This window comes from Nerophis lumbriciformis, linkage group LG16 (assembly GCF_033978685.3).
Source record: "Nerophis lumbriciformis linkage group LG16, RoL_Nlum_v2.1, whole genome shotgun sequence".
Classification (NCBI taxonomy): domain Eukaryota; kingdom Metazoa; phylum Chordata; class Actinopteri; order Syngnathiformes; family Syngnathidae; genus Nerophis; species Nerophis lumbriciformis.
In genome coordinates, this window is record NC_084563.2 from 35,890,180 (window position 1) to 36,034,358 (window position 144,179).

At 41.0% G+C, this 144,179-nt stretch overlaps 3 protein-coding genes across 9 annotated transcripts in view; 2 read left to right on the top strand and 1 right to left on the bottom strand.

Moving 5' to 3' along the window:
* Positions 1-7,723: 7,723 nt before the first annotated feature.
* Positions 7,724-81,811, top strand: cabp2a (calcium binding protein 2a). 5 transcript variants are annotated; one of them, XM_061977046.1, is made up of 8 exons: positions 7,724-7,890; positions 22,243-22,425; positions 56,145-56,366; positions 63,238-63,268; positions 66,842-66,976; positions 68,512-68,621; positions 68,704-68,851; positions 81,038-81,811. In XM_061977046.1, exons 1-8 carry the CDS (start codon positions 7,831-7,833, stop codon positions 81,061-81,063), a joined length of 915 nt encoding a protein of 304 aa, XP_061833030.1. In that variant the 5' UTR covers positions 7,724-7,830; the 3' UTR covers positions 81,064-81,811. The 5 variants fall into 5 exon arrangements, with proteins under 5 accessions (XP_061833030.1, XP_061833033.1, XP_061833034.1 ...); XM_061977049.1 differs by lacking the exon at positions 56,145-56,366; XM_061977047.1 differs by lacking the exons at positions 7,724-7,890; positions 22,243-22,425 and adding an exon at positions 46,429-46,836.
* Positions 81,812-96,237: 14,426 nt separating this feature from the next.
* LOC133617214 (uncharacterized) lies at positions 96,238-134,893 on the top strand. Of its 3 annotated transcripts, XM_061977053.1 has the most exons (8): positions 96,238-96,598; positions 104,896-104,988; positions 105,064-105,215; positions 105,313-105,377; positions 105,615-105,772; positions 126,901-127,119; positions 127,303-128,720; positions 132,914-134,893. In XM_061977053.1, exons 1-8 carry the CDS (start codon positions 96,343-96,345, stop codon positions 133,496-133,498), a joined length of 2,946 nt encoding a protein of 981 aa, XP_061833037.1. In that variant the 5' UTR covers positions 96,238-96,342; the 3' UTR covers positions 133,499-134,893. The 3 variants fall into 3 exon arrangements, with proteins under 3 accessions (XP_061833037.1, XP_061833036.1, XP_061833038.1); XM_061977052.1 differs by having other exon boundaries at positions 104,896-105,215; XM_061977054.2 differs by lacking the exons at positions 96,238-96,598; positions 104,896-104,988; positions 105,313-105,377 and having other exon boundaries at positions 105,079-105,215.
* Positions 134,894-135,132: 239 nt separating this feature from the next.
* The window catches only part of slc43a3a (solute carrier family 43 member 3a), a 21,877-nt gene continuing 12,830 nt past the window's right edge, over positions 135,133-144,179 (bottom strand). Inside the window, 3 exon segments of the mRNA XM_072914954.1 lie at positions 135,133-135,249; positions 143,168-143,291; positions 143,366-143,552. Of these exon segments, the coding sequence (XP_072771055.1) occupies positions 135,133-135,249; positions 143,168-143,291; positions 143,366-143,552 (428 nt within the window).

The following is a 144,179-nucleotide window of genomic DNA, read 5'->3' on the forward strand; positions in this document are numbered from 1 at the left end:
TTGGATGAAAGATCCCGTCTACTGCCCAAAACAACAATTCAAATCTGCCTGGTTAGGCTTTGTGTTGTCACGTGTGCCTTCCTTAGGTGAAGCCAGGTTTACAGCTATGCTGTTATTATGCTGTTTGTTACTTATGCATGTTATGTTGCAGCTATTTAAAATAGTTTTGTCAATTTGTTCTGGCCTGAAATAAATTGGGCCTTTTAAACATATCTTTGTCTTTGTGTGTTGTATGTAGACCACATTGCTTAGCAGACTTCAGTGATGCAAATGCATGTCAAGTTGATCAACAGATTGTATTATTCTCCAGTGCAATAACAGTACTGAAATGAAGGCTAAAAGGGCATTAATGGGCGCTTTAAAAAAAAAAGTAGAAGAAGTAACTTAATAGTTACTTTTCACAGTAACGCATTACTTTTTGGTGTAAGTAACTGAGTTAGTAACTGAGTTACTTTTGAAATAAAGTAACTAGTAACTGTAACTAGTTACTGGTTTTCAGTAACTAACCCAACACTGCTCATGACATATTATCTGTTTATAATGTTGGCTGCATGTCTGGTAGTTGTGTGTCATGTTCTTCCAGACCACAGCAAATATTAAATAGCTTGCCAAAGATTGTCATGAATCTGTTAAAAGAAGACTGCCTGCCGTTTCCTTTAACTTGGACACAGACATCTATATCTTTGGCCATTAAAAGTCAGGAGTTATCTCACCTTCTGAGTAGCATCTGATTTACTAATGGTTTCTAACAGTGACGTGCGGTGAGGTTCATGAGTGGTGAGGCACTGACTTCATCACAGTCAGATTTGCAAACATATGAACCCTAAAGAGTATCTTATTCACCATTTAATTGGCAGCAGTTAACGGGTTATGTTTAAAAGCTCATACCAGCATTCTTCCCTGCTTGGCACTCAGCATCAAGGGTTGGAATTGGGGGTTAAATCACCAACAATTATTCCCGGGCGTGGCGCCGCTGCTCCCCACTGCTCCCCACTGCTCCCCTCACATCCCAGGGGGTGAACAAGGGGATGGGTCAAATGCAGAGGACAAATTTCACCACACCTAGTGTGTGTGTGACAATCATTGGTACTTTAACTTAACTTTAACTTTACACATATAAACTGTAGCACACAAAAAAGCACATTTAATAAAAAAAACGTTATTATGGTCTTACCTTTACTTATAAGTGCGGGAACAGTGGTGTTCGTGTTGGAGGAGTTGTGAATGAATGAAATATGAAATCCGTGCTGCAGTCTGCAGGTGTACCTAATGTTGTGTCCCTGCAGTCGTTCACGGCTCCTCCGGCGCGAGCAATGTTGTTTTTGCACTTTTTGGCTTCTTGTTAAGTGACTTTTTTTGGGTGGATTCGGTCTTGCATGTGGAGGGTTTGGGTGTGGGCTTTGGTTGGTGTGGCGCTCCCGTCGGGCGGTACAGTCTGTGGCGGAGGTGCAATAACCGGCACCAGGAGGCGGGATTACGCGAGCCTCAAACAGTGCGTCTTCGCAGCAGTTTTATGATTGCTCAGCACAAGAAATACGTAACACACACACAGTTGTTGACAAAATACACTGTACATTATATACCTCAGCTAACTAAACTATGGAAATGTATAATATAGTTCATATAGCAATACGGTCTCACTGCACAGCAGGCCAGCAGTTAGCTGAGTCCGCAATCCATGTTGAGGCACAATTGAGTGACGTGCCTCAACTGGCTGCTGATCACCGCACCGTCTCTTCTCAGTATTTGAACGGCAAATGTGAAAATTCAGCGATTTTGAATAAAAAATAATCTAAAACTGGTGAAGTTAAACGGAAAATAACTTTATAGTATAATCACTGGATACATATAACAATTTTTTTTTTTTTTTTTTTTTTTTTACATTTTTTTTCTTTCCATGATGGCAGGTGAGGCCCCGCCTCACCTGCCTCCAGTGACCGCACGTCACTGGTTTCTAATGTTCTAAAAATGTGTAGAATAAATACTACATTTCAACATTTCTGTCAACGAAGATTTGCTTCAGCCTGCGACACATAGTCATTTTGATAGTAGGCTATTATAGCTAAATTAGACACTTACGTCTTGTATTGGCTTTATTATTAGACTTATACACGGCTTTTAATTTTTTGCGGCTTCAGACAGATTTTATTTTTCTATTTTTGGTCCAATATGGCTCTTTCAACGTATTGGGTTGCCGACCCCTGGACTAGTCCCTTTTGGGGGAGATTAGGACCTTAAGAATCTAGTCCTATTTGGCTGCTGATACCTTCAAGGGGGGCTGATGACCATTTTGCTGGAACCCGGGCCCTTTGAGGGCCAATATCCTATTTGGTTTTTAATCTGAGGGTGGAGACTTTTTTGCGTCAAAAAAAATAACCCCCAATCCCTTTAAGGCCAATTGGTGCCTCTTATAGTATAAGTACCCGACCCTTGCTCAGACTCTTTGTTTTTATTGTGAATATTTTAAGGCTGAAACGACGCGTCGACGTAGTCGACGTCATCGGTTACGTAAATATGTCGACGCCGTTTTTGTGCGTCGACGCGTCGCATATTTACGTCACACTTCTGTCATGGCGGAGCGCAAAGCAGACGATGCGAGCGGTGCGTGTGAGGGGAAAAAAGCACGCCAAAAGTCGTCAAAAGTGTGGGAGTATTTCAATAAACGGCCTAATAATGTTGTTGTATGCACACTGTGTCGAGCGGAAATGGCCTATCATAGCAGCACAACGGCTATGAACGAATATTTGAAAAGAAAACACCCGACAGCGTTCTTGCCATCACCATCAACTAGTCAATCGTCCGCGTGAGTATACGTTGTCATCATTACACAAAAACATGAATGTGTCATTTGTATCTGCGTTGTAAATTCATAAACTAAAGCACCGTTTTGCTCTGAGAGGTACGTTTGGCGTGCATGTTCAGTGTTTACAAAGAAGCGCTCCTCTTTAACGCTGTGGAGAGGCGGGGCCGGCGAGCGAGCGGCGAGGTGGGGCGCGTCGGGAGCGACGGCGCAATCGTGCCCTGGGCACGATCATCCAATCTCCTCTCGCTGAAGAAAAGGGGAGCAGCAGAGAGAGAGGGAAGAGAGACTGGAAGGAGCCAGCCAGAGTGAAGCTGACGTGGAGCGAGAGAGGAGGAGAGCCAGAGACAGAGGACGACGAGCGAGCGAGGAAGAGGAGCTGAAAAGCGAGGAAAGAAAGAGAAAAGAGTTGGAAGAGAAAAGACTTTGTGTAAAATTAAAAGATTGTAAATCTGGCAAAGCCGTCTGGCGTTCAGTCTGTCGGTCCTGAAAGAACCCCACGGCACAAGACGTGTCACAAACGCTAGTGTTAATTAGTTGTGCAAATACCTTTTACAACATTAACAGTTACATATACTATGTACAAACGAACAATTAACTTTCACTTTAATCATACTATCATTCTTGTGTTATTAAGCAAAATAAGCAATACTTTTACTTTTGTTGAAATGTTTACACGGTTGTTACAGAATATTTCGTTTTGCACTTTTTTGTATTGTATGTTTATCTTTATTTTTGCACATTTTAGCAAATAAGCAATACTTTTACTTTTGTTGAAATGTTTACACTGTTGTTACAGAATATTTCCGTTTTGCACTTTTTTGTATTGGATGTTTATCTTTATTTTTGCACATTTTAAAGCAAAATAAGCAATACTTTTACTTTTGAAATGCTTATACTATTGCAGAATATTAAGATTTGCAATGGATGTTTACTTTTATATTTGCACATTAAAAAGCAAAAAAGCTACTTTTAATTTTGTTAAATGTTAAAAGATTTAAATGTTTACATTGTTACAGAACATTTTGTCATGTTGTTGTCAATGTTGACTGAGTGGCCATACTTTTTTTTTGTAAATAAAAGCCATGCCTTTTGAAAAAACTGGCCTACATTTATTTTTTCATCTTCATTTTAAATTTAAAAAAAAAAAATCGGTAAAAGGAAAAATATCCATCCATCCATCCATCTTCTTCCGCTTATCCGAGGTCGGGTCGCGGGGGCAGCAGCCTAAGCAGGGAAGTCTGGACTTCCCTCTCCCCAGCCACTTCGTCCAGCTCTTCCTGTGGGACCCCGAGGCGTTCCCAGGCCAGCCGGGAGACATAGTCTTCCCAACGTGTCCTGGGTCTTCCCCGCGGCCTCCTACCGGTCGGACGTGCCCTAAACACCTCCCTAGGGAGGGTTCGGGTGGCATCCTGACCAGATGCCCAAACCACCTCATCTGGCTCCTCTCGATGTGGAGGAGCAGCGGCTTTACTTTGAGCTCCTCCCGGATGGCAGAGCTTCTCACCCTATCTCTAAGGGATAGCCCCGCCACCCGGCGGAGGAAACTCATTTCGGCCGCTTGTACCCGTGATCTTGTCCTTTCGGTCATAACCCAAAGCTCATGACCATAGGTGAGGATGGGAACGTAGATCGACCGGTAAATTGAGAGCTTTGCCTTCCGGCTCAGCTCCTTCTTCACAACAACGGATCGATACAGCGTCCGCATTACTGAAGACGCCGCACCGATCCGCCTGTCGATCTCACGATCCACTCTTCCCTCACTCGTGAACAAGACTCCGAGGTACTTGAACTCCTCCACTCGGGGCAAGATCTCCTCCCCAACCCGGAGATGGCACTCCACCCTTTTCCGGGCGAGAACCATGGACTCGGACTTGGAGGTGCTGATTCTCATCCCAGTCGCTTCACACTGAGCTGCGAACCGATCCAGTGAGAGCTGAAGATCCTGGACAGATGAAGCCATCAGGACCACATCATCTGCAAAAAGCAGAGACCTAATCCTGCAGCCACCAAACAAGATCCCCTCAACGCCATGACTGCGCCTAGAAATTCTGTCCAAAAAAGTTATGAACAGAATCGGTGACAAAGGGCAGCCTTGGCGGAGTCCAACCCTCACTGGAAACGTGTCCGACTTACTACCGGCAATGCGGACCAAGCTCTGGCACTGATCATACAGGGAGCGGACTGCCACAATCAGACAGTCCGATACCCCGTACTCTCTGAGCACTCCCCACAGGACTTCTTGAGGGACACGGTCGAATGCCTTCTCCAAGTCCACAAAACACATGTAGACTGGTTGGGCAAACTCCCATGCACCCTCAAGGACCCTGCCGAGAGTATAGAGCTGGTCCACAGTTCCACGACCAGGACGAAAACCACACTGTTCCTCCTGAATCCGAGGTTCGACTATCCGGCGTAGCCTCCTCTCCAGTACACCTGAATAGACCTTACCGGGAAGGCTGAGGAGTGTGATCCCACGATAGTTAGAACACACCCTCCGGTTCCCCTTCTTAAAGAGAGGAACCACCACCCCGGTCTGCCAATCCAGTGGTACCGCCCCCGATGTCCACGCGATGCTGCAGAGTCTTGTCAACCAAGACAGCCCCACAGCATCCAGAGCCTTAAGGAACTCCGGGCGGATCTCATCCACCCCCGGGGCCTTGCCACCGAGGAGCTTTTTAACTACCTCAGCAACCTCATCCCCAAAAATAGGAGAGCCCACCACAGACTCCCCAGGCACTGCTTCCTCATAGGAAGACGTATTGGTGGGGTTGAGGAGGTCTTCGAAGTATTCCCTCCACCGATCCACAAGATCCGCAGTCGAGGTCAGCAGAACACCATCCTCGCCATACACGGTGTTGATAGTGCACTGCTTTCCCTTCCTGAGGCGGCGGATGGTGGTCCAGAATTGCTCCGAAGTCGTTTTCCATGGCCTCACCGAACTCCTCCCATGTCCGAGTTTTTGCCTCTGCGACCGCTGAAGCCGCACACCGCTTGGCCTGTCGGTACTTGTCCGCAGCCTCAGGAGTCCTATGAGCCAAAAGAACCCGATAGGACTCCTTCTACAGCTTGACGGCATCCCTCACCGCCGGTGTCCACCAACGGGTTCTAGGATTACCGCCACGACAAGCACCAACTACCTTGCGGCCACAGCTCCAATCAGCCGCCTGGACAATAGAGGCGCGGAACATGGTCCATTCGGACTCAATGTCCAGCACCTCCCTCGTGACATGTTCAAAGTTCTTCCGGAGGTGGGAATTGAAACTCTCTCTGACAGGAGACTCTGCCAGACGTTCCCAGCAAACCCTCACAATGCGTTTGGGCCTGCCAGGTCTGTCCGGCATCCTCCCCCACCATCGCAGCCAACTCACCACCAGGTGGTGATCGGTAGAAAGCTCCGTCCCTCTCTTCACCCGAGTGTCCAAAACATGAGGCCGCAAATCCGATGACACAACTACAAAGTCGATCATGGAACTGCGGCCTAGGGTGTCCTGGTGCCAAGTGCACATATGGACACCCTTATGTTTGAACATGGTGTTCGTTATGGACAATCTGTGACGGGCACAAAAGTCCAATAACATAACACCGCTCGGGTTCAGATCCGGCAGCCATTCTTCCCAATCACTTCTCTGCAGGTTTCACTGTCGCTGCCAACATGAGCATTGAAGCGGGGGAGCACTCTCAAGTACTCCCTCGAGTGAATCCAAAAAGGGTGGGTACTCTGAGCTGCGGCTTGGTGCGTAAGCGCAAACCACAGTCAGGACCCGTTCCCCCACCCGAAGGCGGAGGGAAGCTACCCTCTCGTTTACCGGGTTGAACTCCAACGTACAGGCTCTGAGCCGGGGGGAAACAAGAATTGCCACCCCAGCCCGTCGCCTCTCAGTGCCGGCAACGCCAGAGTGGAAGAGAGTCCAGCCCCTCTCGAGAAAACTGGTTCCAGAGCCCTTGCTGTGCGTCGAAGTGAGTCCGACTATATCTACCCGGAACTTCTCCACCTCGCGCACTAGCTCAGGGTCCTCTCCCCCCCAGCGAGGTGACGTTCCACGTCCCAAGAGCTAGCTTCTGTAGCCGAGGATCGGACCGCCAAGTGCCCTGCCTTCGGCTGCCGCCCAGCTCACATCGCACCCGACCTTTATGACCCCTACTATGGGTGGTGAGCCCATTGGAGGGGGGACCCACGTTGCCTCTTCGGGCTGTGCCCGGCCGTGCCCCACCTCCGGGCCTGGCTCCAGAGGGGGGCCTCGGTGACCCGCGTCCGGGCAAGGGAAATCTGGGTTCCTTGCTTGTTTTCTTCATAGAGGTCTTCGAGCTGCTCTTTGTCTGATCCCTCACCTAGGACCAGTTTGTCTTGGGAGACCCTACCAGGGGGCATAAAGCCCCCGGACAACATAGCTCCTATGTTGTTAAGGAAAAATAATCTATAGATTAATCGAAAAAATAATATATAGATTAACCGATTAATCGAAAAAAATAATCTATAGATTCATCGATAGAAAAATAGTCGTTAGCTGCAGCCTTAGAATATTTACTGTGTGCAGTATAAATTCAATTCATGATATCCGATTTCTGCTGTGGCGAAAAATACATCCTAATTATATTATCTTTGTTCTGCATATTCGGGTATTATGATGCTTCCATTGTTCTGACAGATGTTCAGTATGCATTCATGCTTGCAGCTCAGAGAGAGAAATACATATTGGATTATTGGAGATTGAACATGCCCATAAAAGTGTGCCAGAAATTCCCCCGACACACTTGTGTCAGAGCACATTTTGCCCATAAACATACATTAGGCCATGTTGTGTAGTGTGTGTGCATGCTTTTGTGTGTGCTTGTGTGTTTCCTGGAAGAGATAGAAACAAGCAGACAACTGAAATCCTGACGGGTGAAGCAAAGTGGATGAAAGTGAGGCAGGGATGAGAGAAGGAGGAGCGACGGCAGGAAGAGATGCGCCTCAGATTATCAAATGCTCCGCAGATATCGAGGACGAGTGGGAAGCGCAGACGTCTCCGTGTTTGCACGTTGCAGAGATGACTGACGCGAAGAGCGTATCGTCCATGGATGTTCCGGAGGGAAAGTTATTGAAGAAGGTCAGTTGATGCTCAAGTCCTGCGACCTTCTGTCGTTTATCTTGTCATCACAATCAAATAACTTCTCCTGGTTTTATGAACTTGCTTCAACATGTTTGATAGCTGCGAATATACGCATGTGTTTGGGTCACAACTCTAGACCTCATCCTAATCATGGGATATTTGCCTTTTTTAACTGATCAGCTGTCGAGCCTGGCTGATCTGTACTGAATTCTTTGAGTTCCATGAGTTCCAGGAGGGTGTGTGCCATGCCAGAATACCGACTAGTATTTGAGAGCAAGCTGCAACAAGTGCGTCGTCTATCCACAGTGCGCAGTCGCTTCGATGACACGAAAAAAGTACAAAATCCAAAACCAGTGAAGTTGGCACGTTTTGTAATTCGTAAATAAAAACAGAATACAATGATTTGCAAATCCTTTTCAACTTATATTCAATTGAATAGACTGCAAAGACAAGATATTTAATGTTCAAACTGAAAAAAATAAATTGTTTTTTTGCAAATAATCCTTAACTTTGAATTTAATGGCGGCAACACATTGCAAAAAAGTTGGCACAGGAGCATCTTTACCACTGTGTTACATGGCCTTTCCTTTTAACAACACTCAGTTAATGTTTGGGAACTGGGAGACCAATTTTTTAAGCTTTTCAGGTGGAATTCTTTCCCATTCTTACTTGATGTACCGCTTAAGTTGTTCAACAGTCCGGGGTCTCCATTGTCGTATTTTACGCTTCATAATGCGCCACAAATTTTCAATGGGAGACAGGTCTGGACTACAGGCAGGACAGTCTAGTACCCGCACTCTTTTACTATGAAGCCACACTGTTGTAACACCTGGCTTGGCATTGTCTTGCTAAAATAAGAAGGGGCTTCCATGATAATGTTGCTTGGATGGCAACATATGTTGCTCCAAAACCTGTATGTACCTTTCAGCATTAATGGTGCCTTCACAGATGTGTAAGTTACCCATGTCTTGGGCACTAATACACCCCCATACCATCACAGATGCTGGCTTTTGAACTTCGCGCCTATAACAATCCAAATGGTTATTTTCCTCTTTGTTCCGGAGGACACGACGTCCACAGTTTCTAAAAACAATTTGAAATGGTGACTCGTCAGACCACGGAACACTTTTACACTTTGCATCAGTCCATCTTAGATGAGCTCGGGCCCAGCGAAGCCGACAGCGTTTTTGGGTGTTACTGATAAATGGCTTTCGCTTTGCATAGTAGAATTTTAAATTGCACTTACAGATGTAGCGACGAACTGTAGTTACTGAAAAGGAGACATTCTGTCACCTCTGGCTCCTCGCAAAATGCCTGTCCTCTCCTTCTACCCAAAGTCTGATATACTTTTCCAAAGGGGCTTTGGGATGTCCTTGTATTTGACTCTGGTTTCCTGCTCTGGCTTATCTTGAGTATTGCCGCTCGCAAATACCTCCCACACTCAAACATTTTTTGGTCCGATTTACTTTACAATGTTTTGTCAAAAGGCTGTACAAAACTTTAAGTGTCCATACATCAGTTTTCCTTCAATGCAATCTATAAATTGAAGTATTTTCTACAACAGTGACTTAAGAATTGCACACTTAAGTCGGTTATGTTGTTCTTATGTGTAAAAAGGTTGTTAAACTTGTGTGATTTGGTTGAGTTCAGCTAATGAACTGCATACAGTTGTGGTCAAAAGTTTACGTACACTTGTAAAGAACATAATGTTTTGGCTGTCTTGAGTTTCCAATAATTTCTATAACTCTTATTTGTTTGTGATAGAGTGATTGGAGCACATACTCATCTTGGAGAAAGCAAACCACTAGTTTAAATAGTGGTATTTCAGTTTGAGCACATAATAAGATAAGGCCCCTTAGTTGGGTATACGCAGGTGGATTGGATCACTTCTTGTAGGAAATAGGCCCTAATTGAGACTTCGGAATGCAAAAGTGATAGCTCTATCCTTGAGAAGAGACCAGTGACGTGCGGTGAGGTTCATGGCTGGTGAGGCACTGACTTCATCACAGTCAGATTTACAAACATATGAACCCTAAAGAGTATCTTATTCACCATTTGATTGGCAGCAGTTAACGAGTTATGTTTAAAAGCTCATACCAGCATTCTTCCCTGCTTGGCACTCAGCATCAAGGGTTGGAATTGGGGGTTAAATCACCAAAAATGATTCCCGGGCGCGGCGCCGCTGCTGCCCACTGCTCCCCTCACCTCCCAGGGGATGAGCAAGGGGATGGGTCAAATGCAGAGGACAAATTTCACCACACCTCGTGTGTGTGACAATCATTGGTACTTTAACTTAACTTCAACTTTACACAAACAAACTGTAGCACACAAAAAAGCACATTTAATAAAAAAAAACGTTATTATGGTCTTACCTTTACTTATAAATGAAGTCCATGCGCCGCTCCTTCTAAACAAAAGCATCGATAACTTGTTTATAGAAGTCTTCCTTATCTTTCTTCAGTTTTAAAAGTCTCTCTGTCTCAATGGAGATCTTCCTTTAATTATTACCTCCTGCTTCGATGGAAAGTCCAGTTTAGAAAACTGTTCTGCCCTCACTATATGTGTTGAGGTTATACAGCTTGGCAGATAGCTAACAACCAATCCAGAATGTTCTAATAAAGTTCCAAAGCAGATGAATCCATTTAGGCTCTTTATTGTTGTTGATCTTGCTTTGTCTTGCACTGGACTTTTATTTATTTTTTTGTAAAACTGAAATGACAATGTATAAGCTATATGATTCAATCAACACACTGAAATGCAATACACAATATGTAAACATCAGCTCCACACAAATACACAGCACCACCATCAAACAAACACTGCTGAGTGTTGAAACTATTTCTATGGTGGAAATAGACGACCGGCAGCCATTTTAAGTCCTCAAACATCCGTTAAAATGGTGCACAGAAATCGTTTTTCAATACACATCTTACTATCAAATTTAGCCACTTTCCACCTTCATATTGAGCCACATAAACAAGTTAAACGGTTTACTTACAGACTTATCTTTTCCAAGGCTTGTAAGAGGTAACACAACTTGTCTACTTCTTATTGTCTCATGAACTGAACTAACATTGTAAACCAGAAGTGCCCAAACTCATGACGCGCAGCATTTTCCCATCGCCACAAGGTTTCAGTAATAGTCCACAATCAAACGGGCATAACAAAAACTGTTTTATTTTAGATATGTAATCCTCCATGTTAAAAATCCAGGCGAGAGGAAAAAATAAACGATCGCTAACTGTTGCTGCTTGTTGTCACTTATTCTGCAGCCGAGTAGTCGCAAGAATGATTGCTGGGATCACTACCGCCCTCTACCACCAGGAGGCGGGATTACTGCGAGCCTCACCCAGTGCGTCTTCGCAGCAGTTTTATGATTACTCAGCACAAGAAATACGTTACACACATACAGTTGTTGACAAAATACACTGTACATTATATACCTCAGCTAACTAAACTATGGAAATGTATAATATAATTCATATAGCAATACGGTCTCACTGCACAGCAGGCCAGCAGTTAGCCGAAGTGAAGGGAAGTGAAGTGAAGTGAATTACATTTATATAGCGCTTTTTCTCAAGTGACTCAAAGTGCTTTACATTGTGAAACCCAATATCTAAGTTACATTTAAACCAGTGTGGGTGGCACTGGGAGCAGGTGGGTAAAGTGTCTTGCCCAAGGACACAACGGCAGTGACTAGGATGGCGGAAGCGGGGATCGAACCTGCAACCCCCAAGTTGCTGGCACGGCCGCTCTACCAACCGAGCTATACTGCCGAGTCATTGTGCAATCCATGTTGAGGCTCAACTGGCTGGTGACTCACCGCAAGTCTCTTCTCAGTATTTTAACGGCAAATGTGAAAATTCAGCGATTTTGAATAAAAATAATCTAAAACTGATGAAGTTAAATGGTAAATAACTTCATAATATAATCACTTGATACATAACAATTTAATTTTTTTTTTTCTTTTTACATTTTTTTTCTTTCCATGATGGCACGTGAGGGCCTGCCTCACCTGCCTCCCCTGACTGCACGTCACTGGAAGAGACTACATGTCTAGCTCAAGGCCAACATTTAAGTTATGACTTAAAGGAGTTGTTTTCCAGAAATTTACACACGAACATCTCATTTTATGGTCAGGGTGTGAAGGGGGAATATAAAACTGATCATTTGGCTTCTCCAAGTTAGGAGTGCCTCATTTTCCTGACCTGACCTCCTCCAGGAACTGCAGTCCTGTATAATGACACTCGCTTGTAATAAAGCAACATTTGGTTGTCGACAAGACCAGAAATACACATCAAAAAGTATTATTTTTATCAGTTACCAGTGTTTTGATTGTTAACAACCTTTTGTTCGGACACATTTAATTTAATGTAGACTAACTTAACCGAATCAAGTCAGTTTTACTCAATACCACTGTATTGCTCTTATATATACATGTATATATGTGTATATATATATGTAAAGTTAGTCTACATTAAATTGAATTTGTCCAATCAAAAGGATGTTTAATCAAAACACTGGTAGCCAATAAAAACAATACTTTTTGATGTGTATTTCTGGTCTTGTCATCCTCGTCCGCACAGAAGGGTGACACGGAAGTGCGGCTGGATAAAAAAGAGACGTCGGAGACGCTTTACTGAACCAAAAGTTGCTTTATTACAAGTGAGCATCATTATACAGGACTGCAGTTCCTGGGGGAGGCCAGGTCAAGAAAATAAGGCACTCCCAACTTGGAGAACCCAAACCATCAGTTTTATATTAATCCTTTCTGTCTTTGGGTGTGTGCTAATTCAGGACAGCACACCATTACCATAAAAGGAGATGTTCGTGTGTAAGTATCTGGAAAACAACTGCTTTATGTCATAACTTAAATGTTGGCGTTGAGGTAGACATGTAGTCTCTTCTCAAGGATAAGGCTATCACTTTTGCATTGTGAAGCCTCAATTAGGGCCTCTTTCCTACGAGAAATGATCCAATCCACCTGCGAATAGCAAACTAAGGGGCCTTATCTTATGTGCTCAAACTGAAATGCCACTATTTAAACTGGTGGTTTGCTTTCTTCAAGATGAATATAAGCATTCACCATATACAAAACATGAGTTAATTAATTTACTTCATTTTCAAACAGCACTTATTAGTGTTCAAAACACCCTGTCTTTCACAGTACCGCTCATTGAGTACAACCATGTAAATTAAGCCTGCATCCAACAAGTAGGGTGACCCATCTCCCATTTGCATTAAGAAATCGCAAGGCCTTTCGAGCCCTGTAGTATTTGTTTTAGCAGGTGAAGCACCCCCATTATCAAATTTCATGCAACAAGTTTGCCAAAAATATTTTTACACAGTGAAAGGGTTTTATTCCACCAGTTTGTTTGTGAGGACCTGGATTTTCTCGGATAGTCTGTGTGCATCCAGTTTCACCAGGATCTTTTGAATGAATTCAAAATAGTACCTGAGGTTGGACGAATAACTCAAGCTCAAGTCGTCGATATAAAAGCAGGGCACAAGCAGTGACAACATCTTCTGATCAATATTTGCACCTTTATTTTTAATTACATACTGTGGGTGGGCTACGGATCTCGCTCTAAAAAAGACAAAATAGGAACAAAAAAAAATTATGTAATATAAAAAATAAACCCCCATCAAACCACAGAGGTCAATTAAAACTCTAAATTACATATGTACATGAAATTAAAAACACATTTAAGAAAATTAAAACGGAATACCTTATTATTACCTTACAAATAAGATTTTTGGATAGGTTCGTCAAAGTGTACAAATCCTATATTCATTAGTAGGCACAAGTTAAACGTGAACGTGGAGGTAGAACTCAAAAAGCCCGGCCGAGTCCTACCAAAGACTATAAAAATGAGACCCTTTACCTCCCTGCTTGGCACTCAGGTCAATTCCAACACAGGGTTGGAATTGGGGGTTAAATCACCAAAATGATTCCCGAGCGCGGCCACCGCTGCTGCCCACTGCTCCCCTCACCTCCCAGGGGATGGAACAAGGGGATGGGTCGAATGCAGAAGGTAATTTCACCACACCCAGTGTGTGTGTGACTATCAGTGGTACTTTAACTTTAACTTGAAAAACTCTTACACAGGCATTTGGTTGGTGACTCAATTACAAGAATTGACAAATTGGTGAAAGCATATTTACCGTAGTATTTATTTCAATGTTTGAAGTCTTGTATTTTAACACTAATTTTGTCACAACCTGTTGTGTCGGGTCTGACATGTTCTTGTTTTTCCATATTTTCTGTTTTTTGTTTCCTGTCCAGTGCTCCGATTTCTGTTCATTTCCCGTCTGGTTTCACCACTCTGGCCTTAGCGCTAATTCCCTCACCTGTTCGTGGTTGCCAATCAAGCTCTCTTATAAGCCAGCCTGTCCTTCAGCCAGGCCTGTATGAGGTTGTAAATAATATACTATAGGGAAGTGTCATTAGTCCAGTTCTGTTCAGTTCAGTTCTTCTGTTTATGCTAATGATGGCGCTATTTGGGTTCGAGGGCGAGATCCTTTTAATGTGACAAACATAATTAAAGAAGCCATTAGTAAAGTAAAACAGCGATCATATCACTGGGGATTTAAACTCTCCCTTGGTAAATCTTGCTATATGATGTTTACCAGGAAGAAAGGAATAGATGTTCTCAACATTAAACTATATAGGCAAAATATGGAAAAAGTAGACCATTTTAAGTATTTTGGCATGTAGCTAGATCAGAGGTTGGTAACCCAAAATATTGAAAGAGCTATATTGGCCCAAAAATACAAAAAACAAATCTGTCTGGAGCCGCAAAAAATGAAAAACCGTATATAAGTCTTATAATGAAAGCAAAACATGATATAAGTGTTTGTATTAGCCTACTATCAAAATGATTATGTGTCGCAGGCTGAAGCAAATCTCCGTTGACAGAAATGTTGAAACGTAATATTTATTCCACACATTTTTACAACATTAGAAACCATTAGTAAATCAGATGCTACTCAGAAGGTGAGATAACTCCTGGAAATTACTGGCTTTTAATGGCCAAAGGTATCGATATATGTGTCCAAGTTAAAGGAAACTACAGGCTGTCTTCTTTTAATAGATTTAGTACAATCTTTGCAAGCTGGGTAGCCTTTGCTGTGGTCTGGAACAACATGGTACACAAAACAACAAACCTCTGAAATGCAGCCAATATTACATACAGATAATGTGTCATGAGACATGCAAAACTAAATTATATACAAAGAGGATAAAAGTAAAGGATATTAAATGAGCTCAAATATACCTACAAATGAGGCATAATGAGGGCAATATGTACATACAGCTAGCCTAAATAGCATGTTAGCATTGATGCAGTCATGCAGTGACCCAATATGCCTGATTAGCACTCCAACAAGCCAATAACATCAACAAAGCCCACCTTTGTGCATTCACGCACAGCATAAAACTTTTGGTGGACAAAATGACACAAAGGAGTGGAATATTTTACATGTAAACAAACTTTGCATCACAGTCCACACTATGGTGAGTTCAAGAATAGCAGAAATTAGGACAAAATAATGTTCACCAAATAGATAGATAGATCATACTTGCCAACCTTGAGACCTCCGATTTCGGAATGTGGGGGATGGGGGGCGTGGTCGGGGGTGGGGCAGGGGGCGTGGTTGGGGGCGTGGTTAAGATATATATATATATATATATAAGAAATACTTGACTTTCAGTGAATTCTAGCTATATATATATATATATATATATATATATATATATATATATATATATATATATATATATATATATATATATATATATATATAAATAAAAGAAATACTTGAATTTCAGTGTTCATTTATTTACACATATACACACACTTAACACTCCTCTACTCATTGTTGAGTTAAGGGTTGAATTGTCCATCCTTGTTCTATTCTCTGTCACTATTTCAGAACACACACATTATACAAATATACATTATAAAATCAATAAGAAAACGGGAGCTCTAATTTGGGAGTCTGAATTAGGATCAGAAGTTCCTATATAAACATTGCGTACTCACGTAGCCATTTTGTATTGATTACTGCAGCTGTGCACTGGATTCATTCACAAATACAAACTACAACTCACAAACACTTTAGAGTTAGGCTCCACCATCAGAATGTGTACTTAAACTTATAAAGATCACATGGATATTATTCAGTGAGTTGATTCACCAAACTAACCTGTTATACAGGAGGAAAAAGCACACAGGACGTTTCAATTGTTCACAGACTGGTCACTCTCATCAGAATGACAAGACACTTCCGGTCTGCAGGTGATAGCATTCAATTGGGAAGAAACGCCCTACTGCCTCCTACTGACCAATGTGAATACTGATAAATGTGTAATGACAGCTCCAAAAACAAATTCAAACCACAAAATAAAATAAATAAATCAACACAAAAATGTGACACATTATGGGTGGGTCACATATGCATGTACAGTAGATGGCAGTATTGTCCTGTTTAAAAGTGTCACAACATTGCTGTTTACGGCAGACGAACTGCTTTACAGTAGACAAAAACTTGACTGCTGTTGTTGTGTGTTGTTACCGCGCTGGGAGGACGTTAATGAAACTGCCTAACAATAAACCCACATAAGAAACTAAGAACTCGCCCTCGATCATTCTACAGTTATAACGGGATTGGGCAGGCATGCTGTTTATATTGTGGGAAAGCAGACGTGAGAACAGGCTGTCAACACGTCACTCAGGAGTGACGCATGGAGCTGGAGAGGGCATGGCCTCCAGCTCCGCCTGAACTTCGGGAGATTTTCGGGAGAAAATTTGTCCCGGGAGGTTTTCGGGAGAGGCGCTGAATTTTGGGAGTATGAGATAGATAGATAGTACTTTATTGATTCCTTGAGGAGAGTTCCCTCAGGAAAATACTCTCATCAGTGAAGCATACACACACACATATTAAACAGTGGGCTTTCTAACAATTGGGAAGGTTTGTGTCATGTTTGTCCTAAAAAAAATAACATACTAAAACAAGAAAATATTTTTCCCCCATCTTTTTCCATTTTTCCATTGCATTATTTACTTATATCTGGTGGTTCGCTTTCTCCAAGTTGAATATAAACACTCACAATATGTTGAACACAATATCCATGCATCCATTTTCTACCGCTTATTCCCTTTGGGGTCGCGGGGGGGCGCTGGAGCCTATCTCAGCTACAATCGGGCAGAAGGCGGGGTACACCCTGGACAAGTCGCCACCTCATCGCAGGGCCAACACAGATAAACAGACAACATTCACACTCACATTCACACACTAGGGCCAATTTAGTGTTGCCAATCAACTTATCCCCAGGTGCATGTCTTTGGAAGTGGGAGGAAGCCGGAGTACCCGGAGGGAACCCACGCAGTCACGGGGAGGACATGCAAACTCCACACAGAAAGATCCCGAGCCCGGGATTGAACCCAAGACTACTCAGGACCTTGGTATTGTGAGGCAGATGCACTAACCCCTCTTCCACCGTGCTGCCTGAACACAATATGAGTCAATTAATTCACTTCAACACCATGTCTGCTGTTAGATGTTTTAAATAAATAAATACACCTATAATTATATTTTAAAGTCACTCTTTTCTCTCCGATTAGCTCCGCCATACAACAAATATTTGTTTATATATGCTTATTTTATACTACATCCTCATTGTATGCCTAACTTAAAACAAAGACATTTTATAACTTAAACTGAATTTGAACCCCGTTGGTATCACCTGTCTTCTTCTACGTTATATACCACCCCCACGTAAAACCACTGCCAGTAATTTGTATCTGTAAAAAAACTTAAATGAATCAGAAAAATGTGAAGGTGAAAATGAAAGCCTGTGGCGAAGTTAGTAGATTCGCCGTGCCAGCAATCGGAGGGTTGCTGGTTACTGGGGTTCAATCCCCACCTTCTACCATCCTAGTCACGTCCGTTGTGTCCTTGGGCAAGACACTTCACCCCTTACTCCTGATGGCTGCTGGTTAGCGCCTTGCATGGCAGCTCTCGCCATCAGTATGTGAATGTGTGTGTGAATGGGTGAATGTGGAAATACTGTCAAAGCGCTTTGAGTACATTGAAGGTAGAAAAGCGCTATACAAGTATAACCCATTTATCATTTAATTATTTAAACACACACAAACAATGACAGTGTAAAACATATGACGATTGGCTTTGAAAAACATATGATACAAAAGTATCCACCAACAATATTGGCTTTTTTAATGTTTTTATTTATTCATTTATTTAATTGTGTTACAATGAAAACACTTGTTGAAATGCCAATACAAGTTTATCTACAATGCCAATATTTTTTTTTATATACCAAAATTTACTGGCAGAGATTTGGCTTAATTCCTTTTGGGTGTCGCAATGCTTGATAAGTATTTTTTCCCAATAGACTGTCTTCATCTACTTTTCTTCTTATGACATGCTACATTTTGACAATATTTAATGTGAACAAATATTGTATAACTATTTTTATGTGTAAGAACAGTATGTATATTTATCTACTGATTTACCAATAGTAAATAGCAACATATTCTTCTGATATACATACTCAACAGGACACTGTGGTGACTTTAATCTACTTTAAAACAGGAATATTGAACTAAATTGTTTTGGGGGGCACACATTTCCAGAAAGTTAAGGATGGTTGGGTTGTTGTGGTGGGATTCAGCAGAAAATTAAAAAAAAAACAATACAGTGCTGTCACATTTGACTACATTTTTTGCAGAAGGTCCTTAAAAACAGCTCAGCGCTCCTGTAACTCTCTATATAAACGACATTTACAAAGTTACAAAGGACTTAACGTTGGCATTATTTGCAGATGATACAACTGTGTTTTGTTCAGAAGAGAACACATACAAGTTAATGCAAATAATAACAGAAGAAATGAACAAATTAAAAAGATGGTTTGACAAAAACAGATCTTTGAATCTCAGTAGAACTAAAATAATGTTATTTGGTAACAGTAGAAGAGAAAGTCAAACACAATTACAAATAGACGGGGTAGATATTGAAAGGGTAAAAGAAAACACATTGGGTGTAATAATAGATGATAAAATGAACTGGAAATCTCATGTAAAAATATACAGCATAAAGTAGAAGAAACACATCAATGATGAATAAAGCAAAATATGTTCTAGACCAAAAATCCCTTCATGTTCTTTATTGCTCGCTAGTGTTACCATATCTGAGTTATTGTGTAGAAATATGGGGAAACAACTACAGAAGTACACTTCATTCACTAACTGTGTTACAAAAAAGATCAATTAGAATAGTACATAATGTTGGATATAAAGAACATACAAACCCTTTATTTACTGAATCACAAATATTGAAATTCAACAATTTGGTGCGTTTGCAAACAGCTAAAATTATGTACAAAGCAAACTATAAGCTGCTACCCAAGAATGTACAACAATTTGTCTCAACAAAAGAGAAGTATAACCTTAGAGGAAAATCTAGTTTAAAAACACTTGTATGCACATACAACACTTAAGACATTTGGAATATCTGTATGTGGAATTAAATTATGGAATTGATTAAGCAAAGAAATCAAACAAAGCACCAATATGATTCGGTTTAAGAGACTGTTCAAAGTGTTGACAAAGTACAAAAAACAATAATTATGATAAACATTTTGAACCTTTTTTTTTTTTAGATAAAGATAATTTATGTATTTAATATTTGTTTACTTACTCCATCCATCCATCCATCTTCTTCCGCTTATCCGAGGTCGGGTAGCGGGGGCAGCAGCCTGAGCAGGGAAGCCTAGACTTTCCTCTCCCGAGCCACTTCGTCCAGCTCCTCCCGGGGGATCCCGAGGCGTTCCCAGGCCAGCCGGGAGACATAGTCTTCCCAACGTGTCCTGGGTCTTCCCCGTGGCCTCCAACCGGAGAGACGTGACCTAAACACCTCCCGAGAGAGGCGTTCGGGTGGCATCTTGACCAGATGCCCGAACCACCTCATCTGGCTCCTCTCGATGTGGAGGAGCAGCGGCTTTACTTTGATGGCAGAGCTTCTCACCCTATCTCTGAGGGAGAGCCCCGCCACCCGGCAAAGGAAACTCATTTCGGCCGCTTGTACCCGTGATCTTGTCCTTTCGGTCATAACCCAAAGCTCATGACCATAGGTGAGGATGGGAACGTAGATCGACCGGTAAATTGAGAGCTTTGCCTTCCGGCTCAGCTCCTTCTTCACCACATCGCATGATACAGCGTCCGCATTACTGAAGACGCCGCACTGATCCGCCTGTCGATCTCACGATCCACTCTTCCCTCACTCGGGAACAAGACTCCGAGATACTTGAACTTCTCCACTTGGGGTAGGGTCTCCTACCCAACCCGGAGATGGCACTCCACCCTTTTCCGGGCAAGAACCATGGACTCGGACTTGGAGGTGCTGATTCTCATCCCAGTCGCTTCACACTAGGCTGCGAACCGATCCAGTGAGAGCTGAAGATCCTGGCCAGATGAAGCCATCAGGACCACATCATCTGCAAAAAGCAGAGACCTAGTCCTGCAGCCACCAAAACCAGATCCCCTCAACGCCTTGACTGCGCCTAGAAATTCTGTCCATAAAAGTTATGAACAGAATCGGTGACAAAAGGCAGCCTTGGCGTAGTCCAACCCTCACTGGAAACGTGTCCAACTTACTGCCGGCAATGCGGACCAAGCTCTGACACTGATTGTACAGGGAGCGGACCGCCACAATCAGACAGTTCGATACCCCATACTCTCTGAGCGCTCCCCACAGGACTTCTCGAGGGACACGGTCGAATACCTTCTCCAAGTCCACAAAGCACATTTAGACTGGTTGGGAAAACTCCCATGCACCCTCCAGGACCCTGTATAGAGCTGGTCCACAGTTCCATGACCAGGACGAAAACCACACTGTTCCTCCTGAATCCGAGGTCCGACTATCCGGCGTAGCCTCCTCTCCAGTGCACCTGAATAGACCTTACCGGGAAGGCTGAGGATAGTGATACCACGATAGTTGGAACACACCCTCTGGTTCCCCTTCTTAAAAAGAGGAACCACCCCGGTTCTGCCAATCCAGAGGTACCGCCCCCGAAGTCCACGCAATGCTGCATAGTCTTGTCAACCAAAACAGCCCCACAGAAATTCAAATTTGAATGACAATAAAAAGTAAGTCTAAGTTTAAGTCTAAGACCCACAAACACTGGCTGAGTAACAACAATATGAACGTTGCATGGAAATGTCTCTGCCAGTTTCTGCATCCAACAGGGATTCTTCTTTTGTGTTTCTGCACCTGCGGTTCCCACACAAGGTTACAACTGTGTTTGTCAACACTGTCTGCTCTCATTTTCTCGCACATTTGACCCTCTGATGTTCTGTGTACCTGCACTCTGTCCTCCCCCTGTCTAGACCTGCTGTGTGTGTGTGTGTGTGTGTGTGTGTGTGTGTGTGTGTGTGTGTGTGTGTGTGTGTGTGTGTGTGTGTGTGTGTGTGTGTGTGTGTGTGTGTGTGTGTGCATGTGTGTGGTACACAGAACATCAATTTCCACACTTCTATTAGCCCCGGGTCAAGTGGACCCGGACATCTTATATGTAATAGAAATGTGTAGGGGGGGTGTATGGTCATTAAATATGTTTTCTGATATATGTTCTTCACAGAAAATGAGCCAAAGCCAGTGAGTCTCAGTTTGAAAAATTAATTAATTGTATCATTTTTCTTTTAATAAAAATCGAAAACGGGTCCCACAGACCCGAACATCACACAAGAGTTATGCCTCAAACTTCATGTGCTTATTTTGCCTTTGTCATTGTAATTAAAAGTTTATCACCTGCAAATTGTCCTTTGCATCCTGGGAGACATGACATTCGCAACAATGCGCCCGCAATAGAACAACAATACTGTAAAAAGCCCAACGCTAAACGTCTACTGTAGAGGACTCTGGTTCTCAGGAATATACAAAATATGACTAATAATTTGAAGGCAGAAGTCTGCCACCCTGGTCTTTAGCTTTCTGGAAATGTGGCCCATAAAATATTTAATTTATTATCCCTGGTTAAAACTCATCTTAATCTTTCCCACATGTATGTTGCATAACATTGTACATTGTTTTCTTTTTGGGTCTGTGCATGTGTGCAAATAAATAAAATAAATGTAATAATTTAAGCTTGATATAATTGTTATTGCGTTTACTTTTTAATAAACATTTTCACTTCTATTAGCCATTGCCAAATGTTTTGATCTGATCTGAGGCCAAAAATGTTGATCAAGACATCCCCAGTCACGACTATAAGGTGCTCTGATAAGAAAACACTGTTTTACTTCTGTCTACTGCTCATTAACTCCTCTGCAGGGTTCCATCAAAAATAAAATTGAGTCCCTGCGACGTTGGAGTTCAGCGAGCATCAAGAGGGCTCCAAAGCCAAAGGCCAAAACTTTAAGCCTGTCCTCCCCTGTGGGGGACCCTGATGACCTTTGGCTGCAGGAAGGAGACAGGAGGAATTTGCGACCCATCGTTGATTCCGTGTTTGGGCAGGTAGGACTGTGAACTCTGGTTTCATTATTAAATATTAATCAAGACTGGGGAATTGAGGACGGAACTACAGTTGTGTTCATACTTCGAGGGGGTGGACTGGGACAAAAATTAATCCCAGGACTGTTTTTCTTGTATTTTAGTCAAATCATGGATGGATGGATTTGCTAAAGGTGAACATGGTTGGCTAAAGGCTACTAGGAACTAGCAGCTACACAACAGCTAAGCACACAATAGCAGACACACTAGACATGCTCTATGGAATAAGTGTTCTAAATTGAACATTATTAACATCTAAGACACCACATTTGTCGATATAAACAAGTATCAAATAATTATAGTTGCATATTACTTAATGTTAGAAAGTTCCCAGTAACAAATGTGTCCTCATCATTCGAATGATATAAAATATATGTGTAACTTAATGAATTATTGTGACAACTCAATGTCGCCAAAAAACAAATGACCACTCCTCTTCAATTTCAAGACAGCATAAGTCCATCCTATCCAGTTAATAATAAATAGGCTAACGTTTTTCATACCTAACTTAACTCATTTTGAATGATCAAACCTTTTCTAGCATTCTACACAGTAAAATAATAAAAATGTGTGAGTTGTGCTGATCGGCCAATACCTAAAGCTCCAATATAGTTCTCTTATCGGAAGTTAAAAAGTTGTATCGGGACGCCCCTGGTGATGATTTATGGGATTGTGTTGGTAAACAAGTACCACCAGTAGGAAATTTCACATTGATCAACTGCATTATTGTATTTGTGTATAACTTTGAAATATTTTTTTAAGATAACACATAACAGTGGTGACTGATTTTTTTTTAACGTTTGCTAAGAAAACAAGTTGTGTGTAAATACTTACTGACAGACATATATACAGTACACACACGCACACATACATACATACATAAAAGCATACATGCATACATGCATACATGCATACATACATACATACATACATACATACATGCATATAATCATTTGCGATTGTTGAAAAGAGTCATGTCAGCAACAGATGGAGCAGATGATGAGAAAAGGAAGGAGGGGTTATTGGGTTTGAGGGCTAAGGGTGACGGATGTCCTGTCGAAAGAAAGACAGAAGAGATTGATTGGGATTTAGCAGGGATTAGCAGTTGAATGAGTGAGAAGACAAGGCAGACAGATGCACATCATTACCACCACTTTGCTCTCACAACATGATAAGGAGCACATCTGGATTTGTAACTTATGTGGGAATGTATAGAACGTATTCCATTTTTTACTAATTAGATTTACTGAAGTTAGGACGTCTGCTTAACCATCTCTTACACTACAGCGGGCACACACAAAGATTGTCTAAACCTTAGGCAATTTGTTTTGTTTTTTTCTTAGAGAGCCCACACAAAAAATAAAACATGAAGCATTTAGCCGTAATGATCTTTACGTGTGTGGTGTGCAACGATCATGTCAGCACAAACACAACGGTTCCGTCCCACCAACGTGCCTGAAGTAAGTCGAAATCTTGCTCGAACAAACGTAATCTAAAATTGAAGAAGATACTTGGCAAGCACCACAGCAACGACTGGAACACACAAAAACAGGCAACGTGGAAGAGGACATACTAGAGGAAGGAACGATTGTGTTCCTGGGACTGTTATTGACAGAATAATCCCTGACTACAAAAAAGAAACGAATGTGGAAAAAAATCCTTCTAAGTTGTTTGTGTCATGATCTGGCAGATCTCAATCAATAAATCAATCAACGTTTATTTATATAGCCCTAAATCACAAGTGTCTCAAAGGGCTGAACAAGCCACAACGACATCCTCGGCTCAGATCCCACATCAGGGCAAGGAAAAACTCAACCCAATGGGCTACAATGAGAAAGCTTGGAGGGGACCGCCCCCTGACCCCCTTGGCGACCGGTGCAATGGACATTGAGTGGATCTAGTTAATAGTGTGAGAGTCCAGAAAAGAGATGGCAGATCAACTGGTCTAAAAGGGGGGGCTATTTATCTCTTTTTTTTTGTTGCACTGCCTGGTTTCTGAGTCACGGGGCGTAACCACGTGTGCACACACCTGATACTCATTTACTCCTGACTACTTAAAGGGGAACTGCACTTTTTTTGGAGTTTTGCCGATTGTTCACAGTCATTATAAATGACATGACTACGGATGTCTTTTTGTTTTAATGCATTCTAACACGTAATGAAAAGTACGCTTAAAGCACAGCCAATGGGAAGTCCTCCAACCCGCCCATAAAACCCAATAAATAACCATCCGGAAAGCACCAGCAATAGTCCTGTGGAACATAAAGTTGAGCTGGCACAAGTGGCAAAAGAGACTGAGAAAGTTGAGGAATGCTCATCAAACACTTATTTGGAACATCCCACGGGTGCACAGGCTAATTGGGAACAGGTGGGTGCCATAATTGGGTATAAAAGCAGCTTCCATGAAATGCTCAGTCATTCATTTTTACGTTTAACTAAATTGTTTATAGTTAATATAAATTAGCTCAATTCATATTTGGGACAATGAGTATAAATATGTAAAAAGAATCTAACATTTCTGAAATGTTTAAAAGATTACAATCACCCTCCCCAAATAAGCTGTGCCTAAGGCCCCGTTTAAAAAAAATAAAAATAAACAAGTAAAACATTTGTAAAAGAGCGCTTTGTATGAAATTTTAACGGAAACTTATTCCAAGCTCTTTCCTGCTCCGTCACTGAAAAGAACATGGTGACACATTTCCCTCAAGGGTGACACATTGGTAATACAGCTTTTGATGTTTTATGATGTTAAAGTAGTAGTTATTTCGCACTAAAAAAGTACATTATTAAAACATTTGTTTGACATTTTATTTAGTACGAAACTTGCATCACATTTAGTTAATGTGTGTTTAAAAATAAGTATAATAAAGTGGAATGGGAATTCAAATAACATTTTGCTAATGGTCTCAATTTTGGTTGGCTAGATTATATTTTGCAGTAATTTTAGGAAATGGGGACAGGCAGCACATTTTCAGTGTTCAAGGTAGTGTAAATGCACATTTTTAACTGTATTCATTAATTAAGTAATCATGTTTTTAAAATAATTTTGCAATTAATTGTATCATGTATTATTACATTTTATTTCCTTGTGTCCCATTTATTATCCAGATATCATTTATTGACAAATTGTTTCACTAAGTGATTTGATTTGCATTCAAATGATGAGAAGACTTTGATAAATACGTTTTAATAAGCCGATTTATTTATGTGTCTGATGAAAGTGGGCACTTTAAAAGAACGCACAGTTTTATCCTGTGGTATTTGCAATGTTATATGCATTGTCCTACTAGCGTAGAATATATTTAATCCAGCGGATGTCCTTGACTGGAGAGACGACGTAAATCCCACTTTTAGGTCACATGAAAAATCATCCATAAATCGTAGGCATGTGCACCGGGTGTCAGCCTCTTTTCGAGTGGGTGAAATGAGAGCATGGGATAGTCGACACATTATTTCTCCATTTGTCGTTGCAGTCCGTACAATGTCAGATTAGACTAAATCTCTTTTTCTTTCTTTTGATTTTTTGTTTTTAATAACTTTCAACAAATCTTTCATTTGGCACTCCATTCATCAGGCACTCCAAGCAATGTTTGGAGGTACGATGAACTCAATTTTGTTGTATATTATCCACAAAGGAAATAAAAGGAATCGAACCTATGATAACCAAAACACAGCTTACATTTTGGCTAGAATTTTCATGAACGAGACTGGCACACATCGATAAACATATTTTGGGCCTGATTTACTAAGATCCAAATACCACGTGCAAAACAGCGTGTGCAAAAAAACAAAATTGCGTCCGTTTAACGATTACTGCGTGCGCAATTGAAAAGTGGTGCACATTTATGTTATGTGCCCACCTGTGTGAGCTGTGTTGAAGCAGCAGTACACATCTATAATCAGTAACACCTTTTTTGAATTGCAATTGAGACAACAGGAATCTATGCACACTGACAATTATGTGCGCCAGGCCATGGCTCGCATCACCAGCGCATCTGTGCGTCTGGAAAGGCTCAAACGCAAGAAATAGCATGATGAAAGACATATTTCATGTAGAACAGTGGTTCTCAACCTTTTTTCAGTGATGTACCCCCTGTGAAAATGGTTTTAATTCAAGTACCCCCTAATCAGAGCAAAGCATTTTTGGTTGAAAAAAAGAGATAAAGAAGTAAAATACAGCCCTATGTCATCAGTTTCTGATTTATTAAATTGTATAACAGTGCAAAATATTGCTCATTTGTAGTGGTCTTTCTTGAACTATTTGGACAAAAAGATAGGTTTTTATTTATATTTATAAAGGATTTTTGAATTGTTACTATTTTTAGAATATTCAAAAAAAATCTTGCGTACCCCTTGGCATACCTTCAAGTACCCCCAGGGGTACGCGTACCCCCATTTGAGAACCACTGATGTAGAAGATATATTATAATGTGGTGGTCAGTTTTTTTTTCCGCGGCCAAATTTTCAGTGCATCACTCGTCAATAGTGCACAAACATTAGGCTACGTTTATCCAATCCACCGAAGGAACTTTAGTTATTAGAGAGTTCCGGTCTGACGTTTTTTCACGGGACACATTTCAGGCGTCGTTGTTGTTTCCGGATGAGGAGATGCTGCTCCTTTATTGATTTAAAGGCCTACTGAAACCCACTACTACCGACCACGCAGTTTGATAGTTGATATATCAATGATGAAATCTTAACATTGCAACACATGCCAATACGGCCGGGTTAGCTTACTAAAGTGCAATTTTAAATTTTGCGCGAAATATCCTGCTGAAAACGTCTCGGTATGATGATGCCTGCGCGTGACGTCACGGATTATAGAGCTCATTTTGGGACAGCGTGGTGGCCAGCTATTAAGTCATCTGTTTTCATCGCAAAATTCCACAGTATTCTGAACATCTGTGTTGGTGAATCTTTTGCAATTTGTTCAATGAACAATGGAGACAGCAAAGAAGAAAGCTGTAGGTGGGAAGCGGTGTATTGCGGCAGGTGTTGTGCCGGATAACGCACCCCCGCCGTAGAATGCACCCCCTGACTGTTGTGCCAGATAACACAGCCGGTGTTTCATTGCTTACATTCCCGAAAGATGACAGTCAAGCTTTACCATTGGCCTGTGGAGAACTGGGACAACAGAGACTCTTACCAGGAGGACTTTGAGTTGGATATGCAGATGCGGTACCATGAGTACGCATGCAGCTGCGGCTTCCAAACATTTGATCGCTTGCCCGTACGTGCGTGCCGCTATATGCATGTCACGTACGTAACTTTGGGGACTTTGGGGAAATATATGTGCTGTATGAACTTTGGGGAGGTGAACGGTACTTTGGGCTGTGGTATTGAGTGTGTTGTGCAGGTGTTTGAGTTGTATTGGTGGGTTATACGGACGGGAGGGGGGAGGTGTTTGTTATGCGGGATTAATTTGTGGCATATTAAATATAAGCCTGGTTGGGTTGAGGCTAATAGAGTATATATATGTCTTGTGTTTATTTACTGTTTTAGTCATTCCCAGCTGAATATCAGGTCCCACCCGCCTCTCACAGCATCTTCCCTATCGGAATCGCTCCCACTGCCCTCACTCTCACTTTCCTTATCCACAAATCTTTCATCCTCGCTCAAATTAATGGGGAAATTGTCGCTTTCGTGGTCCAAATCGCTCTCGCTGCTGGTGGCCATGATTGTAAACAATGTGCGGATGTGAGGAGCTCCACAACCTGTGACGTCACGCGCATATCGTCTGCTACTTACGGTACAGGCAATGCTTTTTTATCAGCGACCAAAAGTTGCGAACTTTATCGTCGATGTTCTCTACTAAATCCTTTCAGCAAAAAATATGGCAATATCGCGGAATGATCAAGTATGACACATAGAATGGACCTGCTATCCCTGTTTAAATAAGAAAATCGCATTTTAGTAGGCCTTTAAGTAAAGTCTGAATGTCATTAAAACAGTTAGTTCCATCTTTTGACACTTCTTCCACACCCGTCCTTGCACGCTACACCGCTACAACAAAGATGACGGGGAGAAGACGCTGTCGAAGGTGAGCCACGTAAATAAGACCGCCCACAAAATGGCGCATCCTGAAGCGACTGTCAGAAAGCAGCTTGAAGATGATTTATAGAACATAATCTATACAAAATGTTGACCAAATAACCACCATTACATGTTATGTAGACCACAAGGAAGTGTTTTCAATTTAGAAAAAAAATTAAATAATATGACTCCTTTTAATGCGCCTTATAATCCGGTGCGCCTTATATATGAAAAAATGTTGAATATCGAAATATAGAAAATTCATCAACAGTGCGCCTTATAATCTTGTGCGTCCTATGGTCCGGAAAATACAGTAATGATGAAGTTAGGTCACTTCTGCCTTAGAGACTGTGTATGTGTAAGTCATATGAAACTATAATTGATACTTGTTTGACAAATGTGCTGTTTTAGACTGCATCATTATGGACCCCAGGAAGACTAGCAGTCGCCTTGGCGTCAGCTAATGGGGATCCATTTAATAAAAAATAAACAATCATTATGCAATATATTTTAAGGACACTTAATATGTACTGTATGTCTAGCTTGTGTGCTATTGTGTGCTTAGCTATTGTGTATCTGCTAGCTCTTGGTAGCCAATAGCCTACCATGTTTACCTTTTGTAAATAACTTGACTAAAATAGAAGAAAAGACCAACCTTGTGTTTTTATTGGAGGACATTAGGATCTTACCGACAGCCATCAGACTGTATAATGCATGTGTTCCTTTTTGACTGCACTTGAATGTATAATAGACTGTATTTACATTATTCACATGTGAATAATGCTGTATAATAGACTGTATTTGTATTATTCACATGTAAAAAATACCTAAGTGTTTATGGTTTATTGTGAGCGAACTGTGGTGCTGAATTTCCCCAAGGGATCAATAAAGTACTTTCTATTCTATTCTGATCTATTAACAGGCTGTCCCGCTTTGCACACATACACACGCTGCAGGACTGCTTGTATAGGAGATTTTACATGCAAGACGATACTTGTTTCTTTGCTGATATCTAAACAATATCAATATAAATATCATACTGGCACACCCCGAAACAGTACCATACATGCAGCACATTTTTCTGAACAATGTTTCAATACAGGAAGTACATATGAATGACAATTTCTCCTCCGATAGTTCCGCAGATCATGTTTCCCCGAAACGCATCAGAAAGCCGCATCGTGTTGTCAAACAGGTGTATCTGGGAATTTTCCACCTTCTCAGAATACGTGTCCGACGAGTAATAGGCATGGCAAGTTTATTTGTTGAGCAGAATTTGTTTACTAATACAAGAAGACAAATAAAATCATGATTAGAAATATAATTGTAATTTAAATATTATACTTTCTTCACTTGTTAAAACCAATCTGTGGTTGAAATCAGTAGTGGTAGACACACATTCATTCTCTCGTCCACAATAGAGGGTGAGCTGGAGCCTATCCCAGTTGACTTTGGGTGCAAGGCCCCACCCGCCACCCACCACACACACACACACACACACACACACACACACGTTATTGTATTTGTTACCTTCTTGAGACCTCCGAATAATGCCTACCTCTTTAGGACCACCCTTTCTAGACATATAAAAAATGGTATTTACAACATTAATAATATATACATACTATGCAATTAGAAAAAAGGTAAGTTTTTTTTTCTTTTTTTTTGTTTGTAATTGGTTTTTAATCTTCTTTATTTACTTCAAGTTATTACAGTATGTCTCTATATACGTACATATTTATTTATTTGTAATTAATTTTAGCCAAAGGGGGCACAATTCAATGTCTTACACACACACATATTACATATGTTGGCCAGAGGGGAAGCACTTCAAATTTTTACACACATTTGTTATTTCGTATGTTGACCGGAGGTGGAGCACTTTTAAAACAGACACAGTCAATTAGAAAAATCCCTCCTTTTTGTTACCAACCTAATTTTGATAGATTTCACCACCAGGGGCGTAAATGGAACATTCTCTATTAGATGCAACGGTTTTCCGTACTGCTACCATGATTTTGGTCCTAACTTGTTCACCGGTCCTCATATGGAAGGTACTTTTCCTTGTTGATGTCTCAAGAAGGGTAGAAATACAATAACACACACACACACACACACACACACACACACACACACACACACACACACACACACGCACACACACCTGTCACATTGATGTGCTTATGTACTTATACGTGAATGTTCAAAGTTAATTAACGGTATTTGTAAAAGGAATACAGTCTTTTATTGAAGTGAACAAAACAAAGATCTCAATTGCAAATTTTTACACTTCAAAAAAAGGCTAAACCACAGTTTGTGAGAACCTTGGCACTGGCGCGGAGCACCAAGAGGACATCAAACTTGACTAAATAGAGGAAGTAAAAGGTAGAACGAAGTTTCTGTTTGTGAGACCCCTGAAGGATACATTTCTTTTTCTAGAGACTTGCTACACCTGCAGGATGAGGTGGTGCGTTATGGTGCCCGCGGTGTGTCTAATTTCCGCTGAGTCCCACCGTGGCCGACAGCGGAATTGGGCCGGCCAGAAGCGCGTGATGGCATTGCGAACTCTGCGACTGACAGCAGCGCGCCCTGGCGGGGATCAATCACGTCAACCATGTGGAAACCCCACGCGCCCAACACTATTAGTAAAATGTTGTTGTGTGCAGACATATCGATTACAGACAATAGGAGATGTAGGAACCCAACACGCGGCGAGCTGTTTTTTACATATGTGACGTTTCATCAGGAAGAAGCGACCGCTCTGAGGAAGTGACAACCAAAATTAAGATTGATCTCTTACACTCTAAAACTCTGCACACATGTATTTTGTTCTAATATTTAAAGAAGACATGCTGATGATAATGAGGGCAGCATAGTGGTGGAGTCGTAAGGGCTTATGTCTCACAGTGAGAAGATACTGGGTTTGATTCTGTGTGGATTTAGCTTTTGGATTTGGATTTGGATCATGGGTTCTCTCCGGGTGCTCCGGCTTCCTCCCACCTCCAAAGACATGCACCTGGGGATAGATTGATTGGCAACACTAAATTGTCTTTTTTTTAAATAAGGTTCAAGATTTGTATCAATGTATTGAGGATGTTTATTCTTCTTTGTACTTTGTCAACCCTTTAGGTCTGAACAGTTTCTTAAAGTGAGTCTTTTAATACTTTGGTTTTTTTTGCTTAATCAATTCTATAATTAAGCCATTAGCCAATACAAATTCATAAATTAGCCGCACCATTGAATAAGATGCAGGGTTCAAAGTTTGGGAATAAAGTAGCGTCTTATAGTCGGGAAAATATGACTATTTTTTTCTCTCCGAAGAAATGCAGTTTATTTGCTGTAATGGAGGTGACTATTGTCGTCATATTAGAGGAGCGGCTCCGCACTGTGGATGGAGACACAAAATTAGCTGCTTGTCAGCTGATGACTAAAAATCAATACAGTGTCAGCGAGACGGGTTTCGGCTTTTGCCATTGACATTGTATACAATCACATACTTTTCAAGAAAATCGGCCGATGGTAATGGGTGTTACAAGTGATTAAGATTTTACAGGAGCAGGACAAATTTCTAAGCTAATTAATGAATACGCAAATTTACAACATGTTTTCATTAGTGCTAGCAAACTACCAAACCATCCGTAACAAGCTTGACAGTGCACTAAAACGTTTTGAAGGACAAGGTTTGAAAAATAGCTTGTTTTCTCGGTATCTAACAGGCATGTCAAATGTTCCGACTTTATACTACTAAGCTTCCAACAAAAGTTTGGTGATATCTCCCTTCAATGCGTTTGTCCGTGTGCGTACAACAATTTAGACCCATTGAAGCCCAACTTGACCACACACCCTGTAAGTACATTGTATCTTCTTATCTTAGACGTCAAAGTAGCCTTACGGGAGATTATCTCACGTCGTAGGTCAAATGATGTTCGATGTACATGGATGATTCTCCATGTACAGAGAAATAATTAATGAGAGGATGTACTTTTTCAAACTGGTACATCGTCCGTGTATTAAAGCCACACATCCCAACATGTAACTGTGTTTATATGTTATGACAGCACATGATCAGACCTCCAGTAAGAATTACATTTTTGAAAATTGCTTTATCTTGCTGGATTCCTTGCTGATTTAACAAACTTCTGTGCTTGCTGTTGCCAAGGGATTGATGCCTTCTGTTCTGCAAACTCATCACTAGTTTGTATACGTTTTTGCAAAGTGAGTCTCCTACCAAACCACATAGTTAATCTGAAGCTTATGTGTGACAATGTATGATAACAAGGAATGCCATTCCGGGACTGAAGGTTCAATTTCCTAATCTGGATCAGTGAAGCAAGGCATAAAATATTATATAACCAAGTCTATGTTCAGCATTTGTTTGTCATCACATCATATATTGTGTAATATATATGTGTCAATCTAATTTGCACTGTCTCACAAAGGTTAGGAGTATCCTGTTTGATGAGTGTCCGCTTAAAAGGTTAGTTATGGTATAAAAAAGTAGGTTTTGGAACTCTTTCGGCACTTTGCGGTCTTCTTTTGACGCTTATCTTTAGTGACATCTGCTGGTGGCTACTGGGTATTGCAGCTATTTGCGGATTTCTATATGCAACAGCAAGAAAGATGTGATAGGCTGCACTCTCGTGGTGATGTTTTGACAATGCAACAGGGAAATAATTTTACCCTCTGCCTAAAACGTAAAATTATACATCATAATATTTACATTTCATTATGTTGATTTTTTCTATATTTAAAAACGTCATATAAATGTAGAGACAAAGCTTTGTGTTGTTTATTTTTCTCTTTTCTTTTATTAAACATGTATTTTGTTTCAAAAAATCACACAGTATGTTAATCAGTCTAATAAAATAAAATAGAGCAAATCCAATTTACGGAGCAATTGAGAAGACAAACTAATACAAAACAGTACCAATAGCAACGATAACATGAACATCAACAATAGTGATTTAAAACATTAAACAACAAAAAATAAATACAATAGCAGAAACTATATGTGTTATTATTATTCATATTGTTATTGTCACTGATCCTTTCTATCATCATTACAGCCATTAATGTTGAAAACAGTCATAGTGGCTTGCATTTGTTTTGCATCTCATATCTGTGTTGGCCCTGCGATGAGATGGCGACTTGTCCAGGGTGTACACCGCCTTCCACCCAAGTGCAGCTAGAATAGGCTGCAGAGAAGGTCATGCGGTATAAAATGGATGGATGGATGGAAGTTTGACAATCACTGTAGCCCAGTGGCGTTTCTCACCTAAGCCTTCACTGATGTCCTACTTAGTCCAACTTCAACTCTCAAAATGTCGTAATTTATGTCACCACATGGACACGGCTGGAGATATTATACAGAAACACACTTCTACACTACCATGCATTGAATCTACCCAACAGTGTACAAAACAGTCTAATTTTCGGTGCATTTAAAATTGAATAAACCCGCTTCAGCAATTAAAACATATCTTATGTGGTACTTTCAAAATTAAAAGAATTGTATAAAACAAATGAAACATGAAACAATTAAGAAATAAAATATTTTAAGTCGTAGTCTGTAGTTGGTCATAGCCGGTTGATTTGTGTGAAAGTCACGGGCAAACCATTTCACTGGTGGGATAGCTTCCGGCTTCAGCCGACCTCGTCTCCCAAGATCTAGTTTCTCTTTAAATATCCTTCTTTAAAATGGCCTTGCAAATATATCATACTTGCCAACCTTGAGACCTCCGATTTTGGTAGGTGGGGGGTGGGGTGGGGGCGTGGTTGGGGGCGTGGCTAAGAGGGGAGGAGTATATTTACAGCTAGAATTCACCAAGTCAAGTATTTTATATATATATTGTCATGTCTGTGTAATCATGTTTTGTTTAGTTATAGGACTCTTTAGTTTCTGTCTTTTCACTCCCTTGTCTTGTCACCATAGTTACCCATTAGTTTCACCTGTCACCTGTTTTGAGTCACGCACCTGTTGTTAATCATGTCTGTGTTATTTAAGCTTTTCATTTTCTGTTGTTCGTCCTGGAGTCATAGCCTTTCTCACCCTGCTATCCTCGCGTTTTCAAGCCCTGTTCACGGTCCCATGCCACAGTAAGTGTTTTGTTATTTTGTGTTCAGTTTCTGCCTCTGTGCAAGTTTTGTTTTCATTCGCCAAGTTTTTTTACCTCCGCCAAAGTGCGCGCTTTTCGTTTATTCTTTGTTTGATAAATAAATCATGTACCCACCTTCAAGCCATGTCCGATCCAAATTCTCTTGCATCTTGGGGAAACAAAAACTCCACAGTCCAAGTCTTGACCTTATGACTCCAGCTAATCACTTTCCCGCAAGGAATTTGGGCGAAGAAGGAAATTGGGAGTCTTTAGGAGCCATGGCGGAGCGAGACCTGATGTGGGGGCCAAATGGGAAGCTTATTCCCATTAGCTCCATTTGGTCCGAGGATGGCGCTGCTTCACCGCAATCCCGGAAGCGCCGCTCCAGACTGAGGACGTCAGGGAAGGCGAGCAGACCGCACGCAGCGCTCCCGCAGGCTCCTCCCACTCCGGGCGGAAGTAGGCTGCTGCCAGCTCCGCAGCTCCACGATGACGTCAAAGACCAGGATTTTTTTTTTCTGAATTCTTTTTCTTTTGATTCCCCGATCTCCAGGACTCAAGCCACACCCAAGTCACACAAACATTGTTTTTCACCCACAAAATCACAGGTAGAAAATAGACATTTTGGACAATTTAAAGAGGACGTTTCTGCCGAACCCCCGCCCACCCCTAGAGAGAGTTCCAGACCGCAGAGAGCGCGTCTGGTATCCGCCCCTTGAGGGGGGGGGGGGGGGGGTCGGGAGCTGTGTAGGTGGGGTGGCTCTGCATCACCATGTCAAGCCACAGCCTCCAGCACGGCCGCCACCACCAGTTTTCCGACCTGTCAAGCCACAGCCTCCAGCACGATCGCCCTCACCAGTCTTCCGACCCGTCAAGCCACAGCCTCCAGCACGACCGCCCTCACCAGTCTTCCGACCTGCCAAGCCGCAACCCCCAGCTAGGCCACCTCCACCTGCTCCAAGGCTAGCTCCACGGCTAGCACCTGTAGCTGCTCCAAGGCTAGCACCACGGCTAGCTGCTCCAAAGCTAGCACCACGGCTAGCTGCTCCAAGGCTAGCACCACGGCTAGCTGCTCCAAGGCTAGCACCTGTCGCCGCTCCAAGGCTAGCACCTGTCGCCGCTCCAAGGCTAGCACCTGTCGCCGCTCCAAGGCTAGCACCTGTCGCCGCTCCAAGGCAAAGCACCTGTCGCCGCTCCAAGGCTAGCACCTGTCGCCGCTCCACGGCTAGCACCTGTCGCCGCTCCACGGCTAGCACCTGTCGCCACACCAAGGCTAGCACCTGTCGCCGCACCAAGGCTAGCACCTGTCGCCGCACCAAGGCTTGCACCTGTCGCCGCACCAAGGCTAGCACCTGTCGCCGCACCAAGGCTAGCACCAGACCCTCCACGCCAAGACCAAGACCCTCCACGCCAAGACCAAGACCCTCCACGCCAAGTCCAAGACCCTCCACGCCAAGTCCAAGTCCAAGACCCTCCACGCCAAGTCCAAGACCAAGACCCTCCACGCCAAGTCCAAGACCAAGACCCGCCATACCAAGACCAAGACCCGCCATGCCAAGACCAAGACCCACGCCTAGGCCAAGACCAAGACGCGCCACGCCGAGCTTCGCCGCCTGACACGCCACGCCGAGCTTCGCCGCCTGACGCGCCACGCCGAGCTTTGCCGCCTGACGCGCCACGCCGAGCTTCGCCGCCTGATGCGCCACGCCGAGCTTCGCCGCCTGCATCATCTGCTGCTTCCACGCCTGCCACGATGACGACACGCCTCCCTCCTCGTCGGCCACGGATATGGCCGCTACCTGGTCGCCCGCCACGCCAAATGCGCCCACTTCCCAGTCGGCCACGAATGTGGCCATTCCCTGGGCGTCCGCCTCGCCTGCTGCAGCGGCCTTCCACTCGCCGCCGCCACCTAACTCTGCCCCGGTGGATACGGAGACACGTAATCTGGCGACCCACCGCCATGTCCCCCTCCCGCCCTCCCATGACTCTTGTTAATTTTTTTTATGGACATCTGGTATCTGTCCTTAAGGGAGGGGCTCTGTCATGTCTGTGTAATCATGTTTTGTTTAGTTATAGGACTCTTTAGTTTCTGTCTTTTCACTCCCTTGTCTTGTCACCATAGTTACCCATTAGTTTCACCTGTCATGTCACGCACCTGTTTTGAGTCACGCACCTGTTGTTAATCATGTCTGTGTTATTTAAGCTTTTCATTTTCTGTTGTTCGTCCTGGAGTCATAGCCTTTCTCACCCTGCTATCCTCGCGTTTTCAAGCCCTGTTCACGGTGCCACAGTAAGTGTTTTGTTATTTCGTGTTCAGTTTCTGCCTCTGTGCAAGTTTTGTTTTCATTCGCCAAGTTTTTTTACCTCCGCCAAAGTGCGTGCTTTTCGTTTATTCTTTGTTTGATAAATAAATCATGTACCCACCTTCAAGCCATGTCCGATCCAAATTCTCTTGCATCTTGGGAAAACAAAAACTCCACAGTCCAAATATATATATATATATATATATATATATATATATACCGTATATTACCAAATAGTAGCCCAGGCGTTTATTTCACAAAATCGATTTTGAGGACAGGCGTTTAAAAGAAGCAGGCGGTTATTTGCACAAGGCTTTTATTTATTTTTGCACCAGCCTGCACCAGGCCATTATTTGGTTACAGTTGTTACTGTCCAGTATTTTTTTTTCGTACAAAAAACTTTAAATGTAAAAGCTATTGTAAACATACAAACAACAAAACAAGAGATCAACATGAGGTAGGCTATCAAAAGACAAGAGAACAACAAGGCCTCTACATGGCACTAGTGCAACAATTGTGAAATAGAATACCAATACTAAAAATAAATAAACTTTTTAAATAAAGCAGCCTACCGGGGAAAATAAAATTATGGTACCAAGTACTCAAGTATAAAACCCACCATCAAAACAGAACAATAATACTGTCACTTAAATAAAATAAAGGCTACAGTACTCCAAGTTTTAAATAAAGCAGCATACAGGAAAAAATAAAATTATGGTACCAAGTACTCTATAAAACCATCAAAACAATAATACTGCAGCAAACGCAACCCCAGTAGCATTTTAATCTAAATTATGCAAATAACAGCCCATGGGCGGCTATTTGGACATAGGCGGTTATTAGGAAGAGGCGGTTAATTCACAAAATGGGGTCAGACCCCGGGCGGCTATTAGGACATGGGCGGTTATTTGCCCAAGGGCGTTTATTTGGTAATATACGGTATATATATATATATATATATATATATATATATATATATATATATATATATAGCTAGAATTCACTGAAAGTGAAGTATTTTCTTATATATATATATATATATATATATACATATATATATATATATATATATATATATATATATATATATATATATATATATATATATATATATATATATATATATAAGAAATACTTATATATATATATATATATATATATCCATCCATCCATCCATCTTCTTCCGCTTATCCGAGGTCGGGTCGCGGGGGAAGCAGCCTAAGCAGGGAAGCCCAGACTTCCCTCTCCCCAGCCACTTCGTCCAGCTCTTCCTGTGGGACCCCGAGGCGTTCCCAGGCCAGCCGGGAGACATAGTCTTCCCAACGTGTCCTGGGTCTTCCCCGCGGCCTCCTACCGGTCGGACGTGCCCTAAACACCTCCCTAGGGAGGCGTTCGGGTGGCATCCTGACCAGATGCCCGAACCACCTCATCTGGCTCCTCTCGATGTGGAGGAGCAGCGGCTTTACTTTGAGCTCCCCCCGGATAGCAGAGCTTCTCACTCTATCTCTAAGGGAGAGCCCCGCCACCCGGCGGAGGAAACTCATTTCGGCCGCTTGTACCCGTGATCTTGTCCTTTCGGTCAAAACCAAAAGCTCATGACCATAGGTGAAGATGGGAACGTAGATCGACCGGTAAATTGAGAGCTTTGCCTTCCGGCTCAGCTCCTTTTTCACCACAACGGATCGATACAGCGTCCGCATTACTGAAAACGCCGCACCGATCCGCCTGTCGATCTCACGATCCACTCTTCCCTCACTCGTGAACAAGACTCCGAGGTACTTGAACTCCTCCACTTGGGGCAAGATCTCCTCCCCAACCCGGAGATGGCACTCCACCCTTTTCCGGGCAAGAACCATGGACTCGGACTTGGAGGTGCTGATTCTCATCCCAGTCGCTTCACACTCGGCTGCGAACCGATCCAGTGAGAGCTGAAGATCCTGGCCAGATGAAGCCATCAGGACCACATCATCTGCAAAAAGCAGATACCTAATCTTGCAGCCACCAAACCGGATCCCCTCAACGCCTTGACTGCGCCTAGAAATTCTGTCCATAAAAGTTATGAACATAATCGGTGACAAAGGGCAGCCTTGGCGGAGTCCAACCCTCACTGGAAACGTGTCCGACTTACTGCCGGCAATGCGGACCAAGCTCTGGCACTGAGCATACAGGGAGCGGACTGCCACAATCAGACAGTCCGATACCCCATACTCTCTGGGCACTCACCACAGGACTTCCCGAGGGACACGGTCGAATGCCTTCTCCAAGTCCACAAAACACATGTAGACTGGTTGGGCAAACCCCCATGCACCCTCAAGGACCCTGCCGAGAGTATGGAGCTGGTCCACAGTTCCACGACCAGGACGAAAACCACACTGTTCCTCCTGAATCCGAGGTTCGACTATCCGGCGTAGCCTCCTCTCCAGTACACCTGAATAGACCTTACCGGGAAGGCTGAGGAGTGTGATCCCACGATAGTTAGAACACACCCTCCGGTTCACCTTCTTAAAGAAAGGAACCACCACCCCGGTCTGCCAATCCAGAGGTACCGCCCCCGATGTCCACGCGATGCTGCAGAGTCTTGTCAACCAAGACAGCCCCACAGCATCCAGAGCTATATATATATATATATATATATATATATATATATATATATATATATATATATATATATCTATCTATCTATCAAGAGGGACAGAGACAGCGCACAGTGCATGTGGATCACATGTTACCATGGCGAGAAAACATGGAGAGACTGCAAATTATCTATTCTCCACCAGTTGCAGAAAATGTGCCATCAGTACAACTGGACAGTGCTGTTTCAGTTCCATCACCAGGACCATCAGTGAGTCAGACACAAACTAGTCTCATCATTGAACCAGATTCAAGGGCTGCTGAGTTGCCATCATCAGAACCCAGATCACCCACAACAAAAACCCCACCAGTGATCCGCAGGTACCCAGAAAGGTTTCGAGTACCACCAAAAATATTTAATCTCTGAAGACAGTATAAAAATCTGTGTTAAAGATGTACAAATACTGTTTGTATAATAAGCATGTTATTGTTTACAAATGAGGGTTAAGAGTTCAGTAATAAAAAAAAAATGTGGCTTAAGTAGTTTTTTAATTGAGCTGCTGCATTTTTTGGTTGGGTTGTTTATTTCTTTTAAGTACTTCTACATTTCTAAAAGGGGAGGAATGTAATAGAGTGAACTATGTTTGTCTATTGCCATCTCCTGGTGAATGTTGGCTATAGTGTACTGGGGTTACTTTTTGGTTGGCCAACGATTTACGTGGTGTTGCGCACCTGACGTCAAGTGTGTGAGTCTGTTCTGAAGTCTACGGTAAAGAGACGTACTTCATCACCTCGCCTGGTTATTGCCTCCAACTCAATATATTACAACAACATTGCTCCATGCAGACCCTCCAGGTCCGCATGGAGCTGGAGGGGGCGTGGCCTCCAGGTCCGCCTGAGTTTCGGGAGAAAATTTGTCCCGGGAGGTTTTCGGGAGAGGCGCTGAATTTCGGGAGTATCCCGGAAAATCCGGGAGGATTGGCAAGTATGAAATATATATCTGCCACTTAATCAACGTTTTGCTCTCCTTCTTTGAGTACCGGTGAGTTTTCTAGGGCTTGTATGGTTCCGGTGCCACTTCCTGTTTTTCCAACTAGTGATTGGTTACTCACTTGGGACTCCCAAGCGAGTATCCAATCACAGGACGCGTAAATGTCAGGACCAGCTAGAAGTCCTTACTGACAACAACTCGTGATCTGATTGGCTATGGCAATTGTCTATCACCTGTATATGCCCGTTCACTTACAGTGCACAGACGCCTGCATTGTTGATTCTGAAGGTCCCCGGCAGATTTTGTACAGCATGGCAACATAAGCTAGCTGAATTCTGATTGGATACAAACTCTAACCTAAAAACAACAGCACTGGAAGCAGCATAATATGACATGAAGAGAATATGAATTCTTTTAGATATTTAGGGAAAGTAAATTAAAAATGACTTATCTTTAATTATGATCATGATTTCTGGTTAGGTTAGGCCAGCATATAAGGCCTTAGTCATTATTCACTACAAGGGGGAAAAAATCCTATTTTAGGTTTATTTGATGGGTAATATTGGTCATTGATAGCCTTAATTCTGATTTTTCTCTGTGCATTTTGCGATTTTGTTCTATTTTTCCACGTTTGCTGTTTTCACTTAATGTGCCACCGGACCTTTACACACCCCTGCCCTAAAAGTGTCTTACTATTTATCCATACATATCAGGGGGGAGGCTATTATATATTATTTGTCCATTGAACTGTATTACAAATGCATGTTACATATGATTCATTTTGCTTTAACATTCTCTCCACGAGCAATCAATACATTTGCACAATTCCATATCAAATAAAGACAATGGAGACTCGTTCATTAACTAATCGGACAATAAACAGACATTACTCTGGTTTACCGTAAAAGAGTGGGGCTGTACGTGAGCTAGCAGGTGTTTTTGCTGCCATCTTTCTGGGGGAAAATAAAGCTGGAATACACAAACTTCAGAATAAGGCACAGTTTCCAGTTGGGGGGATGCATTTTGGATTTTTCTTTAAAAAAAAAAAAAAAAAAAAAAGCTTAACTCCAACCTCCTGCAATTGACACCCCGTGGTGTGAAATTGTGAAAATGAAAAGTGGATGTTTCTGCATGCAAGACTTCGCTAAACCTCAATTCAATTAGAACACCCCCAACTTCCCACACACAAAAAAAAAAGGGGGGGGGTGGGGGGGGGGATAGGGGAACATGAGAAAATGCATGCTGTAAAAAAAAAAAAATACCAGGATTTTGCAAAGTTTATTTTCCACAGGGCAGCACGGTGGAACAGGGGTTAGTGCATGTGCCTCACAATACGAAGGTCCTGAGTAGTCTTGAGATCAATCCCAGGCTCGGGATCTTTCTGTGTGGAGTTTGCATGTTCTCCCTGTGGCTGTGTGGGTTCCCTCCTATGATGTAGTTATGCAATAAGTACTATTACATAAAAATACATACACTGTTTTGTAATTGTTTTGTAATTTTGAGTAAATTACCATCTAATATTCTCATTACTTTTACAGTACAATTTACAGTTATGAACTGTGAAATAGGGTGGCACAGGGTATAGTGCATGTGCCTCACAATATGAATGTCCTGGGTTCGATACCCGGGCTCGGGGTCTTTCTGTGTGGAGTTTGCATGTTCTCCCCGTGACTGCGTGGGTTCCCTCCGGGTACTCCGGCTTCCTACCACCTCCAAAGACATGCACCTGGGGATAGGTTGATTGGCAATACTAAATTGGCCCTAGTGTGTGAATATGAGTGTGAATGTTGTCTGTTTATCTGTGTTGGCCCTGCGATGAGGTGGCGACTTGTCCAGGGTGTACGCCGCCTTCCGCCCGAATGCAGCTGAGATAGGCTCCAGCACCCCCTGCCACCCCAAAAGAGACAAGCGGTAGAAAATGGATGGATGGATGGATATTTTCCACATTAAAATACTGTGATCAAAATGTACTGTAACCTTGCAACAGATGACTGTAAAAAAATATGATATCCTTATAATTCTCAGCAATGAACTGTTATTTCAAAGTAAAATACTGTATCAAAGTCCTTTGTAATTTGTAAAAACAAATGACTGAAAATTCAAAATGATTTGATGCTTAAGGGTTTTCGTAGGCTACGGAGCGCATACGTTCACAGTAAGTAGCGGTATGCTGTTTGAAAAGAGAGAGAAATTAACAATACAATTACACTTGTGAAGTTACAGCATTTAGTTTTAAGTTTACTGTAATTTACCGTAAAATCACAGCTCTGCAGTTCGAGTAAAATGCCGTAAAGATATTTCACAGTTCCATCCATCCATCCATTTTCTACCGCTTGTCCCTTTTCGTGGTTGTTGGTGGGTGCTGGAGCCTATCTCAGCTGCATTCGGGCGGTAGGTGGGGTACACCCTGGACAAGTCACCACCTCATCGCAGGGCCAACACAGATAGACAGACAACATTCACACTCACATTCACACACTAGGGCCAATTTAGTGTTGCCAATCAACTTATCCCCAGGTGCATGTCTTTGGAGGTGGGAGGAAGCCGGAGTACCCGGAGGGAACCCACGCAGTCACGGGGAGAACATGCAAACTCCACACAGAAAGATCCCGAGCCCGGGTTGAACCCAGGACCTTGGTATTGTGAGGCACATGCACTAACAATTTTATTGGAAAAAAATACAGTGTACACAAATTCAGTGTAAACAAACAGTGTATAAAAATTATATGATAAATATTCAGTGTATAAAAACACTTCCTGCTTTCCTAAAGTGCAACTTCTGATTGGATAGGTAGTGACAAGTGAGTATCCAATCACAGGACGCGTAAATGTTACGTTCGACTTGAGACTAGCTAGAAGGCCTTACTGACAACAACTCGTAATCTGATTGGCTGTCGCATTTATTTATCAACTGTATGTGCCCGTTCACTTACAGTGCACGGACACCCGTATTGTTGATTCTGAATGCTCCGTGCAGATTTCGGACAGCATGACAACATAAGCTAGCTGAATTCTGATTGGATAAAAACTCTAACCTAAAAACAACAGCAATGGAAGGAGCATAATATTACATGAAGAGAATATGAATACTTTTAGATATTTAAGGAAAGTAAACTAAAAATTACTTTTATCTTTAATTATGATCATGATTTCTGTTTATGTTAGGCCATCAGAGAAGGCCTTGCCGGCCCTGACGGCACACCACTGCTTTGATCCCCCTTAGCCACAATTTAAGAGGCAACTACTGGTCTGTGATTTCAGTCAGATGTTCAACTAGCTTAGCAAATCACCTGTTGATCATATTTAAAGTGTTTATTGTTAACATAGATCTGAACATGTTTTAGGATCATCATAACCTTCTATGGGGCAGCACGGTGGTACAGGGGTTAGTGCATGTGCCTCACAATACGAAGGTCCTGAGTTCAATCCCGGGCTTGTAGTTTGCATGTTTTCCCCGTGACTGCGTGGTACTCCGGCTTCCTCCCACATCCAAAGACATGCACCTGGGGATAGGTTGATTGGCAACACTAAACTGGCCCTAGTGTGTGAATGTGAGTGTGAATGTTGTCTGTCTATCTGTGTTGGCCCTGTGATGAGGTGGCGACTTGTCCAGGGTGTACACCGCCTTCCGCCCGAATGCAGCTGAGATAGGCTCCAGCACCCCCCGCGACGCCGAAAGGGACAAGCGGTAGAAAATGGATGGATGGATAACCTTCTATTTTGAAACACTCCATTAATGTAGCTGGGATAGGCCCCTGCACCCCCGCGACCAAGCGGTACAAAATGGATGGATTAAAAGAAGGCACCACCACTCCTTGATCAAAGGCATGTCCATCTGAAAACATGTGCCAGTGGTGAGAAGAATTATTATCATGATTTTTTTCTCAAAATAAATATTATGTTGCCACAAAGACCAACTATAGGATACCACATTTCTTTTTTGTTTAACATTTTCGATTAAACTTACCTCATGGAAAGCAAACCCCTGCCTTGTCACAATGGAAAGAGCATACTATAACATAGGAGATAGAAAACAAGGCAAATGTATTGATCAATTAACATTGTTGACTGATGCCAAGAAATAAATAAACTTACACCTTACCATAAGCATAACAATCCCAGTCATTCCCTGATGTCTGGCGTGACAAGCCCTAAAATTAACCAAAATAAAAGTGGACATTACTGTACAGGCAATAGGAGGGTTGCATATGACGTCACATCCGTTTTCCTTCTTCACGGCTTAATTCACATGATGGTCAAGCAGCTTGAGCGTAGCATTAGAACAAGTGAGAGTGAGTGTAGAGTTTGAGCAAAAAATGCCTTATTTTTGTTTTGTTCTTGGGTGTTCCAATCGTTGAGAGATAGGAAAGAGCGTTCATAGAGTCCCGAAAGCAATGGTTCATAAAGGTAATAAAGTGAGGAAAAAACAGAAGTGCGCTGAAGGAAAATGGCTCTTAAAAATATCATGTTCATCATCTTTTAGCGTCATTATAGCATATTTGGTGATATTTGTTACGCTGTAAAATACTGTTTCGAAAAAAACATTTATAAAGTCCAACAAACAAATGTGAGTCACGTTTGATACTTACATGCCTACCGCATCCAGTATTGATAAGGAATATCCATATTACTTAGACTTAGACATTGTTCCTCCCTTTAGAACATTGGGCGACGAGTCCCATCCTTTTTCTCCGGTCTCTGGCGGCTCTTCTTGCTCCGTGGCAGCTGACACCCATCTCCTTCTGGCATCCAGTCCATTGCCACACTTGCCGGTCTCTTTTGGCAGTCTGAGTATGTGCCCCATTATTCTCCTTCTCCTTTCGGAGACAATGTCAGACAGTGCTGCTCCACCTGCCCTTCTCATCACCTCCTCGTTGGAGATGTGGTCTCTTCAGGAGATCTTCAGGATGGATCTGAGGCATCGTCGATGGAAGACATCCAGCTTGTTGGTGATACTGGCTGTCTTCATCCATGTCTCACAGGCGTAGGTTGCTGTTGGTATGACCACTGACATGTAGAGGCGTAGCTTGATGGTCGTAGTGATGGCTTTGGAGGACCAGATGTTTCGAAGCCGTTGGAACACTTCTGCAGCTTTGCCAGTTCTGTTATTGACGTCTTTCTCCACGTCTCCTGTACTTGAGATGTTACTTCCAAGATAGGTGAAGTCGTCAACATACTCTATGTCATGTTCGTCTATAGTGAGTGGTGGAAAGTGTTGTATTTGTCCAACGGCCAGGGCCTTGGTCTTTTCTTGGCTTATCCATAGTCCGACTTCTTCTCTTTGCTCATGGAGATTGTTGGTCATCTCTTGGGGTGCACGCTGAGTATGGCTAACCAGAGCCAGGTCATCCGTAAAGTCTAGGTCGGTTAATCTGCCCCCTCCCCACATGATGCCAAAGTTTGCCCCGGTGACGGACTTCTTCATCACAAAGTCAATGACATTTATAAACAGCAATGGCGACAGGATGTAACCCTGCCTCACAATGTTCCCAATGTCAACGTCATTGGTTGTGCCGTTGTTAGTTTTGACTCTGCAAGCAGAGTTGTGGTACAGCGATCCATATTGGTATCAATGAAATCCTTACGATATACATCCCTACCAACCATAAATAAATGCAACAATTACAGTTAATACGTGTGATCGGTATCGGGTAATCTTACTCATGGATGATCGGATTTGCCAGCATATGCTGAAAGATCAAAATATTTTTTCCTTCCACTACCCCGGAATGTCACAATTTCATGTCCATGCTTCCAAAGGGCCGAGGAACCCAATTCAAGCCTTCGCTCTCATGTCCAACATAACTCTTTCCTCTAATCTGAAATGCCTGAGGATTAAACAGACAGCCAACTCTCCATCCCTAATTCTGTAAATCCCCCCAAAACCCCCCCCCTCCCAATCGGCCCCCTCTTAACGTGTAGTGCCAGACTCGTCATTTTGAGACCGTAAACATGATGTCGGAAGGGCAGAGAGAGGAGTGTGGGGCGGGGATGGATTAGATTAAGTTGGTCCAAATTCAAGGGATCACCCGCAGTAGCCTGGGGTGACAGATCAAAAAATATGCTGGTGTGAGCAAGCAAGAGAGAGAGAGAGAGATGGTCATGCAATCAGAAATAGAAATGCAGCTTGTTGCAATTGCTGTTGAGAATTTTTACCCCGTAATTCTCCACACACTACCCTTCAATAGGCGATTGTAGTTTGGAAGCCTTAGTTTCATCTGGCCCGAAGTCATTTTGGATTCTAACTTGTCCACTTAAACGGAAAGTAGCATGCTGATAGACTTTGGACTTTTATGTGATTATTGAGCACGGGACAAACCAGGAGAAAGGGGTGGGGGTGATGGGAAACATCAACAAGACATCTGGAAGAAAAAGTGACAAGGTAAGAAAGTGATCACTTTTATCTGGGAAATACACTTTCTTATCAAAGGGTGTTGATTGAATGCACTGTTTTTATTGATACTTTTATTATTTAAATGCAGAGCCATAACTCCCAAGTAAATGCAGCGATACCTCGGTTTAGTTAGCTATCCGTTCCAAAAGGTGCTTTTGGTTATTCTCATTCATCCAGATCGATGTATTCTCAGGGCATTGAACAGTTCAGATTGTTTTTGAAAAAGTTTGACCTCTCATCAAAGCAGGCTTTATAAGCTCATGTTCACAGACTAGATACTGTAGGACAACTCTGGTCCAAGGGGATGGTGCAGGATTCAAAGTATGTATCCCCTAAAGTGATGAAATGCCACAACAAGAATGGTTTGGCTTTTTGTGGTGCAAAACGACTAGGGATGCAACGATTAGCCAGTTTTATTATTAACCGTGATTAAAAAAGTGTCACGGTTATTTAATCGCAAAGGCTCCACTACACCGTGTGTTTCAGTCTTCCTCACTTACTAGAAACAGACATTATGCTGGTTAGTTTTTTTTGGCACAACCTGTTCAAAACAAATCGAAAGACACGTTAGTATGCTACATTACATTAAAAATGGCAGCAGGACAAAGCAGTGAACTTTTCCCAACCAAAAAAAGGTTGAAGGTGACTTGGGAAACATGAGAGACGACGGCTCACCCATTTGCAAAACCTGCAAATACAGTGGTGTCAAACGTACGGCCCGAGGGCCGGATCAGCCCCGCGAAAAGGTTTTATCTGGCCCGCGGGATGAGTTTGCTAAGTATAAAAATTAACCTGAAATTTTTGAATGAAATAAACTGCTGTTCGAAATGTGTCCACTGGATGTCGCAATATCAATTATTTGTATATTTGTAGATTATGCTACATATGCACAAAATAAACCACATGATGTTAGTACATCAGTCGACGAAAATGCTCAAACTACATGAATAAGATACTGTAATTTTATTTTGATATAACATTTTTTATCTTGATAGATTAACACCAAAGAGTTGACTGATGAACATTATCACATAATTTATTCAGAAAATATAAATAACGACAAATAAAGATAGAATACTATTAACCGCAACATGTAAGTGTAAAAAAAACAACAACATTAGGATTTGTACATTTTCAGAATGTGCTTGTTCTATTTTTAAATAAAGAAAACGATCTGAAGTTGTCTTTATTTTTAAGTTATCATGCCGGGATTTTACCAGTTTGGCCCGCTTGGGAGTAGATTTTTCTCCATGTGGTCCCCGATCTAAAATTAGTTTGACACCCCTGCGCTAATACGTCCAATATGGTGCAGCTTTGCAAGGCAAAGTAAAGGTAAGACATAATAACGCAGTTAAATTAGGTTTGTAGCAGGTTATTTCATGAGGAATCTGTCAAGACTTGGTCCTGGGTGTTTGCTTTTCCGGGATGCAACGGAAAGTTGGCACGGGCGAGACGGGAACCAAGGTACATGATTTATTTATTAACTATAAATACAAAAAAAGGATCAAACAAAAAGCGCGCACAGTGGCGGAGAATAAACTATGAACAATTAAACAAAAACATTAACTGTGGCTTGAAAAACAAAAACTTACTTGGCATGGAACCGGCATGAAAAAAGAGCAGCAAGGATCATAAGGGTGTGCAGAAGCATATATGGGGTGTGAGGTCGTCAGGCCGAACAACAGAAAATGAATTAACTTAAATACTATGGACATGATTAACGAAAACAGGTGCGTGACTCAAGACGTGAAACAGGTGCGTGACGTGACAGGTGAAAACTAATGGTTGCTATGGTGACCAGACAAGGGAGTGAAAAGACAAACTAAACAAAACATGACTTAAAACAAAACATGATAATACAGACATGACAGAACCCCTCCCTTAAGGACAGATACCAGATGTCCAAGAAAAAAACTTAACAAAAGTCATGGGAGGGCGGGAGGGGGACATGGCGGTGGGTCGTCAGACCACGTGTCCCCGTATCCACCGGGGCAGAGTTAGGTGGCGGCGGCGAGTGGAACGCCGCTGCAGCAGGCGAGGCGGGCGCCCAGGGAATGGCCACATTCGTGGCCGACTGGGAGGTGGGCGCACTTGGCGTGGCGGGCGACCAGGTAGCGGCCATATCCGTGGCCGACGAGGAGGCAGGCGCGTCGTCATCGTGGCAGGGCGTGGTGAGTCAGGTGGCGAAGCTCGGCGTGGCGCGTCAGGCGGCGAAGCTCGGCGTGGCGCGTCAGGCGGCGAAGCTCGGCGTGGCGCGTCAGGCGGCGAAGCTCGGCGTGGGTCTTGGTCTTGGTCTTGGCATGGCAGGTCTTGGTCTTGGCATGGCGGGTCTTGGTCTTGGCATGGCGGGTCTTGGTCTTGGCATGGCGGGTCTTGGTCTTGGCATGGCGGGTCTTGGTCTTGGCATGGCAGGTCTTGGTCTTGGTCTTGGTCTTGGCATGGCGGGTCTTGGTCTAGGTCTTGGCATGGCGGGTCTTGGTCCAGGTCTTGGCATGGCGGGTCTTGGTCCAGGTCTTGGCATGGCGGGTCTTGGTCTAGGTCTTGGCATGGTGGGTCTTGGTCTTGGTCTTGGCATGGCGGGTCTTGGTCTTGGTCTTGGCATGGCGGGTCTTGGTCTTGGTCTTGGCTTGGCGGGTCTTGGTCTTGGTCTTGGTTTGGCGGGTCTTGGCATGGCGTGTCTTGGTCTTGGCATGGCGTGTCTTGGTCTTGGCATGGCGTGTCTTGGTCTTGGTCTTGGCTTAGCGGGTCTTGGTCTTGGTCTTGGTCTTGGCATGGCGGGTCTTGGTCTTGGTCTTGGCATGGCGGGTCTTGGTCTTGGCGTGGAGGGTCTTGGTCTTGGACTTGTTGAGCTGGTACCGGAGTTTGGCGTCGTGGAGCTGGTACCGGAGCTTGGCGTCGTTGAGCTGGTACCGGAGCTTGGCGTCGTGGAGCTGGTACCGGAGCTTGGCGTCGTGGAGCTGGTACCGGAGCTTGGCGTCGTGGAGCTGGTACCGGAGCTTGGCGTCGTGGAGCTACTGGTGCAGGTGGAGGTGGTCTAGCTGGGGGTTGCGGCTTGGCATGGTGCAAGACCGGTGGTGGTGGCCGTGCTGGAGGCTGTGGCTTGGCAGGTCGGAAGACTGGTGGTGGCGGCCGTGCTGGAGGCTGTGGCTTGGCATGGTAATGCCGAGCCACCCCACCAACACAGCTCCCGACCCCAGCCCCCCCCTCAAGGGGCGGATACCAGACGCGCTCCCTGCGGTCTGGAACTCTCTGTAGGGGTGGGCGGAGGAGGGCAGAAACTTCCCCATTAAATTGTCCAAATTGTTTTGTTTTTTTATCCCCCACCTGGGGTTGTGTGGGCGGAAAAAAAGAAAAAAATTGTGACGGGGGCGGGACTTGAGTCTTGGGGTGCGGGGCATGAGTCTTGGGGGGCGGGGCATGAAATATGGGACGTGGCTTGGACTGATTAGACCTGATCTCTAAAAACATGTTTTGATAATGATTTATCAAAGTCATGCCATTAGTGTCTTTTGTTGGAGGCGGGTGTTCAAAAGAAAAAGAGTTGGAAAAAAAATCCTGGGCTGTGATGTCATCCTGGGGAAGCCGGGCAGACTGCTGCTTGCTTCCGCCCGGAGGGGGCGGGGCTTGTGGGAGCGGCGTGTCCTGCTGGCTCGCAGAAGTCTTTCCTGGCGTCCCTCGTCTTTGGCGGCGCTTCCGTGGCTGAGGTGACGTACCGATCGGCACCAACTTGCCTCCATTCCCCCACATCATCCCCCTGCGCTCCCTGGGGAAAAAGCGCAGCGTCTCTGCCTCCATGGCTCGCAGCACCTCCCAAGAAGCCTCATCCAAATTGTCCAAATCGGCCAACTTACATGCGGAAAAGCGGGTCTGCTGACGACCTACTGTCAAGACTTGGTCCTGGGTGTTTGCTTTTCCGGGATGCAACGGAAAGTTGGCACGGGCGAGACGGGAACCAAGGTACATGATTTATTTATTAACTATATATACAAAAAAAGGATCAAACAAAAAGCGCGCACAGTGGCGGAGAATAAACTATGAACAATTAAACAAAAACATTAACTGTGGCTTGAAAAACAAAAACTTACTTGGCATGGAACCGGCATGAAAAAAGAGCAGCAAGGATCATAAGGGTGTGCAGAAGCATATATGGGGTGTGAGGTCGTCAGGCCGAACAACAGAAAATGAATTAACTTAAATACTATGGACATGATTAACGAAAACAGGTGCGTGACTCAAAACGTGAAACAGGTGCGTGACGTGACAGGTGAAAACTAATGGTTGCTATGGTGACCAGACAAGGGAGTGAAAAGACAGGAACTAAACAAAACATGACTTATAACAAAACATGATAATACAGACATGACAGAATCGAGTTGAATACAACAAACAGCTAAAATTATGTACAAAACAAACTATAACCTGTTACCCACGAATGTTCAACAATTATTCTCAACAAAAGAGGATAAATAAAACCTTAGAGAAAAACGCAATTTAAAACACTAGTATGCATGTACTTACATTAAGTCAGGGGTCGGCAACCCAAAATGTTGAAAGAGCCATATTGGAACAAAAATACCACAAAAAAAAGGAGCCGCAAAAAATAAAAGCCTTATATAAGTGATATAATTAAGGCAACACATGATGTAAGTGTCTATATTAGCTATATTAGCCTACTATCCATAGCTGACGCAAATCTTTGTTGACAGAAATTATGTATTTGAATTTTTATTGTACACATTTTTGCAATATCGGAAATCATTAGTAAAATGGAGGCTTCTCACAGGATGAGATAACTTCTGGAAATTACTGGCTCAAAATGGTATAGATGTGTGTGTCCAAGTTTAATGAAACAGCAGGCCTTCTTCTAATGGATTTATTACAACTTTGCAAGCTGGGTAACGTTTCCTGTGGTCTGGAACAACATCAGAAAGTCAGCCAATATTACATACAGATAATGTGCCATGAACGATGCAAATATAAATTAAATTCACAGAGGACATAAGTAAAGGAAATTAAACAAGCTCAAATATACCTACAAACAAGACATAATGATGAAATATGTACATACAGCTAGCATGTTAGCATCGATTAGCTTGCAGTCATGCAGTGATCAAATATGCCTGATAAGCACTCCAGCAAGTACATACAATCAACAAAGCCCACCTTTGTGCAATCAAGCACAGCATAAAATGTTTGGTGGACAAATTTAGACGAAAAAGGAGTGGCATAAAACACATCTTTCTGTGGCAGCATCGGAGAAAGTTGTACATGTAAACAAACTACGATGAGTTCATATTTCGCTGAAATTAGTAGGACAAAACGTTGCTTGCCAAATACTCTCATCAGTGAAGAATGTTTAATACAAACAGTGGGATTTCTAACAATTAGGAAGGTTTGTGTCATGTTTGTTCTCCTACAGAAAATATATTTAAACAAAAAATAAAAAACATTCTTCATCTTTTTCTATTCTCACACATCTCTGAAAGAGGTCCAGGGATGCGGCTCTAGAGCCGTGAGTTGCTGACCCCCGCATTAAGTCAATCATAACTGACTTAACTATTCATGAAGAGAACTGTTGTATTTAGGTTGATTTGATGTAAATTGTGTACAAATTGAGAACAGGTAGTGAACATATGTGTGAGTAATTGCTGTGCAGTAGAACGGGGCTAGGATTAAATAAGATTTGCTTCCTCTTGCTCCTTTTCATACATGTTGTAAGAAAAAATAACTTATGCGCAATATTTGATGTATCATCTTAAAACTTTGTACATGTTCGAAATAAACTTAAACTTCAAACATTTCACTTACAATCAGTAGCTTAGCGTTGAGTCAGGTCAGTGTAAACAAATTACAACAGGTACTCCTTCATTCAGTGACCATTAAAAAAATATTAATTACTGTTACTTTCCCAAAAAAGTAAAATTATTCTTTAAAAGATGCAATGTGAGTGTGTGCCTTTCAAAGGTGGTGCTTGTTGCTAAGTGAAGCATGACGACAGTCCGGGTGTGCTCATTGGCTGTTTTAGCTCAGCATTGGTCGTCTGTAGACTGGAAGTAGATTGTTGACAGCGGCCCCTGTGGAATGTTTTTACTGATAGTTAATAAATGATTAAACGTGCGTCAGTGGCTGTGTCTGTCCTTGTCCACAAACTGTTATTGTATTGTATGATTAATATTGTTGATGATTTTCACTTTATTATTATACTTAAGAGTAACAAGTTAGATTATTCGTCACTGGAGGAACAAATGTCGTTATTATGTGATGCAATTTTTACGAACACTGTTGATTACTGTTCTGACAGTAATAAAATCAGAACAAAATCTAAAACGAGCAAAAATGTGATTTCATGTATTTTTGTTTTTTAAATGAATCAATCCATAGTAATCGTGATAATCGTGGAACCGTGATTATTACTCAGACTATAAGTGTACATTCAAAATCTATAAGAGACCTCTTCCTGCCAACATTAATCATACAAGTGGAAGTAGCAATGGTTTAGGGCCCACCTGAAACCAAAGCTAAAATAAGCAAGTAATTAATTCTCAAGACTCAGCTGTCTATCTGCTCCTGAAAAAGACATGGCACCTTTTTGTGGACAAAAATTTACAAATTCTCCAAATAGAAGATGGTTTTGACAGGGTAGAGATGGAGGCCGTTTATGTCAAGGTTGAGAAACCATCTATGAGCAGAGATACGATCACTACTGTGTACCCCACATACAAGGCTGTCCTTACATCCCTACCAAAGAGAGTCATTATTGTATCCTCGAACATATAAACACAACAAAGCCACATTCGGTTTTAGGTGTGTCCACGACCATTGATACAACTGAATGGAATACTAACGAGCATGATACCACCCAAATGACTGCCTTTGGCTGGCAGGAGTCTCACTCCACTAACCGTCGTTTATGCACCACAATGGGCATGACCCCCGATTTAGAGGATAAATACTTTGGATCCTTTACCATCCTCTTAGACTTGAGCTGTCTTTGAGCATGAAGGAACGAGGCTGGCTCGAATGAGAAGAGAAATGTCTGAACAGTTGTCAAATCGAAACAGTTTAATCTATTTAGCTTGGTACAAAAGGTCTGACAGAAACCGAAGCGTACACAAATTTAAGCAAATTTTCCCACGAGAAATAATGTAAATCCTATTAAAACTAATGTCTTCAATTGGTCAATTGTCATTTTCCACTTCTGTGAAAAATCAGCATTGCACCATTCCATCCATCCATTTTCTACCGCTTATCCTTCTTGGGGTCGCGGGGGGGGGGCTGGAGCCTATCCCAGTAAGCAAATATCAATAGGCTCCGACTTTGGTTTTAATACTGTGGTATATTTCTGATCGTGTCACTCTCCCAAGTCAGAGTGACTATGTGATGGGTGATGAGCCAAGAAGGCGCCAACGAGGAATCGTCCATCAAAAAGCTTTATTTGTTTCAGCAAGCCTCAGACTTGAACTGCAGCTTCCAGGAGAAAGAGTGTGGGCCTGATTACTCTTCTGATGTCCTCTCGGACCATTGTCCTTAAATACCTTTTACACGAAGACCTTTACTCTTTGTAATTCTAGTCTTGGAGCCGGCCAGTCTGGACAAAGCCCAGTTTGTTGTTTGGCCAGTCAATCTATTTCCTGACCGTATCCCTCTGCTCAGTTTGAGTCGGGTGACTTCCGACTCCTAACCTCTCCTCGTACCTGTGGGGGCTCCTACCAGATGTCACTAATCTGTTTATAATCAATCCTAAAATCCAAGCCTGCATTCCTTTCAGATTCCAATTATCCTGGGGGCAACTGCCACCACTCTCTAGGTTGAGGTGTGAAAGACACCTGCACCCGAAGCTATCTAAGGGCATATTTCCTTAATAGAATAATCCCCTAAAAGTTTCTGTGACCAAATACAAATGCATGCTAGTTCACAATCATATAAGAAAAATGTACATGTCACAATTCACCTCATTACATTACAAACTTAAATCTTCCGTCTTGGATGAAATACTTTTAAACAAATAAGATAGCATTGCACGTACTGTATACAAATAAATAATCAACTCCATAATTGAGATTAAGAAAGTGCACACGTATCGTATTTTCAGAGTTTAAGAGCCCGATATTTAAGCATTATCCACCAAATTTTAGAAGAAAATAATATTTTTACATTTATTAGCCGTTTAGCAACACTAAATTGGCCCTAGTGTGTGAATGTGAGTGTGAATGTTGTCCGTCTATCTGTGTTGGCCCTGCAATGAGGTAGCGACTTGTCCAGGGTGTACCCCGCTTTCCGCCCGAGTGCAGCTGGGATAGGCTCAAGCACCCCCGGCGATTCTGAGATGGACAAGCGGTAGAAAAATGGATGGACAATGGATAGCCGCACCGGACTATACGCCACAGATATATACCCGTATGAAAGAAAGACATGAATTAGCCGCACTGTTTTATAAGCTGCAGAGTTCAAAGCGTTGGAAAAAAGTAGCGGCTTGTAGTCTGCAAAATACGGTAAATTGACCTACTCAGTGGTTAGAGTGTCCGCCCTGAGATCGGTAGGTTGTGAGTTCAAACCCCGGCCGAGTCATACCAAAGACTATAAAAATGGGACCCATTACCTCCCTGCTTGGCACTCAGCATCAAGGGTTGGAATTGGGGGTTCAATCACCAAAAATGATTCCTGGGCGCGGCCACTGCTGCTGCCCACTACTCCCCTCACCTCCCAGGGGGTGAACAAGGGGATGGGTCAAACGCAGAGGACACATTTCACCACACCTAGTGTGTGTGTGACAATCATTGGTACTTTAACTTAACTTAACTTTAAATTACCTCTCCTAAATAAAATATGTATGTAAACATTTCACATTATAAGTGAAAATAAATTATACAATTCTGCTTCGGGTCCAAACTTAGTATGGTGAAGGTTGTGATAATGCCACCTTCGAACTTTGCTAAGAGTTATTCCTTTAATTCAGTAGTGTATGTCTCAACTTCTTTATCAAATTGCTGTTATTTACAACTTTTTTTGGCCCCTTGGTGGATTATTTTGCAGTCGTATAAAAAAGTAGACTTAATCATCAACACAAAGAACTATTTGTTTGGACACTCCATTCTGTGGAATGATACGCAAATGTAATAGTTTGTTACACCGATGTTTGATAGTACGATAACAGAGACAGTATGGTGGGGGGAGATGGAAAATGTTGATCGTAAACCAAAGTGGGACATACGAAACCGAGATACCAAGTAAGTAGTAGTGAATAAAGCTGTTGTACGACTGCCTTTAGCTACTTTAATTGGTTCCCCCCTTTTAAGGGGGTGTCGCCTGTAGAGAGAAGTGGGGCCCCAGTTGCCGCGGCCATGCTCGGGGAGCTGAAAGAAGCAGGTGAGCTGGACACAGAAGAAGACGAGGACAGAGGAAGCGAGCCGGAGTTCGATGAGCCGCTGTGTGCTCTGGTTAAGAACTGCAACATGCTGCGCAACATAGTGGGGCCTGCGTGTATCTTCCTCAAACAAGGCTTTGCACAGAGCCAGATCGTATGTATGACCTGAAATCTGCACATATCAGATGTGTTTCATAAAGTGTGCAATCATATTATGCAGCGATCAATAACCCGCTGTTCCATGTATTCTTTCATACATAGTATGATGTGAATACATGCTCATAAGTGCTGTTTTCAGTTGTTTACGTTACCATTTTTTTTAAGCTCATTGAATGATTTTGTGATTTTTACATTAATTTGCTAATCATGATTAACAAATTTACCAATATACCAATATGGTGAAATCCTTCTGCTTTCGTCTTAACATTCAAAACATGGTGGTGTACTTACTACTGATATGTAGTTATTTTGACAAATGTGGTGTATAGACCAGTGGTCCCCAACCACCGGTGCGGGTCGGTGACGCATTTGCTACCGGGCCACAAAGAAACATTACATTTAGAAACAACTGCATTTTCTCCGACTTAAAGGGGAATTGCACTTTTTTTGTAATGTGGCCTATCGTTTGCAGCCATTATGAGAGACAAGAACACATGCCTTTTTTTTTTTTTTTTTTAGGATTTTAAAGATGATAAAAAAAAACGCTGGAAAGATGTGGCTAATGGGAGTCACCGTTGTCGCCTTCAAAGCCCTTTAAGACAACTTCAAAACCCTCCATCAATGTTTTATATACACACTGCAAGTATATATATAATGTAGTAACAGACATGTTCATACCAATATGTAATATGTTCAATATTTACCGTATTTTGACCATTTTAATAATATCTGGCACTGATTACTTCCGCGCATTGATTTCTGTTTCCATAGTGTTCCTACTTCCGGAATCAAATGTGTGTGTGCGTGTGTTCTAATCTTGGCGGACTTGGTGACAGACAACGAAGACGACTATTTTTGGTCATATGAGGATTCACAACCTTATCTTTCTGAAGCTGAAAATACTGAGGATGAACTGCTGCTTATAGAAGCGAGCACGGAGAAGAGGGTGAAACGTTGGCACAGACTGAAGCCGAGAGAGTGAGGTGAGAGGCACTCGAAGCTGCAAATGTGGAATTTGGAGCCAAGGTATTTCGACAAATCAACAGGAAACGTCCATGGCCAGCTGGACCAGACGAACAACTGACTAGTGAGTCACTTTAATATCGATCGTGATACACGTCATGCGTCATTACAACTACAGTATATACACTCTCTGGCTAGCTCAGCTGTGTACAAACAAAACATGAATTGTGGGCTAATACTTGACAGATACTATAATATGATTGTTCCTGTTTTTCAGTCAGTACAGATTGGTGTCTTATCGCATTGTGTTGTGCATTACAAACTTAAACATGTTTCATGCTAACCTAGAAGTTAGCTTATCTCATGCTATAGTTAGCTTTTACGGCTAATACCGAAGCACGCAGATGTGTTACTACGATAGAAAAATAGTTCCTCAGTGTTCGCTCTTACAATAACAATGTTGTCACAGCTTGGTTACTATACAGGTAACGTAAATTAAGTATTGTAGAGGTAGAAATGATTGCTCCCATTAGCTGCATTGCTAGCCACCGAGAACGAGACAATTTTTACATGTTAGTCTGCAAAACAAAGAAAAAACCTTTTGTCATAATCTCTCATAATGATTGTAAACGATAGGCTAAATTTAAAAAAAAAAAGGGCAGTTCCCCTTTAAGTTTTGCGTGTCGCACTCGACAAACCAATAAGCTTATTCAATGTTGTGTGATAAAACTCATGATAGGAATTGGCCATTTGTTATACTTATTATATGTTTGTTACATGTGAAAATGCACATAGATAGATTGATATATAGATAGATAGTACATTAGATATTATAGAAAGTGTAAACGTGCCAGATTGTAGCCAAAGGCTAATTTCAATATACAGTCCTGGCAGGTGGATGGTATACACAACATGATCAATAAAAAAAAGTTAAGTTAGACCAACATCAGGCATAAACAGTGCAATGAAATACACAGATTCAGATTGAAAAATTAAAAAAATTAAAAAATACAAATAAAACAGTATGTTGCTGCATGAGTTCAGCTCAGGACAGATGAAGAAAAAAGTCAGTATATGGAGAAGTGCAAGTGTGCTAAATTGTTGCATGTATTAATTATGCTGAAGGAAGAAAATGCACATCTCCCTTGGCCTATACTAAGTTGTAGTGCTGCTATTATTGCACCTAGTCCTTTTGCGCAAGTAGTTAGCATTAACAGATGTGTTTACAAAAAAATGGCACCAAAAAGGATCTATGGATGAAATATTGCACAAAATATGAATGCATAACTTTTGGAATAGAAATAGAAGGCCACATAAATCCATTGGAACTAATGGCAAGTATAGAGCTTATCTATAAATCCTCTTGTCCTTGGCGATGACGTGTCACGTATCACATATGTTAGCCAAAAAATAAGCTCACAAACCAGCAAAAATTAGTATAAATCAAAAGTCTTGGAGGGCTTTTTTGCAAAGGGAAAAAGGTTAGCCTTATGGTGAGTTGTATTTTTCATGTACTTATTTTTGTTGTATTTATCTCAGAATCAGAATCAGAAATACTTTATTAATCCCAGAGGGGAAATTTACTGCCTAATATGGAAAGAAAATAATGCCGACATTAATCCGGTCCCTGGTGAAAAAGAGGTTGGGAACCCCCTGTTTTAGACTGCAATATTGCTCAAATAAGGACACTAGTATGTCTATCTTGTGTGCTAGTGTGTGCTTAGCTGTTGTGTAGCTGCTAGTGCCAAGTAGCTTATAGTATATACAGTATATATATACCATGTTTACCTTTTGTACAAAACCCAAAACCAGTGAAGTTGGCACGTTGTGTAATTCACAAATAAAAACAGAATACAATGATTTGCAAATCCTTTTCAATTTATATTCAATTGAATAGACTGCAAAGATTTAATGTTCGAACTGAGAAACACAATTTTTTTGGGCAAATAATCATTTACTTAGAATTTAATGGCAGCAACACATTGCAAAAAAGTTGGCACAGGGGCATTTTTACCACTGTGTTACATGGCCTTTCCTTTTAACAACATTCAGGTAACGTTTGGGAGCTGAGGAGACCAATTTTTGAAGCTTTTCAGGTGGAATTCTTTCCCATTCTTGCTTGATGTACAGCTTAAGTTGTTCAACAGTCCGGAGTCTCCGTTGTGGTATTTTAAGCTTCATAATGCGCCACACATTTTCAATGGGAGACAGGTCTGGACTACAGGCAGGCCAGTCTAGTACCCGCACTCTTTTACTATGAATCCACGCTGCTGTAACACGTGGCTTGGCATTGTCTTGCTGAAATAAGTAGGGGTGTCCATGATAACGTTGCTTGGAAGGCAACATATGTTGCTCCAAAACCTGTATGTACCTTTCAGCATTAATGGTGCCTTCACAGATGTGTAATTTACCCATGCCTTGGGCACTAATACACCCCCATACCATCACAGATGCTGGCTTTTCAACTTTGTGCCTATAACAATCCGGATGGTTCTTTTCCTCTTTGTTCCAGAGGACACTTTTTTTAAACATGTTTCAGGCATCAAGTTCCAAATGAGCTAATATTAGCAAAAAATAACAACCATTTCAAGTTCGAACGTTAAGTATCTTGTCGTTGCAGTGTATTTAATTGAATATAGGTTGAAAAGGATTTGCAAATCATTGTATTCTGTTTTATTTAGGATTTACACAATGTGCCAACTTCACTGGTTTTTGGTTTTGTAAAATACTTGACAAAAATAGAAGAAAAGACCAACCTTGTGTGCTTATTGGAGGACATTGAGATGTTAACTGGCTGTCCAGCTTTGCACAAGTAAACACGCTGCAGGACAGCCTGTATCATTTTGAACTGATATCCGATATTAATTCGGAATCGGAACACCCCTGTAAAAAAGTTCTGTTTATGAAAAGGGGCTCGTGTGTACCCAATCGACAAAATACAAGTTTTGAGGACAGTTTTGTGCATTGATATTTTACATGAAATGCTACATATTACATTTGTTATGTGTAGGGGTTCCCAATAATTATCGGATCGGGTCGATAATTGGAATTATGTTGTCACACCGGTGATTTGATATCATAAAAAAAAATGTCAAATAACAAAATAAACGCTCCAGTGAGGCAAGACTACTCATACTGTGCTGTAGGTGGGTTAGAGTGATTAAATCAAGTGCTTTTACTTTGTGGGATTTTCCAAACTGTTTTTAGGATAATCCGACCTCACAGTGTAAACAATCATGGCGTCGGTCGTCAGAGGAAGACATCCTGCATGCCGCCCAAACCAAATGCCCTCCAAATACTTTGTGAGGAAATAAAAAAACACCTTTTTTTAACACATACAACCTCATTGACCACTAACTAGAATCCACACTGTAAAAAGAATAAGCTATGGATGACTTATTCCTTTGCTACGTTAAAGTATGCAAGTAACATTATTGTTCGTAACGCAGCATCCTAGAGGAAGCACAGAGAGTTTGGTGCTCTTTTTAAACTTTATTGTCGACGTTAACATGGCAACAGCAGCCCTCATTACACGTTACAGGGGTCGGCAACCCAAAACGTTGAAAGAGCTATATTGGACCAAAAATACAAAAAACAAATCTATCTGAAGCCCCAAAAATTAAAAGCCGTATATAAGTCTTATAATGAAGGCAACACATGACATAAGTGTCTATATTAGCTATAATAGCCTACTATCAAAATGACTATATGTTGCAGGCTGAAGCAAATCACTGTTGACAAAAATGTTGAAATGTAATATTTATTCTACACATTTTTACAACATTAGAAACCATTTGTAAATCAGAGGCTACTCGGAAGGTGAGATAACTCCTGGAAATTACTGGCTTTTAATGGCCAAAGGTATATACGTATGTGTGTGTCCAAGTTAAGGCTGTCTTCTTTTAATAGATTTATTACAATCTTTGGCAAACCACGTAATGTTTGCTGTGGTCTGGAACAACATGGCACACAAACAACTACCGGTATCTGAAATGCAGCCAATATTACATACAGATAATGTGTCATGAGACATGCAAAACTAAATGATATACAAAGAGAATCAAAGTAAAGGATATTAAATGAGCTCAAATATACCTACAAATGAGGCATAATGTTGCAATATGTACATGCAGCTAGCCTAAATAGCATGTTAGCATTAATTAGCTTGCAGTCATGCACTGACCAAATACGCCTGATTAGCACTCCAACAAGTCAATAACATCAACAAAGCGCAATTTTGTGCATTTACGCACAGCATAAAACTTTTGGTGGACAAAATGAGTGGAAGATTTTACATATAAACAAACTCTTGCGTCACAGTCCACACAATGGTGAGTTCAAGAACCGCCGAAATTAGTTGGACAAAACGATGTTCACCAAATACTCTCATCAGTGAAGCATACACACAAACATATTAAACAGTGGGCTTTCTAACAATTGGGAAGGTTTGTGTCATGATTGTCCTCAAACAAAAAACATACTAAAAAAAAAAGAAATTCCCCCCATCTTTTTCCATTTTCAATCCTTTTTTAAAAATGCTTCAGGGAGCCTTAGGTTGCTAACGTTAGCACAACAACACACCACTTCCTCATGACGGTTATGGCGAGCAAGGTTGCAGTCAGGAACACTCAGAATTTTGAGCATCAAACATTTCATCTTTTGGTATGCATTGCTGCAATAATTATGCCAATTTGTTCGAGATTTTGTTTTTCATTCTTGAATGCATTACTTAATTATCTTTTCATTCATGTCACCAAAGTATTTTAATTACTAGTCTATTCAACTCGAATGTCACAAAATTCCATACAAAAATATGCATGTTTTTTTTTTTTTTAAGTACCAGTTTGGGCAACGCTCAAGCGCCATTATTTTTAAAGTACCGATTTGATACTGGTATCGGTTAAAATGTCAACGACACCTACTCTTAATCAGAACATAACTTTACTGATTTATGTATGTGTGTTAGTGGTGATGTCATATTTGGTTAGGACGCAGATACAGGTACGGTTTGTGAAATCCACCATTGTTTTACTCTTTCTTAATTCCATGTGAGCACAAACAACACTCAAATCTACATCTATAAAATAAATGAATAAGTTATCGGTCCTAGTCTTGAGAGGCAGGAAGTTATCAGTTTGGGTTTGAAAAAATTGTGAATGCCTGATTATGTGTACTGACTCAGTACAGGGTGTGCACCACTTTTCACCCAAAGTCAGCTGGGCTAGGCTCCAGCTGGAATGTGAACATGAACAGGAAACAAGTTAGAAAGTACAAATTGTTTAATATTAGGTTAAATTAGCAGAAATGAAGGATTTTGCCTGTTCCAACCCTTGTCTGATTAATTGATGATTTATTAGGGCCTCTGAAAGATAATGTAGTCGATTTTCACTTTTCATGTGCTTTCTTTTTTGATTTATATTGTTTTATTAGTAAATTCTACATTACAGGAGTAAGTTATATGGTGAAACAATTACATTTACACTTATTTCTGTTATATCAATGTCCATCCCATGAAAGTGCGGATGACAAAATTGGTTTGGGGTGGAAAATTGTAAAAAAATGCACGATAAGCCTTCGTGATTTGTAATACAATTTGCAAGCGTAATCCCCTTGTGTTGTCCCTCACCAGCAGCCTCTAATCCCGCCTTGTGTTATTTCCCATGATGAAGTCGCAGGCTCGCAAAACATATCACGGGCATATCCCGGTCTCACCTGCATGTCAAATTTGAACTCGTGTCTCGTAAATGAAGCTTTTTCGCATTATGAAATACCATTATTATTTAATAATTTTGATTGATTACCCAACCCAACGATCCAGAGAATATTGTTGTCAAAATGTTTTGTGTTAACCTGACTGTCCATTTCTTTCTATGCATTGTTCTACTCCAACCCACATCCTGCAGGACCGAGACCTGCGACCTGAAGAAATGGAAGGTATAATTGCATCTCTGAATTATTGTCATATCCTTTTAACATGACAACGTTCCGGACTTTGCCCTTACCTGCACACATTGCCATCCATCCGCTGCAAGCAGCTCCCTTAAGGCTGCAGTGATATTTACATCTTTGATGTACTATTTAGTTCAAACTTGACCCGTTTTTGACATTAACTTAATTTTTTTTTATAGCCTAAAATGCACACAACTTGAAACTTGTTTTATAAGGTGCACTATTGTATAAATGCTACTAGGGAAGTGTGCATTTCACATCTGTACCAATACTGTAGCTGGATATCGGTACTCTACTCTACCAATTGTTGGCACTTTTGTGTGTGTACATGTTTGTGGTACTAATTTAAATGTTGATATGTTTAAAATGTTGTTTTCTTACGCTTATGAGTCTTATTTGCAAGTATGCATTATTTGCAGTTTGTCCTTGGTGGGTTGCCTTCATCAGAACATAGTCTTTGCCATCAAGTTGAATGTGCCAGTCTTGTCTTCTGTTGGGTCAGACAAAATGTTTACAATAAATGGGCTTGATCTACTAGGATCGAAATACCATGCGCTAAAAAGCATGTGCAAAGTAAAAATAATTGCATGAGGGCATGTTGAGAGTGATCTACTAAGACTGCGTGTGCAATTGATTATTATTCAAATGAGGATTTTGCATGTACTATGCAGCTTTCACCATAGAGACACTACTCTGCTGCACATTCATGTTATCATGCTCCTACACCTGTGGAGTTTTGCCATGTTTTGAAAAATGCAGCAGACATGTAACACTTTTAATGGGCATTTTATACTGAGCAAAAATATAAACGCAACACGTTTGTTTTTTCCTCTGTTGGGATTGACTTATGCACACAATGATCATGCTATTTAATCAACATCTTGATGTGCCACACTTGTGAGGTGGGATGGATTATTTTGTCAAAGAAGAAATGCTCACTAACACAGATTTAGAAAAATTTGTGAACAATATTTGAGATTAATAGGTTTTTTGTATATGTAGTAAAAGTTATAGATCTTTGAGTTCAATTTATGAGAAATGGGATCAAAAACAAAAGTGTTGCGTTTTTATTTTTGTTGAGGTAGAAGCAACACTGCAGTGCATCTACAACGGAACCCACTTTTTTAGCATGCTGAAGGTGCGCTCACAGGAGATGCTGTCACTAACTGCGAGTGTATCCTGGAATGTTCCAGACGCAAGAAAAGGCATATTGTAATAAAACAAATGTAATGCAGGAGATATTTTAATATCTCATTTATAAAAACACCAGCAGACCCCAAAACGCATCAGTTGAATTTGTTTTAACAAGCCCCTTAAGTCATTCAGCAGCTATAACATTATACATATATATTGCTAAATAGACGATTTGTCTAATATTTTTATTTTTTACAATCATACGTAAGACGGAGCTGCAGGGCGATCACCTTCTTTCTCACAGCCATTTCTGCGCAACTGCCAGTTTTCACTGAGACATACTTAATAAAGACGCAAAACCTGCGGCCACATAACAGTTTCAATCTTGATAGATCACACTGCGTGTGCTAAATTATTATGTTTCCATTTTCTCCTCCCAGTATTGTGGGCGTTGTGATAATCAGCATATATTCTGCATATTCATGAAGGCTAAATGGATTGCACCGCTTATTTTACTCACTAAAGGGACGCAATCCTCTGCACACAAGTTTAGTAGATCAGCTTTGTGTGTGCTCAAGTTTGTACGTGTTTTAGTACACGCAAACCTTTAGTAGATCAGGCCCTAAGTGTTAGGGGTATCGTGATACAACTGTTTCCACTTCCAATGGGACACAATATTGGAGTAATAATCTGTGCTCTCTCGTAGTTGTTGCATTTGTCCTTGTTTCTTGCAATGAACAAAGAGAACATAGTCTACCAAGTCAATTTTTTTATGTGTCAAACATACTTGGTCAATAAATCTGATTCTGATTCTGATACAATATCCCCAGGAATCACACTTTTATTATTCTGTAGTGTGGAATGTTGGAAAAGGTTTGATCAAGTAAAATTAGTCAAACAGAGAACAATGTTAGGTATGAAAATCACTAACTTATTATTACCAGTCTATAAAAGACATATGCTGTCTTTAAGCTGAAGGGGAGTGTTTTTTTTTTTTTTTGCAATACCTTGTGGCCATAATAATTCATGATGCGATAGCTTGAATGATGTAGATATTGGATACTTTCTAATACGCTTCTGCTTTGGAGACTTTGTAAGTGTAAGTAATATGCAACTATATAATTGTTATTAGAAAATGAGCTGTTTTAGACTGCAATATTGTTTAGTTAAGGATACTAATGAAGTATGTCTAGCTTGTGTGCTATTGTGTGCTTAGCTGTTGTGTTGTTGCTAGCTCCTGGTAGCCTATAGCCTACCGTGTCTACCTTTTGTAAATGACTTGACTAAAATACAACAAAAGACCAACGTTGTGTGCTTACTAGAGGACAGGATTGTTTGGATCATTATATGTCGAAGAAGTTGAGATTCAAAGAACAAAATACAGTTTTTTGGGTGTTATGATTGATAAAAATATGTCATGAAAATTACATATAAATTAAATAAGTGCCATCTCCTCCCCAACCCGGAGATGGCACTTCACCCTTTTCCAGGTGAGAACCATAGACTCTGACTATTTTAATATTGTCTCAAATGTTTCTATTAAATATTGAGTACATTAAATAAATATAAAAAATTATTGGAATGGAAATATTGGATATTTTACATGCAAGCCAATATCGTCAGATACCTAATTTTTTGCTGATATCGAACAGGGACACCCCACGTAATTATTGTCCTTATTAAACACGAGCTGTTTGATTGTAACCTGCATCTTACGAAATTTAGAGGTGTTGAAATCGCCATGTAAAATTGCTAATGCTCATCTTTAGCATGTATATGGCATATCCAATGTAAATTAGTATCGAGCTAGCGTTTTTTTAAAAGGGCTGTTATAAGGAATGCTTGCTTTTTCGGTATGGAACATTGTAGCATTAGTTAGGACAGTGTTTGAGCCTGTGCAGTCTGCAATCCGACATGACGTCACAAGCAACAATAACAGTACACTTGTTGTAAAGACTTCTTCTCGACTGCGCATCCCAAAATGTCAGTAATCAGATTTGACTGTCATGAGACCTGCATGGCGTGTCACCAACAAACTGGCAGCAATCAGGCATGTGTGAAACGACTGCCTCTCCTGTACAAGCCTAGGGTTAGGAAATGCGTATGTCTTATGTAAAACAGGACATGATCATGCATGTGGAATTGCAAAAGATCCCCCCCCGATAATGTACCTTGATGGTTGGAAAAGCGCTACACAAGTATAACCCATTTAATGAGTAAAACCCATGCCCCCACCCAAATTATTTATACTTTGCACACGATTTGTAAAAAAAAAAAAAAAAAAAAAAAAGGGTATTGCCAGGCTGGAAATGCCACAGTGGTGAAATGCTCTCTTAACAGATGAAAAAAAATAAAAATATAAATCACAATGCCATATTTACAGAAGTAATTATAAGATATTTTAACACTCTTTTTCTCCTGCAGAGCTGCGTGAGGCGTTCAGGGAGTTTGACAAGGACAAGGATGGCTTCATCAGTTGCAAGGACCTTGGCGAGTGCATGAGGACGATGGGATACATGCCGACTGAGATGGAACTGATCGAGCTCAGCCAGCAGATCTGTAAGCTCACTGTAAAGAGAGAGAGAGAGTTAGAGAGGACGAGAGAGAAACTGGATTAAAAAAATCCAGAAATCCATGATTTAGGAGAACAGGATGCACAGGAGATAAAAAAAACTATAAAAAAAACAAACTTGGATGGCGACTTAGACATAGTGCTATCTTAGACACCAGCATTTTAAAATGGGTGTCCCGATCCGATAACAGTAAAAACATGTATCGGCTTGCACCTAAAATCTCTGATGAAATCTCCGATACAAGCAATCTTGCAGTGTGTTTTACTTGTGCAACGCTGGGCAGCCAGTTAACATCTGAATGTCTTCCAATGAGAGCACACGTTGGGTCTTTTCTTGTTTTTTTAGTCAAGTCATTTACAAAAGGTAAACATGGTAGGCTATAGGCTACTAAGAGCTCAAAGCTACACACGCTAGAAATACAGTATCTATTAAGTGTCCTTTATTAAACAACGTTGTAGTCTAAAACAGCACATTTGTCAAAATAAATAAGTATTAAATAATTACGGTTGCATATTACTTACAAATACAAAGTCTCCAAGGCAGAAAACGTATTAGAAAGTATAAACAAATGCGTCTGCATCATTTAACTTACAGCATCATGAGCTTAACGTCATTCATTATTTTGAAAATATCACTCCACTTCACTCAAAGGCAACATAAGTCCATCCCAAACAGTTAAAAGTAAATAGGTTAGTGGTTTTCATACCTGGTATTGTCTTCTGTTTCACTAATGATAGTCAAAACAAGAAAAAGAAGCAAAGCATGAGAGATAAGGGAGAGGGAAGGGAAGTGTCCACCTTTGCAGAGAGCCAGAGATGAAAGATTAAACAATTAATCAAAGCAACATAGTAGAAATCAAAGCTTTTTTCGACTAAAATTCATTAATCGTTGGAACTTTACGAAGCAAAATTAAACTGTTTAGCATTCTAGCGCACAGCTAAGCTAGCGGTAGTAAGCTCTTACATTAACTATGCATGTTGCCTGTAATGTCTGGCCTCGAATGTTATTTAAATCAAATACAAAGAATACTATCTACAAATACATTATGAAAACGATAAATATTGAGAACAAATTCGCAAAATCACAAGCTGATGAAAAAATTCATATCAACATTTTGAAATATCTGACGTGAAATCAAGCATTTTATCAATCAGCATCAATCAACTTACTTCATCATGAGCTTGACCTAATTATTGAGAACCAAAAGAACAAACACCACTCCACTTCAACTTAAAGACAGCATAAATCCATTTCAGATGGTTAATAACAAATAAGTTAGTGTTTTTCATACATACCATTGTTCTCTATTTGATTAATTTCACTTAATAAAAGGATTTTTACTATTCCACAGTACAAAATATTAAAATTATGTATGATTCCTGTGATATTGTATCGGCTGATACTCAAGCCTCCTCGTATCAAAAGTGAAAAAGTTGTATGGGGACATCCCTACTGAAACCCCAACCCTGGACTACAAAATGACTGAGCAAGTTAGTTTCCACTATGTTTTTTGCCCTCTAGGTGGCGGCAGAGTAGACTTTGAAGATTTTGTGGAGTTGATGGGTCCAAAGATGCTGGCTGAGACCGCAGACATGATTGGAGTCAAAGAGCTTCGGGACGCCTTTAAAGAGGTCTGCTTTATGATGACATCCTGCCAGATTATACTTGTTTTGTTCTCTCCTAATTCCCTCTTCCGCGCCCTTACTGTCCTAGTTTGACTCCGATGGTGACGGTCAGATCAGCCTTGGGGAGCTAAGAGAAGCCATGAAGAAGCTGATGGGCGAGCAACTCAACCACCGTGAGATAGATGAGATCCTGCGTGACGTCGACCTCAACGGGGACGGAGAGGTAGACTTTGAGGGTGAGCAAGGATGAGGGGGATTTGACATCACTTAGGCCATGTCTACACTAAGTCGTTTAACCCCTTAAACTAATAATTATTTAGCCTAAGGCCCCGTTCACACTAAGCCAGATAAGGTTATCCAGGGTAAATCACACCTAACCTTATCCGTGTCCACACACAACAATGCCACCGTTTAAGATCCCCGCCCCCCTCCGTCCGCCAGCGCAACGCGACCTAGTACGCATGTGCGAAAAAAAAAAAATCTATCTGCTCCAAGCTCTCCAGTAATGACTTTACTTCACTGTGAAGTTACAAACCCCGTATGAGTTGGGAAATTGTGTTAGATGTAAATATGAACGGAAAACAATGATTTGCAAATCCTTTTCAACCCATATTCAGTTGAATGCACTACAAAGCCAAGATATTTGATGTTCAAACTCATAAACTTTTTTTTTTTTTTTGCAAATAATAATTAACTTAGAATTTCATGACTGCAACATGTGCCAAAGTAGTTGGGAAAAGGCATGTTCACCACTGTGTTACATGGCCTTTCCTTTTAACAACATTCAGTAAACGTTTGGGAACTGAGGAGACACATTTTTTAAGCTTCTCAGGTGGAATTCTTTCCCATTCTTGCTTGATGTACAGCTTAAGTTGTTCAACAGTCCGGGGGTCTCCGTTGTAGTATTTTAGGCTTCATAATGCGCCACACATTTTCAATGGGAGACAGGTCTGGACTACAGGTAGGCCAGTCTAGTACCCGCACTCTTTTACTATGAAGCCACATTGATGTAACACGTGGCTTGGCATTGTCTTGCTGAAAGAAGCAGGGGTGTCCATGGTAACGTTGCTTGGATGGCAACATATGTTGCTCCAAAACCTGTATGTACCTTTCAGCATTAATGGCGCCTTCACAGATGTGTAAGTTACCCATGCCTTGGGCACTAATGCACCCCCATACCATCACATATGCTGGCTTTTCAACTTTGCGCCTATAACAATCCGGATGATTATTTTCCTCTTTGGTCCGGAGCACACGACGTCCACAGTTTCCAAAAACAATTTGAAATGTGGACTCGTCAGACCACAGAACACTTTTCCACTTTGTATCAGTCCTTCTTAGATGAGCTCAGGCCCAGCGAAGCCGACGGTGTTTCTGGATGTTGTTGATAAACGGTATTCGCCTTGCATAGGAGAGTTTTCACTTGCACTTACAGATGCAGCGACCAACTGTAGTTACTGACAGTGGGTTTCTGAAGTGTTCCTGAGCCCATGTGGTGATATCCTTTACACACTGATGTCGCTTGTTGATGCAATACAGCCTGAGGGATTGAAGGTCACGGGCTTAGCTGCTTACGTGCAGTGATTTCTCCAGATTCTCTGAACCCTTTGATGATATTACGGACCGTAGATGGTGAAATCCCTAAATTCCTTGCAAAAGCTGCTTGAGAAAGGTTTTTCTTAAACTGTTCAACAATTTGCGCATGCATTTGTTGACAAAGTGGTGACCCTTGCCCCATCCTTGTTTGTAAATGACTGAGCATTTCATGGAATCTACTTTTATACCCAATCATGGCACCCACCTGTTCCCAATTAGCCTGTTCACCTGTGGGATGTTCCAAATATGTGTTTGATGAGCATTCCTCAACTTTATCAGTATTTATTGCCACCATTCCCAACTTCTTTGTCACGTGTTTCTGGCATCAAATTCTAAAGTTAATGATTATTTGCAAAAAAAAAAAAGGTTTATCAGTTTGAACATCAAATATGTTGTCTTTGTAGCATATTCAACTGAATATGGGTTGAAAATGATTTGCAAATCATTGTATTCCGTTTATATTTACATCAAACACAATTTCCCAACTCATATGGAAACGGGGTTTGTATTTAAAAGAGCTATATTGTAAATAGTTTTACATTTGTTTGCTGTGTTTTGTGTGCAAGTTTTTAAATTAAAATGTATCTCCTTTGAACAATATCCAGTGTTGTGGTATTTCAATTAACTAGAATCCTGTGTGCTTTGGAGAATTGTAGGGAATCACACCTGAGCCATCATAAATTAATAAAATCTTTATTAGACATGATAAAGTAGACAATGCGCTAAACAGTTTGGGACACGAGGGGATGGTTCCATCTTTCAGCTGCGTACTAATGGCGGAGTTAGCGAAGATGCGGTCATCATGCCTGCCATTTCACAGTCACAACCATAAAGCAATATTTGTAGTCACACACTGCCTATCACGATCACATCCACATCACTGAAACGTGTCTTTAGTTTTGTTAGTTTTAAGGCAGACTGTGCGGCAACATCCTGACACTTTTGATGTGTGGGCTTAATTAGTTGCTTCCTCTCCGAACTGACTTTGTAAACGATCAATGAGTCCATACAAAGCTAAGTGCCTGAGATTCAAGAATTACACGGCTGACTTACCCGTGTAAAAAATTATCCAAGGAGGGGGACCTTAAACGATGGTCTAGTGTGGCCTTAGGCGATGTCTCCACTAAGTCGTTTAAACAAATAATTATTTAGCCTAAGCCCCGTTTCAGCCACACTAAACCAGCGTTTAAGGTCCCCGTCCTCGGACAAATTTTTACACGGGTAAGTCAGTCGTGTAATTCTTGAATCTCCGGCACTTAGCTTTGTATGGACTCATTGATCGTTTACAAAGCGAGTTCGGAGAGGAAGTGACGCCAGAAAGACGGGTAAGTCAGACGTGTAATTCTTGAATCTCCGGCACTTAGCTTTGTATGGACTCATTGATCGTTTACAAAGCGAGTTCGGAGAGGAAGTGAAGCCAGAAAGACCCCACCCCACACAGGAAGTGACGCCAGGAAGTCCGCACCCCACACAGGCGCGGACATAACAAAGATGGAGGCGGATCATCCAGACATGCCCGTGTTTCTCCTTCTTGTACATGTCCAGGCGCTTTTGGAAATTACAAATCAATACCTTAAGACAGTGTTTTTCAACCACTGTGCCGCGGCACACTAGTGTGCCGTGAGATACAATCTGGTGTGCCGTGGGAGATTATCTAATTTCACCTATTTGGGTTAAAAATATTTTTTACAAACCAGTAATCCGCAAATAATGTGTTGTTGTTGAGTGTCTGTGCTGTCTGGAGATCAGCAGACTTACCACGTTATACTCTTCCATATCAGTAGGTGGCAGCAGGTAGCTAATTGCATCGTAGATGTCGGAAACGGCGGGAGGCAGTGTGCAGGTAAAAAAGGTGTCTAATGCTTAAACCAAAAATAAACAAAAGGTGAGTGCCCCTAGAAAAGGCATTGAAGCTTAGGGAAGGCTATGCAGAACAAAACTAAAACTGAACTGGCTACAAAGTAAACAAAAACAGAATGCTGGACGAAAGCAAAGACTTACTGTGGAGCAAAGACGGCGTCCACAAAGTACATCCGAACATGACACGACAATCAACAATGTCCCCACAAAGAAGGATAAAAAAACCTGAAATATTCTTGATTGCTAAAACAAAGTAGGTGTGGGGAATAGCGGTCAAGGAAGACATGAAACTGCTACAGGAAAATACCAAAAAAAAGAGAAAAAGCCACCAAAATAGGAGCACAAGACAAGAAGTAAAACACTACACACAGGAAAACAGCAAAAAAGTCCAAATAAGTCAGGGTGTGACGTGACAGGTGGTGACAGTACACCTACTTTGAGACAAGAGCTATATTGATGCACGCTTGGTTATGCTTTAAAGTCATATCCAACAATTGCGACAACGACTTTTTATTGTCAATATCGGCTGCTGAGTTTCAGTTTTTAATTATTTCTGCTGGTGGTGTGCCTCCGCATTTTTTCAATGGAAAAAATGTGCCTTGGCTCAAAAAAGGTTGAAAAACACTGCCTTACGCTATATCAGTGTTTTTCAACCACTGTGCCGCGGCACACTAGTTGCCAACCCTCCTGAATTTTCCGGGAGACTCCCGAATTTCACTGCCTCTCCCAAAAATCTCCTGGGACAATCATTCTCCCGAATTTCTCCCGATTTCCAGCTGGGCAACAGGCACGCCCCCTCCAAGTCCATGCGGACCTGAGTGAGGACAGCCTGTCGTAACGTCCGCTTTTTCTCCATATAAACAGCGTGCCGGCCCAGTCACGTCGTAACATCTACGGCTTTTGGAGAGTGCACAACTGCGCACACAACAAGAAGGAGACGAAGCAGAAGAACGAAGAAGAGACAGTCATGGCGACGATGAGTGACAGAGAATAGAACGAGGATGGACATTTCAACCCTAAACTCGCTCCTCTCCAGCAAATTCAATTTCACAGATGCTGCCCATACCTATGCTCCTTCAAAGGCTGTGCTACTGGCTGCAAAGCATTGCACTTTCAAATACAACAATGAGTAGAGCAGTGTTATGTGTGTGTATATGTGTATATATATGTGTATATATATATATATATATATATATAATAAAATAAATATATATATATAGCTAGAATTCACTGAAAGTCAAGTATTTATTTTATTTATACATATATATATATATATATAAGAAATACTTGAATTTCAGTGCATTCTAGCTATAAATATACTCCTCCCCCCTTAACCCCGCCCCCCAGGCCCAGCCCACCTCAACCCCCCGCCCACCCACCCCCCAATCTCCCGAATTCGGAGGTCTCAAGGTTGGCAAGTATGGTGTGCCGTGGGAGATTATGTAATTTCACCTATTCGGGGTAAAAATAATTTTCGTAAACAAGTAATTATAGTCTGCAAATAATGTGCCGTTGTTGAGTGTCGGTGCTGTCAAGAGCTCGGCAGCGTAACAATATAATGCTCTTCAATATCAGCAGATGGCAGCCGGTAGCTAATTGCTTTGTAGATGTCGGGAACAGGTCGTGTGAGACGACGACGGTTTGTCGTGAACCCAATATGCAGACGACAGTGGGAGGCAGCATGCAGGTGAAAAGGTATCTTGTGCTAAAACCAAAAATAAACAAAAGTTGAGTGCCCCTAAGAAAAGGCATTGAGGCTTAGGGAAACTAAAACTGAACTGGCTACAAAGTAAACAAAAACGGAATGCTGGACGACAGCAAAGACTAAAATGCACAGCAAACTATTTGCAATATAGCTCTTTTAAATAACTTCACAGTGAAGTAAAGTCATCTACTGGAGAGCTTGGAGCAGAAAGACACTTTTTTTTCGCGCCTGCGTACTAGGTCGCGTTGTGCCAGCGGCCGGAGGGAGGCGGGGGTCTTAAACGGTGGCATTGTTGTGTGTGGACACGGATAAGGTTAGGTGTGATTTACCCTGGACAAGTGATTTACCCTGTGATTTACCCTGGCTTAGTGTAAACAGGGCCTTAGTTAAAGTCTGTAACAGGAACTGCTGGTCTTTGTGCGTACGACCAACCCACAACATTAAGTACACTTACTAACACGTTCTATTATGTTATTTGTGTTCCTGCCATTTAATCATTTACCATTATATCATTTAGTTTTTGAGTAACTGGTACAGTAACTGTTTTTGAAATGCTCCCTTTCCATTGCCAGACTTTATATTTAAGCTACAGAACTGGAGACCATTTTTACGCATAGACAGTGTGGATAAAGACCTTTAAAACTATTATTTTGATTACTTAATTGCATGTTTTTGTCACCCGGGTCCATGATTACTTCAAAACTCATATGGTCAACATTATAAGTAAAAATTAAATGTAAAATAATCGTAATTTCCGGACTTGCCTGCTCTCCATCTCGTCTTCCATAGACACCAAAGCCTGTGTTTTTCTCGTGCTCTTTCAACATTTCCTCAAGCATCTTGGAGACGAGGACACAAAATAGAATCCCAGCGCCTCACCTTCTTTTTCTATCGTTTTTTAGGCCACGTCTGCTGTTCTTTCTCCGTTATTCAGCAAGTTCTGACTCAGTCTTTCTCTCCTCGAAGGTGCTCCTGACTTTTGGGATTGCATTTTACTTGAGTCTTTTACATTTTCTTCCCTCCAAACTCAGATCAAAACCCTTCTTCAAATTCAGAATCATTAAAATGGTTAAACTGCAGTCAACAGGTCTGTCCAGTTTTGGACTAGGAGTCCATTTGACTGGAGAGGTTCATTCTTTCCTCATATTCCCATCATTTGGAAATGTTTGCAGGCTGACCCCTGTCTTTAGTCATATTGTTACTACTTGCAACAATAAATCTGTTAGACATATTTGATAATTCCTTCAAATTCTGCATGAAAATACTGCAATTTTGGATAAAGATGCTGTTAAAATACATAGGACTTGCTATACTATGCTATACCAAATACCACGCGCAAAACAGGGTGTCCAAACCATAAAATTGTGTCTACTACTGTATGTATGTGTGCTGCATGTAAACTACTAAGACAATTGAAAAATGGTGCTGATCGCCTTTTTTAAAGGAGGTTTTTGCGTGTACTGCTGGCATTATGTGCACTGCACATTCGTATTATGTGCTCTCCAACCTGTGTGCAATGTTGTTGAACCCACAGCACACATTTATTTTACGTAACACCTTTTCTGCAATATACAATCACAATCTAGACCAGAGGTGTCCATTACGTCAATCGCGAGCTACTGGTCGATCGCGGAGGGTGTGTCAGTCGATCGCCAACTAGGCTTGAAAAAATAGTCCTAAAAATTAGCGATCAGAAATCTTCACGATGACGTCACTTTCGTCACTTGATTGACATTCACGGCACCCGAGGGTCTTGTGAAATGACGCTGGCTGCTGCGAGCTCAGTGTGAAGGGAAAAAAAGACCGCCAGGGAGGCGAGAAACAGTTTTTATTCCAACCATACCTTCTGTCAAAAGCCTAAAGACTGACCACATAGTTCCTGTCTTCACAATAAAAGCGCTGCTCTATCCTGCCTGCGCTAAAAAAAATAAGAGTCTCAGAAAGCTGGCGTGCACAAGCCCGCAAGCCACGGAGTTTGCCGAAACAGCAGCCTGCCTTCATGAAGATGCAGACTATATGACTAACGGGGAACCCCACAAATAAACACATCTCAATTGAGACTTTTTGTGACGATCTGTCACATTCACGTTGGGTTGTGTTTCCTGGGTTTGGTGTTTGTGTCCTGTCAAGTTAAAGTACCAATGATTGCCACACACACACAAGGTGTGGTGAAATTTGTCCTCTGCATTTGACCCATCCCCTTGATCACCCCCTGGGAGGTGAGGGGAGCAGTGAGCAGCAGCGGTGGCCGCACCCGGGAATCATTTTTGGTGATTGAACCCCCAAATGCCAACCCTTGATGCTGAGTGCCAAGCAGGGAGGTAATGGGTCCCATTTTTTATAGTCTTTGGTATGACTTGGCCGGGGTTTGAACTCACGACCTACCGACACTCTAACCACTAGGCCACTGAGTAGATGCTCTTATTTTGGTTCCCTTTCCTGATTGTCTCCCTGAGCGCTGGTTCCTGGCCACACCTGGTGTCAATCAGCTGGCTGTTATTTATGACTGCCTTGCCCCCCAGTCAGTGCTCGAGGATTGTATGCTGTCTCCTGGGTTCCTGGTTCCTGTTTTCCCTGCATTTCCTTTTGACATTAAAGTCATGTTTTCCTGCAACACGCCTGCCATCTCTGCATCTTGGGGTTCACCATCAACACATCATGACTGGCTCTAAAAGGATCGGGTCTTATACTGGAAGAAGTCCATGGACTCAGGAAAAGGATTAACAGACCAGAAGTTCCCAAAATACCCCAAGTAGTCCCAAGGTCATGAAATACCCCAAAACAGACTTAGGCTACAACAAAAACTCTTGGTACTCCAAAAGGTCCCAATTGTACCCAAAGGGTCCGAAGACAGGGCCATGGCTCGGGGCCCTTTTGGGTATATTTCATACCTTTTGGGCAACATCATTCATCATTGGGACCACTTGAATTATCTTGGTACCTTCCTAGACTCCTCCAGAGTCTTAATCGGTTCAAATCGGACCTTGTAGATACTTAGAAAACCAGGTTAGGGTTATAGGAAAAACGACCGACTACCTTTTAGCCTTTTTCCACCAAAAGTTCAGGAACATTAAGTTCCCAGAACCTTTAGTTCTTGGAATCAAAGTTTCCTGGAGAAGTGTGTGGTTTGTATTTTCAGTGTAAACTATTCAAATCAGTAGGGCTGCGAATCTTTGGGTGTCCCACGATTCGATTCAATATCGATTCTTGGGGTCACGATTCGATTCAAAATCGATTGTTTTCGATTCAACGCGATTCTTGATTCAAAAACAATATTTTCCCGATTCAAAACGATTCTCTATTCATTCAATACATAGGATTTCAGCATGATATACCCCAGTCTGCTGACATGCAAGCAGAGTAGTAGATTTTTGTAAAAAGCTTTTATAATTGTAAAGGACAATGTTTTATCAACTGATTGCAATAATGTAAATTGGTTTTAACTATTACCGTATTTTCCGCACTATAAGGCGCACCTAAAAACCACAATTTTTCTCAAAAGCTGACAGTGCGCCTAATAACCCGGTGCGCTTTATTACGATTCATTTTCATAAAGTTTCGGTCTCGCAACTTCGGTAAACAGCCGCCATCTTTTTTCCCGGTAGAACAGGAAGCGCTTCTTCTTCTACGCAAGCAACCGCCAAGGAAAGCACCCGCCTCCATAGAACAGGAAGCGCTTCACCCGCCCCCATAGAACAGGAAGCGCTTCACCCGCCCCCGGAAGAAGAAGAAAAAACGCGCGGATATCACCGTACGTTTCATTTCCTGTTTACATCTGTAAAGACCACAAAATGGCTCCTACTAAACGATCCGGTTCATAAAAAGACGCAATCTCTCCATCCGCACACGGATTACTACCGTATTTCACAGCAACTGAACCGCACTGTGGAACGGGAGCACGTACGGTGAATATTCGCTCCACAGGGAATGAGAAGTCATCCTTCACTGTGGTTCTAGCTTGCCATGCTAACTTCCACTCATGGTGATATTCAAAAGGAAGACCTTGCCAAAAGAGACCTTTCCAGCCGGCGTCATCATAAAAGCTAACTCGAAGGGATGGATGGATGAAGAAAAGATGAGCGAGTGGTTAAGGGAAGTTTACGCGAAGAGGCCGGGTGGCTTTTTTCACACAGCTCCGAAGGCGAACACACCTTCACTAAGACGGGCAGACAGCCTCGGACGACATACGCCAACATTTGCCAGTGGATCGTAAATGCTTGGGCAGATATTTCGGTCACAACTGTGGTCCGAGCTTTCCGGAAGGCAGGATTCACAGAACAACAGCGACACTGACTCCCGAAGACTTCTACGAGACGGAACCGGCCATTTTGGATCCCACGCTTGCGCAACTTTTCAATTCGGACACCGAAGACGAAGAATTCGAAGGATTTACGAATGAAGAATAACTTCAGAAGGTGAGCGCTATGTTTATTTTGTGTGTTGTGACATTAACGTTCGAGCAACATTATGTTACTATTGCTCTACACCATTTTGAATTTTACTATGTTTGTGATTGCACATTTGCGTACATTTTGGGACAGAGTTGTTAGAACGCTGGTTTTCAATATATTATTAAAGTTTGACTGAACTATCTGACTGTTTTTTTGACATTCACTTTAGCGCAGCGTTTTTTTGACATTCACTTTAGCGCAGCGTAGGCGCGGCTTTTAGTCCGGGGCGGCTTATTGGTGGACAAAATTATGAAATATGTAATTCATAGAAGGTGCGGCTAATAATCCGGTGCGCCTTATAGTGCGGAAAATACGGTAAATGAACCAAAAATATGACTTATTTTATCTTTGTGAAAATATTGGACACAGTGCAAGCTTATGAGATGCGATGCAAGTGTAAGCCACTGTGACACTATTGTTCATTTATTTTTATTTTTATAAATGTCTAATGTTAATGTCAATGAAGGATTTTTAATCACTGCTATGTTGAAATTGTAAATAATATTGATACTGTTGTTGGTAATATTAATTTTTGTTTCACTACTTTTGGTTTGTTCTGTGTTGTGTTTGTGTCTCCTCTCAATTGCTCTGTTTATTGCAGTTCTGAGTGTTGCTGGGTCGGGTTTGGTTTTGGAATTGAATCGCATTGTTAGGGTATTGCTGAGTATTGTTTTGTTGGATTGATTAATTAAAAATAAAATGAAATAAAAAAATTTAAAAAAATTTAAAAAATAAATTAAAAAATCGATTTTTTAAAAATGAGAATCGATTCTGAATCGCACAACATGAGAATCGCGATTCAAATTCGAATCGATTTTTTCCCACACCCCTACAAATTAGGCTAATGGCTTATGGATGAGTGGTACAGTATATTTATACAATGATACCCTGTAAATAAACAGACGCAATTAGGTCATATTTCTGTGAATACAGTGTAAATAAATGAACTGTGATGGGCAAGCTACTCGTAAAATGTAGTAAACTAAGCTACAAATTACTCTGGATTAAATGTAGCTACTGTGATGAGGTGGCGACTTGTCCAGGGTGTACCCCGCCTTCCGCCTGAATGTAGCTGAGATAGGCTCCAGCGCCCCCCGCGACCCCAAAGGGAATAAGCGGTAGAAAATGGATGGATGGATAAATGTAGCTAAACTACAGGTGAAGCTATTGGGGACTGTGTGGCGCAGTTAATGTAACTGAGAGTGTACAAATGCACCCAATAAGGGTCCATTGCTTTTTACTATCTGTCATTTAGCTGTGGATACCCTACAAATACCTCTCGGGGTCCCCGCTCCCCACTGTATGTATTTATTTTAGTTTGCTTTTTCTTTGGCCCACCTCTATAATGTTATTCATTTTCACTACCTCCAGTAAAAAAAAACCTAGCATCTATGAATATCTTGACAACAAAAAAAACATTACTTGTGTGTTGTTTGGGAACAGTTGGTAATGGTAATGTGCAGTAAAACGTTTCATGAATTCCACTCACATTAATGTGTGTTCCTAAATGTGTGTTCCACGTCTTACATTTAGAGAACAGTTATGATTTGGGTTTGCAGAGTAAACAACTAAAAACTAAGGTTTTGGGCATTGTTTTTGCTGAATGCATACATTTGGCCAAGGACACGTTCTCATCACGAAAGGATTAATAGAATTCCTTTGCCATTTTCAAGTATGTTTATTTTTGCTTTTTTTTTGTGTGTCGTCAGCCTGAAACGTCCCTCTGTCTCCAACTCCCTCGTCGTCATGTGCGTGAGTGCGCGTCTGTTATGACTTTGCTTACTAGTTTCGATGACTCGCCTTATCTTGCCTCTGATTGGCCAGTCCGTAATGTTTCGCCCTAACCTTAACCAATTGAGACTCATCATACGAACATCAACCAATGTATTGTTCTCATTCATCCAGGTCATGGTATTTTCTTCATATTTTTTGGGCCTGTTTTCTCTCTTTCTTTTTATTTTTGATGTAAGCAACATAGCTACATGGGTCCAAAAAGTTGCTAAGCTACAGGAAAAGTTACTTGTTAAAAAAGTAGCCAAGCTAACACCAAGCTACTGGAAAATGTAGTTAAAATATGTAGCTTAGCTACATTTAGCTTGTTACTGCCCATCACTGTAAATGAAGTACAAAGTAATAAAAACTATATGATTTTAAAAACAAAGTGTACCGGATTTTAAATAAAAATTCAGGCTTTTGTCTACAGTGTATAAAGTACCACTGATAGTCACACACACACTAGGTGTGGTGAAATTACCCTCTGCATTTCACCCATCCCCTTGTTCCACCCCCTGGGAGGTGAGGGGAGCAGTGAGCAGCAGCATTGGCCGTGCTTGGGAATCATTTTGGTGATTTAACCCCCAATTTCAACTCTTGATGCTGAGTGCCAAGCAGGGTCCCATTTTTATATTCTTACCGATCTCAGCGCGGATACTCTAAGCACAAGGCCACTGAACATTCAGCCCCTCAGTGAATGATGAATTCAAGAGGGTCAAGGGATTCCTAATGGTCCATTTCAGCTGTAAATAATGCTCTGCGTCCAAAAGATGGCGCCATAGGACAAGCAATAACACATCTTTCCGTTTATGGTATGGTGCTACGCATGTCAAAGTATGCACAAAAATGCACATTATCATAAGATCATTTTTTTCAAGGTCCATGTACATAAGAACATTCTAATCCGAGTTATGATCAGAATCAATACATTTTTGCCAATGTACACGTGGCTTATGTCCGGTTACATAGATATTTTTAAGATGCAAAATTCAGTTCAAAATGCTTTGATCTTTGATTGGCATATTTTCTTCTTGCAGAGTTTGTGAGGATGATGTCTCGCTGAACAAAAGCATCTTTGCTGCAGTGAATGAGGACTGCACTCCGTCGTCTTGTAACTCACACTTCTTTGTGCCCCGCCTTCCAGTCTCTCAGAGTGTGAGAGACCCCTCTGTACGTGCGTTTGTGTCACGTGAATGTTTACCGTGCTAAAGGTGGTAACATGGAATGCATGGCGAATGTGAAGAAGGAGATTACATTGAATGTAACAATTTAAACTGACACCAGCATGCGCGATGCATATTGTGTAGTATAGGTCTAAAAACGGTAAAAAGAAATGCAATGAGAGTTATTTAATAGCACATGGTTAATAAAAATAAACACGATTGTATTAATGTAATGCTAGCAATGTATTTCCAGATGTTACCCCAATAAATGATTGGTACTGTCAGAGAGATAATATTTTTGCAATATTTTTATTCCAATGTCGTATGCTGTGTTGTTGGACTGCAGTACTACCCAAGTGTTTTTCCATCATGTTGCCTTTTTTTCCACAGGCATTTCAATATTATCTTCACTTTTAGTCGTACGCAAAATATGCTTGTCACACAAACGACATAACACTAAATGTGTTGGGGGTGCCACTTGTTTACATTATGGCAATAAACGCAATACCTACATACTTTATTTTTCCTTGGTCTGGTGGGAATGTATCAATATTGTCTCAAATAAATATATTTTAACTCTTTCAAGAAATATATGTTCTATTTTTACATTTTGTGCAACGGCATAGTGAAATACTCATTCTAAATAAATATAAATAACATTAAAGCACTCTGTTTTCCGAATGATTAGTGTGTGATACTCTGATGAGCTTTTACCACTTTGTTTCTTTTTTTGTGGCACAAGGGTGTTCTTTGTCCATATGTCCCTCCATCTTTTGAAAGTTAACTTTGTTTATTTGTCTTTTATTATTTTGCCTTAAAACAAAAACCGCACTTTCTTTTATGTCGTGCATCATCTACAATCATTATATAAGGCAACAGGTCTTTCTCTTTTCTATGCGTACAAAATAGTTAAAAGGAAAATGCTAGCAAGAAGCAGCTAACAATGCAGGTAATAGTGATTTACCTATTTTGCCTATAAAGCCATTTAAAAAAACCTTCAACTTCATGAGAGCCAACAGCAGCATCCTTATATGTTTGAGCCTGAATATACAAAGGATGAGCTACACGTTTTAGAAGCTGGGTGCGAAACAGATCAATCTATAGTGAAACGCTAAGCATCATGGAGCACTAGTGCTTAGTGCTCAACAAGAAATACAAAATAACATAATTAAACAATCACTAACTGTACAATGCTTGCTCTCACTGGGATACTGATTGATGTGATGGTTGTATATTTCAGCACAATACATGTGCTCCCCATTTAGATTGTGAATTCAATATAATCCTTACTCTTCAGGTAAAAAAATGCTGGGAGCAAAAAAGCTTCTTGTGGCGTCTTTAGCGTTATTTTTTTGCAAATATTAGTTCATTTGACTGCGATGAGGTGGCGACTTGTCCAGGGTGTACCCCGCCTTCCGCCCGATTGTAGCTGAGATAGGCTCCAGCGCCCCCCGCGACCCCAAAGGGAATAAGCGGTAGAAAATGGATGGATGGATGGATAGTTCATTTGAAATTTGATGCCTGCAACATGTTTCAAAAAAGCTGGCACAAGTGGCAAAAAAGACTTAGAAAGTTGAGGAATGCTCATCAAAACACTTATTTGGAACATCCAACAAGTGAACAGACTAATTGGGAACAGGTAGGTGCCATGATTGGGTATAAAAGCAGCTTCCATTAAATGCTCAGTCATTCACAAACAAGGATGGGGCGAGGGTCACCACTTTGTGAACAAATTCGTGAGCAAATTGTCTTATCAGTTTAAGAACAACATATCTCAACGAGCTATTGTAAGGAATTTAGGGATTTCACCATCTACGATCCATATTATCAAAAGATTCAGACAATCTGGAGAAATCACTGCTTCGCTGGCCTGAGCTCATCATCTAAGATGGACTGATGCAAAGTGGAAAAGTGTTGTGTGGTCTGACGAGTCCAAATTTCTAATAGTTTTTGGAAACTGTGGACGTCGTGTCCTCCGGACCAAAGAGGAAAAGAACAATTTGGACTGTTATAGGCGCAAAGTTCAAAAGCCAGCATCTGTGATGGTATGGGGGTGTATTAGTGCACAAGGCATGGGTAATTTACACATCTGTGAAGGCACCATTAATGCTGAAATGTACATACAGGTTTTGGAGCAATATATGTTGCCATCCAAGCAACGTTATCATGGACGCCCCTGCTTATTTCAGCAAGACAATGCCAAGCCAAGTGTTACAACAGCGTGGCTCCATAGTAAAAGAATGTGAGTACTAGACTGGCCTGCCTGTAGTCCAGACCTGTCTCCCATTGAAAATGTGTGGCCCAGCCCTAAATGCAAAAATCTGTCAATGTCGGTACACTGGGCCCAGTTCCTTTAGCCTCTAAAGGCCTTAGTGGCCACATGCGTGGACAGCACCTTTTAGCTCTTATTTCCAAAATAGTGTACACTACTGAATTGGGGTCTTATGCCGACATATGGACATTTATACTGCTACCTGGTGGTGTCAGAAGACTATAACATACAATGGAATTTGGAAAAAAAAAGTGTAAAAATAAAAATTAGCATGTCACTACACATGAAGTACACATGTGTTACTTATGGACTAAGTACATCATATAAAAAGATTATTTTTAGTTTGTATTCTAGTTAGGGTCCAATAAGCCCAAATAGCAAAGATAAATAAAAAAATCATTTAAACAAACTGCTTGGGCCTTAAGAGGTTAAAGAACAGGAGGGAACTAATGTGGTCAGGAATTCACTGCAAAAATGTTAGTCTCTCTCAAGTTCTGAACTGAACTAAAGGGGCTGTCTGGTGTAATTTCCGGGCCACCAGTTGAATTGCTGGGTTGCAAATGATGTCATATATGTTTTCCTTCTTCGCATGATGGTCAAGCAGCTTGGGTGTAGCATTAAAACTAGTGAGAGGTGAGTGTAGAGTTTGAGCAGAAAATGCCGTATTGCTCTTCTGTTCTTGGGTGTTCCAATCGTTCAAATAGAGAGATAAAAAAGAGCTTTCATAGAGTCCCGAAAGAAATTGTTCTTTAAGGTAATAACGTCAGGGATAAAAACTAAAGTGCGTCGAAGGAAATGGCTCTTTCATCATTTGTGGAATGCAATCAGACTATGCTCGTGTCTGCAGCGATCACTTTGTAAAATGTTTGTTTGAACATTTGATTTGTTTGACAAACTTTCTGTGATCCAATCAAGTGTATTCTCTACTATATTAGAAGTGTTTGATAGCAGAACTAAACGTGAAAAAAGACAAGAGATATCATCGCATTAGGTAGTTTGTAAGACCCAGGACACGTTGGGAAGACTAATGTCTCCCGGCTCGCCTGGGAACGCCTCGGGATCCCCCGGGAGGAGCTGGACGAAGTGGCTAGGGAGAGGGAAGTCTGATCTTCTCTGCTTAGGCTGCTGCCCCCGCGACCCGACCTCGGATAAGCGGAAGAAAATGGATGGATGGATGTTCTTTTGTGGTTGCTATTTATCGGCCCTATAATATCGGTCTGCCGATATCATCGGCCGATAAATGTTATAGAATGTAATATCGGAAATTATCGGTATCGTTTTTTTTATTATCGGTATCGTTTATTTATTTTTATCTTTTTTATTAAACCAACATAAAAAACACAAGATACACTTACAATTAGTACACCAACCCAAAAAGCCTCCCTCCCCCATTTACACTCATTCACACAAAAGGGTTGTTTCTTTCTGTTATTAATATTCTGATTCCTACATTATATATCAATATAGATCAATACAGTCAATAAGCCCACATGATTGTGCGTGCTGCTGGTCCACTAATAGTACTAACCTTTAACAGTTAATTTTACTCACTTTCATTAATTACTAGTTTCTATGTAACTGTTTTTATATTGTTTTACTTTCTTTTTTATTCAAGAAAATGCCATCCATCCATTTTCTACCGCTTATTCCCTTTGGGGTCGTGGGGGGCGCTGGAGCCTATCTCAGCTACAATCGGGAATTCAAGAAAATGTTTTTAATTTATTTATCTTATTTTATTTTATTTTTATTTTTTTTTAAAGGACCTTATCTTCACCATACCTGGTTGTCCAAATTAGGCATAATAATGTGTTAATTCCACGACTGTATATATTGGTATCGGTTGATATCGGTATCGGTTGATATCAATATCGGTAATTAAGGGTTTGGTCAATATCAGAATATAGGATATCGTCAAAAAGCCATTATCGGAATTCCCTCGTTGCTATAACTACGAAGACCTGGTTGTGCAAATAAACTATATATATATATATATTTGGGTTGTCAATATAAATGGTACATCCACATTAATTCACCTCTATGATTCATGTTTTTAATTACTAATAAGATAACGCATGCGCAGCAGGCAGCGAAAATTAGAGACAGTAAATTAAAGGACGTTGATATAAATCAAGATGTAAAAATATGCATATATATATATATATATGTATATATATATATATATATATATATATATATATATATATATATATATATATATATATATATATATATATTTATATGCATATATATATATATATATATATATATATATATATATATATATATATATATATATATATATATATATATATATATTTGGGTTGTCAAAATAAATGGTACATCCACATTAATTCACCTCTATGACTCATACGTATGTTTTTAATTATTAAAAAGATATGCGCAGCGGACAGCAAAAATTAGAGACATCCAGTTAAAGGAAGTTCATATCAATCAAAATGTTGAGTAACTTTATACAGAGATTCATTCATTCATTGGTGATCACTCGACGCGAGTATGATAGTCCTCCTGTTGGTGAGTCTAGTCATCTGTGGGTCCTCAGGTGGCTGTGGAGGCCAATCCGTGATCCACAGACTCAGGCATATGTGCGTGATTGTCGTGGTAGTAGTGGTGGTTGTGGTGGTGGTCTGATCATCATCATACAGAGATTACAGGGGTCATAATGGAAGCAGCCAAACAGAGTATCCCAAGGAGTAGAATAGGACAAAGAAGGAAAATGGTGCCGTGATGGAGACAATAGTGCACAGACGCAATAAAAGAACGAAATAAATCATTCAGAATATTAAGAGGAACACATGATTTTCAGGATATGATCCAGTAAAAGGCAAAAAGCTAAAGTAATGTATGTTATTAACAATGATGGGCAGTAAAGCTAAGCTACATTTTCCAGTAGCTTAGCGGTAGCTTAGCTACTTTTTTAACAAGTAGCTTTCCCTGTAGCTTAGCTACTTTTAGACCCATGTAGCGAGGTAGCTTAAATCAAAACTACAAGCCACAAAGAGAGAAAATGGACTGTGAATCTAGGCCAAAAAAATGCAATCCATGATGGTTGGTTGTTGTTTGTATGGTGAGTCACAATTGGCTAAGGTTAGGGCCAAACATTACAGACTGGCCAATCAAAGGTAAGATAAGGCGGGCCATCGAAACTGTAAGCAAAATCCTAACAGTCGTGCACTCATGTCACATGACCACGAGGGAGTCAGAGACAGAGGGACACTTCTAGCTGATGACTTAAAAAAAATAATAATAATAATTGAAAATGGCAGTAAGTTAGTTAGTAACGAAGTTGGCGTGCACATAATCCACAATATTGCGTCTCCTTAGCCATATTTAGACAAATTTATGTCCAAAACCTTAGTTTCGAGTTTTTCACTCTGTAAACCAAAATCATTACTGCTCTCTTCACCTAAGACATGGAACACAAATTTAGGAGCACACATTAAGGTGAGTTGAGTTCATGAAAAGTTTTACTGCACATAACCATTACCAATTGTTCCCAAACAACACAAAAATCATTGTTTGTTTTTTTTGTCAAGCTATAGATAGATTAATAACATTATAGGGGTGGGCAAAAAAAAGGCTAACTAAAAAAAAAATATATATATATACAGCGGGGTGCAGGGACCCTTCGAAGTAGTTGTAGGGTGTCCCCAGCTAAATAAATGGGTTGTACTTGTATAGCGCTTTTCTACCTTCAAGGTACTCAAAGCGCTTTGACACTACTTCCACATTTACCCATTCACACACACATTCACACACTGATGGAGGGAGCTGCCATGCAAGGCGCTAACCAGCACCCATCAGGAGCAAGGGTGAAGTGTCTTGCTCAGGACACAACGGACATGACGAGGTTGGTACTAGGTGGGGATTGAACCAGGGACCCTCGGGTTGCGCACGGCCATTCTTCCACCGCGCCACGCCGTCCCCCAAATGACAGCTAGTAATGGACCATTACTGGGTCCATTTGTACACTTTAAGTAACATTATCATTGATAATATACAAGTGCGACCATGGATAGAAATGCCTTTAAATGTAGCTTTGATGTAGCTAGCTACTTTTGCAGTGTAGCTACAATTCTCTGGGGATAGTTTAGCTAAATCTAATCGAGAATAACTTGTAGTGTAGATTACTACATTTTCCAAGTAGCTTGCCCATCACTGGTTATCAAAAAGACAAAAAAAGAGTATTGGAGAACATTTTATGAATCGATAAATAGAACTACGTCATCAGGGGAATGATTAAGAACATGTCAGAGATCAGAAGAAAACATAAACATCATGTGATGAAAGATGGGACACAGTGTGTGGTAGGAAATAAAGAAAAAGCAGAAATGTTAGCAAAAACATGTGTTAAAGGCCTACTGAAATGCAATTTTCTTATTTAAACGGGGATAGCAGGTCCATTCTATGTGTCATACTTGATCATTTTGCGATATTGCCATATTTTTGCTGAAAGGATTTAGTAGAGAACATCGATATATACTCTATTAGCCACAACACAACCAGGCTTATATCTAATATGCCACAAATTAATCCCGCATAACAAACACCTCCCCCCTCCCGTCCATATAACCCGCCAATATAACTCAAACACCTGCACAACACACTCAATCCCACAGCCCAAAGTACCATTCACCTCCCCAAAGTTCATACAGCACATATATTTCCCCAAAGTCCCCAAAGTTACATAGGTGACATGCACATAGCGGCACGCACGCACGGGCAAGCGATCAAATGTTTGGAAGCCGCAGCTGCATGCGTACTCACAGTACCGCATCTGCGTATCCAACTCAAAGTCCTCCTGGTAAGAGTCTCTGTTGTCCCAGTTCTCCACAGGCCAATGGTAAAGCTTGACTGTCATTTTTCGGGAATGTAAACAATGAAACACCGGCTGTGTTATCTGGCACAACAGTCAGGGGGTGCATTCTACGGCGGGGGTGCGTTATCCGGCACAACACCTGCCGCAATACACCGCTTCCCACCTACAGCTTTCTTCTTTGCTGTCTCCATTGTTCATTGAACAAATTGCAAAAGATTCACCAACACAGATGTCCAGAATACTGTGGAATTTTGCGATGAAAACAGATGACTTAATAGCTGGCCACCATGCTGTCCCAAAATGTCTTCTACAATCCGTGACGTCTCGCGCAGGCGTAATCATACCGAGATGTTTTCAGCAGGATATTTAGCGCAAAATTTAAAATTGCACTTTAGTAAGCTAACCCGGCCGTATTGGCATGTGTTGCAATGTTAAGATTTCATCATTGATATAAATGATAAATGGGTTGTACTTGTATAGCGCTTTTCTACCTTCAAGGTACTCAAAGCGCTTTGACACTACTTCCACATTTACCCATTCACACACACATTCACACACTGATGGAGGGAGCTGCCATGCAAGGCGCTAACCAGCACCCATCAGGAGAAAGGGTGAAGTGTCTTGCTCAGGACACAACGGACATGACGAGGTTGGTACTAGGTGGGGATTGAACCAGGGACCCTCGAGTCGCGCACGGCCATTCTTCCACTGCGCCACGCCGTCCCTATATGATATATAAACTATCAGACTGCGTGGTCGGTAGTAGTGGGTTTCAGTAGGCCTTTAAAGTCCACAGCAATGATAATTTGAGAAATGAACAAAAAGAAAAGAGAGGAAAAAAAAAAAGTTTACATTTTGGGGAAATGACTGATGATAACGATAATGTCTTCAGAAACACGATAGATATGAAATATTCTATGAATCAACTGGTTCGGATATTGGAACAGGTTGAAAATATGGCCCCAGGGAAGGACCAGGTGAGTTACCAGATCATAAGCAAAAAAGTGGTGTTGAAATTATATAATTGGATATACAAAGAAGGAAAATTACCAGCTGAGTGGGAAGAAGCTGTAATAATTCCAATATGCTAACCAGGAAAAGACCCGGAAGAGGCAGATAATTATAGGCCGATAGCATTGACTTGAAATTTGAACAAAGTTATGGTAAAAAAAACATTCATGAAAGACTAGTATGTTATTTAGAGTCAAAATATATAATACAAAACTACCAAAGTGGGTTTCGGAAAGAAAGTAACACAAACAACCCAGCAGTGCAGTTGGAGGAGGAAGTTAGAAAAGGACAAATTAATAAACAAAGTATAATTGCAGTATTTTTGGACGAAGAGAAAGCTTATGATGTGTTGTGGAAACAGAGGTTGCTGATTAAATAAAATAAAATTGGGATTATAGGAAGAATGCACAGATGGATAAAAGACTTCTTAACAAGTAGGAACATTTTAGTAAAAATAGAGAATGATTATAGTAGAACACATGAAGTGGAAAATGGGACCCCACAAGGGAGTATAATAAGTCCAGTACTTTCGATAATGATAAATTAAGTGTTTAGTGAAGTGGAAGGACTAGTGGGGGTGGCAGTGTTTGCTGATGATGGAGTGATGTGGAAGAGAGGTAGACATACAAATCATATAGAAAAGAAGATTCAAAAAGCGGTAAATAAAGTTCAAGAATGGGGGAAAGCTCAGGGTTTAAGATTCTCGATTTGGAAAACTAAAGTCATGAATTTTACTAAAAGGAAGGTTCAAAACCAGCTCCAAATTAAACTTTATGGAGAAGTACAAGTATTTAAATATTTAGGAATATGGTTCCATAAATATATGAACTGGTCAATCCACATCAGTAAAATTGTGGAGAAAAGTAAAAAAGGTGTTACATATAATGAGGGCTTTGAGAGGTAAAGATTGGGGGGCTGATAGGCATTGAAAGCAATATACACTATATTGCCAAAAGTATTTGGCCACCCATCCAAATGATCAGATTCAGGTGTCCGAATCACTTGGCCCGGCCACAGGTGTATACAATCAAGCACTTTAGGCATGGAGATTGTTTCTACAAACATTTGTGAAAGAATGGGCCGCTCTCAGGAGCTCAGTGATTTCCAGCGTGGAACTGTCATAGGATGCCACCTGTGCAACAAATCTAGTCGTGAAATTTTCTCGCTCTTAAATTTTCCAAGTCAACTGTCGGCTTTATTAGAAGAAAATGGATGAGTTTGGGAACAACTGCAACTCAGCCACGAAGTGGTGAGCCACGTAAACTGACAGAGAGGAGTCAGCAGATGCTGAAGCGCATTGTGCAAAGAGGTCACCGACTTTCTGCACAGTCAGTTGCTACAGAGCTCCAAACTTCATGTAACATTCCAATTAGCCCACGTACAGTACGCAGAGAGCTTCATGGAATGGGTTTCTATGGCCGAGCAGCTGCATCTAAGCCATACATCACCAAGTCCAATGCAAAGCGTCGGATGCAGTGGTGTAAAGCACTTCGCCATTGGACTCTAGAGCAGTGGAGACGCGTTCTCTGGAGGGATGAATCATGCTTTTCCATCTGGCAATCTGATGGACGAGTCTGGGTTTGGAGGTTGCCAGGAGAATGGTACATTTCAGACTGCATTGTGCCGAGTGTGAAATTTGGTGGAGGAGGCATTACGGTGTGGGGTTGTTTTTCAGGAGTTGGGCTTGGCCCCTTAGTTCCAGTGAAAGGAACTTTGAATGCTCCAGGATACCAAAACACTTTGAACAATTCCATGCTCCAAACCTTTTGGAAACAGTTTGGAGCATTTATCAATTTGCTTCAAAAACATTACTTGGGAAAACAGACAGGATCCAGTCACAGGCACTAAGGTTATGTTGTGGAGCTACAAAGTCAACCCCAGTGGCAGCATTACAAGTAAAAATGAAAGAAAAACATTTGGGCATGAGAAAAGATCAACTGTCAGCAGTTTATTGGGCAAACTTAAAAGGGTCTATGCAAGGGACCACAGTTTAGTGCTACTAAACTGCCAAGATAAAGAAAAGAAAAAATGATGAAGAGTTTTGGGTGGATAATAGGAGACATATGTAAACAAGTTCAAATTGATAATATTAAAGTTAGCCCTACAGTAGCAATCCCTGCAATACCACTGTGGATGTATGATATCCCAGACGTAGATATGCAATTATTAAAGAATAGAAGTTTAAATAATTACCAAATAAAAAAAATGGATTGGGGAAACGTATTCAGAGTATGTCATAATATATACAGATGCATAAACAACTATAAATAACATTTAGGAGCCTCAGCAGTTAGTTATTCCACAAGAAAACACAAAACAATCAGTGACAATTAATCTTTTTTACAGTGGAAATAATAGGAATTTAAATGGCAGTTAATTGGGAAGAGGAAACTAAAACAGTTGTTTTGCTTGGACTCCAGCAGTGCATTGATCAGCATAAAAACATAGCGTCAGAAACAAGAATTAATATGTGAAAGAACAATTAACATATAAAATAGCCCTGGCAATCTATAGGATAAATAAAGGGGGTACCTGCTTATGAAGGAGTTGTGGGGGACAAATTAGCAAAGCAAACAACCACTACAACAGAAGTAAACATGGAGATTAACCACAATAAAGCACAAGTGAATATTATAGTTGAGATAGAACACAATAAAAAGTGGCAGGATAATTGGAATAAGGAAACAAACTTGGTTGACTCGGGTGGAAGTGGCAGGCAAACCATTTCACCGCCAGGACAGCTTAACTCGTTTCCGGGGTCGACCGCCCTTGTTTCCCAAGATCTAGTTTCTCTTTAAATATCCTTCTTGAAAATGCCCTTGCAAATATATATCCGCCACCTAATCAACGTTTTGCTCTGCTTCTTTGTTGGTTAAAAAAGTGAGTGCCGCTGATTTCTCCGCTGGCCTGGTATGGCTTCGGTGCCATTTTCTGCTTTCGTAAATCACAACTTGTGATTGGATACTTGGACAAGTGAGTATCCAATCACAGTCATGTTCAACGTAGGACTACCGACAACAACTTGTGATCTGATCAGCTATCGCAACTGCCTGTTAACTGAATGTCCTCGTTCGTTAAACTGCACAGCCACCGATAATGCTGGTTCAGAAGGCCTCTAACTTAAAAAAGTTAAAGTACCAATGATTGTCACACACACACTAGGTGTGGTGAGATTATCGTCTGCATTTGACCCATCACCCTCACCCCCTGGGAGGTGAGGGGAGCAGTGAGCAGCAGCGGTGGCCACACCCGGGACTCATTTTGGTGATTTAAGACCCAATTCCAACCCTTGATGCTGAGTGCTAAGCAGGAGGGTAATGGGTCCCATTTTTGTAGTCTTTGGTATGATTCGGCCGGGGTTTGAACTCACGACCTACCGATCTCAGGGCGGACACTCTAACCACTAGGCAACTGAGCAGCAGCATGAAGACAATATGTTGAATACTTTTATATATTTATGAAAAGTAAATTAAAAATAAAATGAACTTTTGTTAATTTATGATCATGATTTATGTTAGGCCAGCAGATAAGGCTTTGCTGGCCCTGACGGAACACCACTGCAATATAAATAAATAAATAAATAAAAATAATAAAATAAAATTTATCATTGAATATAAATAGGAAGGAATAAGACATTGTTACTAGAATGATATTGGGACACACACATCTGAATAGTTAATTCAGTTAATGGATCTAACTAAAGCATTTGACACAATTAATCACAATATTTTAATAAAAAAACTAGAACGATATGGCATCAGAGGGTTAGTCTTAAACTGGATAAGAAGTTATCTAATGAACAGGAAACAATACGTGAAGGTAGGCGAACACACCTCTACAACGCTAAATATATCCTGTGGTGTACCTCAGGGATCAATACTAGGACCTAAATTATTCAATCTATATATAAATGACATTTGTAAAGTTACAAAAGATTTAAAGTTAGTATTATTTGCGGATGATACAACAGCGTTTTGTTCAGGAGAGAACACACAGAAGATACTACAAATAATAACAGAAGAAATTAACAAATTAAAAAGATGGTTTGACAAAAGAGACTATCGTTGAATCTCAGTAAAACTAAAATAATGCTATTTGGTAACAGTAGAAGAGAAAGTCAAACACAAATACAAATAGACGGAATAGAAATTGAAAGAGTAAATGAAACCAAATTTCTTGGTATAATGATTGATGATAAATTGAACTGGAAATCTCACGTAAAAAATATACAACATAAAGTAGCAAGAAACACGTCAATAATGAATAAAGCAAAACATGTTCTAGACAAAAAATCACTTCATATTCTCTACTGCTCACTAGTGTTACCATATCTGAGTTATTGTGCAGAAATATGGGGAAATAATTACAAAAGTACACTTCATTCATTAACGGTGTTACAAAAAAGATCAGTTAGAATAATACATCATGTTGGATATAGAGAACACACAAATCCTTTATTTATTGAATCAAAGATACTGAAATTCTACGACATAGTGAATTTGCAAACAGCTAAAATTATACACAAAGCAAACTATAACCTGCTACCCAAGAATATACAACAATTCTTCTCAAAAAAAGAGGAGAAATATAATCTTAGGGAGAAATGTAATTTAAAACATTTGTATGCACGTACAACACTTAAGACCTTCAGTATATCAGTATGTGGAATTAAATTATGGAATGGATTAAGCAAAGCAATCAAACAATGTACTAATATGATCCACTTCAAGAAACTCTTCAAACTTAAAGTGTTTACAAAGTACAAAGAAGAAGAACCATGATAAACATTCTGAATTTATTTAACTCATCCATTCTTTCATTCTTTCACTCACAAAATAATCTTACTTATCTCAACATATGAAATGTAACTTACTTCACCAATTATCATTTATTTACTTATTTTATTGTGATTACTTATGGAGTATATTTTGAATAAATTGAGAACAGGAAGTGAACAAAGGTTTTAGCAACTGTTATGTAAAAGAAAAGGGGTAGGATTAAATAAACTCTGCTTCTTCCTACTCCTTTTCGAACATGTTGAAAAGAGAAACTGGAGATTGTGATGTATCATGTTGTATACTTGCATGTTCGAAATAAACTCAAACTCAAACTCAACTCAACTCAACTCAGAGTACAAAGAAGAAGAATTATGAGAAATACTTTCAACCTTATTGAAAATAAGATATTCTTCATCTCAGTATGTTAATAATGACTGAATTAATTAATTAATTACATATTACAAAACTGTTGTATACTAATTCATAGATGTTATTTTATTATATAAAAAGGTCAGTAAATGATTCTATGTATTTGTAAACGCTTTGAAGTGGGAAAGGGGTAGGATTAAATAAGCTTTGCTTCTTCCTACTCCTTTTCGGGCATGATGTAAAATGAAATGATATGAAATTGTGTGATGTATTATGATGTAAGTGTGTTCATGTTCCAAATAAATTAAAAAAAAAGAAAGAAATGTCCCTGAGGAATGTAAGGTGGGAGTACTGTAATTACCTAACGTTACATTATTATTTTCCATAACAATTTAGCCCCCTCCACAATATTAACCCGACGTTAAAACGGAACTAGCTATTTATTGATTAGCAATTGCCGAATCATGTAGCATTAGCTTAATGCTAAAAAGCCAGGTTACTATCACATTCTGTAACAGACAAATAATTTCATGTAGGCTAACGTTACCTACCTGCTACTTCTGTCTTTTCTCGTTTCTCCTCCTCTTCTTTTCTCTTTTTCTACCCTGGGCACCTGACAGTTTTGGCATCTTGTGTTGATTTTTTGATGTGGTGACGTCCAAAAAGAGTCATGATACAGGAAGGGAGGGGGGGGGTAATGTTGTAACAAATAATATTTCTATTAAATAGGCTTTACTTTGCATTTTGATTAACGTGGGATTATTTTTTGTATTTAGAAATAATAGTACCAACTTTTTTCTTTTTTTTTTTCTCCAACATTTGTGGCAGTGGCGTGGCGCCCCCTGATGGACGGTGCCCTTAGCATTTGCCTATACGGCCTATGCCACGGGCCGGCCCTGTTGTCAACAGTTAGAAAGTGTTGACAGTAAAAAGTCGTTGTCGCAAGTGTTGGATATGACTTTAAACCATAACCAAACATGCATCACTATAGCTCTTGTCTCAAAGTAGGTGTACTGTCACGACCTGTCACATCACACTGTACTTATTTTAAGGTTTTTGGTGTTTTCCTGTGTGTAGTGTTTTAGTTATTGTCTTGCGCTCCTATTTTGGTGGCTTTTCCCGTTTTATTGGTGTTTTCCTGTAGCAGTTTCATGTCTTCCTTGAACGCTATTCTCTGCATCTGCTCTGTTTTAGCAATCAAGAATATTTAAGTTGTTGCTATCCTTCTTTGTGGGGACATTGATGATTGTCATGTCATGTTCGTATGTACTTTGTGGACGCTCCACACGCTGTAAGTCTTTGCTGTCGTCCAGCATTCTATTTTTGTTTACTTTGTAGCCAGTTCAGTTTTAGTTTCGTTCTGCATAGCCTTCCCTAAGCTTCAATGCCTTAATTTTCTTATGGGCACTCACCTTTTGTTTATTTTTGGTTTAAGCATTAGACACCATTTTTACCTGAACGCTGCCTTCCGCCGTTTCCGACATCTACGATGCAATTAGTTACCTGCTGCCACCTACTGATATGGAAGAGTGTAACATGGTAAGTCTGCCGATCTCCAGACAGCACAGACACTTAACAACAACACATTATTTGCGGATTACTGGTTTGCAAAAAATATTTTTAACCCAAATAGGTGAAATTAGATCATCTCCCACGGCACACCAGACTGTATCTCACGGCACACTAGTGTGCCGCGGCACAGAGGTTGAAAAACACTGGCGTAAGGTTCCACCTCGACCCAAACTCCATATCAAAAGGGGGCGGTATTGCGCACCACAGGGTTGCTTGCCAACCACCAATAAACCAAAGAAGAAGAAAAAGAGTCAGAAGAAGAAACGGACAGCGACTCCCAATCCCACTGGCTGGCCCGGATTGACGCTCCAGCGCTTTTGTGGCGGCGGAATTCACCAAAATGGACGACTCCAAACAACACGTTGGGCCTCTTGGTGGGATGTTTGAGTACAGAAAACTCACAGACGGATCAATTGACCGGCAAAAAGTAGTTTGTACTCTCTGCAGAAAGGAGTTTTCCTTTCACCGAAGCACTAGCAGCCTGAAGTATCACATCAACGCCAAGCACAGACCGGCCGGGGATTTCTCTGCTAATATTTCGACCAACGCAACGCCCGGCTTGAGCCAAAACACTCCAACAAAACGCCGGTACCTCAGTAAGTTTTAATCTCACTCAATCGGCAAATAAATACCTAGCAAAATAAATGAAATGCTGAACCGGAAATACGGAAGCAGTGGGAATTTGGGGATGTGAATTTGGGGAATGTCGTGAATATCGTCTGAGCCTTTTGATGTAGAAACGGTTTTAATTACTGAAGTGCCGTGTATAATTCTTAAAATTAGTTAAAGTTGTTGTTCCGATCATTTTAAGTGTATGGATATGGAGTTAACTTGCACATTTTGCGTAGGAATAACAAGGGACCATCGGTAGCTTTGTCCCGAACAATCTATGTCCAGTGTATTGCTTGTATTCCGACACGTGACTTCTTCCCGGAAGTGAAAACCAGTGGTGGTAAACAAAGCTAAGATGTTTCTTGGACAGCAAGAAGCGCGCGAACAATATGCGTACCTACTCAGTGGCCTAGTGGTTAGAGTGTCCGTCCTGAGATCGGTAGGTTGGAGTTCAAATCCCGGCCGAGTCATACCAAAGACTATAAAAAAAAATGGGACCCATTACCTCCCTGCTTGGCACTCAGCATCAAGGGTTGGAATTGGGGGTTAAATCACCAAAATGATTCCCGGGCGCAGCCACCGCTGCTGCCCACTGCTCCCCTAACCTCCCAGGGGGTGATCAAGGGTGATGGGTCAAATGCAGAGAATAATTTCGCCACACCTAACCTAACCTAACTTTAACTTTAAGGCTTAAATATTCCTACAAAATGCATGTTAGAGTAAACATCAAAGTATGCAATGGAATAGATCCTTATACTAAATCGAAAAAAAATGTTGAGTAATATATGCACCTGAGTATGTGTTGATTGGCAACACTAAATCGGCCCTAGTGTGTGAATGTGAGTGTGAATGTTGTCTGTCTATCTGTGTTGGCCCTGCGATGAGGTGGCGACTTGTCCAGGGTGTACCCTGCCTACTGCCCGAATGCAGCTGAGATAGGCTCCAGCAACCCCGCGACCCCGAAGGTATTATATTATTATTATACGTTGGTCAAGTTCTCCGACATATCAAACGATTGTGCTCCAGATGCCATTCTGCATGACAAAACAGATGGACAATTGGAAAAGTATGAAGGTCTACAACTTCTTTGTGTGTGGCTGGGTCAAAGAAATTGGTATCAAGACTCTCCCAGATAAATGATAAATAAATAAATGATAAATGGGTTGTACTTGTATAGCGCTTTTGTACCTTCAAGGTACCGTATTTTCCGCACCATAAGGCGCCCTGGGTTAAAAGCCGCGCCTTCAATGAACGGCATATTTCAAAACTTTGTCCACCAATAAGCCGCCCCGTGTTGTAAGCCGCATCTAACTGCGCTGTCAAAAAATGTCAAAAAAACAGTCAGATAGGTCAGTCAAACTTTAATAATATATTAAAAACCAGCGTTCTAACAACTCTGTTCACTCCCAAAATGTACGCAAATGTGCAATCACAAACATACGTATATCAACATGGACAGAGCTGCGTGAAAAAAGCCACCCGGCCTCTTCGCGTAAACTTAAACTTACCTTAACCACTCGCTCATCTTTTCTTCATCCATCCCTTCGAGTTAGCTTTTATGATGACGCCGGCTGGAAAGGTCTCTTTTGGCAAGGTCTTCCTTTTGAATATCACCATGGGTGGAAGTTAGCATGGCAAGCTAGAACCACAGTGAAGGATGACTTCTCATTCCCTGTGGTGCGAATATTCACCGTACGTGCTCCCGTTCCACAGTGCGGTTCACAGGAATATCAGTTGCTGTGAAATACGGTAGTAATCCGTGTGCGGATGGAGAGATTGCGTCTTTTCATGAACCGGATCCTTGTCGCTTAGTAGGAGCCATTTTGTGGTCTTTACAGATGTAAACAGGAAATGAAACGTACGGTGATATCCGCGCGTTTTTTCTTCTTCTTCCGGGGGCGGGTGGTTGCTTACAGTAGAAGAAGAAGCGCTTCCTGTTCTATGGGGGCGGGTGCTTACCTTGGCGGTTGCTTGCGTAGAAGAAGAAGCGCTTCCTGTTCTACCGGGAAAAAAGATGGCGGCTGTTTACCTAAGTTGCGAGATCGAAACTTTATGAAAATGAATCTTAATATTTATCCATATATAAAGCGCACCGGGTTAAAAGCCGCACTGTCAGCTTTTGAGTAAATTTGTGGTTTTTAGGTGCGGCTAATGGTGCGGAAAATACGGTACTCAAAGCGCTTTGACACTACTTCCACATTTACCAATTCACACACACATTCACACACTGATGGAGGGAGCTGCCATGCAAGGCGCTAACCAGCACCCATCAGGAGCAAGGGTGAAGTGTCTTGCTCAGGACACAACGGACATGACGAGGTTGGTACTAGGTGGGGATTGAACCAGGGACCCTCGGGTTGCGCACGGCCACTCTACCACTGCGCCACGCCGTCCCAGATAAATATGCAGCTTTTTTTGCTTGAATTATGTGGGATTTCATGATTTAACTTTGCGTCTACTGATGTGTGTTGGTGTTGCACACGCTGTTTACGGGTAGCGTGAGTTGCCCGTCTTGATCAAAATATTACTATAAATGTCAACATTGTGTATGTGCTGGAAGCTTAACATATGATTCTTGCCTTTAGTAAAACTTAACTGTCCTAGGTTTTGCTCACATTGGCTTTCTTTTATCTAGACTCGCCGGGTTAGTGCTTTTCGAAGCACTCGTAGCAAACATTTGTTTAAGAAATACAAATAATGTCAAGATAATATTTAAATGGGAAATAATAATCATTATAAGTACAAACCCCGTTTCCATATGAGTTGGGAAATTGTGTTAGATGTAAATATAAACGGAATACAATGATTTGCAAATCATTTTCAACCCATGTTCAATTGAATGCACTACAAAGACAAGATATTTGATGTTCAAACTCATAAACTTTATTTTTTTTGCAAATAATAATTAACTTAGAATTTCATGGTTGCAACACGTGCCAAAGTAGTTGGGAAAGGGCATGTTCACGACTCCAGTGTTTCCCACAGGACAGGCATCTATTTGTGGTGGTGTGGTCGGGGGGCGGGGGGCAGCAGCGGCGATGACCAAGAAGAACGCGGAGTTGGAATATAATTACAACACTTTATGTACATATTTATATACAGATTTGAACAATTAGTTATTCACTGAAATATATTTATTAATTGTGGTTCTTACAAAAAATATATCTTATAAAATATAAAAGCTAAAATGTCTATTAAAGCTCTGCCCCTATAATTAGTGCATACTAAATCATTTAACTTTAGCCTACTACTACAACCATATTTACCAGCAACATAAAGTGAAACAGAGGCAGAGGTGTCCTGCCACAGTCAGTCAACCTCCTCCTCCTCCTCCTGCTGCTGCTGAACAGGTCGCACTGGAGCTAGTCTCGCTCGCCAGACCCTCCTCCAGAGAAGAGGGAGACACGGAGCTTACTGTGCTGGGTGTTATACAGCCATGACTTAAATTCTGGATTGAAACCAGTCGCTCTATGTTTTGTCGTGGTCCTCTCTATAAGGCACATAAGAATATAAAATAGGACCCTTTTCATGAGAAAAGTGCATTTCTGATCTGACCCTGCTTTATTTTTCAATGTTTGCTGAGTCTCACCTGTTGCCTCCGCCCTAGCTGGCTCTACATGCTACCTGTCTTCCTCCTCTCCTACAACATCTCCCTGCGTACTTACTATACCTTCCTCCTTACTGCCTCAGCTGCCACAGCTGCGGCACTAGTTGAAGCCTGGAAGTATTGGAAGCAAATTCATTTTCACACTGATGGACGTCTGTTCACTTTCCTTATGAGATTTCTAAGTGTCTACACCGTTTTGATAATACCGGACTGTAGGCCTACCTCCTCTCCAAGTCGAGCCCTTTTCGGCCGTTGTAAATATTTTTCTATACTCATCTGTGTGAAGGAGTGAACATCCAACATTAGAATTTATTACTAATGAGCAGAACCGCTCTATGTACAGTGCCGTCTAACCTTAAGCGGCAGCAGCTCAACACATGCAGGGTTCAACGTTAAGGTTTTTTTCTACTTGCCCGACTTCTCAAATCTGCTTGCCCCAATATTTTTACTTGTCCTGCCCAGGTTTTTTTCTGGCTGTGTAGTGCTCATGGCTTATATCTTACTAAAATTCTTCCCGTTGACTATTTACAACACTACACAGTATTTATTATTATTATTATTATAATTATCTATAATTACATTTAAATGGCATTGCATACATGTAAAATTAAATGCTATTTCACATTATTTGACCAGTAGCAGTTACACCCATTGAACAGGTCAGACACCTGTTTAAAGCCCAAACACAGTTGAAATCTTGAAATGAAGGGCCTTTCATGGCCAAAACATTAACCTGGACAACATTTTAACAGCTGGTTGGCTCAGATTTTATTCTTTTCATTGCATTCACATGCTGCAGTGGACAGTGGACAATTTAGCGTCAGTATTAATACAGTATCTGAAGCACCATCGCCACGTGTGTTTATTGTCAACAGGGTTATAACCTGGACACGTTAGCTCGTCGGTATTGTAACACGTGACTGTTACTACGTGCGTCTGCCCCGGCCCCCGAGTCAAACAGCGGCGGTGTTAATGAAGCAGCGTCAGGCTGCTCACCGTCAGTGAAACGCTCGGTGAAATTGCGGATTAACGTTAAATATATGACGAGCCGCGAGCGATGCAGCTATAACCTATCTACCTATAACCTATATTACCCTCGTATTTTGATCCGGTTGGTCGTCGTCATCGTCTTCTTCTTCTTCTTCTTCTTCTGGCCCACCAGGTGAATTAAGTGCTATTGGCGGAGTTACAATGCATAGTAGGCTACCGCCACCTACTGCACCGGAGTTGTAACTACAAGGTACATTCACAGACAGAGTCCCATTGCTTTTATGAGCGGTCGAGCGAGTCAAAAGCCGAAAAATCCATTTGTGGCGGACGTAATTCTTTCGTGGCAGGCCGCCACAAATAAATGAATGTGTGGGAAACACTGCACTCTGTTACATGGTCTTTCCTTCTAACAACACTCAGTAAACGTTTGGGAACTAAGGAGACACATTATTTAAGCTTCTCAGGTGGAATTCTTTCCCATTCTTGCTTGATGTACAGCTTAAGTTGTTCAACAGTCCGGGGGTCTCTGTTGTGGTATTTTAGGCTTCATAATGTGCCACACATTTTCAATGGGAGACAGGTCTGGACTACAGGCAGGCCAGCCTAGTATGAAGCCACGTTGATGTAACACGTGGCTTGGCATTGTCTTGCTGAAATAAGCAGGGGCGTCCATGGTAACGTTGCTTGGATGGCAACATATGTTGCTCCAAAACCTGTATGTACCTTTCAGCATTAATGGCGCCTTCACAGATGTGTAAGTTACCCATATATTGGGCACTAATACACCCCCAAACCATCATTGATGCTGGCTTTTCAACTTTGCGCCTATAACAATCCGGATGGTTTTTTTCCTCTTTGGTCCGGAGGCCACGACGTCCACAGTTTCCAAAAACAATTTGAAATGTGGACTCGTCAGACCACAGAACACTTTTCCACTTTGTATCAGTCCATCTTAGATGAGCTCAGGCCCAGCGAAGCCGACAGCGTTTCTGGGTGTGGTTGATAAACGGTTTTCGCCTTGCATAGGAGAGTTTTAACTTGCACTTACAGTTGTAGCGACCAACTGTAGTTACTGACAGTGGGTTTCTGAAGTGTTCCTGAGCCCATGTGGTCATATCCTTTAGACACTGATGTCGCTTGTTGATGCAGTCTGAGGTATCAAAGGTCACGGGCTTAGCTGCTTACGTGCAGTGATTTCTCCAGATTCTCTGAACCCTTTGATGATATTACGGACCGTAGATGGTGAAATCCCTAAATTCCTTGCAATAGCTGGTTGAGAAATGTTTTCTAAACTGTTCAACAATTTGCTCACGCATTTGTTGACAAAGTGGTGACCCTCGCCCCATCCTTGTTTGTGAATGACTGAGCATTTAATGGAATCTACTTTTATACCCAATCATGGCACCCACCTGTTCCCAATTTGCCTGTTCACCTGTGGGATGTTCCAAATAAGTGTTTGATGAGCATTCCTCAACTTTATCAGTATTTATTGCCACCTTTCTCAACTTTTTTTTCACGTGTTGCTGGCATCAAATTCTAAAGTTAATGATTATTTGCAAAAAAAAAATGTTTATCAGTTTGAACATCAAATATGTTGTCTTTGTAGCCTATTCAACTGAATATGGGTTGAAAATGATTTGCAAATCATTGTATTCCGTTTATTTTTACATGTAACGCAATTTCCCAACTCATATGAAAACAGGGTTTGTATGCCAAACAAACCTTTAACAAATTGATCAGTGAAAATGTGTGCATTCTTTGACTCTTGGACTGGAGTGTGTGCTGTTTTTCTCGTTGTTTCGTAAAATATTGCACTCTTCCTCCCTTTTTATTTACCTTTCAAGGAACTTTAAGGAAACGTTTATCTTTTTTGCGATACGAACGATTTGTACAGCCAAAAACAACACAAGCATAGGGCTTTTTTTTGGAGAAAGGCTAAATTGAGCCTAGTACCAATTGAGAACACCGCTAGCATGACCACCAAGCATGTGCGGGACGTCAGTAAATTCCAGGCTATAGCTGGGTTGCAAGTGACTTCACATCCGTTTTTCTTCTTCGCGTTTACCTCACATGATGGTCAAGCAGCTTGAGCGTAGCATTAAGGGAGGGCGACTGTAGAGTTTGAACAGACAATGCCATATTTCTGTTCCGTTTTTGGGTGTTCCAGTCCTTCAAATGGAGAGATAGAAAATAGCTTTCATAGAGTCCCAAAAAAAGTGTTTCTTAAAGTTTAATAAAGTCAGAGGGAAAAACTAAATTGCGTCGAAAGAAAGGGCTCTTAAAGATATAAATGTGATCAACTTGTGGAATACAATCAGACCGCTTGTGTCTGCAGTGATCACTTTGTTTTTAAACATTTGATTTGTTTGAGAAGCTTTCTGTGATGCAATCGAGTTTATTCTTTACTGTATTAATAGATTTTGAATAAAAGGATAAATAAAAGGAAGTCTAAGTCTAAGTTTTTGAGAGCCGAACTAAACGTAAGAAAGGGACAAGAGCTCACATTAGTTTGTCTTCTTTTGTGGTTGCTATGCTTAAATATAATTACCAATACCTGCTTGTGCAAATAAACTAACATGTTAAGTCTTAGTACTAAGTATTGTGATTGTTGGTCCAATACACCGTATTTTCATTGTCATACATAACAGAAACTAAAAGCTTGTGTTTTTGTTGTTCAGGAAAGTCAAGTGCTTTATTTAACACGGATGACCACCTTATATTAAATGTCCTTAATAATATCAGAGTTTCCCCTTAACTGTCAAGATACCTGTGGTAGTGGGGGCGTGGTCACCATGATGTCATTGAGTATTGTGCATAAGTGGCTATGGTGATATGATTTTCTTTAAAAAGGCTCAAATAATGTTTGCATACATCTAAAAACAAATCTGTTATGAATTAGTATCCCATCCATCCATTTTCTACCGCTTGTCCCTTTTGGGTTCGCGGGGGGGTGCTGGAGGCTATTTCAGCTGCATTCGGGTTATTAGTATACATTTTTTATTGCTTTGCCATATTTTTCAATTGTTGCTGCTTTTTGTATAATGTACTTTGTTGAGATTTCTTTAAGTGTTTCCAGACTTTTAATGACTTTTTTTTTTAAACAAGAATAAGAGAAAATGTACCCACATTTGACATGTTTTGACCTGCAATGTTGTTGCGAGTGGCGGCGCTGATTTGCGTTCCTCAGGGAAAATGACGTCTCGACTATTGTCGATAAATGAATTTAAAAAAACATACTGCGCTAGTGTTGATGAAAAACACTTTGAATGGCAGTTGCCATTTTGTTATTCTCAGACAGCGTTTGAGCATCCTCTGCCGCTTCCGACATGTTTATCTCAGGTAAGCAGGGAAAGGTGAACATAAATTTTGAATTTTATTAGTTTAATTTCAGATACATTTTGAACACAATTGTATCCATTACATATAACCATACTATACTACATCATCATTACAGAGTTTAACTCTACAACTTAAGAAAAAGAAGAATATTAAAAATAGAAATATCATTTATTAATTCGGGACCTATTGAATTTCCCAGAGACCCACTCAAATCACTAACTTTGGGTCACAGGTACTAACGACATTGAAAACCTATCAACATCACTGGGTATTAGTCTGGTTAATCCACAACAGGCCTGTGATTAATCTGATAAAAAATGTAACCATTTGTTTTTTTGCCTACAGGGCTGGACTTAAGTCAAGAATCTTCTGAGCGTATGTCTTTGATCCAGACTCACTCAAACCACAACTACATCCCTGATGCTGCTCTGCCACCTGGTGAGACATGGCTTCAAGGCGGTCCGTCACGAGCAGTGCTTTCTTTGCCTTCCTGTTTGTGCATTTACGATCCAGGACCTTCTGATCTGGGATGCTCTGGCGATGTGCATATGGACCAGAGGAAGGTGTATGCCAAGTGTCACCTTCAACAGGGCATACTCTTTGGACCTTATGTTGGAGAATTGACCAAAGCCCACATGCCAACTAACCTGAAATATGCCTGGGCTGTAAGTCACAGTTTGTTTCAGAGTAACATTGTGTTGGTTATATTTAGTGAAAAATGCAACTGAATGTAAACACTATTTACCTTTGTACTTTCTGCAGATCAGGAATGATGCTGCTTTTGTCTATGTTGATGCCTCTGATGAAAACAAATCAAACTGGATGAGGTGCTGTTTATTTATTGAAAACAACAATAATAACAAAATATACATATCATCTGTAATGGTATTTATTTTTAGCATGTTATTTATAGTTTGTCCTGTATTTTAATTGCACCTTACAAAGTAGCCGCCGTAGTGTTGGCATGCTCTCATGTTTGAGGACAAAACATTTTATTCTGTTCTATTCTACATTTAAATATTACTAACTTGTACAAGTCATTTATTCATTGCTCTGTGTTTCAGGTATGTTACCTATAGCAGCAGTGAGAACCAACACAACATGGTTGTTTTCCAGTTCTATCAAAACATCTACTACAAGGTTTCACAGCCCATCCCAGAGGGCGATGAGCTCAAGGTTTGGATCGGCAGGGATTATGCCAAGTTGCTGGGCCTCAGGATGGGTGAGTTTTGGATCACTAGATGAAATATGTTGTATATGCAGATTTGCAGGTCAGTTTACCTCTGTAATGTATAAAAACAAGAATTGATTATTTACATTTTTTTTTTTTTTTTTTTTTTTTTTTTTTTTTGTAGTTTTCAAATATTTGGCTTTCCTGAAGAGAAATTACATTTCATACAAAAGCTGTCAAAAATAACGTTCGACTAGGGCAGTGGTTCTTAACCTTGTTGGAGGTACCGAACCCCACCAGTTTCATATGCGCATTCACCGAACCCTTCTTTAGTGAAAAATAAAATGTTTTTTTTTTCAAATTCAAGACAAAGTTATATGTTTTTAGTAACACTTTAGTATGGGGAACATATTCTAAGTAACAAAGACTTAATTTAGATTTTTTTGGACACTAGGGGAACATATTCTAAGTAACAAAGACTTAGAGTTATTTGGTTAGGGTTAGGGCCAGGGTTAGAGGGTTAGGCTTATAATAAGGCCATGCCGACTAAGGCATTAATAAGTACTTAATAATGACTAGTTAAGAGCCAATATGTTACTAATTTGCATGTTAATAAGCAAGTAATTAATGGTGAATATGTTCCCCATTATAAAGTGTTACCATGTTTTTTTACTGGTGCACAAAATGAACCATGCATGAACATCACCTTGTTCAAACAACAAAACCAACACAGTGCATAAACTCACAACAAATTATACACCTGCAAATCAGTGTGACTTCTGCTGTTGCCGTATCCGTAATACACCGATAGGGAGAAGTTTTTATTTACACGATGAGTCGGGTGTGTATTGACATCCGCCGAACCCCTGAGCCCAACTCACCGAACCCCTAGGGTTTGATCGAACCCAGGTTAAGAAACACTGGACGAGGGTAAGAAATTCCTCTAAATAATCGCGTTTTTTAACACACATTTTTATAGGACACCAGCTCTACATAAATTACACTTACCTACTTTTCCCTTCTTTGCCAGTAAAGTAACACCACACAGCTGAGATGACAACGGCGCTTGGCTAATTAACAAGCGCCCTATTAAGGCTGGGCGATATGGCTGAAAACTATACCACAATTAGGGATGTCCCGGAATGAACATTTCTTATCACGGTTATTGTGACCAAAATTATCACAGTTATCATTATTATCATGGTAATTTTAAATGTGCTCAAAATGTTAAAAAACTACTTACAAATCCTTTAACCAAGTTGTATTTAAAAAAAAAAAAACACATTCAAAATGTATAAATGTATCTCAAGTAGAAAAATGAATGTGCATATGAAAGCAACACAAGCGTTATAAATAAAGTAATACAGCAGAATAAACAAAGTAATATGGCAGAAACAAAATAATACTACAAAATAAATAATGTGAACATTTTTCAAGATGACACCTTATGGACATACGACGTAACTGCACTTTTTGTCCATTAAGATAAAAATAGTGTTCATATATGAGGTCGAGTCTTACACATCGGACTGCAAGATTATGGGCAAAATAATAATTCAGATTATTTTTATCAATATTGAAATCACGATTATTAATCAGGATTTTTCATTATGTTTGGTAAAACAGTGTTGGGGCGTGAACGTGACGGCAACATGTAATTTGTATTACCTAATAAAAATGCCCTAGATAAATGTTATCTATATATTTAAAGACACATATTAGTTTTTTTGTTTATTAATAGTATCAGCTTTTTTATTACATAATGTCTTTATTTCTATTTTTACATTTTAATAGGGAGAGGTACTTTGTGTTCATGCATTTACATGTACTAATGTGTGTACATGTACATGCTCTATCGGGACGGATCCATTGAGAGTTTGAGCAGAAATCTGTCGTATAGGTATTAATTATACACATTATAAAACATTACCAAAATGCTATGTCACATGATTGATTATTAAAGTAGTTACTTTGTGAATGAAAAAACACAAGTAATGTAAAAAAAAAAACATGGTGTTTACTTTTTGGTATCAATATAAAACACAAAGCAGTTTGGCTAATAATGATAAAGTCAAATAAACAAGCTTTGTTCTTCAACAACCATGCATGGCGTAGTGGGTAGAGCAACCGTGCCAGAAACCTGAGGGTTGCAGGTTCGCTCCCTGCTTCTTACCATCCAAAAATTGCTGCCGTTGTGTCCTTGGGCGGGACACTTCATTGCCCCCGATGCCACTCACACCGGTGAATTGAATGATGAATGATAGGTGGTGGTCGGAGGGGCCGTTGGCGCAAATTGCAGCCACGCTTCCGTCAGTCTACCCCAGGGCAGCTGTGGCTATGAAAGTAGCTTACCACCACCGGGTGTGAATGATTGATGGGTTCTACATGTAAAGCGACTTTGGATACTTAGAAAAGCGCTATATAAATACCAGTTATTATTATTATTATTATTACTTCAGTGCAACAGTTTGGCCAACAAAAATAAGCAGGAGTGTTACCTCTCACATCTAATACACTATATTTGTGGCTCACTGACAACTCAGCCTCCGTTCAATTCGATGAGATGACAAAACATTTAGCGAGTATTGATGTTCCGTATTTTCCGCACTATAAGGCGCACCTAAAAACCACAAATTTTCTCAAAAGCTAACAGTGCGCCTTATAACCCGGTGCGCTTTATTACGATTAATTTTCATAAAGTTTCGATCTCGCAACTTCGGTAAACAGCCGCCATCTTTTTTCCCGGTAGAACAGGAAGCGCTTCTTCTTCTACGCAAGCAACCGCCAAGGAAAGCACCCGCCCCCATAGAACAGGAAGCGCTTCACCCGCCCCCATAGAACAGGAAGCGCTTCACCCGCCCCCGGAAGAAGAAGAAAAAACGCGCGGATATCACCGTACGTTTCATTTCCTGTTTACATCTGTAAAGACCACAAAATGGCTCCTACTAAACGATCCGGTTCATAAAAAGACGCAATCTCTCCATCCGCACACGGATTACTACCGTATTTCACAGCAACTGAACCGCACTGTGGAACGGGAGCACGTACGGTGAATATTCGCTCCACAGGGAATGAGAAGTCATCCTTCACTGTGGTTCTAGCTTGCCATGCTAACTTCCACTCATGGTGATATTCAAAAGGAAGACCTTGCCAAAAGAGACCTTTCCAGCCGGCGTCATCATAAAAGCTAACTCGAAGGGATGGATGGATGAAGAAAAGATGAGCGAGTGGTTAAGGGAAGTTTACGCGAAGAGGCCGGGTGGCTTTTTTCACACAGCTCCGAAGGCGAACACACCTTCACTAAGACGGGCAGACAGCCTCGGACGACATACGCCAACATTTGCCAGTGGATCGTAAATGCTTGGGCAGATATTTCGGTCACAACTGTGGTCCGAGCTTTCCGGAAGGCAGGATTCACAGAACAACAGCGACACTGACTCCCGATGACTTCTACGAGACGGAACCGGCCATTTTGGATACCACGCTTGCGCAACTTTTCAATTCGGACACCGAAGACGAAGAATTCGAAGGATTTACGAATGAAGAATAACTTCAGAAGGTGAGCGCTATGTTTATTTTGTGTGTTGTGACATTAACGTTCGAGCAACATTATGTTGCTATTTATTGCTCTACACCATTTTGAATTTTACTATGTTTGTGATTGCACATTTGCGTACATTTTGGGACAGAGTTGTTAGAACGCTGGTTTTCAATATATTATTAAAGTTTGACTGAACTATCTGACTGTTTTTTTGACATTCACTTTAGCGCAGCGTTTTTTTGACATTCACTTTAGCGCAGCGTAGGCGCGGCTTTTAGTCCGGGGCGGCTTATTGGTGGACAAAATTATGAAATATGTAATTCATAGAAGGTGCGGCTAATAATCCGGTGCGCCTTATAGTGCGGAAAATACGGTTATTGCAACATTGACAAACAGCAGTTAAATTAAAGGACGAGTGATCATACCAGTAAACAAACTAAATAATTTATTAACAAGTTGTGGCAACATTTCTGACACGTCCCCTGCGCATGGTAACTCTCAGTCCCAGCAGCTGACGGACGGACGCTAGTTGCACTTTCAAAATGAAGCCGCAACATTTTTCTCCTCCAACACCAAGACTCTACGGAAGCGAGTGAAATGAAGGAAACAAAGCGATCGACTCCGTTTACCCGGAGGCAACATTTTCAAAGCAAAGTCTGTGTAGTCGCCGCCATGTTTTGTCGAGTCGAACGGCTCCAGTGCGCATGCGCTTCTGTCTTCTGGAAGTATCAGTGTTGCCTAAAATGTATTAATAAATGCCGGTTTTTCGGTAATAAAAAATTATTATTAACCGTCTGGAATTTTACCGCGATTTATCTTTATACCGTTTACCGTTACATCCCTGATCATATAATACGTTTTTTATATTGATCGATATCGATAATTATTGATACTTTTTATGACTTATTACAGCCTGCCAAAAAATACAGTAAAACAATTTCCAACTTACCAACAGTGCTATTTATCAGTAGAGAGAGTGTCTGGTAGCCAGGAAGGATGAGCGCGGTAATAAGATATATTTTATTACTAATATTTTATTACTAAGGTAATAAAATTAAGTAGATTTGAAGGTAGTTGCAGATTTGAGACACTCAATAACAGTAGTGTATAAGCTATTGAACACTACACAGAGCACTTTGTGAAGCAACTAATTAGGGCTGGGCGATGTATCGATATACTCGATATATCGCGGGTTTGTCTCTGTGCTAGGGATGATACTTGAAACCGGTTTTCCCTGTTGTTCGATAAGAAAAGAACCGAGTCCTCGGACTAGAATCCCTTTTTGAGAACCGGTACCCGTTATCGAGACCACTATAGTAAAGAAAAAGAGTTGGTTCTTTATTCGAATCCCTCGGAATGAATCCCGTCCCGACCAGAAATGCCCCTTGAGACATCACAAGAAATGACGTCACGTAGCTCAGTCATTAGGCGCAGATAGCGAAAGCAGGAAAAAAATGGACCGGAAAATGCGCTCCAAGGTGTAATAAAGTTCAAAACAAAAGGTATAATCCAATGAATAACTTTGCTGAGAGATTTGAGCAGGGTACAAACACATGACGAACACTTTTACGACCAACCGGAAACATAGCAACCAGACTAGCAACGCACCTCCTTTACGGCAGCTGTCGCCACGTTCTTAAAGCAACCGCAGCACATACACATATATACAACATATACTGTATCTCCCTTTTTTAACTTTTGTTTTTCTTTCCTTGTAAACAAAACAAAATCACACTGTATATGTGTTGTCTGTCTAATTTTAAATAATGCAGACGAGGCGTGTTGGCTGAGTTCTTGACATTTACTTTCACAGCGTGCTCATCACCTCATTCTTAGCTGCCGGGTGATGACATGCAACAACACTTTTCAGAGCTACCGCGCATGCTCGTCACTCCCGTTGCATGCTTGGTAGTGTAGTTGTTATATTCCCTAGCTCAGGGGTCGGCAACCCGCGGCTCCGGAGCCGCATGCGGCTCTTTGATCACTCTGATGCGGCTCAGCAGCTTACTTGCTGAACCCCCCAATTTTCCCGTGAGACTTCCGGATTTCAGTGCCTCTCGCAGAAAACTCCCGGGATTAATATTCACCGATTTTCACCCTTACAGCTATAATAAGGGCGTGCCATGATGGTACAACATTTGGCGCTCTCTACAATCTGTATTAACTGCGTGCCAGCCCAACACTTGTTATACAATATACATCTTCTGCTTGCACACGTACGTGACAGCAAGCCATACTTTGTCAACAGCCACACAGGTTACACTGACGGTGACCATATAAAACAACTTTAACACTCTTACTAATAATGCGCCACACTTTGAACCAAAACCAAACAAGAATGACAAACACATTTCGGGAGAACATCTGCACCTTAACACAACATAAACACAACAGAACAAACACCCAGAATCCCATGCAGCCCTGACCCTTCTGGGCTACATTATACACCCCTGCTACCACCAACCCCCCCCCCCCCCTACCCCCCTCTGTGCCTCGGTTGAGGTGGGCGGGGTTTGGTAGCGGGGGTGTATAATGTATCCCGGAAGAGTCAGGGCTGCATGGGATTCTGGGTATTTGTCCTGTTGTGTTTATGTTGTGTTACTCTGCTGATGTTCTCCCGAAATGTGTTTGTCATTCTTTTTTGGTGTGGGTTCACAGTGTGGCGCATTATTAGTAAGAGTGTTATAGTTTTTTTTATACAGCCACCGTCAGTGTAACCCAACGTTTCTCAAAGTGTGGGGCGTGCCCCACTGGTGGGGAATAGAGACATGACAGGTGGGGCGCGAGGAACGGGAGGACATTTCACTTTAATTATTTAAAAAAAAATTATATTCTTAGATTTTTTTTTTTACTATGCTTTCATTTTCTATACACACTGTAAATCACTTTGTGATTCTGTCTGTGGAATCCGCTATATAAATAAATGTAAATTACTTATTTTTCCTGTAGGCTTTAAATTTTTCGGTAGGAGCGAAAGTTTGACAGACATAGCAACAGTAACTAATGGGGGCGGGGCTAAGCGGATCAAACTTTCGCGCGGATGGGTAGCAGGCTAATGTGTGGACCACAATTACACAAAATGGATACATTTGTGACTGGCACCTCAAATGTCGTCGAACCAGAGCCAGAGCCAGCGCCTGCAGAAAAACAAAAATCTGACGGGCCTAATCAACCATAAAGCCAACCGAAAAGAAAATATGATGAAGGGTATCTTGCTCTTGGATTCACGGCAGAGGTGGAGGCAGAGGAGAGACCCCTGTGTGTTCTGTGTCTAAAAGCGCTAGCAGCAGACAGCATGAGACCCAACAAATTAAAGAGACACCTCGAGACCACACACCCCAATCACGTCAATAAGCCACTTGATTTCTTTCAAAGAAAACTGACAGAGTACCGTCAACAGGAGAAGCGCATGGTAAAAGCTACATCAGTAAACAGTAACACTCAAATGGCTTCATATAGAGTTGCATACAGAATTGCACAATGCAAAAAAACACATGTTATGTCCTCGGTTTCACCTATGTGCTTATTTAGGTGTCTTAATTTAATAATAATCAGGCAACACGTTTCAACTCAATGCCTCGGATCGCTCCCGTTTATTAACAACTTCGAGAGTCCAAACTCTCCCTCCCTCCCGTGACGTCACACACTGAACACATGCTACGGTGGCTCGGACATGACAAAACAGTACATGACACCTCACACAATTGCTGAGCAGCTCATTCTCCCCGCTGCAATAGACCTGGTGTCAGTCATGCTTGGTTATTTTATTTATTATTGAACTTGATGCAAGTTATACCACCGCTGCACAGTTATTTTATTTATTATTGAACTTGATGTTATGTTATGTTATTGAGTTTGAATGTATACAACTTGATGTTACTTGATGTTCAATAAATTTGAAAATGTTAAGCTTGGCATTAGCGTTCTGTTGGGGCGATGGGGGCAGGTGGGGCTTGAAAACTCCCCCTTGTCCAAAGTGGGGGATGACAAAAAAAGTTTGAGAACCACTGGTGTAACCTGTGTGGTTGTTGAGCAAGGATGTCCTCGAGAAAACAGGAATGAAGACAATCTTCGCTCTCCTTACACAACGACGTCTGAGATGGCTTGGCCATGTAAGTCGAATGGATGACACTCGCATTCCAAAAGACATCCTGTATGGAGAACTGGCCTCTGGAACAAGGGCTGTGGGAAGACCTGTCCTTCGTTTTAAAGATGTGTGTAAGCGTGATATGAAGGCCAGTGACATCAACCCATTAAACTGGGAAGCTTCTTCAGCTGAACGTGGGAAATGGAGGAAGTTAGTGAAGGAGGGCGTACATCAGAATGACTTAAGAAGAGTAAGACAGTGGGAGGAGAAGCATGAACGTAGAAAGCGAACAGTCACACCCCCACTGAATCAACCAACAATACAATATGTATGCAGGAACTGCAACAAAGCATGCCTGTCAAGAATTGGCTTATATAGTCACAACAGGCGTTGCACATGACATGAATTGACATTTGTGCGCAAAACTCTATTGTCTCTCGAGACAAACAGATGCCAGAGATGCCTTGCTGTCACCTACGTGAGCAAGCGGAAACACCATACAACGTGTGGCTGATCAGGCACGCTGGTTGTAGTGGGTGCTATATGCTGTACCATCACGGCACGCATGACGCTGACAAGCGGCATTCATTTAAAACCCGCGTGCTGCACCAGCTTTCAAATTCTATATAAAGGTGTGGGCAGCGTGTCTGAGACCACTAGTTTATACATAGCACAAAGCAAAAAAAAAACTTTGTGTGCAGTGTTAATTCATTTAAAATTTCAAAAAAAATTTGCGGCTCCCATTGTTTTCTATAATTTGCGAAACTGGTCAAAATGGCTCTTTGACTGGTAAAGGTTGCCGACCCCTGCCCTAGCTCATAACATCACATCTTCCCCCCTATAAAGAAATAATGTTAACTCAATAAAGTGTATTTCTTTTTTTAGCTTTAACTCTTCATTTTTTAGCATTGTAACCACATTTGCAAACAACTTTTCTCTTCATAGAATTTTCTTTCAATAAAGAAATAAAGTGCAACAATGTCAAAGTATCATAACAAACAGTTATGTCAAATAGCAGCAGAATTGCACTTTTTGGAGAGCTGTATTATTTTCAGTTTTGTGCCCAAGGGACTGATTTTATTTAACACTATATTATTATTTATGCACCTATAGTGATCACAGAGACAGGTTGTTTTTGTGTTACTGTACATATTTGTTTTTCTGAAAAATCCCACTTAATATACTTTGGTAACAACAGTCAATATTTATTTATTTAATTTTATTTTTTTAGGGGGGTAAAAGTCAATATTTATTTATGTATTAGATTTTATTTTTTTCTTATATAATAAAAGTGAGCTTTTGTTAAACCAAATATTGTGTGTTTTTTTCCATATACAACAACCTATCTGGACTCGATAAGAGAATCGATAAGGAATCGGTTCGATAAGAGGATTCGATAATAGGCTCAAACTCGATAATTTCTTATCAGACATCATCCCTAGTCTGTGCGATATAGAAAATGACTACCGTATTTTTCGGACTATAAGTCACTCCGGAGTATAAGTCGCTCCGGAGTATAAGTCGCACCGGCCGAAAATGCATAATAAAGAAGGAAAAAAACATATATAAGTCGCATTTTTTGGGGAAATCTATTTGATAAAACCCAACACCAAGAATAGACATTTGAAAGGCAATTTAAAATTAAAGCTGCAAGCAGCGTTGGTCGGGCCCGCATATTTGGCTGGTGCTAGAGCATATATTAATGCAGTATGAACAAGAATGTTTTAATGTAGACACATAAAATCATCATACTGGTGTGATTATATGCATCAAGTGTTCATTCAAGGCTAAGGCAAAATATTGAGATATATATCGTGTATCGTGACATGGCCTAAAAATATTGTGATATTAAAAAAAAGGCCATATTGCCCAGCCCTACAACTAATTAAGCCCACACATCGGAAGTATCAGGATGTTGCCGCACAGTCTGCCTTAAAACTAACAAAACTAAAGACACGTTTCAGTGATTCAGTTGATATGTCAAGATATCATAGTTTCTATTGTCACTCATGCAAAGAATCCACAGCGAAACAGAAATACAGTGCAACCACCTAAGTGTTATGAGAGTGGCGTATGTGTGTGCGCCCTCCTTTAAGAATGGCAGTGTATTGGGTGAGTGAAGTGATAGGAAGAGTTCGGAGAGGGAGTGGTATCATGCAGCAGTAGTGGCAAATGTTGCGGGTTGTGTTAGCAGACCCATTGTCGACCCATGCCCTCGACTACGGTCTGAGGCTGGGAGCCCAACAACAGCAGGAATGGTGTAGTTGATACCTGATTGGCTATTAGCGTGTCCCTCCCATTGCTCAGTGACACTTTCTGTTTCCTATTTGCTGGGTTTCCAAAGTGCTCGTGACTTAATGAAACAAATCTTGCATCATAATGTCTGTTTTTTTCCAACCAAAAAATATAAATATATATCAAATATTATATCAAACACATTTTATATTGATATCATGTGTCTATATATATATATATATATATATATATATATATATATATATATATATATATATATATATATATATATATATATAAATATGTATATGTATATGTATATATATATATATATCCATCCATCCATCCATCCATCCATATCCATTTTCTACCGCTTATTCCCTTTGGGGTCGCGGGGGGGCGCTGGAGCCTATCTCAGCTACAATCGGGCGGAAGGCGGGGTATATATATATATATATATATATATATATATATGTATATATATATATATATATATATACAGTGTTTCCCACAGGACAGGCATCTATTTGTGGTGGTGTGGTGGGGGGTGGCGGCGGCAGCGGTGATGACCAAGAAGAACGCGGAGTTGGAATATAATTACAACATTTTATGTACATATTTATATACAGATTTGAACAATTAGTGATTCACTGAAATATATTTATTAATTGTGGTTCTTACAAAAAATATATCTTATAAAATATAAAAGCTAAAATGTCTCTTAAAGCTCTGCCCCTTTAATTAGTGAATACTAAATAATTTAACTTTAGCCTACTACTACAACCATATTATTTACCAGCAACATGAAGTGAAACAGAGGCAGAGGTGTCCTGCCACAGTCAGTCAACCTCCTCCTCCTCCTCCTCCTGCTGCTGCTGCTGAACAGGTCGCACCTGTGGTCCGAACTGTAGGCCTACCTCCTCTCCGAGTCGAGCCCCTTTCGGCCGTTGAAAATATTTTTCTATACTCATCTGTGTGAAGGAGTGAACATCCAACATTAGAATTTATTACTAACGAGCAGAAGCGCTCTATGTACAGTGCCGTCTAACCTTAAGCGGCAGCAGCTCAACACATGCAAGGTTCAACGTTAAGGTTTTTTTCTACTTGCCTGACTTCTCAAATCTACTTGCCCCAATATTTGTACTTGTCCTGCCTAGGTTTTTTTCTGGCTGTGTAGTGCTCATGGCTTATATCTTAATAGAATCCTTCCCGTTGACTATTTACAACACTACACAGTATTTATTATTATTATTATTATTATTATCTATAATTGCATTTAAATGGCATTGCATACATGTACAATTAAATGCTATTTCACATTATTTGACCAGTAGCAGTTACACTCATCTGAACAGGTCAGCCACCTGTTTAAAGCCCAATCACAGTTAAAATCTTGAAATGAAGGGCCTTTAATGGCCAAAACATCTCAGCTCAGATTTTATTATTTTCATTGCATTCACATGCTGCAGTGGACAGTGGACAATTTAGCTTCAGTCCATGTGTGTTTATTGACAACATGGTTATAACCTGGACACGTTAGCTCGTCGGTATTGTAACACGTGACTGTTACTACCAGCGTCTGCCCCGGGCCACGAGTCAAACAGCGGCTGTGTTAATGAAGCAGCGTCAGGCTGCTCACTGCCAGTGAAACGCTCGGTGAAATCACGGATTAACGTTAAATATATGACGAGCCGCGAGCGATGTAGCTATAACCTATAACTAGTGATGGGTTGATGAGGCGTCATGAAGCGTTTTGACACATTGCAAAACTGTATTGATACTGTGTCGATACTGTGTCACTAAATAATGACATCTGCTGGACATTAAAAATCCCTACAGGCAACCTATGGATCGACTCAACTGACACTGATTTTATGACCTAGTACAGTGGTTCTCAAATGGGGGTACGCGAACCCCTGGGGGTACTTGAAGGTATGCCAAGGGGTACGTGAGATTTTTAAAAAATATTCTAAAAATAGCAACAATTCAAAAATCCTTTATATATTTATTGAATAATACTTCAACAAAATATGAATGTAGTTCATAAACTCAGTGAAGCACAAGCTCAGGTTTGTCACTAAAATGTGTGTCAAAAAGAACTGTGAAAAGAAATGTAACTATGCAATATTCAGTGTTGACAGCTAGATTTTTTGTGGACATGTTCCATAAATATTGATGTTAAAGATTATTTTTTTTTGTGAAGAAATGTTTAGAATTAAGTTCATGAATCCAGATGGATCTCTAATACAATCCCCAAAGAGGGCACTTTAAGTTGATTATTACTTCTAGGTGAAGAAATCTTTATTTATAATTGAATCACTTGTTTATTTTTCAACAAGTTTTTAGTTATTTTTATATCTTTTTTTTCCAAATAGTTCAAGAAAGACCACTACAAATGAGCAATATTTTGCACTGTTATACAATTTAATAAATCAGAAACTGATGACATAGTGCTGTATTTTACTTCTTTATCTTTTTTTTTTCAACCAAAAATGCTTTGCTCTGATTAGGGGGTACTTGAATTTAAAAAAAAATCACAGGGGGTACATTGCTGAAAAAAGGTTGAGAACCACTGACCTAGTATATACAATAATATAAACCAAGTCATTGTATTTCATTTAGGATTATTTCATAACTTCATTTAAATAAAAATATATTTTTTGTCTTTTTTTAGATACAGTCAATAAATAATGTGAACATGTATCATAACATGGAAATCTAAGAGAACGTGTTGTGAATGAGGATGCTTGTGGACCTGGAAATTATTATTTATTTATTTTTACACATTTTTATTAAAAAAAAAACAATTTTTCCAACATATTCAATTTTAGACGCTTTCTCTTCTTAGTTATTATTTCTCCGGCTGTAGAAAAGACCCGCTCACAGGGCACAGAGGAGGCGTCCCATCACTACTATCTACCTATAACACCTGTAAAAATGAAGCAATGCTACCACGCTAGCAAGCGTTAGCTAGCCGGCTATGAGCCACCAAGCTGCTAACTGTCGCCAAAAGGCACCATTTAAGTTTTTTTCCCCATGGCATCCTGGATCAAGGCTTTCAGCAGCTTTTGGACGTTTGAGGTAGAAACGTAGGAAGCGCCATCATTATGAAAAGTAGCCGGCGAATATTTTGATGCCTTCCGTCCGTCCCTCTTCTTCTTCTTCTTCTTCTTCTTCTTCTTCTGGCCCACCAGGTGAATTAAGTGCTATTGCATAGTAGGCTACCGCCACCTACTGCACCGGAGGTGTAACTACAAGCAACATTCACAGACAGTCCCATTGCTTTTATGAGCGGTCGAGCGAGTCAAAAGCCGAAAAATCCATTTGTGGCGGACGTAATTCTTTCGTGGCGGGCCGCCACAAATAAATGAATGTGTGGGAAACACTGCACTGGATCGGTTCGCAGCCGAGTGTGAAGCGACTGGGATGGGAATCAGCACCTCCAAGTCCGAGTCCATGATTCTCTCCCGGAAAAGGGTGGAGTGCCATCTCCGGGTTGGGGAGGAGATCTTGCCCCAAGTAGAGGAGTTCAAGTACCTCGGAGTCTTGTTCACGAGTGGGGGAAGAGTGGATCGTGAGATCGACAGGCAGATCGGTGCGGCGTCTTCAGTAATGCGGACGCTGTATCGATCCGTTGTGGTGAAGGAGCTGAGCCGGAAGGCAAAGCTCTCGATTTACCGGTCGATCTACGTTCCCATCCTCACCTATGGTCATGAGCTTTGGGTCATGACCGAAAGGACAAGATCACGGGTACAAGCGGCCGAAATGAGTTTCCTCCGCCGAGTGGCGGGGCTCTCCCTTAGAGATAGGGTGAGAAGCTCTGTCATTCGGGGGGAGCTCCAAGTAAAGCCGCTGCTCCTCCACATCGAGAGGAGCCAGATGAGGTGGCTCGGGCATCTGGTCAGGATGCCACCCGAACGCCTCCCTAGGAAGGTGTTTCGGGCACGTCCGACCGGTAGGAGGCCACGGGGAAGACCCAGGACACGCTGGGAAGACTATCTCTCCCGGCTGGCCTGGGAACGCCTCGGGATCCCCCGGGAGGAGCTGGACGAAGTGGCTGGGGAGAGGGAAGTCTGGGCTTCCCTGCTTAAGCTGCTGCCCCCGCGACCCGACCTCGGATAAGCGGAAGAAGATGGATGGATGGATGGATGGGTATATATATATATATATATATATATATATATATATATACATATATATAGATATATATATATATAGATGTGTATGTACGTGTGTGTGCGTGTGTGTGTGTGCCTGTGTGTGCGTATATATATATATATTAATATCGTATTATCAAGCCAGCACTACGCCCAAACAACTGTGTTAGCTAGTTACGGTGTTACATGTAACATGTTCGATTGAGCATTTATGTGGTAATTTGGACATCTGGATTAATCGAAGTGGTGACATTTGGCCAATATCAAACATATCCGATCTAGAGTATGGGATCAGAGCATCTTTACTGTATAGAGAGTTCCGTGTTACTTCCACTTCTTATAGATTGATAAAAATTACAGCCTGGCCAAAAAAAAGCTCACCACCAAGGTTTAACTCAGCAGATACCGTAGGTGAAAGTCACACACTCGATAATTACTGCATGGGTGATTGTGTCATTTAATCCTAATTGATTCCAATCCTAAAAATGTGTGTAACAACTTTGTTAAAAGACATCCTGTTGTCGGAGGAAATGGTGTAAATATTTTTTAGAAGGGTCAAAATCATTGTTATGAATCAAGCATGAGAAAATATTTAGGGATATTGCAGAAACAACTAAAATAATCTTAAGAATATTTTAACGCAATATTTAAAAGGTACTAGGACAGTGGGGAAACTAGCGGGAGTTCCAACTATCGTGGGATCACACTCCTCAGACTTCCCGGTAAGGTCTATTCAGGTGTACTGGAGAAGAGGCTACGCGGGATAGTCGGACCTCAGATTCAGGAAGAACAGTGTGGTTTTCGTCCTGGTCGTGGAACTGTGGACCAGTTCTATACTCTCGGCAGGGCCCTTGAGCGTGCATGGGAGTTTGCCCAACCAGTCTATATGTGCTTTGTGGACTTGGAGAAGGCATTCGACCGTGTACCCCGGGAAGTCCTGTGGGGAGTACTCAGAGAGTATGGGGTAACGGACTGTCTGATTGTGGCGGTCCGCTCCCTGTATGATCAGTGTCAGAGCTTGATCCGCATTGCCGGCAGTAAGTCGGACCTGTTTCCAGTGAGAGTTGGACTCCGCCAAGGCTGCCCTTTGTCACCGATTTTGTTCATAACTTTTATGGACAGAATTTCTAGGCGCAGTCAGGGCGTTGAGGGTATCTGATTTGGTGGCTGCAGGATTAAGTCTCTGCTTTTTGCAGATGATGTGGTCCTGATGGCTTCATCTGGCCAAGATCTTCAGCTCTCACTGGATCGGTTTGCAGCCGAGTGTGAAGCGACTGGGATGGGAATCAGCACCTCCAAGTCCGAGTCCATGCTTCTCGCCCAGAAAAGGATGGAGTGCCATCTCCGAGTTGGGTAGGAGATCTTGCCCCAAGTGGAGGAGTTCAAGTACCTCGGAGTCTTGTTCACGAGTGAGGGAAGAGTGGATCGTGAGATCGACAGGCGGATCGGTGCGGCGTCTACAGTAATGCGGACGCAGTATCGATCCGTTGTGGTGAAGAAGGAGCTGAGCCAAAAGGCAAAGCTCTCAATTTACTGGTCGATCTACGTTCCCATCCTCACCTATGGTCATGAGCTTTGGGTTATGACCGAAAGGACAAGATTACGGGTACAAGCAGCCGAAATGAGCTTCCTCCGCCGGGTGGCGGGGCTCTCCCTTAGAGATAAGGTGAGAAGCTCTGTCATCCGGGAGGAGCTCAAAGTAAAGCCGCTGCTCCTCCACATCGAGAGGAGCCAGATGAGGTGGTTCGGGCATCTGGTCAGGATGCCACCCGAACGCCTCCCAAGGGAGGTGTTACGGGTACGTCCGACCGGTAGGAGGCCACGGGGAAGACCCAGGACATGTTGGGAAAACTATCTCTCCCGGCTGGCCTGGGAACGCCTCGGGATCCCCCTGGAGGAGCTGGACGAAGTGGCTGGGGAGCGGGAAGTCTGGGCTTCCCTGCTTAGGCTGCTGCCCCCGCGACCTGACCTCGGATACGCGGAAGAAGGATGGATGGACATTTTAACGCAATATTTAAAAGTTGCTAGGACAGTGGGGAAACTAGCAGGAGTCCTAATTTCCTGCCATCATCAAAAGCCATCGACTACCACTGGATTCAAGATCCCCATCCTTTGCGAATGCGTAGACTCCTTTGTCACCCTTGTGGTTTCGGGCATTAAAGTACAAGTGGAGTGGAAAAACAAGTTGCCTCTATGTTGAAGCTATTATCATATATATCTGATGTATGGCACCGAAAGACTTACAAAGTTTGCAAGTAAATAGATACAGTCAAAATAGTTCAATATCACAGAGATTCTCGAGCCATTTTGAGAGATAGTGAGCTAGCCAGTCACATGATCGTGTGACGTAAAGGTAGGAACCGCAGATCCCTTCACCACCAACAACAATGCAAATCATGCAGACTTTGTGAGAGCCATTAACGATCACTTTGGGAAAAATTATGATCCACAAACTTATATTGTTGATATTGAATACAAGAACGATGAGCTACAAGTTTGAGAAGCTCTGCTAAACAGATCTAGCTTTAGTGAAACACTAAGCCTCATGTAGCACTATTGCTAAGTGCTAAACAAGAAATACAAACTACTGACATAATGAAATGATCGCTTACTGTACAATGTCTGTTCTTACATGGATGACGACTGATGGGATGTTCATATCTTCCCGTGGATGAATAATTAATCATAATGCACATGAAGTGTTAACAAAATAAGGTCTACCTGCAGACACTGTCTTCGACTGTGTGTTTTTCTCTCTATCTCTGGGTATAAATTGAATGTCACAGATAAACAACTTCTAGATTTATGGCTAAATCCTCCTAATATCCAGATGAGAGGCATGATTTATAATCAAAATAACTTTGATGAGCCGAGACGAGCAGCAGGACATCGCGGCTAGCTCACAGTGAAGCAGCAGAGGACATTGTATATACATTTATATACATTACGGATTGTAAATACAGTTGGATGTGGTTTAATGAATACACTGAAACACAATTAAGCATATAAAGTCAACTTGTTTTTCCACTCTACAGGTACTATAATTTGTCTTCCACAAGCAGGCAAGCTGCTATGCTACAAATATGTAATGTCCCTGGCGCCTCAACAGATCACTGTTGTTCCAGATACTGTCGACTAAAGGAAATATTGCAAGATTTCTGCACTTCAGTCATGTGATACTGTGTGGAATCCCATGTCCAGCTCTCTCCGCTGTTATAATTTGTTGAGTGGATTCCAGCTTGCGTGGAGTGTGTTTCAATGTTTTGTGACCTATACAGAGATTCATCCCACTGTCACTGAACTAACTTTTCAATACTCAATCCATAAGTAATAATGGATTGAGGAACATTGGAAAAAGTACTCGACTTCATATGTCTGAAAGAAACTTTGCACCTTCCAGAGGTTTTCTCTGCCCTCGATGAAGCCTGTTCCTCTGGCGATAGTTTACCAGGAAGCAGCTTGCACTGGCCACGATGATGGCCTAACTACCATCCAACAACAAGACATGGAGTTGTCCCCCATCATGTTGCCTAAAACGTCCTCCTGCGAGTGTCTTGCATTTAAATGTAAGCTCCCCTTTTCCATGACTGTTTTCCTCATCTAGTAGCCCTTCTGCTCCTTCTCTGACATCAGGGGTGCAGGACATCATCAGAAAATGCCCTGGGCACCTTCCCTTTCAGCTCGGCCGAAAGCTGACTTCTCTCCCCTCTCTCCCCTTATTACCAAGATCATAAAGCACTTTCTTCTAACCGGTCATATCTCCTCTGTGTTGAATACTGTTTTCAGCTGACTATTTTTTGGAGGGGGAAAACGCCTTGAATACAAAAGTCTTCTCTCATGGCCTGGACCGGAAATAGACAATGAGAGTGAAAAGTAAAAAAAAAAAAAAGTTTGCTCGCTCAAATACACATTCTAATCTGGATTGCTTAGATAAGGTCGTTGCTTTGAGATTCTACTAAAGGACCATGCAGCGAAGACACAACACACTCCTTCCTTGTCAACAACACCTGGAAAAGTGGAACTCTGTTAGCTGTGCCTGCAGAGCGACTCCAGGCATAACACGCACACACACACACCATACACCATTGGTTGCACATATGCACACATACCCCCTGCCCCACTCCACACCTTTGGCACTGCTAAGCTCTGTAGTGGGGACGGACGGCTGGAGCAGCGCCAAAAGAGCCCCAGCTTTGTCACTAGAAGTGTCCACCTACCCCCTCCTGTTGCAAGTCTTGTGGTTTATGTATAGTACATATGTATGTGTGTTTATCGTGGCTATCAAGGTTTTTCCTGTCCCCAGGCTGAGCCCCCCCTACCCCATAGGATCCCAGTATGGGATTGACTTCTTTTTTTTTTACTCATCGTTTCTCCCAGTGTCCACCTTTTTACCACCTTTTACGAGGCGCCGTAAATGGCAACGCATCAGCGTTCCTTTTCTGTAGCCCTTTACAATGTGTGTCTGCTTTTGAAGAGGGTTTGTGCTAAAAAGCACATTTCATTGTACTTGTGCAATGCCTTTCCTTCCTAACTACAGGCCCAGCTCTAATCTTCCATTCCTCTCAAGTGCTGGAAAAAAATTGCAGAAATTGAGAAGTTTCAGTCTCGTTTCTACCCTGGCTGTAGCAGAGAAAGAGCCAACAACCGCCTGATGGCAGCAAATACCAGTTCCCCTACTCTATTCACCCTCTTGTACCTTAGAGCTTTTTTTTCATACAGTTGATCAAAGCATCCCCCTCCCCTGCCTACATTATGCCACTGGTCTTTCAGGAAACGTTCATAACTGGTTAATTTTCTTATCTGAACAGCAGAACTGAGCATGTCACGCTGGGCGCAGCAAAATCACATACCCACAAAGTCAGCTATTCCATTTTGTCTAACTGCATGCTACCCCTGGGCAATGTCGTCACTTTCGCTCGTCAAATGGATCTCCCTCGCCACATCTGTCACTTGCCTGAGTATTAAGATTGACCCTTAACTCACCTTTGATCAAACAGCTCTGAAAACATCCTTCTACCATCCCACGAACTGTCCAATACTCACCCTGGGTGATAAAGAAAAGCTTGTTCATGCACGACTTTATCTCCTCCAGGCTTTGCTCCTGCAATACACTCCTTCGCGATCCCTAGCAAGAGCATTCAGAAACTACAATACATCCAAAACAATGATGTCAAAATCCTGATAAGGGTGGGCAAACACAACCAAATTACTGAAATCCTTTCTCTGGCTCCCCCTCCTACTCTGAATTTATTGAAATATCCCCCTTCTTACCCACCAGGGCATTCATGGAAATTCCCCACTTTACCTCCCTGAACTCCTTACCCTTAAGATCTCTACATGTTCTCTTCGTCTACACCAAGGCTATTTAACTACATAATGAAGAGGGCCGCAGTTTCAAGGGCCAATGGGCTCAGGGGGCGGATATGGAAATTTGGATGCTTCGTCAGAAAGTGCCTTCGCAGGTTATATTCATTTTGATATTGCGTTTACTTAATTGCAAAGTAAACACATCTGCTTTCACACTGCACTGTCAATATTCTGCCCTCGCTACTTGTTTCCAGCGTGTGCAGGTAGAAAGATAGTTAAGAGTTAACATGAAGAAACGGAAGCTCCAGAAGTTTTGTTGAGGACTTTCTTTGGAATTGTCTTCCTTCCTCAGATTTATTTATTTGCACTTATTCCTTATTTTTGTTTCGTAAGACTTAAAATATAAACATTACACAAGGACTCGTTATGTGTTTTGCAAAAATAAAATGGAGGTTTTAGTGTTAATACATTCACACAATAAACTACAGATGTTGAGGCATTGAGAATTTAATTTCATTGCCCTTAACCGTGTGACGCTAGTTGAAAAGGTCTGGTCTACACCCACAAAGGACCAAGCTCTGTACCATGGATGATCAGGCCTTCTCTGCTGCTGCCATTAAACTATAACAGCAACAGATGTTTAAAAAGAAATCTTAAAAAATAAAAGTCAAATATTTTTTATAGGTTCTTTTAGCTTTTTATTGATATGTCAATCCCCTCTGTTGCATTTTGAAATTTCAGTTATTTAAAGTGCATTATAAATAAAATGTATTATTCTTAATAAAGTGTGTGGCCAGGCAGTGTATACAAATGTTAAACATTTAGTTAGTTGTATGCCACCACAGAGATTGTTTTAATAGCCTTTTTCACAGCATTTTGACAGACCAGCTTGCAGTAGCCCGCTAACTATCTTAAATGTCCATTTTGACGATGTGAAACATTTAACAGAAGACAGGATATTGGTAACCTGACTCTCACCAGAACCTTGTAGTTTGCTGAGCTCTACACAAGGATCTGGGACTTCTCAATAGGAGATGTATTTCAGAAAGCGGGGCCTTGTGAAAAAAAAAATCATTATATGTGATTAGATAAACTACTTGTCCGTCATCTTGAATGACATGTTACTTCAACCACTCACATCGAAATCAACCCGTGACGCTGATGAGAACTATGCTGAGAAATCCAGAACAGGACAGCCAAAATATTGGATAACAACAGAGCGAAAACTTAGAGAACGTTTACTGAAACAATGCAGCAATGTCAGTAGAGTAGTAGACGATGGATGTCGTTTGTGCAAAGAAAATATGCAGAATCAATGTCAGCACATGACTCCTCGCTGCGTGCCGCCATTGTTTTTTGAATCAAACAGTCGCTTCGGCGCTACGTCACATCTATGAAATCCCGCCCGTCAATCTTGATTGATTCATTATTTGTTGCTATCTTGAAGGAGTTTGCAATGCCCTTGAGCCCAGATCCTTATGTGGAGCTCAGCGAACTAAAGGATCTGGCGAGAGTCAGGTTAGGGTTATGGTGCATGGACAAAGAACACATTTAATTTTTGTGATCATCTGGATGAATGTGCTGATAAGGGAATTTGTCTCTTGAGCGTTTAGTTCAAAACCAAAGTAAAGAGCTATAGGCAAATGACAGAAACATAGTCTCTGATGTCCATTTATAGGTTTAATACAAAATAGAACACTGATCTATATAAATAATCGTAGTAAAACTGGAGCTCTTCAGTGCTGCTTCAAAGCCTGTATAAATGGGATTGTTGTGTCTTTCATTACTTGAAAACCAAGGCTATTTTAGCATAACTTTGTAATTGACTCTATCCTTTTTTTGTTGGGTACAGGTGAAAATGTGAAGTGTGAACTCGGCAAAAAGGAGACAGTTCTGGAACTTCTGCCGGACATTCAGTTAGTCACCCAGCAAGAGCCCAGCAGCTCCTTCCAAACTGGAGACCACAGCCAATCACTGCCTGTCATAAGTGACGTGACCACCTTGTCAAATCCAGATGTAAATGGTGAATCGGGACCAAGTTCTCACTTCTCCTTCACTTCTCCTGTCCCAGGTAACAGTTCTTCATTTTCCGTTTATGATTAATGAGTATTAATTTATTATAATACTCTACTGCTTAAAGTTTATCTGAAATTTTGAAAGTTTGTCTTAACTGTAGTTCTATGTATTGCGCACCAAAACGATTTTTGTTTGTTATTGATGGATAACCGTGGTCTGTTCTGTATGCTTTCAATAGGCTCGTCTGCTCAATTGACTGAAGCCATCAGCGATTTTCTCATCATGGATCTCCAGCCTCCAACTCTGGTAGGTGGAACGGGCTTCATCAAGCTGATCCAATCCCTGCTTCCCACCTACAAACTTCCAACTCCTTCCCTGCTTGAGAAGCTCCTGGATAAACACCACAGCAGAGACAAACAAATCCTTGCTCAGATGCTGAAGACGTCGCGTAACAGAGAAAATGAAAATCTATTTGACCGCACCGTGCCTATTGAGAATGAATGCAGGAGATTTGAACAACCATCCAGTGAGCGGGGGGAGGTTCCTTATTTTGTCACTTTAAGTGTAGATGTTTGGGTCCACAGCTGGGAGGGACAAAATTTGAGATATCTCACTCTCTGGGCACATTACATTGACTCAAACATGAAATGCCAGAATGTCACACTGGCAACACAAAAACTCATAGAGTGTGACGTGACGAATAACTGCCATCAAAGCATGGAAGCCCAAGTAAAGACCATGGCCAACGAGTGGGGGATATCCCAGTTTAACCTGGTCTTGCTGGGAGGTAAGGGCAATAATAAAATGCGACTGCAAATACTAAATAATACGAACTGTGCGGAAAAATCCCTTCACTCAAACTACTCTCTGCAGATGGACAAATCTGTGTCACCAATGGAACAGTTGAATCTACAACCGTGTCATTCAAGTGAAGGGCTTCTGTTTGTCCCATGTTTCTTCAATGTTGTACAGGAGTGCATTGAGGAAATGACGTCACACCCTGTCATCTCCAAGACCCTCTTGCAATTCCAGGGCGTCCTTCTAAGCCTGTTATGGGCACCATGTCAACACAAAGAGTCAAGTCTGAGACCCTCAAGTTATTACCAGAGCGTGGTGGAAACGTTGACCGAAAGGGAGCAGGCAGAGCTGAAGTCATGGGCCAGCCATTGTCGGCCTACATGGAATAGACTTTATCCTCTCCTCAGCACACTACTTAAACATGAAAGCTTTCGAAGTAATGTGCAGGTAAAATGTGAGAACCTGACGGATGAAGACTTTGCTTCAGAATTTGACACAAATAGTTGTCGCTATGCAAACTCCTCATCTACTGCAGCTGTATCAAACATTGCGCCATTGCACTCTGAGTGGAAGATCTTGGAGGAGTTGTGTATGGTCCTCAAACCATTGGATGTGGCATGTCAAACGCTTGCCAAAGAAGCCTTCCCACGCTTGTCTCTTATTAAACCCATTCTCACCGGCTTGCTTTCTTGCCACTTAGTATGCCGGCCAGGGGACTCAAGCATTTTGAATGACATGAAGCAGATGGTGAGAAAGACATTGGCAAGTCATTACAACAAATCTGAAGTCAACAGGATTTTAAGTGTGGCCTGTTCCCTCGACCCCCAGTTTCAAGGGCTTGGATTCATGGAGATGACGGTGAGTGTTAAAATAAGTTTTCATTTTCTAGTACTGTCAGGCTGATACTCTGCAAAAAAAATATATATATTCTGTCTGTGTAAATGAGTTCCACATGGTGGAAGAGTGCTTAGTATTGCTGCCTCACAGCATAAACCAACAAGGTTCGATACTACTTTGGAACACTTCTTTGGAGCCTTTCTGTGTGAAGTTTGCCTTTTCTCTTCGGTACTTTTTGGATCGCTCAGTTTTTCTGCAAAAAACGTGTGAGGTTACTTTCCATTCAGCTTGTTGGTGACTGAGTTTTGCTGTTTCTCAGTCGTCACACTTCCATAGTTAACATTTAACATTTCAAGTGCTTACATGCATCACACAAAAGTCAACTTCCAGTCATTTGTATTTGTATTGCACTAATTCTCAACAGATATTATCTCAAGACACCTAACACATGGCGTTGGCCTCGGACCACACTTGTAATTCAACTGAATTTAACATGGCAGTGACGGAGGGGAGGAAAAACTCCATATGGGGAATAAACTTCTTACAGAACTCAGGATCTGAGTACTGTTGGCCACCTCCCATCACGAACAGATAGTACAGCAAAATACATTGCATAGTCAGTACTCAACATACCCCAAATGATGAGTGCGTAGCCATTGTCACCATTTTGGAAAAGGGAGGCACTAATTCAAATGGTGACATACCCATACCATACAAACTTAATTTATAAAGCCCTTCAAAAACAACCACCTTTGGGGGGGGGGGAGGGCTGCACATCACAAACAAGTAAAAATATACATCCATCCATTTTCTACTGCTTGTCCCTCTCTGGGTCACGGGGGATGCTGGAGCCTATCCCAGCTGCACTCGGGCGGAAGGCGGGGTACACCCTGGTTACAAGTTGCCACCTCATCGCAGGGCCAACACACATTGACAGTCAACATTCACACTCACATTCAGGGCCAATTTAGTGTTGCCAATCAACCTATTCCCAGGTGCATGTCTTTGGAGGTAGGAGGAAGCCGGAGTCGATGCAATTTATTTTGGATATTCCAAATACATGCTACTAATTAGCATTTAGCAACTTTATGTGGCGATTTCAACAAACTACTATTAAAGGCCTACTGAAATGCGATTTTCTTATTTAAACGGGGATAGCAGGTCCATTCTATGTGTCATACTTGATCATTTCACGATATTGCCATATTTTTGATGAAAGGATTTAGTAGAGAACATCAACGATAAAGTTTGCAACTTTTGGTCGCTGATAAAAAAGCCTTGCCTGTACCAGAAGTAGCAGACGAGTAGCGTGACGTCACAGGTTGTGGAGCTCCTCACATCTGCACATTGTTTACAATCATGGCCACCAGCAGCGAGAGCGATTCGGTCCGAGAAAGTGACAATTTCCGCATTAATTTGAGCGAGGATGAAAGATTTGTGGATGAGGAAAGTGAGAGTGAAGGGCTAGAGGGCAGTGGGAGCGATTCAGATAGGGAAGATGCTGTGCTGTGAGAGGCGGGTGGGACCTGATATTCAGCTGGGAATGACTAAAACAGTAAATAAACCCAAGACATATATATATACTCTATTAGCCACAACACAACCAGGCTTATATTTAATATGCCACAAATTAATCCTGCATAACAAACACATCCCCCCTCCCGTCCATATAACCCACCAATACAACTCAAACACCTGCACAACACACTCAATCCCACAGCCCAAAGTACCGTTCACCTCCCCAAAGTTCATACAGCACATATATTTCCCCAAAGTTACGTACGTGACATGCACATAGTGGCACGCACGTACGGGCAAGCGATCAAATGTTTGGAAGCCGCAGCTGCATGCGTACTCACGGTACCGTGTCTGCTTATCCAACTCAAAGTCCTCCTTGTAAGAGTCTCTGTTGTCCCAGTTCTCCACAGGCCAATGGTAAAGCTTGACTGTCATCTTCCGGGAATGTAAACAATGAAACACCGGCTGTGTTTGTGTTGCTGCAGTCGGGCGCAATACACCGCTTCCCACCGACAGCTTTCTTCTTTGCTGTCTCCATTGTTCATTGAACAAATTGCAAAAGATTCACCAACACAGATGTCCAGAATACTGTGGAATTTTGCGATGAAAACAGACGACTTAATAGCTGGCCACCATGCTGTCCCAAAATGTCCTCTACAGTCCGTGACGTCACGCACTGACGTCATCATACCGAGACGTTTTCAACTGGATATTTCGCGCAAAATTTAAATTTGCACTTTAGTCTTGAGGCTAATGTCCTTCCACAGTGAAAAATCACTTCTGAGTCACTAATCCTTATTTCCATGGCCGTAAATAAAGTTTATTTTTAGTACTGAAGTACGAGGGATAGCTAAACATGCTCCACTACACACTTTAGGAAGATATGCTTAATGCAAGCTAGAGGTCTTGAATGTACACAAAGGTGATCGGATCAACACCATATCGACTAATGAAACCAAATAGTATAGTATTGGTCGATGCCACAGGGATTCAATTGGCATTTTTTATTTAAAAAAATATATTTTGTGTTTTTTTATTGTTTACATACTCAGGACATAAGTCAAGTAGAAAATACTTTAGATATTTAATTGATATTGTTACATGATTATAATTGTGATCAAAAAATGGAATCATTCAATAATCTTTAAAATTATTGGTATGGCCAATACTGCCCCTGTAACCACCTATTATTACATTTATACCTACATTTGTTGTTTCGCCCAAAACGTAAAATTATCCAAACAGCAGAATGAGTGCTTATTACATTTTATAGAACCATTTTACAACAGAAAGTAACCAGATATTAACGGTACATTAGCAAGTAGATTCAGTTTTGAGAAAAGGATACAACAGGAAATGAGCTCTTACCATTTGTAACCTGCTTTGAAATGGTAATTTATAGGCCAAATATACTGTTATATACAGTTGTGGTCAGAAGTTTACATACACTTGTAAAGAACATAATGCCATGGCTGTCTTGAGTTTCCAATCATTTCTGCAACTCGTATTTTTTTGTGATAGTGATTGGAGCACATACTTGTTTGTCACGAAAAACATTCATGACGTTTGGTTCTTTTATTAATTTATTTTGGGTCTACTTTGGGCTGATGATTTTAGGTTGTCCTGAAGAATTTGGAGGTAATCCTCCTTTTTTATTGTCCCATTTACTCTCTGTAAAGCACCAGTTCCATTGGCAGCAAAACAGGCCCAGAGGATAATACTATCACCACCATGCTTAACAGTAGGAATGATGTCCCTGGGATTAAAGGCCTCACCTTTTCTCCTCCAAACATAGTGCTGGGTATTGTGGCCAAACAGCTGAATTTTGGTTTCATCTGATCACAGAACTTTCCTCCAGAAGGTTTTATCGTTGTCCATGTGATCAGCAGCAAACTTTAGATGAGCCTTCAGGTGTCGCTTCTGGAGAAAGGGCTTCCTTCTTGCATGGTAGCCTCTCAGTCTATGGCGATGCAAAACACGCTTGACTGTGGGACACTGACACCTGTGTTCCAGCAGCTTCCAATTTATTTCAGACCTGCTTTTGGTGGTTCTCGGTTGACTCTTGATCATCCTGACCAATTTACTCTCAGCAGCAAGTGATAGCTTGTGTTTCTTCCTGATCGTGGCAGTGACAAAACTGTGCCATGCACTTTATACTTACGAACGATTGTCTGCACAGTTGCTCTTGGGACCTTAAGCTGCTTTGAAATGGCTCCAAGTGACTTTCCTGACTTGTTCAAGCCAATGATAAGTTTTTTCAGATCTGTGCTCAGTTCCTTTGGCTTTCCCATTGTCGCGTTTGTAACAGAGTCTAATGACTGCATCACATGAGCCCTATTTAAATGGGCTCAGAGAAGTCAACAGGTGTCATCAATCACAATCACTCACAGGAAGTTAGAGGCCTTAAGCTAATTTGATTTTATTGTAACTTTTCTACATCACTAAAATTGATCATGTATGTTGCTGTATGTATACTTTTGACATTATGTTCTTTACAAGTGTATGTAAACTTTTGACCACGACTGTATATTTATTGCCAGAGGCAATTTTATTAATTTTAGGCAATATTACCCATCCGCACAGTATATTAATTGACCAACAGTCTGCATTACTGCTATATCTGACTGTCTTGTGGGGGAAAAATGTTAAGAATGTTGGGCCAAGAAAACATGTTTTGATGGGTTTTTTTTTTGTAGGAGCAGACTGAGACTTTTGATTGGCTGAAGAAAGACACCATCAGGATAGTTGAGGACAGAACGACACACAACAACATGACAATACGCTCAAGTAAGCGGTTCACTTCCCCAGAGGAACTGGAATCAGAGAGTCATTTCTTGAAAAGACGGAAATTGGGTGAGGTCGACTTTAAGGACATGGAGGATGAAGAAGAGATGGCTCTGCCAGATCTCGGCCCACTCCGTAAAGTCTCTGGAATGGAGTTTTTGCTAGGAGACTTGTTCTCCACACCACAGAGCAGGCAAGACTCTGTAGAGGAGTCTGTGGACTTAGAGATATCAGTCTTCAGAGCTGATAAGGGAGCTTCGCTGGGAGTGGAGCCCCTACATTGGTGGAGGACAAAGGCGGTGCAATTCCCAATGTTGGCAAAGGTGGCACAGGTGTACTTGGCTGCCCCAGCAGTGGCAGGCAACATGGCACAAGACTTTGTTCAGGACAGAGCGGGAGCAACCAACAGGAATAGAGACAACATTCCACCAGAAAGTTTGGGCGCAATCCTGTTTCTGCACCACAACCACTCGATTAGCCATAAAAACAAAAGTTAGAAGGTCTTATGTACATGAATTCCTTATTTGCTGAAAAGTTTGTCTCCATTTTTAACTTGAGCTTCATTCAGACTTTATTGTTAAAAAGATATACCCTCAGATATGAGCGCTAAAAGTCAATTGTTGTGTTCTTTGGATTTAAGACATTATTTCATATCAAATTATTCGGGGTGGGTACTGTTCAAAACCCACGGTTAGGATCGTATTAAAAATGTTGTGTTTTTTAGTTCAGTTCGGTGTACATTGTTCTTTTTAACAGACCCGAATATCATATACCATTACTAGGTGTAATTCTTACAAAAATATAATCAGATAAAACTTGGGGTCCTAAAGCTCAGATCGTCGAATTAGTGTAAACAAAATTGAAACTACTGTATTTATAACCACATTGTATGCCATCAGCGTAAAATGAAGCACAGGCTTTATCAGCACCAGTTGTAAACATGAGCTCATTGAGATTTCATGAGCTCAGAGTGCGTGCCTTTTGAAAAGTAGCTCCTGTGGCCATGTGATATGACGTCCCTGAGAAACGTAAGCTGCAGTTCACGGGAGTGATTGGAACTACCAACATGTTTTAAGCGGCAGCTCTTGTTGAATGCATGTTGTTAGTGCTATTTTTAAAGAGATTGAATGAGTTTTGGTGTCCACAAACAGGATTTTGTAGGATTACATGTTTTATCGTTGTATTGAATTTTGTTCATTTCCCCCATAGTTATTGTCATAGTAGAAGTCTACTCACATTACAATTCTAACATTTATGTACACATTGAAGCCAAGTGTCCTGCAATGTAAAATGTAAAGAACTGAACATTAATTCTGTTTTACAAATGTTTGTCATTTCATGGAGAAAAAGTAGGGGGCGCATGAAGGCTAGATCGGTATCACTTTGAATCTAAGGGGGCAGGTCCTGTTTTCTTATACCATCCCAGCCCTACAATATGTATCATAATATAAATAATGAATGCACCTTAATCTAAATCGGGGGCGTCCATGTTTTTTCTGTCAAGTGTAGCATACTGAAAATCAGTATTCAGCGGCCATTTTGATTGTTTAACGAGGCTGATATGTAGATATACGCAATGTTATATTATACTATCGTACTGTATATTTGAAGACACTTGTATGTCAGCTTAGTGCTATGTGACCAAGTGTATTATAGTAGTAATAATATCAACATTTGTTTTTTCTCATTACATTACGCCACATTGCTCTGATTTTTGCTGTTTTCTTTTTTTAATTGTACTTTTAATGTGTCATACTGTAGGTCAATAAAAAACAAGCTGCTGGCCGCAAAGACCCCGGGTTGTACTCTGGACACCACAAACCAAAGCAGTACAAGTACAAGTACAAGTCAACTGTGACACGCACTTTCCTGCACCTTATCAGACAATACTTCAGTCATTGCATACTCGCAGGTTTCTGCACAGATTGTATACAACGGTTACAATTTGTTTACATTACAGTTGCAGCAGAGGCACATGACATTTTTTTTCTAATATAAATACAAAGTGGATCATATAAAATACAAAATTGTTGACGAAATATATTTTAATTCAGCCAGTTAACACAGCAATACAATGTGACTATATAGTACAATATGAAAATAATATGACTTTTTGTCAGACAGTTAGGCATTAAAATCTCCTAGGCTTCCTGGTCCGCCTGAGGTGGGCTAATTTCTTGCAGTGTATGAAGACATAATATGGATGGATAAAACTCAGCAGAGTGAGCAGAATCTGAATCAAGTCCGCCTGCAACACATCACAACACTTCAGTTATCTGATCTGTAGAAAGTGTCAGTATACAAATCTGCTAGTGTCTGTACCCATTGAAGTTTCATGTTGGTTTTAGATAAGAGCATAGGAAGTGTTTATATGGTGTTGTGGAAGGCTTATAACCTATGTGTCAAAGTCAAGGCCCGCAAATGAATTATCTATGGCCCCCGGGATAATTTTTTATTAGTATTTGAGCTAGCACACAGGCCACAGCCGCCTGCTGCTGTTTTGCACGCATCAATCTATCAGTGTTGGCGCTAAGAATTTTCAAAATGGTATTGTTCATTATCAATAGCGCTATTACTATTGGTATTTGTATTGCTCCATTTGTAGAGTAAAAATGCTCATTGTCATTTCTGTATTATTTATTTCGCTAACTGCTTCTTTGCTATCACTTTTACCATCATATTTGTACATATCGTATTTGCTGATGTTGCTCTATTGTTGTTGTTGTTATTGTTGTGTTTGCTGTTGTTGTTTTTGTCTCTCTGTCTTATCCCCCTCTTGTCCCCACAATTTCACCCTGTGTCTTCCTTTTTTCTCTCTTTCTATCCCCTCCTGCTCCAGCCCAGCTGCACCAAATGATAAAATAAATACATTTAATAAAGTCAAATACAAATAAAGCAATAAAGTCAAATACAAATAAAGCAACGAGAGAAGTATCCTACACTTCTTTTTTGTAAAGTAAATCCGAACGGCCGATATGGGCATCTACATCAACTATAAGCTGGACAGGAAAAAATAAATAAATTATAATAATAATTTTCCAAATGGGGTCCCAGGGACCCCATGAAGTCATAAAAATAGGATCCCTTGGTAAGTTTTTCAGGTCCCACTTTTTTGTAAGCGTTATGAAAACAAATGCTAAATGTATGCATTATCCTGTTATAGCTCACATTCTATTTTGTGTTTTTGAAAAAGGTTGTGATATGTCATTAAAAAAAAAATACAAAAGAAAACACATTTTTATGCATATGTAAATGTATTCAGTTATAAACATTCATTCACTTTCTTCTTTCCTTCATAGATCTAAACTTTACGGCTGCTGGTATTTTTTCTACATTTTTAATTGTGATATTTTCAGAATGTGTTCTATTTTTGGTCAAAGTAAGACAAAGAAAACAATCTGAAATTGTCTTTATTTTTTAGTTTTAATGCCATGATTTTAATAGTCCGGCCCGTGTGTGCATAGATTTCCTTCCATGCGGCCCCTAAGCTAAAATGAGTTTGACACCCCTGGTTTATAAATACTTTAAAAGCATATACTATTACAAAATCATAATAGCCTTCTACTTTGCAAAAATGTACGGTACCTACCACGGGGGGTTTCTGAAACGTAATCCCCGAGATAATACTTTGATGCACTATAGTAGGTAGTGATGGGTGAATGACACTTGAGGGAGTGTATGGCACACTCACTATCTGCAGTGATGCGTACTAGTGTTTCAAAATGGTAATCCGCCATGTGCGGCGTTACAAAAAAGTCATTACATTTGATTTAACAAAAATTGTGCAGAACGGAATATGGAATAATACAACTCTGGTCAATAAGCCAAATAGTAAACTAGAAAACAACAATCACCTATCACTATACAATCAGAATGATCCCACTACAGATTTTTTCCTTTTTCTTAGTATCTTTAAAAAAAATTTTTAAATCATTTTCTTAATTCCATTTCGATCGATGGTGACGAAAACCACTTCCCCGATATTATTTAGTACAAGCTAACACTCCAGAGCAAAAGGGCTTCCCAGCAGCTTTATCGGTCACGTTTTTTTCTTCTAATGATGCACACATCAAGGTTTTGATGGACACAGTATCGCTCCTTGTGTTTCATAAGACACCGATGCTTTAGTATGGTTTGACCCTTCACTAATAGTAGGTATTTGCCCAATCCATGTCATTCAGTTGTTTTTGGTTTTTTTGAAACTACCACTAAAAATACCAAACTAAAACATTTCAAAAGTTTTTTTTATGGTTTTTTTCAGTGCGGAAGCTTGTTGACTTTCTCATTTTTGCGACTGGAAGTAGCAATCGTGAGTGCCCAACTTAAAACAAATGTGTATGCTTTTTTATTAAAGTAATTATTTCCAATATGTATGCAGTAAACCCTTGTTTATCATAAATATAATTATTCCAAATAGCAATTGATAAAGATCAAATATTTTCAAATAGGGGTGTCTCAAAAAATGTTTTCCCCTTCCAATACACAAACGATATTAAAGTCTTGTATGTATAAATAATATACAACTATAATTATGTTTATAGTGACAAATGTGCCGTTTTTGCAATATTTCAATTAAAGACATTCATTACGTACTGTATGTCTAACTTGTGTGCTTAGCTGTTGTGTAGCTGCTAGTTCCTAGTAGCATAGCTTGCCATTTGTAAATGGTGTGACTAAAATACAAGAAAAGACCGACCTTGTGTGCTTATTGGAGGACATTTACAGGTAGATGCATGCTGTGCCGCTTCGCACAAGTAAAAACGCGTTGCAGGACTGCTTGTATCGGACATGTTAGATACAGTTGATATTGTTAAACTACCGGCCGGTGTCCCACCTTCCGTTTATCTCGAAAATCCTCGAAAAAAAGCAGAAATGAACACTTAGCGTCTAACAATCTCTGTGAACCTTTTCAATCCGGTTTCAGGGCAAATCACTCTACGGAGACAGCCCTCGCAAAAATGACTAATGATCTATTGCTAACGATGGATTCTGATGCGTCATCTATGTTGCTGCTTCTTGATCTTAGCGCTGCTTTCCATACCGTCGATCATAATATTTTATTAGAGCGTATCAAAACACGTATTGGTATGTCAGACTTAGCCTTGTCTTGGTTTAACTCTTATCTTACTGACAGGATAACAATAACCATAACAATGTGACCTCGGACTATGTTAAGGTAACGTGCCGAGTCCCCCAGGGTTCGGTTCTTAGCCCTGCACTCTTTTGTAATTACATGCTGCCACTAGGCGACATCATACGCAAATACGGTGTTAGCTTTCACTGTTATGCTGATGACACCCAACTCTACATGCCCCTAAAGCTGACCAACACGCCGAATTGTAGTCAGCTGGAGGCATGTCTTAATGAAATTAAACAATGGATGTCCGCTAACTTTTTGCAACTCAACACTAAGAAAACGGAAATGCTAAATACCACCTTAACATTTGACAACCAAACAATTACACAAAGCGACTCGGTAAAGAATCTGGGTATTATCTTCGACCCAACTCTCGTTTGAGTAACACATTAAGAGTGTCACTAAAACGGCCTTCTTTCATCTCCGTAATATCGCTAAAATTCGTTCCATTTTGTCCACTAGCGACGCTGAGATTATTATTCATGCGTTTGTTACGTCTCGTCTCGATTACTGTAACGTATTATTTTCGGATCTCCCTATGTCTAGCATTAAAAGATTACAGTTGGTACAAAATGCGGCTGCTAGACTTTTGACAAGAACAAGAAAGTTTGATCATATTACGCCTATACTGGCTCACCTGCACTAGCTTCCTGTGCACTTAAGATGCGACTTTAAGGTTTTACTACTTACGTATAAAATACTACACGGTCTAGCTCCAGCCTATCTTGCCGATTGTATTGTACCATATGTCCCGGCAAGAAACCTGCGTTCAAAGAACTCCGACTTATTAGTGATTCCCAGAGCCCTAAAAAAGTCTGCGGGCTACAGAGTGTTTTCTATTCGGGTTCCAGTACTCTGGAATGCCCTACCGGTAACAGTTAGAGATGCTACCTCAGTAGAAGCATTTACCGTATTTTTCGGACTATAAGTCGCAGTTTTTTTTCATAGTTTGGCTCCAGTGCGACTTATATGTTTTTTTTCCTTTTTTATTATGCATTTTCGGCAGGTGCGACTTATACTCCAAAAAATACGGTAAGCCCCATCTTAAAACTCATTTGTATACTCTAGCCTTTAAATAGACCCCCCTTTTTAGACCAGTTGATCTGCCGTTTCTTTTCTTTTCTCCTCTGCCTCCTCGGGTTACTCCGGTTCCGGTGACCATGGTTGAAGTGCTGGCTGTCCAGAGTTGGGACCCGGGTTGGACCGCTCGCCTGTGCATCGGTTGGGGACATCTCTGCGCTGCTGACCCGTCTCCGCTCGGGATGGTCTCCTGCTGGTCTCCTGATGGCCCCACTATGGACTGGACTCTCACTACTATGTTAGATCCACTAAGGACTGTTCTTTCACAATATTATGTCACTCGACATCCATTGCTTTCGGTCTCCCCTAGAGAGGGGGGGGTTACCCACATATGCGGTCCTCCCCAAGGTTTCTCATAGTCATTCACATCGACGTCCCTTATGTGGGCTCTGTACCGAGGATGTCGTTGTGGCTTGTGCAGCCCTTTGAGACTTTTGTGATTTAGGGCTATATAAATAAACATTGATTGATTGATATTATCAAATTATTGTTTTTTTGCTGATATTTGACCAATACCACTATTTGATCAGGACACCCCTATTTTCATAGTTAAAGCATAAATATTTACACTCATTTAATCGAATATTAATGCATCCTGAGGCTCAGCCAATCAATGGCCATGATACTGAACAGCGCGGTCTGATTGGTTTGGTCTCTTCTAGTGGCCAATTCTACTGTAGGGTTGATATTTTCAGTACATTTTTTATTTTTTATGTTTGCAAATGTTTAGGTCAAAACTATACCGTATATTATTTTTAAAAATCTGCGATAAAGTGAAGATACAAACTTCGAAGTTTGAGCAACAATTGCATGCATTTACATAAAAATAGTTAGTTGTTCACAAATTTACATTATATAACAACATTTGATAGTTTAGTATTAAAAGTATGTTTAGGTCTTGTGCGGGTCTTTTAGGGTTTTTGCTATTTATGGGGGTCTTAGATATACTATTTTACAAACTATTTTCCTCAGCTGTTCAATGCATTATTATGGTTATTTCTCTCCACATAAATGTAACCAAATACTGAATTGTGTCACTAAGTGCACTTAATGTTGTCCCCTTTACACTCATTTAATCCAATGTACAGTAGTAATGCTGCCTAAGGCTGAGTTGATCAGTGGCCACAATGCTGAACAGCGCTCTCCAATTAGTTTGGTCTCTTGTGGCCAATACTACTGTAGTGTTGATATCAACAGTTAGATTTTTTTCGATGTTATGCTTTAAAATGCTTAATTTACTCTATCTTCCGGGCTTAAAATATATTTTTTTCCTCAAAACTCGACAGTGCACCTTTGTACGGAATAATTCTGGTTTTGCTTACCGACCTCGAAGCAATTTTATTTGGTACATGGTGTAGTGATAAGTGTGACCAGTATATGGCAGTCAAACATAAGACTGCACTATGATGGCAAAATGACTCAAGTAAACAACACCAACATTTTATATGTTCCATTGAAAATAAAATATAGAACATTACACACGGCGCTCAAAAATCTATCATGTTTTAGTACGACTTTGGTAAGCCATGAAACCGCACCGCTTGATGGATTGTCGGCGCATTAAACGTACAAGTATTATTATGGTGTGTGTATAAGGTAAGACATATTATCTGGCGTATTGTTTCGCAATATTATGCAAAAGCAACTTTTCTTACCTTCTGTTACCTGCTGTTCTGTATTTGGGATCTGCATAAATCCTGAAAAAATTGTGCGTTTCTTCTTCTTGTCTATCTTGTTATTGTCATGATCCGTGGTCCGGATCATGTTTTGTTTAGTTATGTTCTGTTAGTTTTGGACTTCTTCAGTTCTCGTTTAGGCTTCCTTGTTTGCTTTTGTAACCATGGCGACTTATTGTGTTCACCTGTCTCTGATTAGTGCTCACCTGCTTCCCGAGCACTAATCAGAGGCATTATTTAAGTTACCTTGGCCAGTCAGTCGGCCTGGCTTCGTTGATTATGTCATACTGTTTACGTCTCGTCATGCCAAGTAAGTTTTGTCCTTGTCCAGGCCATAGTTTCTGCGAAGTAGTAGCTTCACCTGTGTTTTAGGCACGCTTGCCTTTTTTTTTTTTGTATTGTTTGTGTTTGCGATAAGCTACAGTCACGTTGATTTGTTTCATGTTCCAGAGTCCTGTGCTAAGTGTTAGCCTTAGCTTCCCGTGCGTTCGGCACGCTTTTCTTTTGCTTGTTTTCTGTTTTTTTATGTAATAAATCACCTCATACCTTCACATTTTTGTCCGGAGTGTCCGTGTTGCACTGAAGGAACGATCCCGCATCAATATGCGACCCCCACGTGACAGTTATGGGACATTCATCCTCCGCTGTTGCCATTTCTAATATAAAGTAGTGTAAAGTCCTACTTATATCTGTCAGTAAACTTACCATGAATCTCGCTAAAGCATACCGGCGTAGTGAGTTTACATTATTCACCCAAGGAACTTTTGGTATTAGAGAGTTTCGGTCGGACGGTTTTTCATGGGACACACTTGTTTCGGGATGAGGAGCTGCTGCTCCGTAATTGATTTAAGTAAAGTCTGAATGTCATTAAAACAGTTAGCTCCATCTTTTGACATTTCTTCTACCCCCGTCCTTGCACGCTACACCGCTACAACAAAGATGACAGGGATAAGACGCTGCCCAAGGTGAGCCACGTAAATAAGACCGCCAACAAAACGGGGCATTCGGAAGCGACTGTCAGAAAGCGACTTGAAGATGATCGGTAAAACCTGATCTATGCAACATTTTGACCAAAGAACCACCATTACATGTTATGTAGACAAGTGTTTTTCAACCTTTTTTGAGCCAAGGCACATTTTTTCCATTGAAAAAATGCGGAGGCACACCACTAGCAGAAATAATTAAAAACTGAAACTCAGCAGCCGATATTGACAATAAAAAGTCGTTGTCGCAATTGTTGTATATGATTTTAAAGCATAACCAAGCGTGCATCAATATAGCTCTTGTCTTAAAGTAGGTGTACTGTCACATCACACCCTGACTTATTTGGACTTTTTTGCTGTTTTCCTGTGTGTAGTGTTTTACTTCTTGTCTTGCGCTCCTATTTTGGTGTTTTTTTCTCTTTTTTTGGTATTTTCCTGTAGCAGTTTCATGTCTTCCTTGACCGCTATTCCCCACACCTACTTTGTTTTAGCAATCAAGAATATTTCAGTTGTTTTTATCCTTCTTTGTGGGGACATTGTTGATTGTCGTGTCATGTTCGGATGTACTTTGTGGACGCCGTCTTTGCTCCACATTAAGTCTTTGCTGTCGTCCAGCATTCTGTTTTTGTTTACTCTGTAGCCAGTTCAGTTTTAGTTTCGTTCTGCATAGCCTTCCCTAAGCTTCAATGCATTTTCTTAGGGGCACTCACCTTTTGTTTATTTTTGGTTTAAGCATTAGACACCTTTTTTACCTGCACGCTGCCTCCCGCTGTTTCCGACATCTACGATGCAATTAGCTACCTGCTGCCACCTACTGATATGGAAGAGTATAATGTGGTAAGTCTGCCGATCTCCAGACATCTCCCACGGCACACCAGACTGTATCTCACGGCACACTAGGTGCCGCGGCACAGTGGTTGAAAAACACTGATGTAGACCACAAGGAAGTCTCTTCAATTTAGAAAACAAATTATAATCATTCATCGGCAGTGCGCCTTATAATCCGGTGCACCCAATGGTCAGGAAAATACGTGATTTTTTTTTAAATAGTGATTTTTTTCTTGATATGCTTAAAATAAAAAAGCAAACTTCGAATTGTGAGGAAGTTATTTACAATGCTACAGAAAAAAAAAAGAGTCATATTTAGGTCTTGTGTAGGTCTATTCGCGGGTCTTGCCATTTATGGGGGTCTTAGATGTACTGCATGACAAAAATATATTCTTCTGCTGTTCAGGGCACTATTTTGGTTTCACCAAATACTTACTTGTTGTGTCCACTGAGTGCATTTACGTAAATAGTGTCTCCATCCAGGTGATCTTTGAACAGAGCAAAGGCGGGGTACTGAAGTAGAGAGACCACTGCCGACAAACACATGACGAGACCAAAAAACTTCCCAAAGTGACGAGCTGAGAACCTGAGGAACGACAGTTTGCATCGTAAGCCAGTAAATACGCTGTCTGAGGTGGTGTGGTCGTGTTCAATACTCACGCAATGTTAAGGAAGACTGCATTCCCCCCATAGATGAAGGAGCGATTAATAACCTCCAGGATAAAGGTCAAGTACTGCAGAGGCAGAGAAGGAATTGAAGCGCACACGGAGAAGAGCAAACACTGCAGGGAGGTCAGGAACAACGACAGGAAGGAGGAGCGCAGGTCAGCCTCTGGCGCCGTTTCTCCTATGCAATGACAAGTGGTTAGGAAGGCCCAGGAACTGCACACACACACACACAGATCCTACACATTTTTTTTAATTAAAGCCATGGTCATTTATAATCTGATAAAGCTGTCAAAGTTGGAGAGTTGCGTTATTGATTATACACATTGTTTGTGCGGGAGTTGTACGGTATACCGGTACTAAAAAAAGTACCCCAGTACCAATGTATTGAAAACGGCAGAGGTGTGGACTCGAGTCACATGACTTGGACTCGAGTCAGACTCGAGTCATGAATTTGATGACTTTAGACTCGACTTGACAAAATGTAAAGAGACTTGCAACTCGACTTAGACTTTAACATCAATGACTTGTGACTTCACTTGGACTTGAGCCTTTTGACTTGACATGACTTGACATGACTTGCCACTTTCCCCAAAATCCAAAGCTTAAAAAGTTATTTGGGAGCGCGCCGTATTTTTCATTTTCTTCGTCTGTCTATCAGCGTGTTATTCCTGTCAGCTGGTGTGCTGTCAGTACAACAGCCAATCAAATTAGAACTACGTTGTTTTCATCACACAGCATTCATCCAATCAAATTGCAGGACAACCAATGACCAAGAGTTGTCCAACAACGTGCCAGTGATAAACAA

Coding starts and splice junctions, on each gene's coding strand:
- cabp2a (XM_061977046.1), top strand. CDS start 7,831: ATGACTGACGCGAAGAGCGTATCGTCCATGGATGTTCCGGAGGGAAAG. Junction 56,367..63,237: donor GCTTTGCACAGAGCCAGATC/GTATGTATGACC, acceptor CACATCCTGCAG/GACCGAGACCTGCGACCTGA. Junction 66,977..68,511: donor CGAGCTCAGCCAGCAGATCT/GTAAGCTCACTG, acceptor TTTGCCCTCTAG/GTGGCGGCAGAGTAGACTTT.
- LOC133617214 (XM_061977052.1), top strand. CDS start 96,343: ATGGACGACTCCAAACAACACGTTGGGCCTCTTGGTGGGATGTTTGAG. Junction 96,599..104,895: donor AACAAAACGCCGGTACCTCA/GTAAGTTTTAAT, acceptor TTTTGCCTACAG/GGCTGGACTTAAGTCAAGAA. Junction 105,378..105,614: donor AACAAATCAAACTGGATGAG/GTGCTGTTTATT, acceptor TCTGTGTTTCAG/GTATGTTACCTATAGCAGCA.